This window comes from Ostrea edulis, chromosome 7 (assembly GCF_947568905.1).
Source record: "Ostrea edulis chromosome 7, xbOstEdul1.1, whole genome shotgun sequence".
In the NCBI taxonomy this organism is placed as follows: Eukaryota; Metazoa; Mollusca; class Bivalvia; order Ostreida; family Ostreidae; genus Ostrea; species Ostrea edulis.
Window position 1 is genome coordinate 64,520,374 of NC_079170.1, and position 144,179 is coordinate 64,664,552.

General features: G+C 34.5%; 1 protein-coding gene across 3 annotated transcripts; it reads right to left on the minus strand.

Annotated features, from left to right (window-relative positions):
* Nucleotides 1-35,455: 35,455 nt before the first annotated feature.
* On the minus strand, nt 35,456-85,658 carry LOC125655866 (perlucin-like protein). Of its 3 annotated transcripts, XM_056145072.1 has the most exons (7): nt 85,418-85,657; nt 84,680-84,748; nt 54,477-54,545; nt 53,742-53,810; nt 38,681-38,760; nt 38,165-38,267; nt 35,456-35,863 (listed from the first exon to the last, which is right to left on the minus strand). In XM_056145072.1, exons 1-7 carry the CDS (start codon nt 85,575-85,577, stop codon nt 35,637-35,639), a joined length of 777 nt encoding a protein of 258 aa, XP_056001047.1. In that variant the 5' UTR covers nt 85,578-85,657; the 3' UTR covers nt 35,456-35,636. The 3 variants fall into 3 exon arrangements, with proteins under 3 accessions (XP_056001047.1, XP_056001048.1, XP_056001049.1); XM_056145073.1 differs by lacking the exon at nt 84,680-84,748 and having other exon boundaries at nt 85,418-85,653; XM_056145074.1 differs by lacking the exons at nt 53,742-53,810; nt 54,477-54,545 and having other exon boundaries at nt 85,418-85,658.
* Nucleotides 85,659-144,179: the final 58,521 nt, after the last annotated feature.

The window sequence follows — 144,179 nt, forward strand, 5'->3', positions numbered from 1 at the left end:
GGCGACTAAAGATTGTCTTATAGGGTTCTTTGAAACCATCCGCCGTTCATTTATTTGCATAGATAATGTAATAGGCAGCTGTTTTCTTTGAATACAATTGGGGTTTTTAAGGCGGGATAGTAAGAAGTAACTAGTGGAATCCTGTCATTTTAAAATTGTCTTTGTACTGAAGGAGGGACTGTTGATCATGCCGCGACAGTTCGTACATCTCGGATTTACCTCGCAAACATCCCATCCTCTGTGAGATAAGTTGTGAAGGTTTGTCATTGCTCTTGGAAAGTAGTAAGAGTAGAGCAGATTCGACGTATTAGGGTGGCTAGACACTTAGACACGCCTTTATAAATAAGGGATGGATGAAGTTGTGAAAAAGTCACTGAGGCTTTTGCGACAGTTAACCGCCTCCATCTCAATGTAACCTCATCTCAATATGATCTATGAAGCGTAGCAAACTTGGAAGTTTAATTGATAAATAATGTAGGATACTACATTCCATTCCCCCATACAGATATTGCTTCCAGGTGGTGCTATTTTGATTCTCATAGCCGTGTCACAGATCTGCATGTAGTTACATGTATTAAACTTGATAATATGTTCAAGCTGGTTGAGTGATTCAGTAGACAGAATTTGAGTAACTCTATATTTCCAAAACTCTGACACACCTTGTTACTTTCGTCATATGGGGTTTTAGTGTAAAGTGTAGTATACACTCACGGTCACAAGGAGGGCATGAATTGGTAGGGGGTAATTAGGTAATTAGTCATATTCTTTAGATCTCCTGGGGATTCTCTATCCTGACTAAATTTGAATATAATTGAAGGAATTCGGAGATTTTTTTCTGTTGGATGTCCGATGGCAATCTGATGGAAGGTTTGATATGTCTTATTTGTGAGTTTTGGTAAAACAAAAGACATCAATAACGCTATGACTGATCTCACCCCTTTGATATAGAACTCATTATTGTGGCCAAATCGTAAGTTTTTATAAAATTGTTCGTCCGAAAACTGGCGATGAACCTCTGCTAAGTATTTTTTTGTTCATAAAAGTGACAATAGAACATTTGTCGGCCTTTTTGAGGACAATATTATCCCAGTTTATTTAAATATACTTATGTAAATCGTTTTATTATGTCATGAGGCTGGGATATGTCCTCGGGCAAAAGATAATTGAATGAATTAGGATATGAATGTCCATATGACACTAAACATTGAAAGGCGTGGCATGTCTTCGTGAATTTTATGCAGATAATAAAACTGTTCTAGTCTGCAGTCATTGTGACAAAAGACATCAATAACGCTATCACTGATGAAAGGTGAAGATAATGAACAATGATCAATCTCATAACTCCAATAAACAATACAAAATAGACATTCGGGCAAACACGGACCCCTGGATACACCAGTGGTGGGACCAGGTACCCAGGAGGAATAAGCGTACCTTGTCGATCGGTCACACCCGCCGTGAGCCCACAGCACTAATTTGAGCTCATCTCTGTTGTAAATCTTCTGTAAGGTTCGATGGACTTGACAGAAAACTCATTCACAATAGAAGCGAGCACTAAAATCTACCATTTCTGGATAAATTTAACATAAACGAGGGCAATCACATTACCACCGATTTATACAGCAAAGAAACGGACACTCAACAATATCTACATTTTAGATCGCGTCACCCGTCACACACTAAGCGTAATATCCCATAAAATATGGCCAGACGTATATTCACCATCATTCCAAATTCAACATTATGTAAAAAATGATTAGATGAATTAAAGATACATTTGATACGACAGAATTACCCAGAAAACCTTATTGATGCTGGATTCCAACAAGCAGAAAAAATACCTATTTCAGAACTTTGGAAAACCTGCCAAAAAGATACCAAACAGAACAACAATGTGCCTTTCGTCATCACACACACTCCAAAGAATCACAATATTTAAATACAGCTAAATATTTTTTTTCCAATTGTGGAACAATCCAACAATATGAAAACTGTGGTGAATTCATCTCAAATTATTAACAGCCGACGTCAGGCACCATGCCTAAAAAATACTAACTAGAGTCAATTTCTGCCTGAATAAGGTCAGATACGTCAAAATATGTGGTGATCCACGCTGCAGGACGTGCGAATATATAGAAGAGGGAGATTCCATTACTTTTAAATCCGGGAAAATATTGAAAGTCAATGCCAACATGAACTGTAAATCTGAGAATCTTATTTACCGTGCGACTTGCCCAACCTGTGGAGAAAACTGGGTACCTGTAAAGTTCGAAACGAAATCGAAATGAAATCTACCGAAACGAAACGAAATCCACCGAAACGAATCGAAACATAACGAAACGAAACGCAATAGATTGTATAATCGAACTCTTTTAACTAAAATAATTAAAAATGGTATCTTAGGCCCTTGTGAAAGCTACCACATATACATAAAATTCGCCGCCCCTTTGATGTAGGCTTGCGGCTTGACTTTATATTTGGAAACTTTCACAGTGGTCTAAGATACCATATTTAATTATTATAAATAAAAGAGTTCGGTTATACAATCTGTTTCGTTTCGTTAAGTTTCGTTTCGTTTCGGTAGGTTTCGTTTCAGTAGATTTCGTTTCGTTTCGTTTCCATTTCGTTTCGCACTTTACAGGTACCCGAGAAAACTACATAGGACAAACGAACAAACTTAATGCGCGAGTGAGCGTGCATAAACAACAAATAAAAGATCCTAGTGTGCGGAACACACCGTGTAGTGAACATTTTGCGGAATGCAGAGGTGGTAAATTTAAAGTGTTTCCGTTCTTTAAAATGTGGACTGAAATTGAAATAACCCACAAAGCCAAAGAGAATTATTTGATTAAACTTTTTCATCTAAGCCTTAATAGAAAATAATTATATGAACAATTGAACTACAATTTAGCATAATATTTTTACAAAATATGTGGGAATTATAGACAATTACCAAACGCTACCCGTTAGCGTTATTATGACGTCATAAAGGACTCATTTGATTGACGTCATAGCAAAGACGTTGCTAAACAATTTTTGTATAATTATTTGAACTGCCTGATGAACCATGATTTTAATGCGAGATCTGTGTCTTTGATTGACTTTGTTGTTTAATCGTGTTCTTCTGGCAATCATATTATTTTTCGTTGTCAGCACTATTTACCATATCCGGATCATCAATGGTACGGACTACCAAATATTGTTTTGAACTTAATCACCCCATATCATTATCTTCCCACCATTTTATTTCATAATCACATTGTTTTTGGAAGTTTTCCCTCTAAATTTATCTGATTTTTGTAATTTTCAAGAACAATTATATTTCCATCCCGACCCGACCATGGTACAAACTTATGGAGGGTGATCGTGTTCAAAAATCTAAGCATGTAAACCTGTTAATCGAAACACGCAACCGTGTTAATTTCTCAGTTTCAGCTATGTATGTTTGTAACTCAGGGAGTGTACGTTATGTTTCTCAGAAATATATACCTCAGTGTTGTACTCTTCATTTGTGTAATCGTTTGATTTCTTATTTTACTTTTCTCTTTATAAAATCCATCATTGTTTCTTAAATTATACGCGGTCATCCCTATAGTATTTCCGTTTGTAGACTTATTATTTACTTAAGGAATGCCTTTAATTCTGGGGCAAGTTATACGAGTATAACCTGGTTTGGGTCAGTTTACGCTTTATAATCCGCGAAGCGGATTATAAAGCGTAAACTGACCCAAACCAGGTTATACTCGTATAACTTACCCCAGAATTAAAGTCATTCTTTATAATTTAATGCAAGAGACAAAGATGCTAACCTTCGTTTATCAAAATGTACATAAACTCGGAGAAATACAAGTCAACTAAACCGCGCAATGATTTACTTAGCAACAGCGACACGAAACATCTAGCTGCGAAGCCAAAGGTCGCCATCTTAGTTCTACGGAGCCTAGCCATTTATCAAAATATTGTATCGAAAGCTAAGTTTATCATGATAGAAAATATGTGTAGACTATCCATGTAATGCGTATTTCGCTGCCCTTTAAAGATAGAGATCGACTTTGAAGCTGCTCATCTCCGACAGATTGAGAAAATACGGGAAATTGCATTGTTTAAGCCTACCCAAAATAAATCTTCAAATATCAGAAAATGCAATAATTTACGGCTTTCAACTCTGTGAAAACTTCTACTAAACGAAAACTTACCCTTGTATGCAATGTTGTCGCTATAGTAAATCCGACACAAGAAAATATGTAAGCAAGTAACAAATAGCGATCCACATGTCAATGTGTCTGACGTCATGTGATAAAATGTGACGTATGAATTTTTGTTTGCTTTGTTGACAGATGGATCAAGGAATGAAACAACGCATCCTCCTCCTTTTCCCCAGTGAGAAATGTATTTCAAAATGAACAGGGTAATGCTTACTTGGCAAATCATTAATTCGAATATAATATCTTTGTTTTAATCTATTAATAGTATTATTCGACCATGCATACAGAGAAAGATGTTTTACAAAAGTGATTTGCGTACAAGTAGGTCTAGATGCTAATATTGACAACGGGAAAACAACATGTGTATCAAACCGAAGTATCTTATTGTGCACGTTGACTTTCTATTCCACAGAACGCTGAAAACCGTGCTGCGATGTAAATTTAGAGAGAGAGAAAAAAATAGTTCCGACATCTGGTTGTCAAGGGGGTGTGTCCACATACCAAACCAGGTTATACAAAAATAACTTGCGTTCTTCAATTGGAAATTGACCAATCAGAGAGAAGGATACAATAAGAATTAAATTATATAGCTGTATCTTACAACATCACATCTTACACGTCAACAAATGTCAAGTCTACATGTTTGTTGAATTTCGATATGACCATAGATGGAAAGACAACGGAAATTCACGATTACAACCGAGAACCGAAAGAAAATCAATGTGCTACACGGGCAGAACACAAGTGGTATTCTCGCGAAATTGTACGTACTTGGTTGAAACGTCACCAATGAACAATATATTTCCGGAATAAATGCTAACGTGTTTTAAAAAATCGAAAAATTAATCAAAATAAAATTAATCTAAAATGCAGTCATATTCATTAGATCTAAAATACCTTACATATTTTATTACATTACGAATTTTACGCGTACAACTGGACTGAAATTACATGTTCGTTTGGTACTAGGCTATTTTTTCTTCAATCATATCTAGGGCTGAAATAAATCAAAATACGTATATATTTTTTCATTACAATATGTAGCAATATGTAAGGAATTAGTTGTTAGAAATTTAACTCAACTTAATTTTTGTTGCACAAAGAATGACAAAGAGTATCGGCCACATGACGTGGCTTTTCTGAAAAGGGGGTGGGGTGGAGGCAGAGGAGAAGTCGTCTAAAATTCCTGACAATCTAGCAAAAAAGGGGACCCCCCAAAAAAGAACCCTATAAAATATGTTATCTATTCCCAACTAACAGTTTAAGGGAGGGGGACGGGGCTTAGTCCTTCAATTCATTATTTACTACGATGGACATGTAGTGGGGAGGGGATGTCATCCAATATATCTTAGTTTCTATGTAAAAATAACTTTGCACGTAAAAATAACGGAAATCAATTTTATGAAAATTACAAATGTCCCCTTTCTGTTTTAACGTGCCTAGGTAATAAGATGGACGAAATCAAGGATATCAAATGTGATTATCCACTCAAACAACTTCTTTGAGACTTCATCTCCCACAAATTTATAAAGAGGAACACTTTAACAGAGACGGGATACCCCTCATTGATTGTGGAAAAAACTGTTTCTACCACAGCATTCTTTCAACCTTTTGATTGGCCCTGTCAAGTACAGTACCATATGCCCTCTGAACTTTTAATATTACATACACATACACATAAGCGCCCTCGGGTGAGACCCCTACTAAGATAAGATAATTTACTATGTTTTCCTGCTATAAACAGCCCATAATTGTATATTAACAAATATCGTTTTCAATTTTCAAAATATTTTATTCTAAATATTCAGAACGTTTATATCTGAATATTTTAGGCATGTTTGATTAGATACCCATATCATGCACCAAATCACAGCGAAATTTTGACTCTAGAATCCTTTATTTGCAAGGAAAACATTTTTTTAATCATTCCGGAACAAATCACAAAAATCATATCAAATAATTGAGAGCTTGTTTCAGTCTTTCGATGATGAAATCACACTTCATAGTGTTTTAACGAGCCATTAAATAAAATTTTAGTGTAATGAGCTACCTTAACCGGTGCAAAATATTTGTACTAGCATGTTGGATGGTTTTATCCATACACATACGTTACATGTTTGTGCACATGCACATCAAGAAATCATATGCTTATTATTAGGCGTTGGTGTAAATCCAATTCTTCGTAACCTCATACATCATTTTCTCTGTGCAATGCGTACTGTTGAGAACATGAGACTGTGACACATGTCGATTAGTCTTTTTATATAAAAACTTGACAAATTCGAGATGCACATGAGTTTGTCAATTTTGGCGCATGCGCAATAGCTTAATTCTACAGATGGGGAATTCTTTCTGTGTTCGGTATTTCCATATATGGTCATATTGAAATTCGACAAATATGTAAAGTTGACATATGTTGACTTGTAACGTGTAAGCTGCGATGTTGTAAGGTACGGCTATGTAAATACTAAGCCTACAAACGGATATATATATATATATATATATATATATATATATATATATATTATGACATATATATATTATGACAAACTATGTTATTAGGGTTACTAGATATTTATTGAGAGTTGGATAGCAATCAAACTTTAGTGCTGGTAACTGCTTTCGTCTTGTCACAACTTTTGTATTTTCTACAAGAGCAGCATTGGGGCAATTTGAGCCTGATCAACTTGAAGCCACAACTTTTACAGTAGACCCATACACGGAAGTGGCGGAAGCCGTCATATAAGCAGGTACTGGAATATGGATGTTTTGGGGGTCCGGCACAATATCTAGTAAAATAAAAAAAACATGGTATAAAACTGCATAAAATACAATCCTTCATAATGAACATTGTATAGGTGAAGAAATCAATTCCTTGGCGATTTCGAATATTTGTAATGTACCCCTTAACCAAAGGACACAATGAGAAAGGGAGAAAGAATGAGAGAGAAGTAGAGTGGCACACCCTGTTCCTTTGCAGACTGCAAATGTAGCACACTGGAAATGCGGCCTAACCACGTCGCACCGTTCTTTTCCAAGGTATACCTGGGTGACTTGTTGTAGGTAGGTCGGACAAGTTTCATCAAGGCCAATATCATTGACATATCTGTATCGTATAAGAGATTGTTACTTTGTTGTTTTCTTTCCATACATCATTTGTAAACATTCGTGGGTTTGATTTTACATAATAGGCTTAACAGGAAAATGAACACGTCGAGTACAGTCTGAATTGTTAGCAACAGTAAAGGAGAAATTTGAACGAATGAACAAGTTGATGTCCTTTAAAAACGGATTACAATACGTTGACCATAGACTTGTGTTTCTAACAAAATCCTTATATTCTAGGTTGAAATAAAAATGTGTTTTAAAGCAGATTTTCTTTCCAATCTTGAAGCATGTAGATATTTCTTTTTTGTATTCTAGAGTTGTAATGATATATATGCCTAATGGATATGAACTATGTGTAGCTTTGACGTTTAACCTCGGCATGAAGAGTCATCCTTGTATTTGATCTGAACCGTAAGTACAAATTCAAGAGGGAACACAACTCGACACAACTTCACAGATGTGAACAACACAAATATTACTTCTTTTGACGATAATAGCTAATGTGATATGTTGTCATGTAACTATGGATAAATTAGACTTCGTAACAATAAGAATACTAGAAATCTTTTTTTTTTTTTTTTTTTTTTTACAAAATATAACGACCATTTTCTAATTTAATTCTCTTGAGAGTTGTTTATGAAACATTGCTGATTAAAACAAACATGCACTTATGCATGCACAAGCTGACCCCCTGAATACGTGCAACATTGTAGGGTCCCATTCTATAACTAAGGGTCGCTTCACCAAGCTTCCGTGCAATATCGGAGCATCGCACGGTCTTTTCCATCAATTCTCTAAGAAAAAAACCCACACTTTCCTAGACTTAACGGAAAATGCCGAGTGATGTTCGGATTGGCTCCGGTGAAAATTGTACATTCCTAAGGTGTGATGCGATTAACATCGTAGCGGCTAATCTAAGGACGGGGTATGGCGATTGATTTGTGCCATTTTATACCCTGTCGTCTTTTTTGTTTGTTATTTTGAGGAGAAAATACCACAAAACGATATTAAGCGACGTTTAATCCCAACATAATGAATAGACGACATGGTGATATTTTGTACTTTTCGTATTCAAATCACGGAAACACGCCTTGTAGAATGACACGAAACAGTCAATACAGCCGCTACGATCTTAAACTCAGCCCTGGTCATAGTATCCGATTAAACCTCGCTTACTTCTTTTCTGCGTCGACGTCAGATGAATATTAAACAAAAATCACGGGGATTTTTTACGCATGATCCAGCAGTTACATTGTCGAATGTTCGATTTTCCGCCTCAGAATGTTTTAATGTTGTGAACTTTGTTCTCCTCTAGACAAGTGTGGGGACGTAATTTCGGACATTTATTTCAGGCTCTATTTAACTAGACATAAACAGGTTCGATCAAGTCACCCTATTTTCGTAGTCATAGTTGTGACTGCTTTCCATTGAAAGATCATTTCTAGACACACAGTATCATTCATGTATCATTCATATAGCATATAAATGATCATTGCTAAGTTTTGGCGTTCTATAAATTTCTTTTATTTCTGACATCGTGTCCTAATTCGAATTTTCTGAACGATGGAGACATACGTTAATATTATCTTAAAATTAAAACCCCACTGCCGTTTTTAGTTTAATTACCTTAATACTTCTAATGTTTTCGGCTTTTACTTCAAATGTTACATGACATAAGTTTTCTTGATAATAACTTAAAAGTAATACCTCAGCACACAAGAGAACCACACGTCGAGAAATCGGGGTTTGTGCACATGGCGATCACCATTGCTCAATCTCGTACATTGTATATATTGTACATCATGTACACTGTTCGTAGACAAATGATGCACAGTTGTCATGTAAAATTATCTGCATATCAATGTGATACTTCTGGCGTTTCCAAGAGTCCCTGTTTGTCCTGCTTTCAATTGTGTATTCCTTGTTGGATTTATTAGTTTGATATATGTTCGTTATCTTTACTTTTTCATTATGCACTTATAACAGTTTAAAAGATTTATCATATAAGACTTTGATTTCCCACTGTGTGTCTCTCTTGGCCCTAGGGGCTATGATGTAAATATACTGAACACATTTGGATCAATTTAACATAATGTTAATAAGAGGTTGATAAGACTATGTCTGTGTCTAAATATTCCACTATGCATATTTTTAATTGTGCTCTAAGCCTACATCCAGTGACAATGGCTTCAAGAAATTTGAACTTTGATTATTCGATGGGTTTTTTTCTAATCCAACAGTCTTTTAGCAATGAAAAAGTACCGACGAAGCTATGTTAAGGCTTCCCGGAGCTTTGACGTATGGTTTTGATTTTAACTTGTAATTTATATACTTAAGTACAAACAATTTATATAGAAGGTTTTCTCGGCTATATATTAACATATTTTTTTATGATATCACATGACTTCGTTGATCACGTGACGGTCATTTATAATTGTGTGAAGTGTTTCACATAAATCGCGTCAGCGCAGCTCATTAAACGATTATGTTAAAACTTTTTGTTTGATAGATATCCTTTTGTACCCAAAATGTGCTTGGGAAATATGGTAATATTACTTGCGTGCTAGAATACATGCATTTCATAGAGTTCAACTTACCGACACACTTACCGACACATTTGAGGGTAATATGTATTTTGAAAAAGCCATCACACTTTTTTTCCAAGCAAGATTTCAGGTAAAGAACAAACTCTTCTAAGGATTTTTGTAAAATATCCCAAATGACTCCTTATTAATTTCCTGCGCTAGACTCTTATAATATTTATTTACCTTTCAAAAGTATATTTTTCGAAAGCAGTTTGAACAAGCTGAATTTCAATCAAGAGTAATTAAACAAACTATTTTAAAACATTCGGACATATAAGATTTTAAAATACAATTCAGACTCTTGAATTTTGCAATAGTGATCCGACATCTTACAGGCAGTTTGAAATGAAGTCTAAAGTTTTTTGACACTCTCCCCGTCATAACAGCTCAAGTATGCAATGATTTGACGTCATTTTCCATTATGACAGCATATATTGGTAGATAGGAGAAGTAAAGGCACAAAATGTACTGTGATATTTGCAAAATGGGGTTTCAATAGTCTCGATTGAAGTCAGCATTTCGCAAATTCTATGGTCGTTATAACGATATACTTCGTAAATACAACATATCATTGTATCAAATGCTGTCGTACGTCTTTTATACCGATTGTTAGGCCGTTCTTGGCACACTGATTTGGATTACGGATAGCTCCATTTACTTGATCAAGATATAGGGCTCACGACAAGTGTTACCGGTCGACAGAGGATGCTCCTCCTAGGCACATGATCCCACATCTGGTATATCAGTGGTTCCGTGTCTGCCCAACTCTATTTTGTATTGCTTATAGCAGTTATGAGATTGATCACTGTTCGATATCTTCACCTTTCAAACCAGAACAGATACAAAGTTACTATAGGACGGATATCTCACCACAAAAAAACGTATTTCCCTTCAGTTTTACGCGCAGATGAGCAGAAATAATACGATACAAATTATATCTACAAGGAATCTAATAACAAAACTTACATTAAGAATACCTAGTAGGAAATTGAACGAATAAGAAAGCAGAATCTTGTAAATTATTAGTGCCAAATCAATATCAAATGCTATTTTATATATACTTACGCCATATTGCATTTGATATAACTGCTCCTCAAGGATTCTTCGACTGCCGGATTTTTTTTCAATGCATATTCGAGTTCGCGTCTACAAGTAATGTAAAATATACAATTGGAAACAGTCCACGATGTCCAACATTGACGGGAAGAACAAGAAATCTTTTAATAGCAATGAATTTACCCACACCGTGAAAAATAAAAGGAGAAAGAGGATGCATTACAATGAACCATTATACTGTCTGAAAAAGAAACTTTATCTTCTCCCATTTGATGATGATATAAATATGAAGATATTTCAATACTTACCTGACTTTTAACGTCTGGCACGTTGACCTAACTGGCAATCGGAAATTCATTGGAGGTCTCCGGAAACACATATATTTAGCATCGTAATACCCATATGATGACTTCTGAGCATCAATCGTTTTTGTCAGAGTCAATGTCATGACAATAATGGCCACACACAACTGCATGATGGGTATCCTACATTGGGTACAACGTCAGTATCAATACGTTGTAAGTAATTTCATTTGTTTCTCGAAATGTTTAGCTCACCATGGCATGAATACAAATACATAACAATGGTGAATTAGACAATGATCATATGTAATTCAGTCGCCTGTAGAATTCTTTAGGTCATTTAAATGGTTGAAAATGCATCAATTGTCTCGAGTGTTGTGTAAATTTACAATACGCTCTCTGCATTTATCTACACTTATCACTCCACGTAACCCTTTCTGTCTTGCAGGAGGTGTGTAAATGGGTCATGGGAAGTGATGGCCAATCGGTTTAAAATCCTAATTGATAATAGTTTTGTAATCGGGAGTAGAAAACCGATCGATTTTTGATTAATACTTTTTTTCTTTAATATTTCAAAAATATATTTTTCATTCAATATTATTGTTTGTTGAAAATACTGCATAAATGAACAAAACCAGTCATTCATGCATTATTCATTTTTTATCTAAATGCCAACTGCAAGAAAACTGGCACTAACCTTGGGACTGAAACATATACAAATATAATTTTTTTTTTAAATTACACATGTAAAACTGTGCTGAACATAAAAAGATACATGCTTTTGTTTTATTTAACAGCGAAATTGGCACTGTCTGGAACTGGCATGACCTTTACTCGCGCTCTTACTTTCTACTCTAAAGTTAAATTACTGGTTTTTGCAGTAAAATATTTTGATACGAAGCAGATCTAGATGTAGAAGTATCCATGGTCTATCTTAATTTTGAGTTCACTGCAATATATAGACTAGACATATGAATGAATGTGAGTTTTATTAAATGGTGTAACGTCCGGGTGTTTCTAAATATCGTTTTAAAGAACACAGTAAGAAATGGGTTTTTTTCTGATATAGAGATGTTTAAACGTTTGATTTATTTTGCCTCATAAGAATATAAAATCGGGTCAGATAAAAGGGAACTTAGTTCGAGCTCACGTTGTTGGAAGATTTGATCACCAAAAGATACATATATATTATTGGAGAGAAAACCAAAATCTATTTAATATCAATTTCATAGCACATTTGCGTAGAATCGAAGTGGTGTTTAGCAAAGTAATTTTTGACGACTGGCCACAGTATATACATATTGCCGAGTTCCAATTATATTGATTAAACAGTCGTCTGCAACGTATAAAGGGCTAGTATTTAATTCAACATTGGAAATGTTCGTGTAGATTGTAGAAAACTTGTACATGTTGATGCTGTTTATTTTCAAAAAAAATGTTATTTCAAATTTACTAAATGTTCTTCGAAATATTTTGAACCTATATTTCGTTAACATCACTGCGGTAACACAACGTATCAAAGGTTTCTCCACAATGCGATTAATACATGTTGAAAACTTGTACATATTGATATGTTCATTTTGGAAAAAAATATTTCAAAGGTACTAAATGTTCTTTTGGAAGTTTTAGAATCCCTATCTTATTAACACAACTTCTCGCACACGTTGTGGTCCAAAATAAGTTTCTCCTTCACAGCGATTGAAACTTTCTAGAGGAGTAAGGAAAAAGGCTTAGTGGAATGTCAATAAGAAATCTATTGTTGATGTGTATCAAGGGTCATGATACCTGTTTTCCGTGAAATTGTTGTCTCGATTGACCAGGAATGAGAAATAGCAACACTATAAACAGGTGATAATAAAATATTGTTATATAATTGCGGAACGTTGAAAATAGAGAAGCTGAATTCCAAAAAAAAACCCACCCATGAATATCATTTTTACATGAAAATGTTCTTTGGTTCTTCATATTTTAGCAGTATGGAAACAGTTGACAGTGATATATTCGGCGATTTCATTTTAGCTTAAGAGATCAATTGCAGATCAAAAATGAAAACAATCAAGAGGCAAATATTCTTAACTGTAAATATCAGAAAATAACAAGTAGGTATCTTGAGGTAAAAAGAAGATTCATTTTCACAATTTTTTCATAGTCTGACAGAGCGTGGTCGTTACTTCATTTGGAAAACTGTAATATTACGTCGGTTCTTAGCTGCATGTTAGTTCCAGACTCTTGCTTTCATTCACATTTAGCACCTGAGAGAATTAATTTAGAATTATATCCCAACATTCATCTCTTATGAGCATAACTAGTCAATTCATAAAGAACAGTGACCCTTTTCACAAAATAAATATTACGATTAAAATGAAAAAATAAAGAACTGTAATTCATTAATGATTATTCGCTCATATATTTCTGAATGAGCAAAACGTAGTACATACAGTACGTTGATGATGAAACCCTATTCTTACTCGGGATACAGTTGCACTCAGGTGAGTGCAAGACAGAGACAAAAATTTTATCTTGTTTTCTTTTACATGTAACTTAATGATATGTTTTGAAAAAAACAACATTGGGGGGAAACCATTCTGTGAAAGGTGAAGATAACGAACAGTGTAATATGATAATTACCAAATCATATCCTTTTACTTTAGAGTTTTATTTCAAAATAAAAAGAAAATAAAGTTATTCTGGGATTATGCTATACTTGTATGTAAGATAATGGTTGTCAAATGTTTGCAATCAAATTGCATGGTATTTTTTTTTAAGATAAAAAGAAATTACATTAGTATAATTTGTTAGCTATTAATCCTAACATACTGATGATACAAACAATAAGGAAATAAATTGTAAACACATAAATTGTAATATTCGCCAGTGGTTTATTTTAACGGAACAATGGATAGATACAAGTATATGAGTTTAAAGTCCAATGGTTTTGGGAAACAATATAATTGCGTGTCTAATTGATTTGTAATTTTTCATCGAATTCTGGTTTCGTTTACAAGTATGTTTCTGTATGTAGTGCTGTATGAAGCCGTCTAAATAGATAGCCATACTTTTTATTCATATCATAGTCATTATAGTAAAGGCTATTCACAAATAGCACTGTTTAAGATGAATGAGGTCGTCGCATGCTTTTGAAATAATACATTTAAAATTCAATTCTCCAGATTACAGAAATTTTTGTGAAAAAGTGAAATCAGAACATCGTGGAGAAAATAGCATAAATACACAAATTGTAAATAACTTAATTTTGTTATTATATCAAGCTTAGAAGAATGTTTACTTTTACTGAAATAATGACAAATAAAACATTCTGAAACGTAGTCAAACCTCTACAATTCTTTTCCACACGTTTTGGCTCCCGTGATGTGGTTGACTGTTTCTTCTTTGTGAGTCTTGGTTTCCCTGCTGTGGATGATGTGTACAACTTACTGTCTCCTTTATATTTGCCACCAGATGAATTCATCTGTGACAATCGGAATAGGTGACATTCCATAGTCTAATAATATTTACATCATTAGAGCATTGAGAGGTTAGATACGGCTATTTTGAATAATCGATTAAAATGAAAGAATTTGAGAGAAGATCTAATCCACTATGAATCCCAATCACGTGTAAAATACCCCTACGCAGTCAGATGAAGATTCTGATTTAGGCGTAAGGATATTTGATTTTTCTTTTTGATTTCCTTGAATTTTTATAACTGCACTTGGTATTGCTTATAGGAGTTATGAGATTGATCACTAGTCGTTATCTTCACCTTTCATCTTACTATTCTCAAGCAAGGATTTACCATCTGCCAAATAGCATGGTGGACGACAAATATAAATTGTATGTTTTTAACACATTCATGTTTTTTAAATACATATAACTAAAGGTAAGTAAAACATTTGAATTGAAACATTTAAAAATTTCATCAAGAAAAACGTTGTAGATAAGAACAGCATTACACATATACATACATATTAAATACGTCTCACGTATTAATAAAACTCACTTTTTATTTAGTCATGTGATTGTCAAATTAGCTATGTAATATAGTGTTTAACCATATTTGGCTATAACCAATGTATTAACACTAGACAAGAGTGCAATATGGAATATATGGAGTACCTAGAGCCTTTATTCAATGTATAGTTACTGTTGGATGACCCTTGTTGTTTAAACGGTGGAAGGCAGCAATAGGAGATGGCAACGAGTGTCAAATATCCGCATACTTTCCTCCGATGTTTTAAATACCCTACAACGTACTTATAGGAGTTATGAGATTGATCACTGTTGGTAATCTTCACCTTTCTTAATTGTTTTTGTACTGTGTAACAAGCGTTCGGTTCCGTTTATGAAACCTGTCGATTTGTGGGGAAAAATGTTTCGTTCTGTGTAAGAAACTTATTGTTTCGTGTAGATTACGGTAGGGTTTTTTTCGCAAAAGAAACGTATCATTTTATGTAGAAGACGAGTGAGAAACGTAGGCAAGGCGTGTGAGAACTTTGTGTAAAATATAACGTTTCGGATAGAAAGAGTGTTTTAATAGTGTAATGAATATATCTTATCTTGCTGCAAGTTCGCAATCTAAAACAGAAGCGTTTATTATATGGAGTGAAATTGTGGATGATGAAAATTGCATCTGGTTGCAAATTTCCGCCAGAGTTCGTTTGCATACAAACCAACGTCTTCAAGCTTGGGAGTACAGAATAAGGATGTCACAGGAACTACGATAGGCCAACGTTAGGTGTTCGTCGCAAACACGCCAATTGCCTCCGTTTACACTACGCCGTGCAAAGCAGAGTAGTGCAGGGACGTTAATACAGATATAGACACAAACGTTGCTGCCTTATTTGCATGTAGAAGAATATGATAAGGAAAACAAATCCACTATAACGTCAATATTGTTTGAACAAGCATCAAGTATAAAATAATACTTTTCCAAATTCATTGGGGAGAAAAGAAAGAACTTTCCGAAAACGTTTCTATGACATCATACTTGTTCTTTCTTCAAATCAACTTAGTTCCCATATATATATAGCAATATTCCCTTATCACCTGTATAATATATGACGTTCATATATCTCAACTGATTCTATACGCAAGAGCTTATTCTGTGTATAGTCAGGTTATAAATCGAGGTAAGCTACTGACAAACAAGTTGATGGTACAGCGGTTTCAACTGTCTCGATTGAAGTCGGAATTTTGCAACTTTCTGGTCGTTATAACGATCTACTTCACCAACACAACCTATTATTAGGTCAAATGCTGTCTGTCGTTTTTAAACCGCTTTAGGTCGTTCTTGCCACATTTATTTTGACTACGGGTGGCTCTGTTTTCCTGATCGGGATATTGGGCTCACGACGGTTGTGACCGGTTGACAGGGGATGCTTACTCCTCCTCGGAACCTCTGGTGTGTCCAGGGATCCGTGTTTGCCCAACAATATATTTTGTATTCCGTATAGGAGTTGTGAGATCGATCACTGTTCGTTATATTCACATTTTATTATACTGTTCGCTCTCATAAGTAGATCACTTATGCTTATTCGTAGTTAAGTGCAAATAAAGGTTAATTTTTAAGTATTGATTTTGGGCGAATTTTCTGTATTTTCTGACTTTTTTAATTGTTTTCTATTTCAAAATAATATTCATACTAATATGAATGTTCTATTCTGAACATTGGTTAGATCCATATAACAGTTTGTTTTGTTATTTACCCGCATGAGAATCTCACAATATGCAAATTTGTTTATATGACGTCTCATCTGGTATGAATCTCTATACAAAGAAGCCTCGTCGGAGGAATTTGATTTGACAATTGTTTCTAAATATAAGTGATAAATTTATTTCTGTGTCATTTTACGATAAGGATCACTCGTCAATTAAGATTACTCGCTTTTATTTTTATAACACATTCATTCTTTGTTAAACACTATTTTAATTCTACGCAAATCAGTTTGAAGTTGATATTAGAAAGGTTGTCGACTTCCTCATCGACAAATACTTGATGGGATAAGGAAATTAAGTGTTAATAAAATGCTGGGCTCCCATTCGCTCAAACTTGGCTTGCTTATTAATCGACCTCAGGGAGGATATATCGAAGAGAAACAAATCTCATTGTAACCTTCAACACAAAATTTAGATAGATCGACGACGTTTTATCCTCCTCACAAAAATATTAACAACTGTGAAGGAGAAACTTCAAACTTATTGTGCAACTACATATGCCAGAAGTGGTGTTAAACAAATGTGGATTCTAAAAACTTCTAAAGAACTTTAAGTAAACTTGAAATCGCAAACTTTTCACAAATCAATAACATCAAAATCTTTGACTTTTCAACACTTTACACGACCATTCCTCACAATAGTTTAAAGGCTAGATTTTTGACATCATAGACAGTTGTTTCTTCAACGAAAATGGAAAACGGAAATGTTCATATCTAGTTATCAGTCATCCAAAAATTACTTTGTTAAACACCACTCTGATTACACGCACAAGTGTTCTGAAGCTGAGATAAAAATATGCTAGAGTTCCTCATTGACAATATCTTCGTGGTCTTTGGTGATCAGGTCTCCCAACAGTCTGTTGAAATTTCCATGGGCACGAATTGTGTTCCTTTGTTAACTGACTTGTTTCTATATCCATATGAAGAAGAATTTATTCAAAAACCTCTACGTGAGAACAAAATCTATTCCTATAGCATTTGATTCGACATTTAGATATATCGACGACTTTTGATTGCAATAGGATAATCTCAATGTATATACATGCCTGCACGTTTACTAAAACATCCGGAAATGAGTGTTCACTACAATAGATAAATGCAAATGCATAAAGCGTCCTCGGTGCGTCTTCTGAATTTTTCTCTTAAAGGCCACAAGAAACATTTCTAATATACTAACGTGTACTAATATGCTGATGTGAATTAATATACTGATGTGTGTTAAAATACTATTGCGCACTAATATACTGATATGTACTACTATATTAATATGTACTGATATGTACTAATATACTAGTGTACTAATAAACTGATGTGTATTCATATTCTGATATATATTAATATACTAATGTGTACTAATATACTGGTATGTCCTAAGATGCTGCTGTGTACTAATATACTGATATGTACTAATATTTATACTGATGTGTACTAATATTCTGATATGTAAAAATATACTGATGTGTACTAATATAATGGTGTGTATTAATAAACTGATATATACTAATATACTGATTTGTATTAATATACTGGTGTGTACTAATATACTGATGAGTACCATTATACATATCTGTATCATTAATGATGCATACTAATATAATTTAATGTACTAACATACTATTGTGCACTAATATATAGATGTGTACTAATATACGGATGTGGACTAATGTACTGATGTGGACTAATATACTGATATTTATTAATATATAGAAGTGTAATAATATAATGTGTACTAATATATCGATGTTTACTAATATAATATTGTGTATTAACAAACTGTATGTATTGATATGCTAATATGTGCAAATATAGTGATACATATTACTATATTAATATATACTAATATACTGGTGTGTACTAATATAATAATGGGCACTAATATACTAATGTGTACTAATATAATGATATGTACTGATAAAATACATGTAACGTGTATTAATGTACTAATGTGTGCTAATATATTAATGTGTACTGATATACTAATATGTACTGATATACTGATATTTACTAATATACTAATATGTACTAATATACTAATGTGTACTAATATACTGATGTGTACTGATATACTGATGTTTACTAATATACTTTTACGTACTAATAAACTTATTTGTATTAATATACTGATGTGTACTAATATACTGACGTTTATCAGTATACTGATATGCACTATTATGCTAATGTATACTTATATACTTATGTACTAATATACAGATGTGTACCAATATATCAACGCATATCCATATAATGATGTCTAATGATATACTGATGTAAACTAACATACTCATGTGTACTAAAATACTGATGTCTATTAATATACTTATGCATGCTAACATACTGATGTGTACTAATATAATTGTGTGTACTAATACATTGACATGTACTGATATACCGATATGTATCAATATAATGATATATATCGATATACTGATGTGTTCTTATATTCTGGTGTTTACTAATATGCTAAAGAATACTTAGATACCGATGTCTGCTAATACACTGATGCGTACTAATATACTGATATGTACTATTGGACTGATCTGCGCTAATATGCTAATGTATACTAATTTACTGATGTGTACTATTGGACTGGTTCGTGCTAATATACTGATGCGTGCTAATATACTAATATGTACTATTGGACTGGTGTGTGCTAATATACTGATGCGTACTAATACACTAATGCGTATTGATATAATGATGTCTAATAATATGGTGATGTAGACTAACGTACTGACGTGTACTAAAGTGTATCAACATTTTGTTATGGTTAAATGTATCAATGTGCACTAATATACTAATGCATACTAATAAACTAATGTGTACAAATATACTGATGTATACTAATATACTGATGTGAACTAATATATGATGTGTACTAATATAATGATGTGTACTAATATACTGATGTATACTAATATAGTGATGTGTACAAATATACTGATGTGTACTAAAATATGATGTGTAATAATATAGTAATGTGTACAAATATAATGGTGTGTACTAATATACTTATGAGTACTTACATACTTATGTGTACTAATATACTGGGTTGTACTAATATACTTGTGTGTACTAATATACTAATTAGTACTACTATACTGATGCCTGGACATGGAGCCTAGGCTTCGTATGAAATTGACTCCCTCGACATCCCTTCCTCTGTCTTCAGGTGTAAAAACAGGACTTACCTGAGTATATGTTCTGAATGGATATCATTCCATACATATGCCGTCAATCAATTCTTCACAAATATTGAAACCATAGAGGTACCCCTTACAAAATCAAAATATCATGTACATTGTTCAATATTTGTAAACGTTCTTCAATTTAAATTGTATTTTTTAAAATCATTCCTGTCTATATTCAGTTCAAATGCAAAATTGGGGAATGGTTATGCATTTTGATTATATGATATTTCTCATGATATATACACAGTCGACATCTATTTCATACATTGATCCCCTAATAGTTATTGACTATTATTCACGCACATTTTATATCAAATTTGTTTCGAAATATTGTTTAAATATAATGTTTACAGAAGAAACAATAGGAACAACAAAACCAGAATACTGAAAGTCTAGGATTTTCCCGTTCCCCCCTAACCCCCTGAAATTAGTTGATTGATTGATTCTTCTCCTTCCCGTGGAGATTGTTTTTACTCATATTGAAACGCCACCAGTTTTGAGTGAAGTGTCACAAACTTAGACCTATGCTTAGCGCTCAGGGGCGTAGCAGTGAGGGTTCTTTATCGTACCAGTGCTTGCTGCGACACGGGACCTTCATTTCAAGCTCATATCTCAAAGTTCCATGATCCTCACATTTGAATGCCGAGCATTGGGAGAAGGAGCAATCATTACCTATTTCAATGTCTTACGTTTGACGCTGCCATGACAAGAGCGGGGCTCGAACTCATGACCTCCCGGTTAAGAAGCGAACGCTCTAACAATGAGCTACCACGACCGGTCATTAAATATTTATATCAAAAGAATTTCGAGGTTTCATCCCCTTTACCTAGGCCTAAAAGATTGTAATTACGTGTACCAAACATTTTTCATAAAATATATGATTTTAGATAAATTCATATAATTTACACATTCCAAGAAGCTCTCTCTCTCTCTCTCTCTCTCTCTCTCTCTCTCTCTCTCTCTCTCTCTCTCTCTTTCTTTCTCTCTCTCTCTCTCTATCGTACAGTTACGAGTTACTGATCAAATTCCTACGAGATCCGCATACTAATTTCTTTTTTCCATAATATTTGAGGATAACTGCTTTCAAATTAGCTAAGAACCTCTTGATATTCTTTACTTAAGTTTTGATAATTTTATCAAAATGTTACCTTACATGAACCTAGGAAAATTTTGCACGCATAAATAATGTGAATAAAATCCGTTTTAATGAATAACGGTGCGTATAGGTATATGTAATTAGTCTGTGTGGACTTTTATAAAATCATGCACCGTTACCGTATATAATTTTTCCTCCCTATTCATTGCACTTTTAGAATGATGACATTCTCTCTCTCTCTCTCTCTCTCTCTCTCTCTCTCTCTCTCTCTCTCTCTCTCTCTAAAAATTTATATGTATTTAAAAAGTTCCGAAAGAGTCCAAAAATACAAAATTTTAAACCCGATCATTTTCCTCTTGACCCAACCGTTCGTTTTACTTCCCGTTCTCGATAACAACCGTCCGTTCCCGCCGAGATCTGTTCCACAATTAAAATCATTCGTTCCCAAACTGTCCAGTGTCCGATTACTGTTCCACTGCTGCAGGGTCTGTACTTAAGCAAATCTACATTTTCTCCGCATCCTTGCATATGCTCTAGATTTTTTCCTATAAATCTGATAAAATGAAGATCTTAGGAACAGATGAGAAGAAAGTCAATCATTAATATTCCAAAGGATATAAATAATGATAACTAACATCAATATGTTAATTAAAAGAATCTTGATCTTGTACTTCTTTGTACATTGCGAATTACATTTGAATATATGAAGTTGTTTATCATCATAAGTACGACTTTTCAACACTTGACTCTAGATTAAAGACATGTTTTTGACATAATAAAAAAGTCTTTCTTCAATAAAATGTATTGGGAAGAGTTATCCAAAAAATCCTTATCAAACGTCATTCTGATTCTTCGCTCGTGTACTCTGAAGTTTGTATTCAAAGTATGCTACAGTTCCTCATTGACAATATCCACATGTACGCAGTCCTTACCTGAGTGTATGTACAGGTTGGATATTATACATTTATTCCTTGCATATGAAGATTTATTCACCCAAGAAAACTCATATTCCCCGAGGGCAACGCCCGAGGGGAATATGATTTTTCTTGGGTGAATAAATCTTCATATCTCCTGAACATTCATACAATAAATTGTTTATTATACCGAAACAAAGGAAGACCACAAAATTCCATTTGAGATTGGAGTCCGCTCATCTATACATTGTACAAGTATGTTGCTGAGATAGCCCTAACGGTAACACCGCGCCTCAACGAATTAAAAGGTACAAACAGCGAAATATAGTGATATAACCGATTTTTGTTTTACCATTCTACTTGAATGCTGATTTACTTGCTCGTTTTTAAACCAGGCGGTTTAACTGTGTATCAGAGACCCGCATATTTTGTGCCTTACGAATTATGGAAGTAGAATGACTCGGACTTATTGTGACGTCACAATACATTTCGTCGTCTTTGACGTTAAATTTATGGAAAATGCACGAGGCTGTCCAAGCGGTAAATATTTATAGGTTATAGACTTTGTATGGGAAAATATGACGACCGAGTTTTTTGGCGCGTACAAAAAACGAGGTCGTCATATTTTCCCATACAAAGTTTATAACCCTTTTATTATATACTTTCAATTTCATTTAGAAACTAACAATAATTTATTTTTATCAATTTATTTGTTGGTTTAACTGAGTAAAGGATGAAAAATTTGAAAAATAATGGTGTAGTAATTTGCTTGTGTATTGATTGTGACGTAATGTTTGCGGGCCGGAATGTTTCCGGGCATATATCGTGTGATATATGCCCTCAAGCTTTTAAAGAAAAAAGAGGAGATGAAATTGAAAGTATATAATAAGATAAGGAGATATGATGTTTGAGAGGGAGATATGAAGTTTTGTTATCCCTGGCATGTGATCGTCTAGACCAATGAGATTACGCGTTGCATTGAATTCTCATACTGAGGTATAATAACATTGCATACATATACTGTCAATTCAATCATCACCAATATTGAAATCCCATTGGTACGCCCTTACAAATATAAAGGGCAAAGTACATGTACATGTACACTGTTTTTAAACGTTCTTCATTTTAAATGCTATTTCTAAATAACTCCTGCCAATTCCTAGTTTTAAATGCTGAACTGGGGGAGTGGTATTCATTTTGATTGCATGATATTTATCATGATATATACACAATGTACATTGATATTGACTATCATTTTACCTAAGGAAACTCGTTTGTTCCCAGATAATTCAGTGTCCGTTCACTGATGCTGGGTCTATGATTATGCAAATATACAATTTTCCACATCCTTGCGTATTCACTGTTTTTGGGTTTTTTTGTTTTTTTGGTTTTTTTTTTTTTTTTTTTTTTTTTTTTTTTTTTTTTTTTTGTTCTTCTAAATCTGATACAATGTAGGTCCTAGGGGCAGATGAGAAAAACGAGAATCACTAGGTATTTCAAGGGATAAAAAAAATTGATAAATAAATCAATATGTTAATTAGAGTAATCTTGATCTTGTACTTCTTCGTACATTGTGAATTACAGTTTAATTTGAATATGTGAAGTTGTGTATTATCATATGTACGTATGACTTCTCAACACTTTACTCTAAACTAAAGACAATGTTTTGACATGATCATTAACAATTGTTTCTTCAATAAAATATCTAGTTGGTATTCAAAATATGATACAGTTCTTCATTGGCAATATCCACATACATGTTGGCCTTTGTGATCAGGTATACCTGCAGGGTTTTTTTTAATTCTCGTGGGAAGAAATTGTTTTCTTGTATTAGCTTAATTACTTTTGTATACTAATGAGACATATTTGCTCATAAGCTTCTGTATTGGAAGAAAGAATCTGTAGAAATGCCATCAACTCGATATTTAGATAATTCGATAATGTTCTACATGTTTCTAACAATATTATTCAATTTTTCACACGTTTTTTTATTTCCACGCACAAAAATCATTCTGATCCGTCAGTGATATTTTCCGGGTTTGCATTGACAATCATAAATTTAGGTATCGGTGGAATTTGATATCATAAGAGACTTCATTTGATAAAATAAATCAGAAGGAATAACTCCAAACAATGTGGGGAAAAAATCATATTTCTAAAGATAGTAAAGTGCTTTTAGTAACTCAAAAATTTAAATTGCAAACATGTCAAATTTCAAACAAAGGTCCAAACGACATAGCCTTTTTGTTATTGTAATGATGTTAAGACCCAAGATCCGTTTCGTAAGGTTTTGCTCCATTTCTGACATCAGGTCTCTAAATTAAAATCTAAGAGACTCTACTATACCTTACTACAGCATTGAAATATTTCACATTACAATCAGATTTGATAGATGGTGCTACATGTGACGTATTTCTTTACACCCATACATGTATATTTGAGAAGAACACAGGTAAAGGTGACTATATTTGCTGATATGTATGAATAAACACTGAATATCTACATGTACAGATGTACGTATGTTAGCGTTTCTACAAAATTTAAAACTCGACCCCATGCACTATTTGCCGTAATCATAATTTACACATGTAGCGCCTTTTTCTCTACATGAAAACGGCTAAATAGAGAATTTCATATTTTATCGCAATTATAAAGAAAGTGTTCTTGCCTCATCGCAGAAGCTGTTAAAACAAATACACGTGCGATCCCTTGATGATTATGGACAGTGATGAATTTTATAAATCTCTCAATAATACTTAATTAAGACCAGGCCATATATATCATCATATATATCATCACATATATAATCGGGTGTAAACACCCCCTGTTTATCAGGCACACCTGTTGTGAACTATCTATTTTAATCAGGTAAACAGTCATCCGTAGTCAAAATCAGTACTTATATATAAAGAACGGCCTACAATTGGTATGAAAGACATCAAATAGCATTGAAACTAATGACAGTGTGTGTTGCAATAAAAGGAACCTTAAAACGTTGTTTCAATGTATTTAAACTTTGCAACTCTTTAGCTTGATCAATCAAAAATGTTGATGCCATATCTAACAATTGTAAAAACATCAATACTTTACTTTAGTACATTGTTATTTTCATAATTAACGTACATTAGTCATAATCATATTACCTATTGTATATGACATTTTGTAAAGAATCACTGAAAAAAAATAAAATGATTTCGGAATCGTTTTCATTTTTGTGCAATTCAGAAACATTTCTGAATTATTTCGATGAACAAAACACGCAGGATTCAGGTTCGATATTCAAGGCGAAAGGCAGCTAACACATAAAACAATCAACAGTAGAACCCCCTAAATTTTGCCTGATTTTCAAACACAATGAAGCAAAAGTTGTAACACATAATTGAAATTGCTTTTGAATTGGAAATATTCCAATATTTTGTTTACGTTAGAATGCATTGAAGACAGGTATACTTTTTGGGATGTAACAGAAACGCTAGCGTATGAGATAAACATACCGTAGATATACATATATCTCCCTTTTATGATCAGAGTGAAAACTGCATTACTTATTTGAGGCAGTGATATAATATTAATATCCGAAATCACCCATTGTGAATTCAAATATGATTTATGATATTTACATTATGACCACTGGGTCGAGGCCTCTGCTGGTGGACTGTTAGTCCCCGAAGGTTTCTACAGCCCAGTAGCTAAGTACTTCGTTACTAGCTTGAAAATACGGATGTATATTTAATTACTGTTATAAAATTTAGAAACTCATTTCAAAATTTAGGATTATCTCCCTCATGCATAACTCTTATCCTTGGACGAATTTGGCTCCACTTTTTTGGCACGCTGGTTTTGGCTATATTTAGCTCTAAAACTTCATAGTTATTTCGGATTTCAAACATTTCGGTTGAGCATCACTGATTAGACATTATTTGTCGAAATGCGCATCTGGTGCATCAAAATTGGCACCGTATAAGTTTTACATATGTTACATGGTGAAGAAATGATGTGCTGTTTTCAAATTTCGATTTAGTTTATACTTTATTTCATTTGAATATGTCAACACACACACACACACACACACACATACATATATATATATATATATATATATATATATATATATATATATATATAATGAATGATATACACAGAGCATTCCGAAACAAGTTGTAGCAACTTATATTAATCCGTTTCCTTGAATTAGCTTTGAATGGTAAATCTACATTTGCCTTTGTTGCATGACAAAGATGAAAATGAAAAAGTAAAGAAAAATGAAATAGAAAACTTTAACAAGTGAATTGATAAATAAACATTTGAAGAGAACACAAGTTCATTATCTACATATTCACAATATAAATATACATATGCACAACATACATGTATATAACGGTCAAAAAGAAATGAATATACAATAACTTCCAAACAAGAAATTTCACCACTTTACAAATAAAAACGAAACACGATAAAATTAAATTACAAATATTTTCGATGCGGTGATAAAATGATGTACATTTTATGATAGGATAAATTCTTAGTTAAGTCTCCATGTAAAAGGATATTAACAGTTACTGGTCTTATTGGATCAATACAATTTTTTTTCTTACATCTTTGAAGAGAGGACATTCAAGTAAAAAGTGTGTTGTTGTTTCTACTTTTCCACAGGCACAATATGGATTATCTATTATGTGTTTCTTGAATAGATGGGAATTAAGAGTACTACAGTTGAGTCGAAGTTGTGTGTATAGTATCTATTTGTTGTGTTTGCCTAATATAACATGTTTGAGGATTTTATAAATGTTTGTGTTAAACATGCGTTTTAAATTTGAAATTGAAGGATTGTCTTGTGCGCTTGATGGAAGATCGTTCCAAAGTTGTGTAGTGAACGGAAGAAATGATTGTGCATAGTGGTTTGTGTTGACTTTTGGTTGAATAATACAGTGCGATCGTGTTGTGGGGTATTGGTGTGTTTCATTTATTCTAAGGGGGATTAAAGACGATAAATAATTTGGGGTGCTCCCGTGTACCATAGTATGAAATTTGATTATTTTATTCTTTTTGAGCAAAGTATCTTACCCAACCTCATGATAAAAGTCATTTAGACTTACAAATTTTATCGCACCTGTGACTAACGAGCTGCCTCTTTGTTATTTTTTTTTCAAGATTATCAGATAAGCCCAGTGATTTGTTGTCCCAAACAACGTCAGAATATTCAATAACTGGCCTTAAAATTGAAAAGTATTTTTCTAGGTGACGCCTTCGCTAAGACTATATTAACATGAAACGGCCATTGACAGTTATTGGGAAAATGCAATCCTAAATGCTTATTGTGTGATAATTCAGTTATTTTTTGTCCATTTAAGTAAAGGTCGGGATGTGGAGTTCGATTCCGTTTGTTGCTGATTATCAAACTTTCAGTTTTCTGAGGATTGAATGTAACTAACTATTGTTTAGACCAATTATGTATTTTGTCAAGATCACTGTTTAGTGTCAAGCATGTGATTACCGGGTTGTCAACAATAATGTATAAGGTAGTATCATCCGCGAACAATTTAATAATAGACCCGAGGTCGAAAACAATATCATTTATATATACGAGGAACAACAGCGGACCCAGTATTGATCCCTGAGGAACACCAGCCACAATGTTACACCAGTATTATGCTGATGAGTTTATCTCAACTCTTTGTTTGCGACCGTGAAGACAATTTTCAAACCAATAGTATAATTTACCTTCTATCCCAACTTGGAGTAGTTTGAAAAGTAGACCCTTATGCCAAACTCTATCAAACGCATTTGGTAATGTCGCAAATCACGACGCGCACCTCTTTTCCCCAGTCTAATGCTCTGCCGATATCATTGGACATGTCTAATAATTGATTAATTTTTGAGTCACCAGAAACCAAACCTCATTGATTGATACAAAAAAAAAATTCTACTAAGTAACTATTTCCGGTGATGCATAATAATGAAATTGGTCTGTAGTTTGTAATATCGTTGCGTTTGCGCTTTTTGTGTACAGGTGACTCGTTTGTTCGTTTCTATTACTTAAGAACAAATGCATTTTGAAGGGATTTATTGAATAATTTGCATAAAGGAAGACTTAATACGGTAGCAGCTTCCTTTAGAAGACGCGGGTTTATTAGGTCTGGCCCAGTCGCCTTAGACGTGTCCAAAGAAAGGAGAACATCTTTAACTTCGTCTTCAGGCAATGCACTATCTGAATACATATGAATACAATAATTGTTATATGGAGGAATCGCTTCTGAGTAATCAAGTTTTGATTGGTTTGTAAAAAAAAAAAAAAAACTATTAAACGCCGTTGCTTTGTCAAAATTGTTTTCGTAAACATTACATTATGTACCATTATCTTATAAGGGAGGTAAATCATAACTGGCTTGAATGTTTGATATCTTATTCACCATATTCCACCACTTTTTCGAATCATTACACTCAGATATATTGTTTGATACCTTTTTGTAATAGTCGTCGCGAGCTTTACGCACGGTGCAATTACAATTATTTCTAATTTTCTTAAATTCTGACCATTTACCAAGATCATCAGTTCTTTTTGCAATAGTATATAATCGTTTTGGTCTACGAATGAGTGTTTAACCTGGGGGGGGGGGGGGTGTCTGATTGTCTAATTGTCACCATTTTATTAGGAATATTGATTTTTGCATGTTTAATAATGGTTTCGCTAAATCTTTATACATTAGAGTCGATGTTAGGATCGGTAATGATTCATCCCAATCACCTAAATTTAGGTTTAATTAATATAAATCGTAATTTCCTTGGCCGAATAACCATATTTCACGTTTAAAAGAATGACAGAGTTGATATTACTGGCAGATCAGTGCATAAACAGGACAAAGATAACGAATATTTTAATCAAATAAAACAATCAAAACATGAACATTTTCCAGAATACTATCATCACTAACTATAATGACATCTAGAAGTGTAGAAACGTCTTCCGTGAAATGTGTTGGTTCGTTCGATTAATTGGGTCATATTGTACATGTTTATTATACTGATTAATTATTATTGGTCAGTAAATTTGCGTTAAAATCGCCCGTGATTACGATTTTGCTAATTCTGGTGTTAAAAGCCAAATCTATAGATTATTCAATATCATTTAGATTTCAAAACGCTTTCTGGGGAACAATCAGCTTCCTGAGGAACAGTCTTGGATTTTCTGTACAAATTTCCAATATGCACTTTCTGATAGTCTTATTAGTTTTTCCATATAAGTTCAAATGAGAATTTAGAAAAGTTTGAATTTCCTTAAAGCTCCTGAATTAATGCTCTCACATTAAAAACATTGCAATAATGAACACAAAGCCGTCATCTAGACAGTGAATGTTGGCTCGTCGGAGGACATTCACTACGACATATACATTATAATGAATTATTATATCAATCTTCTTTTCACAAACTACAGATATTTAAGAGATGTGTTCCTTGTGAAGTTCATATAAAATTATATATCTGTTTATCTGTTACGTTTCAGTCATTTCACAGAGAAGAGTTATTATCTTTGTGTTCAGAATTCCATTTACTTTGTAATTTATCTGTGTAAATATGCTAATTGTCTTTTTATACAATGTACGTCCCTGCACACACTCTCTCGTGTTGACCTAAATCTGATATATATCTTCGTGAAAAGTAAAAAGGAGATGAATCGCTCGGTATTTCAGAAGATATAAACTTTATACTACTAACATCAAAACATTAATCAAAAGAAATTTGATGTTATAATGCTTTTCACTTTGCAAAGGATGCTAAAATTAGAATAAATGAAACAAGATATTATCGTATTTTGACACAAAGGCACTTTTAAACACTTATTCATAAAATACTATCTGACAAACTGACAACTCAACTGTATGACAAAGGGGATGATTTCAGTTTCTCCATCGTCAACTTCCCATATTTATGTAGCAATATTCCATCATCGCCTGCTTATAGTGCTGATATATCTAAACTGATTCGATACGCAAGAGCTTCTTCTGCATATGATAGTTTTTAAATCGAGGCAGGATACTGACAAACAAATTGATGATACAGGGGTTTCAACAGTCTCGATTGAAGTCAGCATTTCGCAAATTATATGGTCGTTATAACGATCTAGTTCGGCAACACAACCTACCACTGGGTCAAATGCTGTCTGACGTGTTTCATACCGATTATTAAGCCGTTCTTGGCACACTGATATTGACTACGGATGACTCCGTTTACCTGATCAGGATATCGGGTTCACGGCGGATGTGACCGGTCAACAGGGGATGCTTACTCCTCCTAGGCACCTGATCCCACCTCTGGCGTTTCCAGGGCTCCGTATTTGCCCAACTATCTGTTTTGTATTGCTTATAGGAATTTTGAGATTAAACACTGTTCGTCATCTTCACCTTTTATTTATTAAGTGATTCATTTACCAAAAATAAACCTTTGATTTCATAAAACATTTATGCACAGAATGGTTGAAAGATATTAGTTGGAGTTATTCCGTTCAAGATGTTGATACAATTTATCAATGTGGTTGCCTCTCTCTCTCTCTCTCTCTCTCTCTCTCTCTCTCTCTCTCTCTCTCTCCTGCATCGGTCAATATGACCGGTAGAGCGTAAAACAGGACTAAGCAGAAAGAATGTATCTAAATCTTTGAAACTACGGATTGATGCATCAGATTTTTTTCAGATTTTCTCTATTTTTTTCACTAGGTAAAAATTAGTTAAGTAAATAGAAGCATTAAATTAAAACAAAAATTGATTTTTAGTGAAAGATGTATAGTGTATTCGTTTAAATACGACGCAATGTTTTCTCGCAAGACCATATTCTCCCACGATATGATTTTTTATATCCCCTATACATTCAGTAGTTTCTATATTCTTGAAAATCATACATTCTCTGTTTTCAATATATATAGTGGGTTTTTTTCATTGCCATTGCATTGCTATAAGAAAATAAAAGTTTCTTCCACATGTGCGTTTTCTTACGATCTTATTCTAAATGTTTAAATGGAGCGGCTTTGTAGCTATATCTATGTCTAGGAATAGGGAAGAGCAAATTCACCTTGTAAAAGTAGAGAGAAATTCCTTTTCGATGATATGTTGTTTATATTAATTCTTGATAGTTTTATTCTACGACCAACTGAAATTGAGAGTTGCTCTGTGGTTTGCTTTATAATTGGTGTCAAAATATCGTCGCTAAAACCGATCGACGCGCATCGCACAATAAAGTAGTACATGTAAAATATATGTGTGTTGGTCTCTATTGGTAAAAATGCTTTTTGATGCACAAAAACAATAAACACAAATGATTCAAATGATCAGCCTGGTATTCTCTGCTTTTTGAAAACATAAAAACCTGTATCATATAAATTGGCCAAAATGTAAATTCATAGAACATGTGTTAGGAATGTTACATGTAGACCGGTAGATTGAATTAAAGGGGGAAAACAGCCTCAATAAATACTTCTAATTAATATGAACAATATAGAGTATTTTTTTGGAATAGTAATTATTTCTTCTCCCGGTATACACATCAATACTTTTTATTTCGTGATCCGGATCGCCGCAGCAGGGTTTTCCTGAATGTGTGCAAGGGTAACACGTGTTTCCGCTTCAATGAAGACAACACAGTGAACACTTTGTCAGACGAAGAAGAAGCCTTAGATCTCCTGTTATAGAGTACGTTTGATGGTGGCCTAAACGATCCTGCATTCAGTATAAATGAACATGTAATTTGGCCGACTAGAAAAAGCCATTTGCGGTTTGCCATGCTTGTTAATAAAAATGCACGATTTGATGCAATGTATTGTCGTTTCATAAACGAAAATATCTTTATTTCATGATATCTAAACCGAATGCATAATACCTAATTGTTTATTAAGAGCTGAACATATCTGACATCAATTAATTTGTCCTGGTCCGGCATTCATCAGTCTGATTACCCCCTTTTTCTCCTTACGAGTGTAAAGAGAAAAAGGGTGGTGGCGGTTTCAGTGTAAAGGGTTAGGTGATTTTAATCAGACTGGGCATTTATGAATTGAGTATCCAAAAGCTCTGACTATACATTTATATTTGCGGAAAAGCAAACTGTGATTTTCATTAAGAAATGCTTTTTGTGTCAGATTTTTGGGCATTACATATCCGCTTTGAAGTTACAGTCGATAGCGAGATATTGGTCAACGCATGTCCCTTTTGGAACAACCCAGTGTTAAGAAATATTTTTAGAAATATGTTTTAAGAGATTGAAAATAAGAAAAAAACTTATAGCTATGATGCAAGTACATTCAAATTTAGTGATTGAAAGTAATTACTGGGACACTCGTATACACTGAACATGGAGAGAGAAAAGGGCATTATTTTTTATAACATTTGATTTGGTGTTGTCTCTTCACAATCAAATAGATTTGAATTATTTTAAATTAACATAAGGATATTTGTTTAAATGTCGCAATATTTATTCTACATAGTGGAACATAATGACAAAACATCATTTTATTAAAAAATCATGGAGATGTTAATAAAGTGCGAATTTTGCACTTGGTGACACTTGACTTTAATTCTCGTTATAATCTTTATCATATTTTGACAAAAGCCTTTTATAATATCAAAATTTATCTAAAGATTATGTTTTTAGCATAGTGACTAGAGAAATTTATTTGTCAATGAAATTGATCAATTTTGCTTGTTATTTTTTGTAGTAATTCAAAAGCAACATCAGCTCATGCATTTTATAATTTTTTATTTTTGACTGTAATCATAGTAAGAGGGGTCGTTATATGTGTATAGAGACCATGAAGCGTACTACTACACAACTTGCGGGGAACGGTACGAAACAGTTCTTGCATGGAGCGGTTACTTTGCCGTTGAGATATATGCTCAATGAAATATCCAAATATGGCACACACATGAAAGACTTTGTGGTGTCTTTTATTTCGAGTTTACTGGAATACTAGCATATCGAATCGGCATATGAATGACAATGAGTATTGTTAATGGAGCACAATCTATGTCCATGGCAATTCTTTCATCCTGTTGGAAGACCTGATCACCAAACACCACGTAAATATTATCTTTTTGACATCAGTTTCCGAGTACTTCTATGTAAAATCAAAGTGGAGTTTAACAAAATAATATTTGGATGGCTGAGCACAAGATACATGTATGCATATTTTTGTCTTTTCATTTTTATTGAATAAACAGTTTTCTATGATATCAAAAGGTATTGTCTTTAATTCATCGTGGAAATTGGTCGTGTAAAATGATAAAAACAAAATCTTACTTTGTAATGCTGTTGATTTGGGAAATGTCAGGATTTCAAATTTACAAGACGTTAGTTGCAATTTTTAAGATCCCACACTTGCTTTACACCACTTCCTGCATATGCTGTAGAACAATATGTCTGAAATTTCTCCTTCACAACAGTTTATATTTTCATGAAGAGTAAACAAAGGGGCTTAGTAGTATATTTACTGGATCCTGCTATGCATCAGTGTTTGTAAGAGACTTTGTATAGTTTTGGAATCCAACATAAATACGGTAATTCCGACGGACTTTTCAGTGTTTTCTACATGCACTGAGGCTGAAAGTTCCAATAGCTTGTCTTCAACATCGACAGTTCCCACTGTTTTAATATGTACAGAAATGAAAAACGGAGTCATCGATAAAAATAACACATACAATAGCTAATGGGTCATTCTTGATATTCGTCACTTCGTGGAATATATTCAACATCTATTTCTTCACCAACAAATATTTCTGACTGAAAAATAAATCGTTAATCTCTTCCTACGAAGAACAGTTCCAATATTTGTTAATTTTTCTAGATGTATACATCACGACGCTTGAACTGATGCTAGCTTTTATTTCTAAATACCAGTGCAATGAAGACTAGAATCAACTATCAAGGGTGATTGGTATAAAATAAAAGGTAATGAAAACTATAAAGTAATCTGTACATGCATAATCCTACAGCATGGAAAATGTACTCTTGCTCAGTAAAAATAAGATTTCATTCCCAATGCATAAAGGTCACATTTTTCCCCAACTCTAGTGATGTGTCAATATTAGTATACTGTATGCGTATTTTTTAACTATGATGCGTACTTGAATTATACTCTCATAATATATATATTGTATTCTCAAGTATTTTATACGAAGACCTCCCTGTACAGAGCAACAGAGCAGTACAAATTTGGAGATCAAAAGGATAAAATAATTAAACAATGTCATTCTAGCATCATTCCTTACATGGAAATAGAATATAGAATGTCAATACCAAACTACATGAACGGTGAGATATGTGTAATGTATGCACCTAATGGCTCGTCATTGAACTTAGTTATATTCTCTGCTTTGATCAGTAAAACTGTATTCTGCACAGTTCTTTAATTCTGAAAAATAAAACATGAAACTCTCTCCTCACGTATGGATCAAACAGTCCTATGTTCATTGGGATGATCGTTATACGTGTCATATTATGAAAGAACATGTAATCGATAATAAAAGGTGAAGATATCGAACAGTGATCCATCTCATAACTCTCTAAAGGAAGGCAGAATTAGAAGTTGGGCTTATACAGACCCCTGGATATACCAGAGGTAGGATCAGGTGTCTTGGAGGAGTAAGCATTACATGTAGTTGTCGACCGGTAACAACCGCCGTGTGAGTCCTAAATCTTGATCAGGTAAACGGATTAATTCGTATTTAAAATCAAATGTAAACAACGCTCTTACAATTGGTAAGAAACACGTCAGACAGCATTTGACCGAAGAACAGGTTGTATTGGCAAACTACATTGTTTGAACGATCACAGGATTTGCGAAATGTTACCTTTAAAAGAGATTGTTAAACTCCCTGTAATATCAAATTGTTTGCCTCAATCTAAAACGTGATCATACTCAGAACGAATAAACTAAGAGACATTAACACCATATGCAGACGATAATGCAATACTGCTATAAAATTATGGGAAATAAATGATGGTGAAGCTGAAGTCAGCCCGTTTGTCATAAACTTGAGTTGTTAGTTTGCCATAAACATCTATGTTCAATAAAATATCTAAGTACGACGTAGACATGGAAGTCTCCATGGTGATTATTTTCAATAGATTAAACGTCGTCGGTATATCGAAATCGCTAAGTGAGGGCCACGGATAAAGATTTTTCTTCTTGTGTAGAAGATTTTAGATAAATTCTGCCTCATCAGAATATAAAAACTGGTCAGCTAACAAAGGAACACAATTCGTATACATAAACCTACATTATAAATCTGCAAAACAAATAACACAAAGTTTATGGAATCTGATTTATTAGCTGTTAGAGTTTTAGTGAAAAGAAAATCATAAAGTGTCATGAATATTTCTGTTAAACGTCCATAATGTCCAACTTTGTTTGAGTAAAAGAAAGCACACCATTTCGACAACCACATCTGATTAGATGTTTCAGACCACAAAATTGATTTTTTCTGTATTTTTAGTAGTTTGCTTCAGTTTCACAAAGGAATTCTATTTCAATGTGACATTGATAATCATTCCACTTCCACTCAAAGCCTTTTGACAATTCTAAACAATGTTCACCAGTTGTATACCAATTATCAGGTTGATTATCTCTCCAGTTAATAAATGACATTGTGGTGTTGGTGGACCACCATATCCACTCCCCTTCTTTTCTGGCATCCGTTCCTCCTGCCCAAACACCAACTGAAATGGGTACATGACAGAAAATATAACAAAATACATGAAATGGGAAAAGGGATTATTTCTGTAAAATATTCGTCAATTGGAACTTACTTTATGAGATTAAAAGTAGGGAACAGATATTACAGATTTGTTATATTGTTGATATTATGATTTGTAAAGGGAAACTTCCAATTCTCAATAATATGATAAAAGTCATTGCTGGTAAATATTGTACCATGTACTAGACACACGAATGCTTGTGGATCAGTTCATTGCACGAACTGCATATCTTTTAATTCGCTCCCAAGTTAATATATTGAATAGCCAGCCACAAGAATAAATATGTAGTTTGTTGTAGAAGTACAATCGTAGTTTTTGGTTAGGTGTAACGTAGATTTATATCTGTAGTTTGTTGTAGAAGTACAATCGTAGTTTTTGTTTAGGTGTAACGTAGATTTAAATCTGTAGTTTGTTGTAGAAGTATAATCGTAGTTTTTGTTTAGGTGTAACGTAGATTTAATACATCTTTTGTTATCCTTATCTATATCCTATGCAAATACGTTTGTTGAGTCCCTATATGTCCGCCCAATTTTGGACCAAACTATGCTTATATGTCCGCCTGCACTAAATGTCCGCCCAATTTGTTGTCCAAACTTTCACTATATGTCCGCCTGCACAATATGTCCGCCTACATTTGTAAAGAATAGTCACTATATGTCCGCCGATATTTTTCTTCATAAAACAATCGTCCAAACGAGTGAAATCTTTACCAATTTGTATTTTAAATGTTTTTTCTGTGTGTATATATATATATATAGGCAATACTGCAAAAATATAATAATAATTTTAAGATGAATAACGGAAGTTTGGAGGTCAAATATCAAAGTAAACTAACAGAAACTGTCTTTGGTGGCTTCGGTAATAATTGATAATCAGGTTCCCCTTGAGGTGTCACGGACAGCTGTTAGGTATGGTGTGTAGACTACACAGTGCAGGTATACCGGAAACGTGTCAAGAGATGAACTACTTAAGGATGCCGCTCCGTACTCTTCTGTCATCTCACCACCCACCCACCCCACCCCACCCCACCCCCCGTTATGTAATTTAATCATAAATCTTAAGTAAAATACCACTTTTTAGCAAACAAGCCTTCCTAATTTACAGATCTGGTGTACCGAATTTATTTTGAAACTGTGTCGTATGTGTTTATTGTAATATTGGCGTGTAAAAGTGCGTGACGTATAGACCCAATGCGATGGGTGTTTAACTAATTAATAATACCTAATAAGATATGTTTTAACTGAATTATTAAACACATTTTAATACGTACACGTTCATAGAATTGTTAAATTCCATATCAGCAAACCATTAAGAAAGCATATTTGATCATTTTGGTGAAGTTCCATATGAAAGTTAAATTTTTATGCAAGAAAAAGAAAAGGCTGCTATTTTTTGTGGTATATCTATGTTACACAGTGTCTCATTCTTTAACGATACCTGCTGTTTCCTTCATTGACATATATGTCCATACATACTCGTATGAAGTTATAACTATGAGGTTTATTAATGTTCAGTTCTAAAAATACGAAAGGTACTAGCTGACTTGAAGATTGTCACTTTTCCCCAAATCTCTACTCTTGGGAATCTCCATTCATCTCCAATTTCTCCTGATTTTGTATTGCTTTCGGACTATTCAAAATTCGTAACATTATGATTCTTATTCCGCAGTCGCCCCCCCCCCCCCACCTAAAATTTTCAGATTTAAGGTAAATCGTGGTATTTTGTTTACACAAATGTACTAAACGATAAAACAAGCAAGAATTTCTTCCACTCCCGGAGAAATGAATGACAAAATCTTTTTGATTTCTTGAATTATTTCATTGGGAGAACTTAATTTTTTCCAAAAAACCCTTAAAATTTGTGTCATTTTACTAATTTCACCTTATTAAGAATGATAGAAAATAGAAAAATGACTTAAATAGGAGACATAGTTTAAGCCCTGTAAAATCTGTAAAATCCAGGAGCCCCAATTAAGGCGGCCCCAAACCCCCTGCCTCATAAAGTGGCGCTCCCCGTAACCGCAATTCCTGGATCCGCCCTTGCATTTTCTCTTCAACATCCCCTCTTTTGAAAAATTTCTAGATCCGCGCCTGTCATCGCATTCATGTTTGTTTGATATGGGAGAGAAATCCGAATACTAGTTTTCATGTTGTGTTTATAGTAAATTTCCCAAAAGCTTTACTGCTCCTCCAAGATACACTAAACACTAAAAATAGCTATAATCATGAATATGATCTGTATAGAACATCAATGAATTTTTACCCGAAATCGTGGAAGCATTGTGTAGCATAGTGTTCACAATAAAGGCATTTTCTTCCGCCGTTGTTATCTCTGCTAACACCGCCCCATAGGAAGAGCACCGAACCTGAAGCAAACATTCAGATAATTTTTCAGAGTCCCATTTTACCTCTCATTCTTTTCTTGCACAGATTTAGAATTCTTACGTGTTTTTATGGAAGTGTGTTCAGATTTTAACAGGGATGTTTTTCTTTACTCTCCTAAACCTTTATAACTTTATATCTTTATTGTTGATTTCACATCATTTCTCTACATGATTAATATTTCAATCCCATGTGGTGCTGTATCTATTTCTGTTCAATTTGGATTGAGTAACAATGAAAAGGTGAAGATAATGAACAAATGATCAATCTTACCATTCCTATAAAGAATACAAATTAAAGAGTAAGGCAAATACGGACCCCTGTGCATACCAGAGGTGAGATATCTTGTTTTGTATCAGCTAACAACAAGGTATACTAATTGTCTTATATGACTTACTTGAGCATCGCTCCAGGATTCTTTCGACAAGAATAGTTTGTAGCAGGAGTTATTGTACAACACCCAGTTCTTTGGACAACCTGCAATATAGATTTTTACAGCATCAGGTGTATATACCTAGCTTAGCATGGTGACTCCTTTAATTTATTTATATTTACATTTCAATATGTTGGAGTAAAATTTTCACAATGTCATAAATGCTGTAAAGGACAATAATCAATCAGCTTTATCTAAAGATAGTAACGTAGAAAAACAAACTTCCGGCTATCCCGTAACTATTCACAAACACGGACAGTTTTATAGGCACATATATCAACTTATGATGTAAATACTATCGTGAAGAAATGAAATATATATTGTATTATGATTTTCATATTCTTGTTTCATCTATCAATGAAACACCGTTTACTCATTAGTTCAAGTTTAATACAATGTTTGCGTTTTTTCTCTAATAAAAGCTTTTTTTAATTTGTTTTTCTTTTCTTACATAGAAATATTTGGATCATAAAGAAAATTGTTTCCACACTACATGGAGATTTTTGCTGAAACTTTACAGTATTTCTATGAAGATTTCTTTGTACATGTAATATTTCAATTTTATTTATACATATGTGATTACTGTCAGGTCGTTCATTCTTCCTGAAGAAAGCCAAGAAGTAATACCCGGTTTCGAGATATTGATTAGTTGATTGCGCTCAAACAATGTTATGCTTATGTACATTATGAATATCAATGAACAGAAAATCGGTCACTTATGCAACAAGATAGTTAAAAAAAACAATCGAAAAATATTTGACAGCTCGTAGCTGTGAGTCTCAATAAATTCATGTCAGTATAATTTGTTGATAAACTTTTGGTTTCTGAATAAATCTTCTTCATGCATGCATTGCATGTATTGCAACGGATTTTGCAAGTAGTTAAAACTTATAAGTTCTAATTTTATGTTTTATTACATCCTTTTCTTTCAATCTTTTTTTCAACCTTTTAAGCTATCTTCTTTTTATATTATTTTATCTTATGTTTTCCTGTATTCTATTCTTTATTTTGTCTATGTTCTATAATTACCTCATTTTCTTTTTTATTTCATTTTACCATCTTCTGCTAGTATTCTTATTTTTCTACGTTCTATTATATCTTTTTTTCATAGTAGCAGTATAGTATAATGTATGGGGGGGGGGTAAACAATAGACCTATTGTTCTCGAGAACAATAGAAGGGGTCATATTACAACCTTGACCTACTTAAGGACAATAGATGGATGACGTCATAGGCTAAAAATAGCTGGGAAAACCCATGTCTATTGTTCTTGAGAACAATAGAAAGGGAGTGGGATCGAAGATCAAAGGGATAGTATAGGGGGGGGTAAACAATAGACCTATTGTTCTCAAATAACAAAGGATCCGAGTCTGGAAATTCCGAGTGAATAAGGGTATACGAGCGGGATCGAAGATCAAAGGGATTGTATAGGGGGGGGGGGGTAAACAATAAAGCTATTGTTCTCAAATAACAAAGGATCCGAGTCTGGAAATTCCGAGTGAATAAGGGATACGGAAAAACCTGACACGGTCTTTTGTAAAATTCCGGTAACGTTAAACCAAAATCATGCGAATAGTGTATTGGTAGAATTTCATTATGAATTTTAATCAGAATACGTAGTTCCGTAACAAAGGATGCGAGTCTGGACTTTTCGAGTCAATAAGGATAGACGGAAAAACCTGACACGGTCATTGTAAAATTCAATGAGGTGTTGTTAAATTATGCGAGTGGCGTATATGCAATGGTGAACATATGGTAAAACGATGAACGGAGTTGCGATAAAGTGCATGCCATTGTTCACGGGATGACAAAAGCTTTCAATCCTGTAAAACGAATGCGTATAGTGACACCGAGAAAATAATTTTATTTCTCGTTAGTTAGATCATCGATGGAGCGGATCGTATCAGATAATCCAAGTGACTCCGAGTGAAGAAACTTGACACTTATTGTACTTTAATGCATCGATGGATATACCTGTATCTAACAGAGAGTATTCTAATTCCGATGAACATAAGAAATAAAAAAAACAAGTACATTTTTTCATTAATTTTGTATTCAGGTTAAGATATAAAATAAGTCCCATGTCTATTACACTCATGATCTGGATCTGAAAAGAAAAAGTTTTTATTTTCAAAATAATATTACTATGGAGTGACAAGTTTTTTTTTATTTGCATCTAATCAATGAAGAGATTCCATAATAATTAATTTTACTATTACTTTACAATAATCAACATTCAAATTTGATACGAAATACACGAAAGAAAAAAAAATCAAAAATTACATCGTGTTTTAATTTGACACGTAAAAAACTCTAGCCACATGGGATTTTCGACATTGAAATCGTATTCATGTAACGAAGCATCTACCTTGAGTGTTTCTTTTCAATCAAAGTAAAACCACATAGATATGGGTCACGAGCTGATACATCTGTCGTTTACGGTATGTCAAAAGTTTTCAATTCTGATATTTGATACGAATTAAACACAAATGCGAGTAGTGTTCCCGAGAGAGGCATCTTGAGGTGACATTTTAAATGAACTTCACGTGGCAATCAATTCACCTTGTGTATTTGACAGAGAGATTATCCAGTCAATAAAAGAAAACAAAACAAGTATTCATTATTATCTATGTCTGTGAATTTTAATGATTGATTTAAAAACTAACAAAATGAAAATCTGTAAACTCGATCTGAAAAAAATAAATAAATAAAACAATTTTAATTATGACATTACCACCTAAGTAATAAAACTGATTTATATTCCGATCTAATAAACGAAGAGGTTGTATACAAGTAATAAGATTTGAAATTTGGTAAAAAAAAAATACATGAGACAAATATTAAAGAAGTTAATGAGCAGTTTAAAGTCTACATTTTGTATCTATATTGGTAATATAATACTTATTTCCTGGCCTTTCTCCCACCGCTTCATGTCTTATAGGGCTGTTTCAACTCAGTGTCCTGTTTAAATGATAAAGAATATTGAATAAGGCTTAATGACACATGATTATGTTACATATGGCGGTACACATAACATAATAGAGAGTGAGATTAACATTGATTTCTTAAAGGTATTCTGTTATAATCTGAAATTAATATTTACCTCGATACCTCCAGACTCTTCGTCCGGCGGAGTCCTCTGACGATCTGCCCTCCGGACTGGGGTGCAACACTCCCCACCCATACATTCCAACTTTCAAAAAATACCCATGGGAGATTTTGCGTGCGACGACCTTTTTTCAAAGCTCAAAATACACGACATTTCACCATGAAAATAGATATTTGTCTTTTCAAATAAAATAGCAATCTAAGCATTGTATATGTATCATATATTAACACAACATCAAGTGTGTTTGACCATTAACTTTAACAAAATTATTTTAAAGAAGAAAAAAACAGAAAGATATAAATGAATATTTTATTAAAATCATCTATTCAGCAAAAAATCCTCTCCAACAACAAGTCACATACATATTATCATATAATACTTAAAGTTGCATCCTTTTACACCATATAAACATTGGCTGGTCTATATATTAAAATTTGAATTAAAGCACATGCATTTAGGTATGACTACAAGGCGATCTTGCTTGTCTGTAAACATGGGCTTGCAGAGTATGGTGGAACAATCTGCATTGCAACCAGAAAAGGAGTGATCTGCCCTGCTATGAAGTTTGCGAACAAAACCTTTGCACCCATGACATCTGAAATAATTACCAGGGGAAAAAACAATCAAGATATACAAAACATGCTTCGCACTGTCCATTAAGCACCCCGACACAGGCAGACCAGTAAATTACACCACCCCAAAACCATGCGACACAGGTAAACAGCCATGGCTGACTATTGTTCCGATTTCTGATTGGCCAGTTCAGAAATGACGCGGGATTTCAAATTCCGGTTGGAAATGGGGGGTTGTTGTCGTAAAATGGGGGATATGTTTAGAAAATCGGGATTTCGGGGTGTGCTTGCCATCCCGATCGGGATATCGGGATTTCCCTTTTCAACTGCTTCAAATCGAGAGAATCCCGCACAAATCAGGAAAGTTGGCATGCATGCCCACCCAAACGATGAATGAGGTACCCCAACACCCATACCATATGCATCAGTTGCTAAAGAAATAGAAAGTAATAATGAATGAACAGTTTTAAATTTCATCAAAAAAGTATTCTTAATATGAAGGACACGCAATACTGTAACCCCCCCCCCTCCCTAGTCAATTATGAATGAATGTCAGATACTTAATATTAAAAATATACCTTATATTATTCATCATTGATATGTTCTCTATTTTTATCCTTCATTATCAATGAGATTCCCTTTTTCATTACAAGTGTATAGAACACACATTTACTCACATGAACATGAAATACAGCAACATGCAACAGCATCTCATGCATATACAGCTTTTATAAAGAAAATAAAATACAGATTATGAAGACAAATAAATAAAATAAATTGTAAGTAAATAAAAACCATGCGATATGATTGATAAGAACTGAGTTGAATGGAAACATACAAATTTCTCTCACGTCAGGAGCCAAATAATGAAGCTCTTCATTTTATTATTATTATCATATCAATTACGTTGAATATCACATATATTTTAGAAAAGAATTAATATAATTAAAGTTGTTACAAACAATAGATGAAGAAAAAATGTTATGCATAAATCTCCGCTACGGAATTATTCATCTGAAACTTATCCAAGCTGATGTCATCTAACATTTCTCTAACTTTTTTTCTATTTTCCAAGACTTTCTTTTTATAAAAACATATGCATGTTAAAATAAATAGAGGAATAGCCAACAAGCCTAAGAATTAAAAACTGAACTGTGTACTTTTATCACTGTTTATGTGGGAAATGGTGGTCCTGTCACTTTCGTTGACCGGGGTGGCTCGGATCGACGAGGATGGGTTTTCGCTGGTGATGATGTTGGTCACGATTGGTATATCAGTGATATTGTTGTTGGTTAGCGATGTAGCGTTAATGATGTTACTAAATTTTTTGGTATGTTTTTATGAAAATCAATGACTTTATCAATCGAAAATTGTAACTGGGTGAATATCATCAACGGAGCAGATACTTTAGAATTGGCAACAGAAAATTTCAGATCCGAAAATCTTTCTTCTGTTCGTGAATGTATACCTAAACAAGCCATAACAGTTTGTTCGCGAGAAAATCCATGGCATGACTCGATGATACATGTGAAAAAACTCATCAGAATGAGAAATCGACTTTGCAACAAAGCATTATTACTGATTTTGATTACGGGTTACTCTGTTTAGCTGATCAAGATATAGGGTTCACGGTGGGCCGTAACCGGTTGAAGAGAGATGTTTACTCCTCCTCGGCACCTCATCCCATCCACTGGTGTGTCCAGGGGATGGGGATCGTGCGTGCGTACCCAACTCTTAATTTTGTATTCCTTATGGAAATTATGAAATCGATCACTGTTCGTTATCTTCACCTTTTCATTATAAACGAAAGACGACTCTGATTGGTCCGCTTATAGAAAATTTCGCATTTCGCTCAATAATATGGAAATACCATGCGATATTCAATTATTACGATAGCATTGAAACCTACTTAGACGAATTCAAGCAAAGGAAGGCAACAGTGAGTTATATTGAAGGTTGATGAAAAACTCATTTGATAAGAAATTATCAAATGAAATATATCCAATACAAATTGATGATAACAATGTATTCTGATATTGACAAAATGGAAGCTTTGAATGCGTGCTTCTCATCAAACACGTACAGTTTAAGTAGTGGCTCTCTAAGTAACATTTTTATTGACGAACAAGAAATAGTAGATATCATCACAATACTTGTAGTCAATAAAGCTACTGACCCATATTGTAATAGTCATGAGATGTTGAAATCAATTAAATGCACCGTTCCTTCCATGCTATTCAATAGGTCATTGTCAGAAGATATGTTCCTATCTTTTAGGAATATTGCACATGTCATTGCTCTTTTTGTAATGGAAGACCCATCGATAGTATCTAATTATAGAGGCATGTCTTGCTGTTATCATGCATTAGTAAAATCATGGTGATAATCGTTTTCAAAACATTTACATAATTATTTTCATAGTAATGATTTATTTCATCGATATGAAGCCGAATTCCGACCAGGATATTTTACCGTTTATGAATTATTAGAAACGTATCATGCGAGTCGTAGTATCGTACACGGTATTGACGAAGAACAAAAATCATGGTATGATATTCGGTGACCTTTCAAAAGCACTTGATAGAATATGACGCAATGGTCTCATTTTTAAATTACAAACTTATTTTCGAAATTGTAAATAACTGTATCAGTACTCCCACTTTACAAATGTTTTATCATATATAGTAAATTATACTTTTTGAGTAATTAAAGAAAATCCATTCGTATAATTTCAAACAATAATATAGAAGTGATTTCGGTAAAAGAGATTTCCACTGCTCAGACTACTAGAATAGGAAATATGTTTCAAAATATTTACTGAAATTGAAAAACAATTTAAGAATAAAAACATTTACATAAAAGTTCACAGGTTATTTTTAAATCCATCACTTAGGTATTTTACATACTTGTCAAAGTCTCAAAGACTATTGTGATGTGATAATTTTTTAAAATAAATTTTCTTAAAGCAAAAGACGATTTTATTTAGCCTAAAAAATTGCATCCGAGGGAAAACATGATTTTGTTTTGGTGCTCCATAGAATATGACATTGATAAATGTCATTTAATTGTACAAGTAAAGACCTGCAAGATTCGAATGAGTAAACCTAAAATACGATAGGTAAATTTAAAGGACCCTTCACGCATTTTCTATACAGTAAATGGTATTGAATTGAGTTTAACAATGGGCAACATGCGAAAACAGACCTTTAAATTCTGCTCGACCCAGTAAATAATCAAACAAAAACAAGTTGAAACACGTCTTTAAAAAATGAACACGGGTATTTAAATATATCCATGCACCGTGAATTTTGACTCTTTCAGTCAAGTAATACATATGCGAGATATTCAATCATCTTTTTATTGTACCTGTACTGATGCAATTGAAACGTAACTGTTCTCCCACATAACCAAAATTTTAAATAGTAAATTTACCGTAATTTTATAAAGACCGTGTCAAGTGTTTCCGTATACCCTTATTCACTCGGAATTTCCAGACTCGGGTCCTTTGTTATTTGAGAATAATATCTCAAAAGTCTCCTATACAATCCCTTTGATCTTCGATCCCATTCGTATACCCTTATTCACTCGGAATTTTCAGACTCGGGTCCTTTATTATTTGCAAACAATAGCTCTATTGTTTAGCCCCCCTATATGACCCCTTTGATCTTCGATCCATCGATCCTTTAAGTAGGTCAAGGATGCAATATGACCCTTTCTATTGTTCTCGAGAACAATAGAATATCTAAAAATAGATGGAAAAAACCAGGTAAACAATAGACCCGTAAAGTAGGTCACCGAGAACAATGGATGACGTCATCATTCTTTTGTTTATTCCCCTACACAGATGCCTATACTATGGAGACTACAACATTACATGCTGTAACTACAGACACTACTACATTACAAACACCACATGTTACTGACCCCAGTACAATACACACCATAACAACAGACACAATATAAAACTATACTAGGACTTCTGATAGATCTTACACCACTAGACAGTCTGTAAATATTACCAAAAAATTTAGTAACATCATTAACGCTACATCGCTAACCAACAACAATATCACTGATATACCAATCGTGACCAACATCATCACCAGCGAAAACCCATCCTCGTCGATCCGAGCCACCCCGGTCAACGAAAGTGACAGGACCACCATTTCCCACATAAACAGTGATAAAAGTACACAGTTCAGTTTTTAATTCTTAGGCTTGTTGGCTATTCCTCTATTTATTTTAACATGCATATGTTTTTATAAAAAGAAAGTCTTGGAAAATAGAAAAAAAGTTAGAGAAATGTTAGATGACATCAGCTTGGATAAGTTTCAGATGAATAATTCCGTAGCGGAGATTTATGCATAACATTTTTTCTTCATCTATTGTTTGTAACAACTTTAATTATATTAATTCTTTTCTAAAATATATGTGATATTCAACGTAATTGATATGATAATAATAATAAAATGAAGAGCTTCATTATTTGGCTCCTGACGTGAGAGAAATTTGTATGTTTCCATTCAACTCAGTTCTTATCAATCATATCGCATGGTTTTTATTTACTTACAATTTATTTTATTTATTTGTCTTCATAATCTGTATTTTATTTTCTTTATAAAAGCTGTATATGCATGAGATGCTGTTGCATGTTGCTGTATTTCATGTTCATGTGAGTAAATGTGTGTTCTATACACTTGTAATGAAAAAGGGAATCTCATTGATAATGAAGGATAAAAATAGAGAACATATCAATGATGAATAATATAAGGTATATTTTTAATATTAAGTATCTGACATTCATTCATAATTGACTAGGGAGGGGGGGGGGGGTTACAGTATTGCGTGTCCTTCATATTAAGAATACTTTTTTGATGAAATTTAAAACTGTTCATTCATTATTACTTTCTATTTCTTTAGCAACTGATGCATATGGTATGGGTGTTGGGGTACCTCATTCATCGTTTGGGTGGGCATGCATGCCAACTTTCCTGATTTGTGCGGGATTCTCTCGATTTGAAGCAGTTGAAAAGGGAAATCCCGATATCCCGATCGGGATGGCAAGCACACCCCGAAATCCCGATTTTCTAAACATATCCCCCATTTTACGACAACAACCCCCCATTTCCAACCGGAATTTGAAATCCCGCGTCATTTCTGAACTGGCCAATCAGAAATCGGAACAATAGTCAGCCATGGCTGTTTACCTGTGTCGCATGGTTTTGGGGTGGTGTAATTTACTGGTCTGCCTGTGTCGGGGTGCTTAATGGACAGTGCGAAGCATGTTTTGTATATCTTGATTGTTTTTTCCCCTGGTAATTATTTCAGATGTCATGGGTGCAAAGGTTTTGTTCGCAAACTTCATAGCAGGGCAGATCACTCCTTTTCTGGTTGCAATGCAGATTGTTCCACCATACTCTGCAAGCCCATGTTTACAGACAAGCAAGATCGCCTTGTAGTCATACCTAAATGCATGTGCTTTAATTCAAATTTTAATATATAGACCAGCCAATGTTTATATGGTGTAAAAGGATGCAACTTTAAGTATTATATGATAATATGTATGTGACTTGTTGTTGGAGAGGATTTTTTGCTGAATAGATGATTTTAATAAAATATTCATTTATATCTTTCTGTTTTTTTTCTTCTTTAAAATAATTTTGTTAAAGTTAATGGTCAAACACACTTGATGTTGTGTTAATATATGATACATGTACAATGCTTAGATTGCTATTTTATTTGAAAAGACAAATATCTATTTTCATGGTGAAATGTCGTGTAATTTGAGCTTTGAAAAAAGGTCGTCGCACGCAAAATCTCCCATGGGTATTTTTTGAAAGTTGGAATGTATGGGTGGGGAGTGTTGCACCCCAGTCCGGAGGGCAGATCGTCAGAGAACTCCGCCGGACGAAGAGTCTGGAGGTATCGAGGTAAATATTAATTTCAGATTATAACAGAATACCTTTAAGAAATCAATGTTAATCTCACTCTCTATTATGTTATGTGTACCGCCATATGTAACATAATCATGTGTCATTAAGCCTTATTCAATATTCTTTATCATTTAAACAGGACACTGAGTTGAAACAGCCCTATAAGACATGAAGCGGTGGGAGAAAGGCCAGGAAATAAGTATTATATTACCAATATAGATACAAAATGTAGACTTTAAACTGCTCATTAACTTCTTTAATATTTGTCTCATGTATTTTTTTTTACCAAATTTCAAATCTTATTACTTGTATACAACCTCTTCGTTTATTAGATCGGAATATAAATCAGTTTTATTACTTAGGTGGTAATGTCATAATTAAAATTGTTTTTTTTATTTATTTTTTTCAGATCGAGTTTACAGATTTTCATTTTGTTAGTTTTTAAATCAATCATTAAAATTCACAGACATAGATAATAATGAATACTTGTTTTGTTTTCTTTTATTGACTGGATAATCTCTCTGTCAAATACACAAGGTGAATTGATTGCCACGTGAAGTTCATTTAAAATGTCACCTCAAGATGCCTCTCTCGGGAACACTACTCGCATTTGTGTTTAATTCGTATCAAATATCAGAATTGAAAACTTTTGACATACCGTAAACGACAGATGTATCAGCTCGTGACCCATATCTATGTGGTTTTACTTTGATTGAAAAGAAACACTCAAGGTAGATGCTTCGTTACATGAATACGATTTCAATGTCGAAAATCCCATGTGGCTAGAGTTTTTTACGTGTCAAATTAAAACACGATGTAATTTTTGATTTTTTTTTCTTTCGTGTATTTCGTATCAAATTTGAATGTTGATTATTGTAAAGTAATAGTAAAATTAATTATTATGGAATCTCTTCATTGATTAGATGCAAATAAAAAAAAACTTGTCACTCCATAGTAATATTATTTTGAAAATAAAAACTTTTTCTTTTCAGATCCAGATCATGAGTGTAATAGACATGGGACTTATTTTATATCTTAACCTAAATACAAAATTAATGAAAAAATGTACTTGTTTTTTTTTTATTTCTTATGTTCATCGGAATTAGAATACTCTCTGTTAGATACAGGTATATCCATTGATGCATTAAAGTACAATAAGTGTCAAGTTTCTTCACTCGGAGTCACTTGGATTATCTGATACGATCCGCTCCATCGATGATCTAACGAGAAATAAAATTATTTTCTCGGTGTCACTGTCCGCATTCCTTTTACAGGATTGAAAGCTTTTGTCATCCCGTGAACAATGGCATGCACTTTATCGTAACTCCGTTCATCGTTTTACCATATGTTCACCATTGCACATACGCCACTCGCATAATTTAACAACACCTCATTGAATTTTACAATGACTGTGTCAGGTTTTTCCGTCTATCCTTATTGACTCGAAAAGTCCAGACTCGCATCCTTTGTTACGGAACTACGTATTCTGATTAAAATTCATAATGAAATTCTACCAATACACTACTCGCATGATTTTGGTTTAACGTTACCGGAATTTTACAAAAGACCGTGTCAGGTTTTTCCGTATCCCTTATTCACTCGGAATTTCCAGACTCGGATCCTTTGTTATTTGAGAACAATAGGTCTATTGTTTACCCCCCCCCCTCCCCCCTATACTATCCCTTTGATCTTCGATCCCACTCCCTTTATATTGTTCTCAAGAACAATAGACATGGGTTTTTCCCAGCTATTTTAGCCTATGACGTCATCCATCTATTGTCCTTAATTAGGTCAAGGTTGTAATATGACCACTTCTATTGTTCTCGAGAACAATAGGTCTATTGTTTACCCCCCCCCCCCCCCCCCCATACAGCCTACTATACTACTCATAGTTTATACACGACAGGAAAGTTCAAACTTAATATGAACGGTCTATGATATCATTAAATGTATTTTAGCAATGAATACAAATACATTTTGAAATTGTAATGATTGTTGTTTTACTTCACAAAATAGCTTGGTCCCCGAGGCCAACGAAGTTCAAGACGCAACCATTTGCTGGCAAGGTGATGGCCACAGTATTTTTGGACGCAAAAGGCGTTATTATGTTGGACGTTTTACCAAATAGAAGTACAATAACTGGTGTGTACTATGCAAACTTGCTAGATCAGCTGAGAACCGCCATCCGTGAAAAACGTTGAGGTAAACTCTCTAAAGGTGTTTTGCTGCAACAGGACAACGCGAGAGTCCACACTTGCAAAGTTGCAATGGATGCTGTAGAACGAAACGGGTATGAATGAATACCACATCCTGCCTATTCGCCTTATCTAGCTCCTGGCGACTTCTTCCTATTCCCAAACTTGAAAAAGGATATCCGTGGACGTCATTTCCAGTCTGATGAAGAAGTCGTGACGGAAGTTGAGGAGTGGGTCAATGGAAAGGCCCCTGACTTCACTGACGACTCTGAGCTTTATTCTATGGCTCATAATAAGGAATCCAAGTCTCATCTACAGTCACCAGACGCAAAAGAAAATCATCTTTTGGCCTAAAACGTTTCAGCAAGGCGCTGCATACCGATACTCTGGTTGCCATTTGCTCATCGCTAAGGGATTTGGGGACACAACAAACTGTTAGCTTGCGCATGCCTAAACGATCGTGTAAGATTATTGAAACGCTACCATGTGAACTACCTAATGCCTTAGCTATTTCTTCCACCCTAATTTGCCTATTAGAGTATACCAGAAGCCGAATTTTCTTACACATTTCTTCGTCGGTGGTATCCAGTGGGCGTCCAAACCTGGCTTCATCTTCTAAAGACGTTTTATCGCGTTTGAAGTCCTCTACCCAGAATTTCACCTGAGCATAAGGTGGTGCAGAAGACCCATAAACATCGGCTAACTCGCCGTGTATTTCCCTGCTTGTTTTACATGTACCTTTTATATACAAATACCGAATTATAACACGTTACTCAAGGTAGATGAAAAGCATGTCTTTGCATCACTAGCCATGTCTGACATTCAATATCATATCAAAGAAGGACTCAATATAAAACATGTATCGAAACAAGGCATGAAAATTGTGACCGTCTCGGTCAATCGGAAATGGGATAGGCTAGTTACTTATTGACTCGTCCTCGTACCTTGACTTCCATGTACTCATGTCAAAGTCTTTAATAACAATAATTAGTAGATGTATCTCACCTCGAACAAAAGATTTTTGCGTGTACCAAATCACTTGATACACCTCAAGTCCAAGTTTCATGTTTGGGTAACCGTGCCATTGTATTTACAATGATAAAACCAATAATTGGTAACAATCAACGAAGGGCGTTGTGCTTTCTGAATACGGTGTTTCAGTTACCAGAATTCGTATGGAACATTGAATATCAAAATAAAACACAAAAATTTGGGTGGCTTCGGCGACCAACACAAATTAGATATCAGACATGCTGATAGAGCAATATAAATAAAGATATATTTTTCTCTCTCTCTCTCTCTCTCTCTCTCTCTCTCTCTCTCTCTCTCTCTCTCTCTCTCTCTCTCTCTCTCAATCCCAGACACTCCTACAGTGTTGTATATCCAAATTATTTATTTCCATGAGCATTAAATATGTACCTAAATGATTATTCCATTTGCAAATCTACAACACTCTGACCAGTAAATCACACGGTATAAGGATGCATGCACAATACATGATAAACATTCTACTCTGATACTTCCCCTGATTAAAGATAGCTGATCCGCATCGGCTAAGTGTGTCGCGGTCTGCACAACGGTGTTTACTTTGGGAATACAAATGGGGTTTATCGTTTTGTTTCATAGATTATGCAAATAAAAGGAATTTGACTACTTAGAGTATTTTCGACAAGTGTACACGCACATTTGCGGCCCATTACAGATATTATGAGTAGACCCAGGTAAATAGTCGTCCGCATTCGATTCGTTTTCATGGCGAGCATACAGGTCATGTGCATAAGTACAGTAGTATTTCTGTATTTGAATCTTCCTTGAAGTGAGTGTGAAGCGTAATAAAACTTGTCCCCTTATATACCATGCTAATCCCGATACATATAACAATAGAACTAATATGGCGGATAAGCAGAGAAATATGGCGGACACAGAGAATTCTACTATATTTATCAATTCCTGTCAGCTTCAAGTCCACGTCTTTTTTTATTGTATCACTAATACACTATGCGCTCAGTTAACGCTGTGAAAGGGTTACTTTCATATTAACTTCTTGGAAAAGCGGTATTTTCAGAAAGCGAAGCAAAGTCAAAGCGCTTTCAATAATCTACATTGTTAACAAGAATGATACACTGTTGTACTGAATGAGAAAAATGGTTTCGTTGTAAGCGTGTAAACACAACTGAGCGCATAGTGTATTAGTTAGTACTTGTTAACAATGTAGAAATCATACTACGTTATGTTTACCTGCACGTGACCTTCCAGGTGAACATAAGGAATTATTTTTTCCACATAGGACCAAAAATAGACCTTCCAGGTGAACATAAGGAATTATTTTTTCCACATAGGACCAAACATAGGTCGTTGAAACTTACAATTAAAGCAAAGAACAATCTTGAAGGGTTTCTTAATCATTTAATCATATAATAAAACAATTATTGCTGTTTTTGAGGTCAATACGATGATTTAGCCACCTTCGAAGTACATTATTCACCGAGCCCGAAGGGCGAGGTGAATATTGTACTCCTCAGGTGTCTTTACCGGCCTTGTATCTTCTTAGATCCGACACTTTAAGAAAGTAGTGTGTTGTTGGGTTTTCGTGCTTATATATATATATATATATATATATATGTATATATATATATATGTATATATATATATATATATATATATATATATATATATATATATAGTCCATCCACTCACAAACTATTTTATGAATGTGTGAGACTAAGAATAAATGGCCTTCCTATACTAGTGAAATTAAGAAGAAGGCACCCCAGCCCAATAGCACCGGGAGGCTATGAAAACCTTGAAAATATATACTTACTCTCAATTAAGTAGTCCTGTGGGTTGTCAATATCCCTAAATATATTTCCACGGTTTTTGTTGGCTTTCCGCTTCAATAGAATGGCTGTAGCCATGCCGATACAAACTTAGGATGATTTTTGGACAAGAGTTTTGCTGTCCTAAAGTTAGGATAAACTTATAGCAAGGTCTAAAATTAGGAAAGCTTTGGGAAACCGACTTAAGACTAAGACGTGTCCTAAGGCATATTTAGGACACGTCTTAGTCGTGAACATGCCTGCTGATCGAGACTGACTTAATCAAATGTCCCAGTTCGTCAACGAATAGGAAAACTCTTAAATGACTATACAGTATACTTCTGTCAATTCAACCAACCAGAAGTATTTTAGTACTTTAGATTCTAAATGATTATACTTACCCATCCTTCTTTTCAACTCCTGAATTTCCTTATTCAGTTCAGTAACTTGCGTTTGCAGATTTTCTCCATCTTCAATTTCAAAACCATGAAATTATGTTTTAGTATGCAATTTACATGTGTACTTATTTTAATGGAAATAAACCTCTATCTGTTCATAATCAAACACAGAATAAGTACTTAAGCATGATTACACAAAACAGTGCATTAGATCTGATTGTGTCAAATTCTAAATACGCCAAAAATAAGTACACAATTTAGTTGTCGTGTTCATTGATAAATAAGATGCAGACATGGAAACGCTATAATGCCTATTTGCCCATGATGTCCCTCAGCGGTTTGAACTATTGGTGGGTTGGGCTAAATACTCATATTCGTAACTTACAAGAGCTCATTTCTGTACCATCCATTGATACCAGATTGATAGTTACATAGGCGCTTTAAATGTCCCAGTTCACCAACGTACCGGAACACTTCTAAAAGACTAAACAGTATGCTTCTGTCAATACTATAAATAAAGACTAAACAGTATGCTTCTGTCAATACTATAAATAAAGACTAAACAGTATGCTTCTGTCAATGCTATAAATAAAGACTAAACAGTATGCTTCTGTCAATGCTATAAATAAAGACTAAACAGTATGCTTCTGTCAATGCTATAAATAAAGACTAAACAGTATGCTTCTGTCAATGCTATAAATCAAAAGTATTTAATACTCAAGTAATCATTATACTTACGCATCCTTCTTTTCAACACTTGAATTTCCTTATTCAATTGAGTAACTTGCTTTTGCAGATTTTCTCCATCTTCAATTTCAAAACCATGAAATTATGTTTTAGTATGCGATTTGCATGTGTACTTATTTTAGCGGAGATAAGTCTCTATATGTTCATAATCAAACACAGAATAAGTACTAAAGCATGATTACACAAAACAGCGCATTAGATCTGATTGTGTCAAATTATAAATACGCCAAAATAAGAACACAATGCAGTTGTCGTGTTCATTTATAAATAAGATGCAGACATGGAAACGCTATAATGCCTATTTCCCCATGATGTCCCTCAGCGAATTCGACTGCCAAAATGAGGAATATTTATTTGAACTTTAAATTAAAGAACATTCACAATTAGTTCTCTACCTTAGAAATCAGAGTGGGTTAGATAATTTCGCTTCGGCCGTCTGTTTATCATACAAAAGAAATAGGTAGTATACAACAGAGTTAGACAATAGAAATAGGTAGTATACAACACAGGTAGACAATAGAAATAGGTAGTATACAACACAGGTAGACAATGGAAATAGGTAGTATACAACACAGGTAGACAATGGAAATAGGTAGTATACAACACAGGTAGACAATGGAAATAGGTAGTATACAACACAGGTAGACAATGGAAATAGGTAGTATACAACACAGGTAGACAATGGAAATAGGTAGTATACAACACAGGTAGACAATGGAAATAGGTAGTATACAACACAGGTAGACAATGGAAATAGGTAGTATACAACACAGGTAGACAATGGAAATAGGTAGTATACAACACAGGTAGACAATGGAAATAGGTAGTATACAACACAGGTAGACAATGGAAATAGGTAGTATACAACACAGGTAGACAATGGAAATAGGTAGTATACAACACAGGTAGACAAAAGAAATAGGTAGTATACAACACAGGTAGACAATGGAAATAGGTAGTATACAACACAGGTAGACAATAGAAATAGGTAGTATACAACACAGGTAGACAATACAAATAGGTAGTATACAACACAGGTAGACAATAGAAATAGGTAGTACACAACACAGGTAGACAATGGAAATAGGTAGTATACAACACAGGTAGACAATGGAAATAGGTAGTATACAACACAGGTAGACAATGGAAATAGGTAGTATACAACACAGGTAGACAATGGAAATAGGTAGTATACAACACAGGTAGACAATACAAATAGGTAGTATACAACACAGGTAGACAATACAAATAGGTAGTATACAACACAGGTAGACAATACAAATAGGTAGTATACAACACAGGTAGATAATACAAATATATAGTATACAAGACAGGTAGACAATAGAAATAGGTAGTATACAATACAGATAGACAATGGAAATAGGTAGTATACAACACAGGTAGACAATAAATGATTGATTGTTTGTAGTTGTACCTCCCGTCGAGAATTTTTTCACTCGTATTGAGAGTCAACAGCTGTAGCTTAAGTACCACAAATTTATATCTATGCTTAGCGCTGAGGGCTATAGTAATAAGGGCTCTTTATCGTGCCAATGCTTTCCGCGATATGGGACCTCCGTTTTTAAGGCCATCTCCGAAAGACCCGTGATTCTCACTTCTAGATACCGAGCGTTTGGCGAAGGAACAATTACCTACTAACTATGCTAACGTCTTAGGTTTGACGCGGCCATGCCACGATCGGAGCTCGAACCCACAACTTCCAGGTTACGAAGCGAACGCTCTACCACTGAGCTACCGCGACTGGTAGTAGTACATGTACATGTACATAGAACGTAGTTTCTGCTCATTTCTGAAGTGTCCAGCATTAGAAGCGCAAGTCTAGAGTCTTTTGATATCCCCTTGAAAGCAGACTTTCCGTGCTACGGAAGGCAAAGAATTGGTGTGGACATTTAAGAAGTAAATTTCATTTTTGAATATACACAAGGGCATGAACTGCGATTCTTTACGCCGGCATATTTCATGAAGCGACTCTTCTAAATAGGCTCCTCATGAAAAGTATGCTGGAGGGAAGCATTGTTGTTCTTTTAATGGAGCGCCAAATTAATATAAACTCATATAATTCTATATGTAGATATATAGAGGCTATCTGTATTGTGTGATTTGATATGTGTTCTATCCAACGAATTGAAATGGTGTAATTCTACGCGAGGCTTGCCGAGCGAATAAATCATATTTTCAACGAATCGGATAGAGCTAATATTCAACCACGCAATTATAGATGTTCTATTTATTTCATCCGCTCTTTCTATCACTTTAGTTTTGAGATGATTCCCAACACAACAAATTATAAAACAGCTGATTTAAATAATTCCCGTGCTTGTTCGTGTTCCTACGCGAGAAAAAATAGCGCGATAAAGAGCATACAGTTACACACATATGAATGAAATTTATTTTAAATTTTTAGTAAGCTATTATGTTTCTTTGAAAACTTAATAGAATACTTCTATTTATTTTGTTGATGTCATATCATTGACATAAACGTGAAAAAGTTTTTGGTTGCGACTATTTGAAATCGATCAATGACATAGGACTGATATTACTTTGATTTAGATAAAACAGTGGCTTTAGTTAACAAAGGTTTTTTTATTAGAATTTCAATGTTTTTAAATTGAATTTTCACGTGTTTTCTTGGATATTGGAGGGGAGAACAGGACTTCCTGCGAGATACTTGGATGAGTAAACATGATAAATTTGTTCACATTCACTAGGTTTTGAATGGCTTTAGCGACGAGAGATGTAAAAGATTGAGGATATCAACAGTTGAATTGACGCGCGCTATAATTCAATTGATGAGAGCAATAATTCAATTAACGTGCAATAATTCAATCACTGCGCGCACTTATTAATAATTTTCAAATCAATGTCCTCTACCATCAAATCAATGATATCATTAATTCAATGAATGCGCGCAATAATTCTGTTATAAAGTGGGAAATTCTTTAATTAGAGATATCTTCAATGCCACATATCCACAATTCAAACAATGATCTCTTTAATTGAATTCTTCCTCTCTTCAAAAGTATTTATTCATGCGCGCATTAATTCTGTATACAAAATCGTTGTACATAATTAAAAATCTGAAATTGAATTAAAGAGATCATCAAATCATTTATACCAAGCTCCAAATGAAATTGTGCGACCAATAATTCCATCGCATTGATGCAAGCATCAAATTGAATGATGATAGCAATGAATAATTTAATGCGCGTATTAAATAAATTATTCCTTGCAACCTTTCAATTTCAAGCAATAATTCATATGATGCACGAATCAATTCATTTTCTGAGAGTAAAAATTGATTTCATGAGTGCATTAATTGAATTATCGCGAGCAATGATTAATTATATCTTCAATTATCGTCAAATATTGTTTATATTAATTTGGCGCCCCATCATTCATGCCCTCTTTTATTTTCAAGAATGACATTATTTTTAATACATGTATAAATTTTACTTTCATTTCTATCTCGAAATATCCGGCTGTTAGAATAGCCATACTGCATTCATAAAGATTCACACGAACATTGATCACATTTGTGAGCACATGGCTATCATTTCAATTATAATAGAGATATATATCGGAGGCAAAAACATTGGAAATGTAAATACAAGATATTGAGAGGTGGAAATACTTAATATTTTGTATACGAACCGCTCAATGCTTTCTCGAGCTTCTGCATCAGTTCATACTTTAGGCTTTCCGAATGTCCATCATAGAGCAACTGTGAATTTACAAGACCAACCAAAGCAAAACAAAAGGCCAATTTTGAAATGTTGGGATTCATGGTATCTTCAACGGCGTGCATCAAAATTCGCTATCAATCTATTTACTGACGCAGAGGGGATAATAGTTTCCTTAGAAAGGGGAAACAGAACGGTTTTGTTCCCGGTGTCACCAGAATGGCTATATCCGGTGTTACTATATGGGTGCTCATCAAGTTTGCTCAACGAATTTCCAAGGTCATATGAACTGAACTGTGTTTATCAGTTTCGTTTCAACATCATAGATAGAATACATTGTTTTCACTAAATATTGATTTCAAATCCGAAATTAATGATGATTAAGTTTTACATACAACATTATAATCTTTTGTGATGAGTAGTTTTTAGGGGGAACCCTGGAACCCAATTTTATCATCCATACATTTTCAGTAATATCATTGCATCACGTATATACGAGTAAAATTGCAACATATGTTTAACATATGATTGGATATTCATATGTTAATCATATATCTAACGTATGGTTTAAACATATGATTTTATCATCAAATGATGAAACATATGTTGACCATAGTGCAAACTCCAAACATATGATTAACACAAGGTGAAAAATTCTTGTGTCTAACATACGTTCATCATATGATAATCATATGAAATTTTGCACATTTGATTAACGTGTGATCAAAATGGGGTGGGGTCTATTTTATACACAGAGTTTTGTTTGTTAAAATATCCCCCTCAAAATCGTTGCTACGGACCAAGACCCTGTTTTACAAAAGAACTTTCAACTAAGACTAAAATGTTCCCGAGTTCTAAAACCTCGTCAACTTAATATATTTTTGAAATCATATTCACAAATATAAAATTACATAAATAAATTAGATTTCTTATTCACATTAAATTCACAGGGTTTTGACACAATTTGAGCAAACTGGTATTGGGTCTATAGTATCTGGAGAGGTATTTCGAAATCACATGTTTGACCAAAAGATGGTAAACATTGATTGCATGTCAATTGAAAACATATATTGTGTGCGCCTACTTCATCATTATCATGCTTCAAAACATGTTGAATTTGTGTTTAACGTATTCTAAATATAAATATATGCATGTTAAACATATATTTCATATATGTGAGATATATGTTTGATATATATTTGATATATGTGAGACATATGTTTGATATATATGTTAAACATATCTTTGATATATGTTAAACATATTACCATTTTGCATAAGAAAAACACATGGATATTATATGAGCAAAATATGTTTATCCTAAAGTAGTACAAACATATGTTATTCATACTATAAACGTATATTAATCATATATTTAAGGAATGACTTTAATTCTGGGGCAAGTTATACGAGTATAACCTGGTTTGGGTCAGTTTACGCTTTTTTATAATCCGCGAATGAGTATAACTTGCCCCAGAATTAAAGTCATCCCTTATAATTTAATGCAGGAGACAAAGATCCTAACCTTCGTTTATCAAAATGTACATAAACTCGGAAAAATACAAGTCAACTGAGCCGCGCAATGATTCATTTAGCAACAACGACGAAGCGTCTACATTTAGCTGTGAAAGTTGCCATCTTAACTCGTTGTCAATTTGTCTTAGTTCAACAGAGCCTAGCCTCTTTATTAAAGTATTGTATTGAAGGTGAAATTTGTCATGACAGAAAATATGTGTAGACTATGCATGCTAAGCGTATTTCGATGCTCTTTAGAGATTGACTTTGAAGTCGCTCATCTCCGACAGATTGAGAAAATACGGGAAATTGCTTTGTTTAGGCCGAGATCTACCCACAGTAAGTCTTCAAATATCAGAAAATGCAATAATTTACGGCTTTTAACTCTGAGAAAATTTCTACTACATGAAAACTTACCCTTGCATGCAACGTTGTCACTAATAGTAAATCCAACACAAGAAAATATGCAATCAAGTGACAAATCGCGATCCACATGTTAATGTGACTGACGCCATGTGGTAAACTGTGACGTATGATATTTTTTTTGTTTGCTTTGTGTCCAGGGGTCCGTGTTTGCCCAACTATCTATTTTGTATTGCTTATAGGAGTTATGAGATTGATCACTGTTCGTTATCTTCACATTGTTGAAAGGCGGATCAGCAATGCACCCCCCACCACCCCCCAACCCCTTTCCCCAGTGAGAAATGTATTTGAAAATGTACAGGGCAATGCTTACTTGGTAAATCATTAATTCGAATATAGTATCATTGTTTTAATCTATTTTAAAATTATTCGATCATCATACAGAGAAAGATGATTTACAACAGTGATTTACGTACAAGTAGATGCTAATTGACAACGAGAAAACAGTATGTGTATCAAATAGAAGAAACTTATTTTATCACGCCTCAGACAAAATTGTTGAAATCTGATTGGTCAGATCCTGGTCACATGACGCCGTGAAAAAAACCGTATCATGCGAGTAAAATCCGTATTGGGCGAGTAATTTTATTTATCGTCGGGTTCGACTTGCAGCCGTTTCAAAAGGAAAGACATTTGACTAAGTTGTATGATATAGACTCCCACATATACAGTTAGAGGTCTTCGACGTGATAAATTCGTTACACAGTCAGTTAGTGACCTGATACGGAAAAATACATGGTGTGAAAAGAAAACCTGTATCGGGCTCGGCTTCGCCTCGCCCGATACGGTTTTTTTTTTCACACCATGTATTTTTCCGTATCAGGTCACTAACTAACTGTGTAACTAATAGTACACGTTGACTTTCTATTCGATAGAAGGCTGAAAACAGTGTTGCGATGTAAATTTAGAGAGAGAGAAAAATAGTTCCGGCTTCTGGTTGTCAAGGGGGTGTGTCTCCAAACCAAACCAGGTTATACAAAAATAACCTGCATTCCTCAATTGGAATTTGACCAATCAGAGACAAGGATACAATAAGAATTAAATTATTTGAAAATATACGTGTTTCAAAACATATCTTAATCATATGTTGCAAATTTACCAGTATACAATAAGTATTGTATAGCAATACTCGTCCTTTACCGGTACACGTCAAGTCCTCAGCGTAATATTCTTTAACTGACGGCCGCCACTTAATTTATGTGGCGGTCGCCACTTAATTTAAATGGCGGCCGCCACTTATTTACAGACATATCTGGCGGACGCCATGTAGATTAACTGGCGGCCGCCAGTTATTTTATCTGGCGGCCGCCACTGAATTTATACATGGCGGCTGCCAATTGCAAAAACAATTTAATTCGTATTGCTGAGTGATTATTTTGGAAAGATTTAGAATAGTACGCAAACACGTAGCATCGTTTTTCAAAGTGTAGGGACAGTCGGAGGAGAAAGATTAAAAGATTAAAACAATTATTTTCACACAAAGTACACTGAAAATACATTCTAAATATATATGATATTTACCTAATAACTCTCAGATAGGTTAAGGAAGTGGGTACAATAAGTGAAGCAACAATATAGCACGTATTAATCAAAGAAAAAAATGAAGGAAATTCGGATTTATCGAACAGTTGCCGATATTTCTGGAGTGTTTTATAAAATGAACTATGATGGTAGTGCTGCTGAATTATATTGAATCATTCCACTTTCCCTATGACAATATTGCAAAACAAGACAATCTTTTATTTGACTTGAATTGGGAAAGGACAAGGGACGTTATTGGCTATATACCGCCGAAAATTTCTTTATTTTTTCAACTTTCATACCATGCTTAATTACTTGTTTTATTTACTCATCTAGGACGTAATCATTATCCCACTTACATGAAAATGACGTAATATTTTATTATGACGTCATGATTGTGCGCTAAAGTTGGGTCGTTTAGCGGAATCTGTTGATTTTTGATAAGATATGAATAAACTTTATTAAAAACAAACACTTTTGCATGCAACAACCAGATTTATATTTTGCATGTTTGATTATCCATTAATAATCTTCTTTCATTATCAATATGGTGTCGGTTGTTGGCTGCAAACAATATGAATTTTGAAAAAGACTGAATGCGGAAATCGGCAGTTTTCCAGTATGAATCTGTGTTATATAGTATTTTCCTTGGAAAGGAAATATTGCGGTGATGCAAAGTGCGACATTGTAGAGAAAATCCACGGAGATACACTGTGTCCTCCGTGTGGGTAGGTCGCTACAAGCTACAAGGCTAAATCCTTAACTTTCAAGCTTTTAAATTACACACTCTCCGATTCTACGTGCTTGTAATCAATATTTAAGGATGTAAATCCTCGGTGTCAAATACAACTAGTTCATGAAAAAAAAGACTAATATCAATATAAACAGAAATAACTTAACGATTATTTGCTTTTATTCATATACGCTATCGATTATTAAAATCTTTAATTTAATCTTTAGATGCATAAGATAATGAAAGCAACACACACCACACACACACACAGAGAGAGAGAGAGAGAGAGAGAGAGAGAGAGAGAGAGAGAGAGAGAGAGAATCTTGAAAGGACAATATCTTTCTGATTAATTATCCATCCCCTTTCATTCTGATATATTTTTTTTTATTTCCCATGTTGCTTTCTTTACATGTTAAATTTTTCGGCTCGTCCGGGTTAGGACTAATGAATTAGTCTCTCCCCCCCCCCCCCCCTCCCCCCCCCCCTCTAAAACGATGTTACGTGCTTAGCTGTCTATCTCTTTCTCAGTCAAAAATAAAATAAATACATGCTATATATACTGCAACATCATTGGATTTACTGGATAATTCTTCGATTTCACCTTCATAATACATGTTAATGCAAGCGGACTATCTAGGCATTTTTTTCCATCTTCGCTAGCCAAGATTATTTGTACACAAAGGCACAGTTGACCCAAAACCCATTGCTAGTGGAGATGAGATGAATTTTACCCCCGTATTATGTTATAACTGACCAAAACCTAGTACGTTTGTTTTACAACTTTCATTCAAAAGACGCGCAAGTTTGTGAGTCACTGAATAAACGAGAAAACGTCTGCATTTTTATTTTAATCGTTGTCAACTCTATACTTTGTGATATTTCAAGACTACGGTACATGTACTGAATTCAATTTATTGGATCTCATCACCATTATGCAGTGGTATACAAAAATATAAAGACAAAAAGCTGTTTGATATACATTTAGTAAATAATACATGCGTGTAATAAAGTATTTATCAATTTAGGGGGAAAAAAACGTGTTATTATGAATGTGAAGTATGGGCATTCTAGGTAGGGGACCAAATTTTATTTTATTATTTTCTTAATGAAAGTTTTCTAAAGGTTTGTTTAAAAGGAAAGATATTTTTAATATTTATTTGTTTAGGTGATAAAAATTTGATTCTTTGCTCACATTGCTTCACAGATGAATACATAATGAAATCCATTTCCAATGTAAACATGTACATGTATATAGCTGACCTTAATCACCTATTCCTAATTACACTGAAAACCTTATGTTAAAATTAAACCATTGCTTATGGTACACATTTCTATGAACTGCTATTTATCACTTTGAAATTACTGGCATGTGATTGTCGTTGTTCATGACCCTTCTTTTATTTGGTGAAATTGTGCTGAACGTGCCATGAAACAATGTATCGACGAGTGGTAGGAATAACACAGGTGTTTATATACAGGATGTCGAGAATTTGGGCGTTTCATAAAAAGATGTGAACGTCTGCAGGGAAGTCTACATACGGATATACGTGTACCGAAAACACCAACGTATCATTAAACAACAATTATATTTTACATATAAATCGCATCTTTTTCATGTACATTGAATCTATAGGTTAATGACATTATGATACCATTCAATCAAAACTTGAAATAAATTTATACGTAAGCTGATGTAATCTCGCCCAGGATGATTGGCGTTAATGTAAGTGCATTCGTGTCAGTTTTTATTGTGTGTGTGTGTATATATATATATATATATCTTTTAGAAAGATATTTCATGAGATTCAGAGGAATGAATATCCCAACGTTGATGACGTTGTACCGAAAAAGCGATCGTCTGAAGACGGCGTCAGAGTTAACAATGCAATATTTGAACGCTGTTTTCGCAAATTCAACAAAAAAGAAATGGTACATGTTATATATGAATGAAACGAGAAAATTGTCGCTTTTCTACCTGCAAAATATTGTTAGTTTTTGAAGCGCGGCCATATTTGGCCAATAACGTCCCTTGTCCTTTTGAAGACAAATTGGGAAAAAATACTACTATTTTGCATTGGGAATGGGGCCGAATTTCGGTCCCCTACAACTGGGTGGAAAATCCCTGACAAGGTACATGTATGCACATAAATGTACCACCCTGAATCTCATATCATACCTTATTATAGCTGGCAAAATTATGAAATGAAATTTAATGTCACCACAGAATTTATAATTTCCGTTTCTTTCTCTCAATTCACATGGAGACCTCCTTTTTTAGAGTCTTATTTTCTTTTACTTGAATGTTCTAAATTGAAATCTAAGGAATAATAATCTTGGAAGAAAAATCTACATGAAAATATTTTCTACTTTGAGAAACAAAATGACAAACATAACTGTTTTAAATGTAAGTCAGAAATAGAAAAATAATTCAATTTAATGCACTTACATATGTAATTGAAAGAAAATTCCTTTGAGTACATGATTTTAGAATGGAAATAAGATTGATTAATATTCAAAAAAGTATTTCAATTTCTTCAAAACTTCGATCTTCAGATGATTTTCTATCCATTGACACCCCAAATGTATGATCACACACATTTAGCAGGAACATATGTTCCTCAAATCTCCTTCACATAACACTTGACTACTTTTGAAATGCAATTTAAGTCTTTTTAGAAATTAACAAAGATGAGTGTACAGATTCATACCCTAGCTGTTGATGATTGCTAAAACTGATCACTACTCAAAACTCTGAAACAAATCTTTATGGATTTTTTTGTATTTCACACACACACGCACACATACACGTACATGCATACACACATCAAAAATATCAACAAGACACTGACCTTACCAGTCACCTGAGTTATTTAGTTCAAAGTATTACTAACCTCAATATGAATGAAATCTATATAATACAGTAACTTTTCTTGCTCTAGGCATGCATTTATATGCTAAATTCTAATATTCAGTAGAAGTATAATATAAGGTGTAATTCATTCCCCCAAAAGCGTCTATACTGATGAAACATTTTACAATTATAAACTTGATATACACTTTTAACACTATTTGGATCTGACCTTGAATCAGAACCCTGGAGTTGCAAGCGTCACAATTTTTGTACATCTCTTTCTGTTTTTCTTGACAATGCATCCATCGTTTATAATATTCTAGTGTCAACAAAATTAAAGAAGGATTCTTTTAAATCATAAAGACATGTGATTACTATGACCATTTTGGTTCCATCTATTTTAAAGCTAGTATCAAAACCTTTAGATTCTAACATGTATATATAAACTGTGTTTTTAATTATCAAATACCAAAAAAAAAAACACCAAAAAACCAACCAACTTTTAGCTATTGATCTTAATCATAGTGTTTTATTTTGATAATTTAATTTACAGATACATGTATAAGTTGTCATAATGTCATTTAATTCTATTTTATTGTTGCATTCCTCTTCTTGCCCTTGGAAAGCACAATCTGATTAAAATAAGATCTTTGATCCGCTCCGTTATTGTTATAAATAAGATCTTTGATCCGCTCCATAACAATAACGGAGCGGATCAAAGATCTTATTGAAACGACATAACAATAACGGAGCGGATCAAAGATCTTATTTTAATCAGATTGTGTAAAGCACCTTAGAGTAATAAACTGTTTTATATAAGGCTGCATGTATATAAATTTTATTATTATTATCACTGATCGAGGTCATGAAATTTACAATTACCTGTTCCTTCTTTACCTAAAAGCATCAATAGCATTAAGGAAGATGTTATCTAAATTTAAATGTTTTACACATAAACACTATATATCAAGTTTGGTTCCTCCTGGAGTCAGAATTTCTACCCTAGGAATCATGATATTTACAAGCTTGATGTTTTGTTTACTGTCACAACAGAAGCTGACCACTAGCAATAGGTCACATGAGAGAATCAATTGACCTAAAAATCTATTAATTAACATGATTGAAATGTTTTAATCTTTATATCCATGATAAGATATTCTTTATATATTTTATATTGAATTCAATTTGGTACTTTGACCTCTTTATTTTCAAAATAATTGGAATTATGTCTATATACACACATGTGAGAGTTGGCCTCCATGTGTCCAATGAAGAAATTATGAATAATGGAATGACAAATTAATGATTGTCTAATGCTTACAGGGATGGATCAAGGAATTTTTGAGAGAGGGGAATTTTACCATTAAGTTTGGTTATCAAGGGAGGGGGGTCCACCCTCAAAATGTGTTATTTTTACTTTATTTTAGCAAAATTTCCTGAACCAGCACCCCCTCTGGATCCACCACTGGGTTATAATTTACTCCTTCATTCTTGATTACAAACCTAAGGACACTAAATTGTAATTTCACATTTTTTTTTTTATTTGACAATATTTCATTATCACACAACAGCAAAATTATGAAAGCATATACATGTACGTACAATAATAGCAAATTGATTGTTCTGACATATCATTTGATATACATATATATTCATAAGAAAATTTGAACTATCATGCATATTATAGATTATCAGTCATCAAGTTTTTTGTTGTGTTTTTTTTTTCCAAAGTAATTTCACATTTTGAATCTTGCTTATTAATTGATATGTTGATATGGAATCAAATGACATGCATGCACGCAGAAGCTATGTGAAAAATGTCAGATCTTGTGTAGCAATTTGTAAACCCAATGATTACAAAGCCTATTAGTATTCTATATCAGTAAAAGAAAATCCTATTTTAATTCATATTTTGCAATAGATATGATAAAAAGAATAAGCATTTAATAATAATTATCAAAATCTGTAGTTTAAAATTGAAAAACAATCTCATAAAAAATATAACATATATTTTACACATGCATTTTTGTAAACTTTACAAAAGGAACAGATTTCCCCCCTGAATTTATATAAAAATCAGTATTATGTCCTGTGACATTTTGTTATTATGCTTTAATAAACTTCTAATATTGACTTTGTCCTTGCATGGTCATTTTGTCCATTTTGTTATATCTGTACCCAGGTTTTGTCTTGTGACTTTTACCCCAACTAATCCCTTTGTGTATAATACACATGGGATGTTCTTTACAGCTCAGCAAGCCCCTGGCTTTGTTTCTCATTGTTCCTTATCTACAATTACTGGGTGAATGACTTTGTGAGGTTGTAATTTGCCATCTAATACTTTTATAAGCATTTCATATCATGATCAACATATCATGCTGTTTCAGTCAATATTATAAATAATTCATTTGATACATAATATGTAATATTGTAGGCTTATATTGTGATATTTGGAAAATAATGGCAAAGCAATTCTCAGCATGAACATTGAAAATTATGTTGCAATATACATCACCCAATACAAAGGCAAAGGATACATTTAAATTTTACGTTTAAATTCATATGAAATATTGTGAAATTCATAATCATGTGAATGCATAGCTGCAGAACTGTAGCTCTCTGAGAAAATATTAATTGGTACAGATCTGTCCCAATATTTTCTCAGAGAACTACAATTTTGCAGTTAGTGAATGTGGTTAACTTATACTACCATTAAGATATGTAATCTCTTTCTAATATTTGTTTAATTTGTACCTTTTTCATATTGTACAACAAAGTATAATTTAATGCACATTAATCCTCGGATTATAATAATTTTTTTAAATTTTCTTTTTTAGGCTTAATTTTTTTTTCATTTATTTGTACAAATAGAAATTAAGTGCATCATAATATATACTTTTAAAGGTAAGATGTACAATTGATATATAATCACTCATACCAACCATTCATACTCCACTCAAACATTTCAAAACTATGGATTACAAATTTTGATTAGTGCAAAATTTGTTAATTTCTATAAGGTCATCTCAAATCTTTTAAAATCATTTTAGTGACTTTTTGGGGGAAAACACCTGAAACACTTTTAAAGCCAATTTAAATGGTCCAGGTCAAGCATATTTTGCTTTTAGGCCAAATCTTTGTAAGATCATTTGTGCACTTTGACAATTATTTCTAAATATTCGGGCTAGTATAATGAAGAAGTATGGATGTTTCAATTTTCATTAACATTTAATACTAAAACCATATCTCCTTTGCTTGACCAAAAAAGCCCCCCCCCCTCCACACACACACACACACACACACAGTGAGGTCTAGATCCGCCACTGTTTAATCTGTGATTTTGGGGCGAAGTTGGATCAATTTCATTTTATGAACAGGTCCAGTGGTACGATGGATTTTTCATTTTCAAGACAAATTAATAGAAATATAAATTGTTAGCCAGTAAAAAGAAGTAATGATTTAAATCAGATACTTGGAACAGTGTTGATGTTAACAGGGACCTATATACTAGTTAGTATATAGGTCCCTGATGTTAACTTATGAAATTCTTATATTGTATACAAGATATTATCCAACTAACAGATAGACTTTTGCAATTATATCTTATGCATTATGAACTGTAGCTAAACAATATCACTATTAAAATCTTATGTCCATTTCCATGTAGTTGGGAATCAATTAAGCTTTCCTGGTTCCGATTTTGATTTAATTTTTATTTTGTGAACATAAATCAATATTTGTCTAATCACAGGAACCGGTAATTTTGTCTGTAATGATAATAATGAGAGTCTATACGATACCACCCCCCCCCACCCTCGTGTTTTCATTAGGAGGTGGTATTGAATACACCCGTAAATATCATTACAGACAAAATGGTAATATATTTACAAGTGCACTTTACGTATTGTTCTCCACGGGCAAGGGCACAGGCACCGGAAGTATGGATACATGTATTTAGAGATTGGCCTTCTACTGGTATATAATAAAATGAATTTTATTATACCGGTAGAAGGCCAATCTCTAAAGCTTACAAAAAAGCGTGAAACGATTACATGAATCGAAAGAGGGATGAAATAGACTACGAATTCATACATTTCAGAGAAATTATTCCCACCAAAAATAAAATATGAAAAAGGTGGGGGGGGGTAGTAATATCCATATTTAAGGTGCCTGTGGGCAAGGGCGCATCCAGGAATTGTTTAAAGGATGAGCGGATTGAGACCCAAGTTCGTGCCTATTCCACCCCGGCCCCAAAGATGGGTGAATATCGCAAACTGGTAAAATGACCAGTTTTGTTTAAAACTATGGAAGTAAAGTGGAGTGACTACAACCCTCTTGATCCGCCACTGATGAACAAGAACTACATTACCCGGGTACTGGGATTAGGAAGCACAGGGTTCATTTAGAGTAATTGTAATCTTTAAGGAAATCTTCGTGGAGCACATTATCGCAAATAGTTGCTGAAATTGAACCTTACCATAATTCCGCCGGCGAGGATTGCAGCTATTTTCACTTTCACATCGCAGGAGCTGCGTTTGATGAGCTATCAACTTATACAGACAGTATCTCCTCATATCTACATGTACAGGGGCGGATCCAAGAATTGTGGTTACGGGGCGCCACTTTATTAGGCAGTGGGTCCATGGCGAAGCCCTGGTTGGGGCCCAGGGGGCGAAGCCCCCGGAAACTCCTGGGTTTTACAAATTTTATGGGGCTTGAAATATTTCTCCTATTTAGTCATTTGTACTACATGTATTTTCTATCATTTTAATAAGGTGAAATTAATAAAATGACCCAAATTTTAAGGGTTTTTTTTTTTGGAAAATATTAAGTTCTCCCAATAAAATAATTTAAAAAAATAAAAGATTTTGTCATTTATTTCTCCGCCTGCGCCCCCTCTAAATCCGCCACTGATGTATATTGCAATAATCTACCAGAATATACTGACACCTTATAGGTGATACTTCATTAGTACAAATGGACACCACCACCACCATCCCTCCAAAGGGAGGGGGTGAGACTAACAACGAAAGGGGAAAAACACATTCCGCAAATTATAATATACATGTACATGTAACAGGCTGTCTTTGCATTTAGTCCGAGTGTTTTCAGTTATCTTTTTAAAAATTCTATATATTGATTGCAACACAAACATCCTATTATAATTACATGGCGATGATAAAGTCTCAGTAAGTTTCCACAAAGCTGAAAATTGGTATATACCATATTGTACAAACTGATACAGAACTAAAATATTGCGGAAACTTATCAAAACTTTGCGGTAGACTATCAGTATAGCAATGTGCATACTAAAACAGAACAGTTTCTGCAAACCGAAATTTGCGCCAACTTGATCAGCTTTCAGCAAATTTTCGTTGCGGAAACTACTTGAAAACAACGTAGATATATCAAGTTTCAGCAGGACACACCAAGTTTTTGCAGGGAGAAAGCTTTCAAGATGAAAAATGAGTGCGGAAACTTGACGAAAACCACTTGAACACCTAAGTCTATGTAGTGAAATTTGTATTTTTCATCCATTTGTAAATTCCATGTTTTTAGTGAAAAGAACTTATAATAACTGACATTAGTAAATACTATGTAATATTGCAGGTAAATTTTGTAGGGTATATAAGCGAGTGGGGGGGGGGATTCAGACCAGCTTTTAGTGTTAAGAATGGCATGCTTTAGTCCCAGTTTGTGTTACTCTGAAGTGAAGTCCCAATTGGTTATTAAAATGCACGTACATAGATCTATACATTTTCAAACACCTATATTCAGTTCAACCCCCCCCCCCCCTAAGATTTTCAAATTTAAGGTAAATCGCGGTATCTTGTTTAGAAAAATGTACTAAACGATAAAAGAAGCAATAATTTCTTCCACTCTCGGAGAAATAAATGACAAAATCTTTTGATTTCTTGCATTACTTTATTGGGAGAACTTAATTTTGTTCTAAAACCCATAAAATTTGAGTCATTTTATTAATTTCACAAATGACTAAATAGGAGACATATTTCAAGCCCTGTAAAATCCCGGAGCTTCCAGGGGCTTCGCCCCCCTGAACTCCACCAGCGCTTTGCTCTGGATCCACTGTGGGCCTCAAGGCGGCCCCCAGACCCCCTGCCTCATAAAGTGGCGCCCCCTCCCTGTAACCGCATTTCCTGGACCCGCCCCTGATATTACGAAGTTCATACAGCCCGAATCATCGAAGCTTAGACTGGGTATTTTGAATTGAAGATTTTAAGATTTCCAAAACGCAGTTTGACAAATAAAAACGGGTGTGTAATGCTCTAGTATGAAATTATATTGGAAAAGAATAATCTACACGCGTGCACATGCACATGCCTTTCTGCTGTCTGACTGGCTCTATCCTTCAGACTCTCGCGTTATAATCTAGGGGATAATTGAATTATCTCTCAAGATCCATGCAAATGGCCACATTCAAGTAATAGACAATTGTGTAGTATTACATGAATTTACATTTGTTGATTTTAAAGCAAGATAACCATGAATTATGTATTGTATTCAGAGGCGGGTGCAATATTTCAGTTTGGGGCCCGGAGAAATTGCTGGGTAGGTGGGTCTAAAGACCGCCTTTAGACCTCAGTAAGTCCAGGACAAAGGGTGGTTCCAGGAGACAAAGCCTATGAAAGCTCCCGCTTTTTTCTCTCTTCTTTTTATTGCAAAAACTAGCACCAGTACCCTCTAAAGTATTTTGATTGCATATCTTTATTCTTAAAAGCTGTATATTTGACATGCGCATATTTAATATACATTAATGAAAAAAAAGTCTAAAACTATATCGCATTAAAAGTGTAGAAATTAAGTTTACTTAGTTCATTCCCAACATTGGGTGCATGATCTTTAGTTCCTTAGACTGTATTAAGTACTAGAGACATACGTTACATGGATATGAAAACAGACTCAGATTTGATTGATAGAATATTGTTTAAGTTTCCTCTCGAGAATTTTTCACTCATATGAAGACGTCACCATTGCCGGTGAAGGGCTGAAAACATAGGCCTATGCTCTGTTCTTACGGCCTTTGAGCAGGGAGGAAATTTATCGTGCCACAGAAGTTGAGACAGTGGGCCTCGGTTTTTGCGTTCCCATCCGAAGGACTGTCCCATTGGGTCGTCTCTTACGACAGGCAAGGAGTACTGAGGACCTATTCTACCCGGTGTTGTAAAGCATAAGATTTTCCCCCGCATAGACTTTCCCCCCGGAAAAACGGGCCCGGGATAGACATTCCCCCCGGAAAGATGGGCCTGGAATAGAATTTCCCCTTACGAAGAATTAACCCGGGTCCAACCCAACCCCCCTTGGAAAAACCGTCCCAGTACAGAAATTCCCCCTAAATGACAGTACACCCTCATTCTTACATTTTAGCTATGTATCTGTTTCCATTTCTATTACTAGAATTCTCTTGCTTATTTAGACCCAGTAATTCTTCTGATTATTTTTGTGTGTGTGTATCGTGAACAATCATATCTTATGATTTTTTATAAAAAGGAAATTGCTCAAATCGTGTAATGGTATATCAAAATTCATTCAGACATCTTAAGCCTTTATCGTTATTTACTAGTATCTAACATTTGAATTAGTAAAGTTGGGAAGAACTTAAATAATTTTTTTAATTTAAATAAACGAGAAAATTTAATTACTTTTATTTATACAGTTCATCTATTTTACTTTTCAAATATTTTAATTATACATCTTATAGTCGATTTTTTTTACGAAAAATCCTACTTATATTGACCATCGTTAAAGTCTTTTGGTAAGCATATTGTATTTACAATATGCATTTCAAAGTTTTCAGCGTGTAAATCCAACTTCATCATGTCAACAACAAAAAATATTCGTTTGTTTTATGAATATCGTAATATCAATGAGCGCATATCTATTTCCTTAAACTATTATAACAAATGAAATCCGGAAACAGGGGGGGGGGGGGGGGTCTATATATACCAGGGCGATTTTTCCGCCAAAGGGGAGACTCTATATTGACTTTGTACATAGGGGGAAATTATATGCTGGGGCGCAATTCCGGGCCCGTTTTTCCGGGAGGGGGGATCTATGATACAACACCGGATCCCCACGGGACAAAACATATCTGATATACATATTACATGTAAAAGCCCTACATTAACTGGATACTGGATATTGGACTACAGGGGCTTTGTAATTGAGGACTAACCAAATCACGGTTAGGGTGGTTCGGGAGGGGTTGTTCCCCTCCCTTACGGGAGAAAATATTGAAGCAGAGCAATTTCAAACACATTAAATTCTTATCTTTGAAATGATGGGGGGGGGGGGGTGCGATCTCCATACCCCTTAATTCCGCAAGTGAGACTGTTAGTTAACTCTATGATAAAAATTAGAAGATATAAAACAGAAAGAATTTTGATACAAGTAAAAAGTTTCATATATTTTTGGAAAATTATCTAGATGTGCAATATTTAGGATTAAGCTCAATAAAAATCCGAAGTATGTAACATTTGATAAGGGTAATTTTCGCATGGGGCGCTTCTATGCCGGCTTGATTAGATCGCGTTGTATACGTACATTTAATGACAGAGTGAAACATTGTTTTTATTGAAGAAAATATGTGGTTGTCATAGACAAAAAACTCCGCACTTTTATCGTGTCCAGAGTTAAATGTCGCACTTTTAAAGGTATTTTGTTGATTAGGAATATGCATTGATTGATCTCTATTTTACGATCAAGTGTTGCATCTATATATTTTGGAAAATGAACTATACGTAATGGCTGGTCGAGGGGTTGGGGAAAGGGTGGGTGCTTTGATCAGTCCGCTACTAAAGTTTTCCTAGTAATGAAGACAGTATTAGTTCTTCATTGTAAAATCTATTTCCAATATCAACCGTAACTACTTCAACTCCAGTAAAGCTTCCACCAAAAATTACAACAAACAACAAATCATCGATAAATAAATGTTCGAGATTATGTCTCTAGGTAGTGTCAAAAATAACAACGAAATCTTTCTTTGGAAGCGGAAGACCATAATGATAACAGAGATAACAATGAGGTCTTCAGTTGGAAGCGGAGGACCTGAATTACAGTAAACAAAAACCCCATATATACTAGACTAGATAGGTTAGGGTCAATGGCTTATGATCTCGTGTCTGACGAAGCGTAACGTGTAGAATTTGATAGGGTAGTTTGTTAATTGGGAATACAAAATGACTGACTAGTGGGACCACTAATTTTTTTTTATTTAAGTAGTGTCAAGAACAACGAAATCTTCCGTTGGAAACGGAAGACCTTAATGATATCTTATTCAGGTTTCCATTTGGGAGCAGAAGACCTTAATTACAAGACTTGTTCGGCTAGGGTCAATGTGTTATGTTGTCGTGTCCGACGAAGCGTAACGACTAGGATTTAAAAGGATAGTTTGTTAATTGGGAATACACAATGACTGACCAGTTGGGCCACTATATTTTTTTATATTCGAACTAAACATCGTGTGATTATTCCTGTACATATATGAAGTATTGAAATTGTACATTGTATAGAATATCAGGGACTAAGTAGAGTGATTGATCAGTATTTTCCGTTCAAGTGCCATTTCTATCTGGTCAAAACGAACCTTTTGTCAATTTTGGACCATAAATCCTGCAGGAGGAGGGGTGGCTTCTGCTCCTCCGCCGCTAAAGTTTTTTTTTTTTTTTTTAATTTCAAAATATTCAAAAATAAACACCGCACGATTATATATTCTAAATATTTAAATTATTCAAAATGTTAACGTTGTCTATTTCAACTTTCAATATAGTTAGGAAGCTAAGTGAATAACGCTGATATCCATTGACTTCATTTACCTAATTATTATAGATCAACACAATTATATTTATACGTTTACTTAAAAAAAGTGGCGGATCCAGGGGGTTAAATTGCAATATGAATACTTTACTTTTGAAGAAGAAAAAAATAGAAAAATCCAAACAAATAGAAACTCCAAATAAACAATGAAACATACTAGTAAAGATCACAGGAATTTATCACGTACGAAATCAGTATCTAGGTAGTATTAGTGGGTTAGTGTCTGACGAAGCGTAACGGTCAGGACTCAATGGTGAAGTTCGTTAATTGGAATTACACAATGACTGACCAGTGCTTTACGTTCAAGGGTAAAAATGGGCCACTTGTCAATTCTAGAAATTGAATTGTGCGAGGGAGAGGGGGATGTTCGCTCTCGGTCATCCACCAATAAAGTTAATAAACATCATATGATGAATTCCTTAACATGTATATATGTAAAGTATTCAAAATGTTAACATTATATCTACTTGTATTTTAACTTCCAATAATGTTACAATGATAGGTGAGTACCGCTGTTATAGGCATCACCAAAATTATCTAGCTAGTGGCGGATCCAGAGGGGTAAGAAGTAGGCATAAAATCGTGATAACAGTACTTTGCTTTTGGAATAATGATAAATAAACCCTGACAAGACAACCCTGATATATATATAAATGTCCGTGATCATGGAAATGTATCACATAAAAAATCGATGACTAAGTGGAATAACAATTAATTGTCAATGATAACAGGTTTTCATTGCGAAGCAGACCTTAATTACAATAAACAAGTACATCCATACATACAAGACTAGTTTGGATATGTTGTCATGTCTGACGAACCGTAACGAGTAGGATTTAAAAGGGTAGTTTGTTAATTGGGAATACACAATGACTGACCAGTGTCCCCACTACATTTTTTTTAAATTTCCGAACTAAACATCGTGTGACTGTTCATACCATACAGATATGAAATATTCAAATTGTACATTGTAGAATACCAGGGACTAAGTAGAGTTACAATGGGAGTAGTTTTTTTAATTGGAAGTACACAATGACTGACCAATATTTTCCGTTTGAAAGTGCCATTTCTATCTGGTCAAAACGAGCCTTTTGTCAATTCTGGATCATAAATCCTGCAGGAAGAGGGATGGCTTCCGCTCCTCCGCCTCTAAAGTTGTTTTTCTAATTTCAAAATATTAAAAAATAATCCTCGTATGATTATGTATCCTAGATATTTAAAGTATTCGAAATGTTAACGTTGTTTATTTCAACTTTCAATATAGTTAGGAAGCTAATATTAAGTGAATAACGCTAAATATTACCGCAGATATCCATTGACTTCATTTACCTAATTAGTAGATCAACACAATACGTCTACCTAATAACTGGCGGTTCCAGGGGGTTAAACTGCAATATCAATGCTTTGCTCTTGAAGAAGAAGAAGAAGGGGGATTAAACCAAACAAATAAAAACTCCAAATAAGCAATGAAACATACGAGTAAAGATCATAGGAATTTATCACGTACAAAATCAACTCACGACTAAGTAGTGTCAGTGGCAACATAACGGTCTGTATTCAATGATGAAGTTTGTTTATTAGAAATACACAATGACTGACCAGTGTTTTACGTTCAAGGGTAATGTCTATCTGGTCAAAATGGGCCGCTTGTCAATATTAGAAATTGAATATTGTGCGAAGTAGGGGTGGGGTGTCGTTCTCGGTTATCCACCACTAAAGTTAAGAAACATCATAACATCATATGATGAAGGCATGCCTTTATATATATATATATATATATATATATATATATATATATATATATATAGTATTCAAAATGTTTACATTATATCTACATTTATTTTAACTTTCAATAAGTTAGAATGGTAGGTGAGTACATGTACCGCTGTTATAGGCATCACCAGAATTAATTTAGCTAGTGGCGGATCCAGGGGGGTATTATAAGAAGTAGGTATAAAATCGTTGTAACGGTACATGTACTTTGCTTTTTGAAAACTGATAAATAAATCAGATAATCCTGATATATAAATGTCCGAAATCATAGAAATGTATCACAATACAAAATCGTTGACTAAGTAGTGTCAATGGATTGATTTAAGGTTTCATGTCCAACGAAGCGTAACGATTATGATTTACGAGGGTAGATTGTTAATTAATTGGGAGTATACAATGACTGAACAGTGCTTTACATTCAATAGTCGTGTATATCTGGTCATTAAGTGGCTGGGGAAATAATTAGTATTATGCGTGAGGGATGGGAATGGGACGGGGGATCCGCCCATTCGCCACTGAAGTTATAATTTGAAAAATAAACATCGTATAGTTAAATTCTTTTGCGTATACAAGGTATTCAAAATATTAACGTCATCTATTAAATCATCCAATGAAATTAAAATGATAAGTGAAGACTGTTGTAACCACACAACTTGTGTAACTAATTAGTGGCGGATCTCGGGGTTAATACATTTGTAAGTAGACCTAAAAATTTGCGATAACATTGCTTTACTTTATGAGTAAAAAAGTCTACAATATTCATAAAACATTGATACACAAATGTCGAAAATCATAGAAGTTTATCACTATAAAATCGCTCGAGATGTTTAGAACACTTAGAGCTGAACTTCCCTAGAGTCGAGACGTCTGTTAACCGTTTATTCGGACACGCCTGTCAAAGTCTTTTCGACGCTTAAGGTAATGGTAGCAATCGGAGAAAGTACTTTGACTTGAGAATGAATACGATTGTAGAAGGGAGGGAAAGATGGACCGAAGCATGCATTTTGTAAAACGATTCTTGTGTTGTTAAATAATCGAGAATCTTATTTGAGATGTCTGATTCGGTTCACTAAACAACTTAGCATCACCTAGCAGAGTTCATCTTTCACCGTAAGCACTTAACACTAATTTTAGAATATGTAAACAAGTTGTAAGCTAGGCCTATTCCGTAATTCAACAACATATCACAGGAACTGGTAATTTAATATGTAGTAATAATACTGCTACCCTTTATAAAACCACAAGGATGGTGGGTGACGATAATTTTAAGAACTATTTTGAAACGAAGTTTTGAGTGAAGTATCAGTCCTTGTAGGTTTTTCCCCCCAATAGCAGCTGATTAGGGGATGGTACGGTATATGGTATAGGACAAACACCACCAAATGTTTTTCCATAGACTTCCATACAAATTCCAATCACTGTCAATTATTTATTAAGCCAATTTTCAAAAAATCAGTCACCATTCAGCAAAGTTCATCATCTCCCCTTCAAAATTCCACCAAAAAATATATGGCTTGCCGTTGCGTTTTTCCTTCAAATTTTGGCCTGTTTACAACTAGTGTAGATCCGCACTGAATGAAATTGTCCATCCAAATATCACCTCTCCACTCAGATCTTCCCTTATAACTTCTGTATCTTTCTACATATTCTGTTATGTTACCTGTCATTTTTATCACTTATCTTTCACTATTAAATTCCATCACAAACATTTTCTGTTAATGACCAATCAGATCTCCTGTCAACTTTTCTTCTCCGCACAACTTTGGGTGTCCACAATGGCAGCGCCCTGTAGCTAGGCAATTCTGGTGTTTTTCCTATATACCCACACTATTATTAATACACTGACAAAATTACCATTTCCTGTGAACATATTTTAACACCTGACGACATATGAAGGGTTGTGAATAGTGAATGTGAGCAACTGCATGTGAATGCACGGGCAATGGAAGTTGATGTAAATAGATACATGTAGTATGTGCATGTATATATATTTATACATGCACATACTATATATTTACATTAACTTACAGTGCCCGTGTGTGAATGAGTATTTCATAGTGTTCTTGTCTGCTTGTTGCAATAATATAGTCCCGTCCAATTTTATATGGATGTTTTTGTGCAAGGGTTATATGTATACAATTAAAATTGCATGGGGAAAAGTTTAGTAATGCAGAGCTCTAATATCCTTTATTATCTCTCATGTTTTTTAGACATTTATTCACAAACACATAGGCCTACACATAAGAGTTTATAATTACTATATATATTTAAAAATTAATGCCATGCCTTGGCTTTTAAGTACATTTTAAGAATCATGACAAACAACACTTTTTAAGATACAATTTTCTGTTTTATTGTTATATTCATGGAATAAAAATCCCATCCTGTGTTTTATTTGGGATATCTATTCCCATTCATGCTCAAATAGGATATTTACTGCCATTTAGTGTTCATTATGGGACATTTCCTCCTATGGGACATTGTATCCCATATTAAGTTTAAATATGGGAGTTAAAATCCTATGGGAGAAATTATATTTTTTCTCCCATAGGATTTTTGGTGGGAGTGAAAATCCCCCAAGTGGGATTTAAAATCCCTCCAAAATCCCATGGGATTTTTTGATTTCAGGTGAAATATCTTAAAAACTACAATAGGTACAAGTGTAAATGTTGGTGCATGTCTTGTGAACATAAAATCCCATCTTTTTTTGTAAAGGGTTTATTTGTATCCTTAATAAAAGGTTTGGCGAAACTCCGGACTTTTGTCGTGTCCAGAGTTAAATAGCGCACTGTTAACTGCTAAATTTTGGCCTTTTGTGTTTTTTCAACATTGTTAGGTTCAGGGGTTGTTTCCATGGAAAAGAACTCATTTACATATATAAAAATTGTCATTATTCAAACAGGAGAGACCTCCTTTCTATGATAAAATGATTTTCAGAAAATCTAATTACTTTCATCTCAGCATCATATCCCCTTAAAAATAGTGGCTCAATTTCATGTATGAAAAGTGATTCATACCTATGAAGTTGCAAATTTATAGGTTTACTTCCTACGCTTGTTCACTTTGATGCGTACTTTGTAAAAGTACCAATTTTGTAGCTATTTCGTACATTCTACTTTATGCTTATTGCTAGTACAGTAGTTGGCTTAAATTTCTTTTTTGATTTTGTTCATCATGGTAGTATTGATGGATTTCTTTTTTATATTAAGTTAACATGGTAGGTGGTAAAGTGCTGTTCATGAATATTATGTTTACTAAAATTAAAACTGTGCACGCAGTGTTTTTATACCGCATCTAAAGATTTCATTTTCTTATCAAACCATGACAAATGGTGGTACTTGCTTTGTATTTCACTCTGTGTGCTTATGTGTATTTGTATGCGTGTTTGCGCACTCATACTTGTCAGGTTGTATGTCACGCTATATTTAATCTAATAAATTTCATAAGATGTCTCATATAATTTACAGTTAATAATATATCTCATAAAATAATTAAGATATTTTAAACTATATAAGATATCTCATAAACTTTATAGGATATCTTGTATATCAAACAAGATATCTTATAAAGTTTATGAGATATCATATAAAAAGATAGAAGATATCTTAGAAATTTATCTTTGTAAGCTATCTTATAAAACATCTAATATATCTCATATGTTTTATAAGAAGATATCTCATAAATGAATTTTTATAAGATATCTCATCAACTTTATGAAATATCTTATAAAACATACGGGATATCAAATATGTTTTATAAGATATCTTATACATGTTATAAAAGTACATTCATATTGTTTTGGGTCAGAATTACCGAGTAGCAGAATTTACTAACAAAGGCAGTCAAACAAGTAATGACATTAATTTGCAATTATTGGAAGAAAAGTATAATGATAGCAAAGTACTAACTTACAATAGGTGACCAATAAACAATGCCCGTGCCGAGCTGAATCTGTATACAAAACAAATCACAAATCAGCTGATAATTTCCAACGAATTTCCTAAATCCTAGTCCCAGTTATAGAATAATCCAAAATAACTAAAGTGCTTGTCTAACCAGAGGTTATCATCGGCTAAATTCACATTGTATTCATAATCAGAATAAATTTTCTGGTACATTCTTGAAAGACCCAGTTCGTCATCTTTCTACTACATGATAAACATCGAACGCTAGAACAATCTAGGTCACATGTGTCATCCAAGTGCAAGTATTACACAACAATATGATACTTTATATAGTTTATACGATACCTTATAAGAAATCATTTATGAGACATCTTATAAAAATATAAGATATCTTGCGAAAATATGAGATATCCTATAAAATTTAAGAAATATCTTATAAAACTTATAAGATATCTTATATGTTTTAAAAGATATCTTATAAAATATATGACATATATTATAAATTTTCTTTTATAAGATACCTTAAAAAGGTTATAAAATATCTTATAAGAGTTAATGATATATCTTAAATCAAGAAAGTTAATAAGACATCTTATGAAGTTTTATCAGATATATTATATACATAATATCGTATAAAAAACATATCAAGATATTTTGTGTCTTTGATAAGATGTCTTATAAGGTTTATGATATATCTTCGAAGAGGAATAAATGTAAAACGGCGTACCATAAGGATGGTATGTAAGATTATTGTGTTGCTAAAATGTTGCAACTCGTGTGTTTGCAAAATATATTCCCATCAATTTTCATCCAGAAATGCCTAGATTTTTTGTTTGTTGGTTTTGTATCGTACTTGACTTGTGTCACATGTGAGTTTGTAATGCACAACAAATTTATTACTCATGAATGCACACACACATATGCACACATACATATATACACACATGCACGTATACGGACATGCATATACACATACACGTACGCACACACTCACACCGTCACCCAAATACACACAGACACGCACGAACGAACACATACATGTATACACAAGAACACACACACCCTTTTTCCAAACAAAAGCAAAGTTGGGGTTTGGGACAGGGCATGGGTGGCGACCATTCGTGCTCGGGTATGGCCTAAAATTGATGATCATTCGTGTCCACCCTCATAGCACATTCGGTCGCCGGCCGACGATACGTGCGGCATGTTTGGTCGCTGGCGACGAAACGTGCCGCACGATTGGTCGTCGGCGACTAAACGTGCCGCACGTATCGTCACCGGGCGACCGAACATGCCAAGGCGACCAAACGTGCCGTAACAGTGCCATTGTATTTACAATAATTAAACAATAATTACCAATAATTGGTAACGATCACGGAAGGGTGTCGAGTTTTCTGAATACTGTGTTTCAGTTACTATAATTCGTATGGAACATTGAATATCAAAACAAACACAAAAATGTGGGTGGCTTGGACGACCAACACAAATTAAATACCAGACAGATATAGGGCTCACGGGGGGTGTGACCGGTCAACAGGGGATGCTTATTCCTCCTAGGCACCTGATTCCACCTCTGGTGTGTCCAGGGGTTCGTGTTTGCCCAACTATCTATTTTGTATTGATTGTAGGAGTTATGAGATTGATCACTGTTCGTTATCTTCACCTTGCATGCTGATAGAGCAATATAAATCTATTTAAGATACATTTACTCTCTATCTCTCTCTCTCTCTCTCTCTCTCTCTCTCTCTCTCTCTCTCCCCAATCCCAGACACTCCTACAGTGTTGTTTATCCAAATTATTTATTTCCATAAGCATTAAATATATACCTAAATGATTAACCGATTTGCGAATCTACAACACTCTGACCAGTAAATCATACGGTATAAGGATGCATGCACAAGACAGGATAAACATTCTACTCTGATACTTCCCTGATTAATGATAGCTGATCGGCACGGGCTAAGTGTGTCGCGGTCTGCACTATAGTGTTTACTTTGGGAATACAAATGGGGTTTATCGTTTTGTTTCATAGATTATGCAAATAAAGAGAATTTGACTACTTAGAGTATTTTCGACAAGTGTACACGCACATCTGCGGCCCTTTACAGATATTACGAGTAGACCCAGGTAAATAGTCGTCCGCATTCGATTCGTTTTCATGGCGAGCATACAGGTCATGTGCATAAGTACAGTAGTATTTCTGTATTTGAATCTTGCTTGAAGTCTTCTTCTTCTTGTCGTTCGCCTCTACACTTGGATTTCTGCTTCCTCTACGAATCTGGTGGTCTTCTGTAAGTCCTCCACTGTTCCAAATAGTTGCTAATGGCCATATCCTTTGTCTCAATGCCTGATGGTTCTTGCATGTCTGTAGAATATGTGTTGTATCTTGTTCTGCCTCACCACAGGGACACATTGGGGATTGTACCACTTTCACCAATCTGTTCAGGTGTTTGTTTAGTTTATTGTGTCCTGTCCTCAGTCTGAATATGACGGTTTGTTCAGGTCTCGACAGATGGTGGTAACTGTCTTGATCTTTGGATTTTCTGTACAGAGATTTGATTATGGTTTTTGCTTGAAGTGAGTGTGAAGCGTAATGAAGCCCGTCCCTTATATACCATGCTAATCCCGATACATATAACAATAGAACTAATATGGCAGATAAGCAGAGAAATATGGCGGACACAGAGAATTCTACTATATTTATCAATTCCTGTCAGCTTTAAGTCCAGGACTTTTTTAAAGGCTTCTTTTTTTGCCCAGTCTAATTTGAGGTTGTCTTTGATTGCTGTTGTTCGAGTCGGTTATCGTCCCGGGTTGGTCGTCTGGGGACCGGTGTTGTTTATCCTGGGGATTGCTGTGGTTTGTGCTGACTAATCACTAAACCACTATGCGCTCAGTTGACGCTGTGAACGGGTTACTTTCGTTTTAACTTCTTGGAAAAGCGGTATTTTCTGAAAGCGCTTTGACTTTGCTTCGTAAAATGGGTATTTATACAATCAACTCAGATATTCGTCATTCATATAATAGAATGTAAAAATGAATTTGGTCAACATGCAAAGAATTTATGCATATTTTCCCTATATTATGTAGTCAACTCTAATCTGCGCTTTTTCTGCATGTGGCCTATTTTTGTGCTGAATCTTATGCGTTATGTAGTTTACATTTCATTTCAAAATACTTACATTCACTGAATCTTTTCTCTTATATTTCTTTTGAAATAACATTGTTCTCATTCAGTACAACAGTGTATCATTCTTGTTAACAATGTAGATTATTGATACTGCATGTCGGTTTTCGTGGTGTGTGATATTTGTTTATGTGATATATGTCTCTTGATAAAGACGTTGGTTGCGTAGACAATTTGAGTTTTAAATAACCAACAGTGTCGTTGCCTTTTCAAAGCTTTTATAGGCCTTGTATCCTCTTAGATCCGACACTTTAAGAGAGTAGGGTATTGTTGGGTTTTCGTGCTTATATATATATATATATATATATATATATATATAGTCATACATCCACTCACAAACTAGTGAAATTAAGAAGAAGGCATCCCAGCCCAATAGCGCCGGGAGGCTATGAAAACCGTGAAAATCTATACTTACTGGTTTTTGTTAGCTTTTCGCTTCAATAGCATGGCTGTAGCCATGTTTATACAAACTTAGGATGATATTTGGACAAGGGTTTTGCTGTCCTAAAGTTAGGATAAACTTACAGCAAGGTGTAAAATTAGGAAAGCTTTGGGAAACCGACTTAAGACTAAGACGTGTCCTAAGACATATTTAGGACACGTCTTAGTCGTGAACATGCCTGCTGATCGAGACTGACTTAATCAAAAGTCCCAGTTCATCAACGAATTAGAAAACTCCTAAATGACTGCACAGTATACTTCTGTCAATACAATTAAGCAAAAGCATTTTAGTACTCAAGATCACACTTACTCATCCATCTTTTCAACACTTGTATTTCCTTATTCAACTGAGTAACTTGGGTTTGCAGATTTTCTCCATCTTCAATTTCAAAATCATGAAAACATGTTTCAATTGTATTTCTAATACTTAATGATATCTTCAGTTGGATTAAAAAGAGAAAATTATTTATACCGAGCTCCAAATTAAATTTTGCGAGCAATAATTCCACCGCAATGATGCAATCATCAATTTGAATAATGATAGCAATGATTGATTTGATGCGCGTATTAATTCAATCATTCCACGCATTATCTAAATTTACCCGCAATAATTCGTATCAAATTAATTATTCCGCTCAATAATTCAAGTGTTCCGCGAATCGATTCATTTGGTCAGAGCAATAAGTGATTTGATGAGCGCATCAATTGTCTTATTGCACACAATAATTAATCATATCTTCAATTATTTGTGTTTATATTAATTTGGCGCCCCATCATTCATGTCCTCGTGTATTTTCAAAATTGATATCATTTATATATACATGTATAAATATATTGAGATAGATTTTACTTTCATTTCTGTCGAAATTCCCAACCGTTAAAATAGCAGCACTATATTCATCAGAATTCATATGTACATTGTTCACATTCATAAGGAAATGGCTATCATTTCCATTGATAGAGATATCGAAGGTAAAAACATTGGAAATGTAGATATATATATATAAGATATTGGAAGGTGGGAATACTTAATATTTTGTATACGAACCGCTCAGTGCTTTCCTCAGCATCTCCATCACTTCACATTCTTGGTTCTCCGAATGTCCATCATACAGCAACTGTAAATTCACAAGACCAACCAAAGCAAAACAAAGGACCAATCTGGAAATGTTGGAATTCATAGTGTCTTCAACAGCATGTATTAACATTTGCTATCAAGCTGTTCGCTGACGCAGACGGGATAATAGTTTCCTAAGAAAGGGGGATCAGAATGTGTTTTCCGGTGAATCACCAGATTAGCTATATCCGGTGTCACTATATCAATTGTTATTTTGATGATGTGTGCTCATCAAGTTTGCACAAGGAATTATCAAGGTCTTATGACTGGAACTGTGTTTTTCAGTTTCGTTTCAACGTCACAGATGAATTATATTGTTTTTACTATACGATTTCAAATCCGAAAACATTAATGATTGAGCATTACATATAACATTTTAAAAACGGTTGTATCTTGTGGTGAGTAGTTTTTAGAAAAAAGGAACCTGCCATAACATTTTATTATTCATAATACTTTCTGTAATAAAATTGCAACAAACATGCTATAAGTATCGTTTATTGCACAACAATACAGGTCCCCTTTCGGTCCACTGTCAAGTCGTCTCCGTAATATTCTGTGTGAATAGGTTTATACATAATGAAAATAAATCAATAAAAATAAATTAATAATAATAATAAAGGAAAATTAGAGAATTTGATAAGCTAATAGATATTACTGGAACGGTGACCAGTCTTCAAAATTTGAAATGCATACGATATTTTCGTCAGATACAAGTCTCACTTAAGAATTCTTAAAAAGTATAAGTAACATAAAAATTTTGTTTAAGAAGCAGACATTTTAAAAGTGGAAAAGAATTGCCAGGAACTGCTCAGAATGCAGGATTTTGCACCATTTATTGCAGAGCCCAGACCCCTGGCCTATTGGGAGAAACTTTTAAATCATTTTTTAAAAATCAAAATCATTTCTGAATATAGCGATAACAATGACTGGAAATGTGGTAACTTCAAAGGGGCCTAAGATACGATTTTAATTATCATAATTAAAAAAGTTCGGTTATACAATCTGTTTCGTATTTTAAAAAGTTCGGTTATACAATCTGTTTCGTTTCGTCGGTAGGTTTCGTTTCGTTTCGATGGGTTTCGTTTCGGTAGATTTTGTTTCGTTTCGATTTCATTTCGCACTTTATTTAGCATTGTAGAGAAAAATCCGGAAAATTGGCATTTAATCTCGTAAAACTCAGTTCACTGCCACGAAACTTAAGCTGGGTCTGTAGTGTAGCATATACCAAACTTAAGCCTCTAAATCAAAACAAGGTGAAAAATGTCCGAAAAACAAACATTGAAGAACGTTCAGAAATCGAGCTAAGTCTTGCAATATTTGTAAGAATATGTCAACCGTAACAAAACTAAAACAAATCTGTAACTACGCACCATATTTCAAATTCCTAAGTTAAAGCACAGTGGGAAAATTCCGGGAAACTGCTTTCAGCACTAAATTCCATATATCTCGTAAAAATTACTCAATTGTGACGAACCTGAAACTTGAGCAGTAAATCACATACGAAATTTCAGCATCCTAAATCAAAATGTGCGGAAAACTAAATGGGGTGGACCAACTGACAGACAAATGGACGGACAGACAGACAGCCAGACGAAGGGGAATCACATAGTACCCTTCGGTTTCACCGGTAGATGACGAATTACATGTACAAATGTAGCTAGAGTAGGTCCAATTGATAGTGCGCGTTAGATGAAGTTCTGTGTCATTAAAAGCACAGTCTGGAATTACAGTACTCGGTGTTATCGGGTCGGCTTAAGCCAGCATCTGTACATTGTAGACATTTACAGAATAATTCCAATATGTGTCTGATTAATAATATTATCTTATGCTCTTGCTAAGAATGAGAGTACCAAATCATAGGATGTTTAACCAGGAGGCTGTTTAAAATGAAGATCGAAATCTAGGTAAAATTTTTAGGTATTTCGTGATTGGCAAAAATTAAATTATCTGGAATTGAAAGAAGTATCACAACACTTTGAATCAATCGTGGGGATGCGAAATTATTGTACAAAATCAAGAAAATACAAGAAATTGCTGAGGGCTATATTTTCAATAAAGGGTTAATTTCACTGTGGATCTCTTTCTGATAAAAAGAAGTGCAAATATGACCTGCAAAAGCAATGAGATTCGATATATTTTTTGTGATTTTTACTAGCATTTGGAATAAACTTTCAAATATAAGTCGGCATTTGTCTAAAGTCGATATAGTGAATTAATGAGAGGGTCAAAGGTTTGAATTGAAGTATGTAGGGATTTCACACTAAGGGAATGTATTTTCTACATTGTACATTCAAGAGTGACAACTTCCGGACCAGGGACATGGTATATCTCTCTTCATATTAGACATAATAAAACCATTTCAATGCACACTTTGATCAACAATATCCAAGGACCGACAGGACTCACAAACAGACACGGGTCTCACTCTCGTTGACCCTATACACACATCTATTGACATTCAAGTTTGCAAATCGGGAAATTCATTGTGAATGATCTACATATGCATACTTCTACATATCTATATATGCATCTCGCTTACTGTTTGTGAATTATAATCGTTCTTACAAACATGTCTAAAATGTGGGATAATAAAATTGCGGAATTCACAAAATTGAATTCTTTAGAAAACTGAACATGAACGAAAATCATTAAGGGACTGAAACTAAAGAATTGGACAACTGAATACACATCTGCAAATTTTATCTTTGTATTGGATTGTATACGTGAAGAAACCAGGGTACCTGTAAAGTGCGAAACGAAATCGAAACGAAACAAAATCTACCGAAACGAAACGAAATCCACCGAAACGAAACGAAACCCACCGAAACGAAACGAAATCTACCGAAACGAAACGAAACAGACTGTATAACCGAACTCTTTTAATTATGATAATTGAAAATGGTATCTTAGGCCCCTGTGAAAGTTACCACATATAAATAAAATTTGCCTCCCCTTCGATTTAGAATTTCGGCTTGACTGATACAAAGTTTTAAAAGTTGGAAAGGGGGGAAGTCAGCACAAGGTACATATCGGAAGTTGATTAAATACCATGTGCAATTAGTTTCGGATCCATAAATTTCAGAACGGAGGGTTACAATTTCAAAGGTCTGGGGAAACACACTAAACGAGGAACGGGGTCGTCGACATTAAATCCGCCTTTGGTTATAGATACATTATTTGAAGAAGCTGGTGTCTGAGAAAGTTGAAAGCAGGAAGAGTTCTTAACCCTTTATTTTATCTCTAACTGCTGAGGTGTTGAGGTCCTAATTTCGGTTCAAGACATGATGATAAAACATGCGGTACCGAATCGTTATGACAATATTGAAACATACCTGGACGATTCAATTAAAACTAACAATAATTTCCATGCAGGTATGTTGGAACTTGTTCATTATTAAACCATTTTACGAAACACAGTGGTGTAAGTATATTTCCGTACTTTTCATCAGTTAGATGGTACTAATGTAACACTTATAAACCTAGTAGTCTATGTAATGACTCACAAACATGTATAGTCTATGTAATGACTCACAAACATGTATAGTCTATGTAATGACTCACAAACATGTATAGTCTATGTAATGACTCACAAACATGTATAGTCTATGTAATGACTCACAAACATGTATAATCTATATAATGACTCACAGACATGTATATAGTCTATGTAATGACTCAAAAACATTTCTAGTATATGTAATGACTCACAGACATGTATAGTCTATGTAATGACTCACAAACATGTATAGTATATATAATGACTCACAGACATGTATATAGTCTATATAATGACTCACAAACATGTATAGTTTATATAATGACTCACAAACATGAATAGTCTATATAATAACTCACAAACATGTATAATATATATAATGACTCAAAACATGTATAATATATATAATGACTCACAAACATGTATAGTGTATGTAATGACTCACAAACATGTATAGTGTATGTAATGACTCACAAACATGTATAGTCTATGTAATGACTCACAAACATGTATAGTGTATGTAATGACTCACAAACGTGTATAGTCTATGTAATGACTCACAAACACGTATAGTCTATGTAATGACTCACAAACATGTATAGTATATATAATGACTCACAAACATGTATAGTGTATGTAATGACTCACAAACATGTATAGTGTATGTAATGACTCACAAACATGTATAGTATATATAATGACTCACAAACATGCTTAGTCTATGTAAAGACTCACAAACATGTATAGTCTATGTAATGACTCACAAACATGTATAGTCTATGTAATGACTCACAAACGTGTATAGTCTATGTAATGACTCACAAACACGTATAGTCTATGTAATGACTCACAAACACGTATAGTCTATGTAATGACTCACAAACATGTATAGTCTATGTAATGACTCACAAACGTGTATAGTCTATGTAATGACTCACAAACACGTATAGTCTATGTAATGACTCACAAACATGTATAGTCTATGTAATGACTCACAAACATGTATAGTCTATATAATGACTCACAAACATGTATAGTGTATGTAATGACTCACAAACATGTATAGTATATATAATGACTCACAAACATGTATAATCTATGTAATGACTCACAAACATGTATAGTCTATATAATGACTCACAAACATGTATATTCAATGGTATTTGTTCAAAACAAAACATTAGTTAAAAATATCGACCGTATTTTTTTAAATCGTCTACCCTTCTCCGGAAATGACTGATTAAATGTTTTCCTCACAATGAACTGTTTCATAATATTGCTTCTCATTCCCTTTTGAATGTATATTAATCTTTGTCTAAACCATAATCAAAGGCGGATCCAGTCCCACCCCCCACCCCCCCCCCCCACCCCCCACCCCGTTTCGATATTACAAACGTCCACACAAGAGCAAAATATACGTATGTAGACGTTATATGTTCATTATCTAAATGAAAAAGAACCCACTCTCTTATTGGCACAATTTCGTTAGCTTCCGGGGGCTTCGCCCCCTGCACCTCCATCAGTGCAAAGCTTCAAGGCAACCCCAACCTTCTACTGCGCGCCCCGCCCCCCGTTATGAAATTCCTGGATCCGTCACTGATAATTACACACTTTCTAGGGCTTGCAACATCTGAGCAAGGTCTAAAACATACACTACGCCTATCTATAAACGACAACTAGAATTAAAATTGATTTATAATCTTCAAACGTATATTTTGTTTAGTTGTAATACTTGCGATATCAAAGGCAACAGAAATTAGCAACTTCCCCAAGTCCCGTATTATCAAAGACGTGTCTGTCTCACCACCATTGTCTTTTTAAGAATAAAACCACGTGTAAATGTATGGGTTTATTGTATGGAATATATTGGCCACAGTGGTCAGAAACAACAAACAACTGTGGGGTCGCCAAACAACAGGGCTCACGCCCAACAACAACATATTATGCGTCGTCCGAAAGGGCAAGTAACATACTGGGGCGATCTCAATCATGCTACCGACACATACAACACACAAGTATTCAACTCTTCATTATTTACATAAAATGAAATCAAACTGTCAAATCAACATTCAACCATCATCAACAGTCAACGTATATTTTCACAACCAACTTGAAGGTGACGATTTGGCCTCACACCGCTCATTGACGACCACTAAATTGATACCACTGTGACTATGTGAAATACATGGATACTATCAAGGATGCTGTGCCTGAAAAGATAAAAGGTTAGCAACAGAAAACCTGAACTCAAACGTTTTGAAAAAGGGGGTGTCTTGGGTGGGTATTTAAACATTTTTCTTCCCAAAATCTGACCGACCTATTTCGTTGGATGCTGAATGGAAAAGAAGGAAGTTGGGATGCGTAATTCCAGAGTGCACCCTTCATGCGTTATAATTCCGGAACAAAATTTCCGGATTGAAACATAACAGAGATGGGCTTACTATTATTATTATTATTATATATATATATATATATATATATATATATATATATATATAGTAAACCATACGTTGATCCGAATACTATGGTAAATAAAGCTTAGATAAAAACACAGACTAGTATTTACAGACAAGCTGAAATGTGTGTTATTATCTTACAGCCTGCAATACTTTGATAAAATATTTTATTTAATGCACACATTGATTTAAATTACGTATATCATCTGAATAATCATAAATATCAAGTCCTAACCTTCCAAAGGCTATACATCAAACAATGGTCCATTTGTTTATATCACTTCCTACTCCAAAGAAAGAAACAATTTCTTATTTATACAAAATTATTTTTGAATTCCTATGGAAATCTAGTGTAGATAAAGTTAAGAGGTCTGTGATATCGGGTGGTATCAAGATGGTTGATATAAGCAACTTTATTACATCATTGAAATGCTCTTGGATTAAAAGGCTTACTAGGTCCAACTGTCAGAAACCATGGATGAATTTTTTTTTTGCCATGTGTGGAAATGATATTTCAAAGAAATTATATGACTTTGGAGATAGTTTTATTGTGGAACAATTACTTGTTAAAAGCAATGTTTTTTTTGGAAGGATGTTTTTAATGCTTGGTTTTTTTATTTGAAGACTAGTCAAAATCTTCCAAATATTAAAAATAATTTTCATAATATTCCAGTGTGGTACAATTCTAATATTAAAATTGCGGGAAAACTTGTGTTTTATGAGAAATGGTATGAAAAGGGGATTAAAGTTGTTCAAGATTTTTTTGATACTGACTGTAACTTCCATACCGTAGAAAAAATTCAGTGTTTATACAATCTTCAAGAAGTATGTGTAATGAAATGCAATAGCATTATTACTGCAATTTCAAAATATTTAAAATGTCTGTCAATTGATAGACACTCAACCAAACAAAATGTTAATCCATGTATTTCTATATTTTTTGAACCAGTTTTATTGCATGAAAGATGTTCTAATATTATTTACAATATTTTAAATGCAAAAGAAGATATCCCAACTTCTATGGGCAAGTGGAAAACTGAACTATCTTCATATGGAATAGATGATATTTCAGTGCAAGATGTGTTTAAAATTTGTTTCAAAACATCTAGTGATTCTTCTGTTCAGTGGCTACAGTTTAGAATTTTACATAGAATTCTTCCTGCTGGTTATTATTTGAAAAGCATTAGTGTTAAAACAAATGATCTCTGTAGATTTTGTACAAGTAATATTGAAACAATAACACATATTTTTTACTTCTTGTAATAAGACCCAAACATTGTGGAGTGAGTTAAGTCTTCATATATATAGAAAAATTTCAGAAAGAATTGGTTTTAATGTGTCAAATATAATATTTGGTGAAATTCCACTGTCTTTAAATAATAAAGCTATAAACTTTATAATTCTATATGCTAAACAATACATATTTATTTGTTTAATGCAGAATAAAGAACCAAATCTTGTTGGATTACTATGTTACTTAAAGTTTAAATATCATGTAGAGAAATATGCTGCGATTCAAACATTTAAAATACATAACTTTGATAAAATATGGATGAAGTGGGAAATTATTTTTGCAATTGATTAATTCTTACTACATGTGCTTGTCATTATGTATTATTAAGGTCTTCCGTTCCAGACGGAAGACCTTATAGTGATTCTACTGTTTATTATTATTATTAAGGTCTTCCGTTACCAACGGAAGACCTTCTAGTGATTCTACTGTTTATTAAGGTCTTCCGTTTCCAACGGAAGACCTTCTAGTAATTCTACTGTTTATTATTAAGGTCTTCCGTTTCCAACAGAAGACCTTATAGTGATTCTACTGTTTATTAAGGCCAACGGAAGACCTTCTAGTGATTCTACTGTTTATTAAGGTCTTCCGTTCCAGACGGAAGACCTTATAGTGATTCTACTTTTTATTAAGGTCTTCCGTTTCCAACGGAAGACCTTCTAGTAATTCTACTGTTTATTAAGGTCTTCCGTCTCCTGCGGAAGACCTTACTATTATTGTTCGCGTTCTTCTTCTTCATTATTATTAAGGTCTTCCGTCTCCTGCGGAAGACCTTACTATTATTGTTCGCGTTCTTCTTCTTCATTATTATTATTATTATTATTTTCCTTGGTAGTACACGCGTTTTTCTCAGCCATTTCTCGATCGATTTTCACGAAATTTTCAGGAAAGATGTCTTTTGGTGACGAGACTTTGCTTGCAAAATTTCGTGCTTGACGTCACTTCCGGTCAGGAGTTATCTCTCTTTTAGTGACTTTTTGAAGGGCCTTGTTGTCCACACATCTCCTCCGTTAGTTTTGAAGCTAGAGTCTTGAAATTTCTATACAAGATAGAGTAAACATTTTAGAAGATTTGTGGGGGATTCGATTTTACCGGAGGCGATTTGCCTAAACGCTCGCCTGGACCTGAAAAAATGGATACCAAAATTTTTCGCCGATTTCGGCGATTTTTCACCTTTGATCTCCAATATCTTTTTTCTTGCAAATATTTTGTTAAGACATGTAGAACAAACGTTGTGCACATTTACAAGATCTTTTCGAAAATATCAAGATTTAGGGGCTAGCCCCTTAAATTAGGGATCTAGAAGGGCTCAAAGTCTAGATCAAATATCTCAAAAATCGTTAATATTTTGGTATAAGTCAAAGAACAAAAAATGTTCATCTCAACAATCCAAATCTATTCATATAAAAATTTAGGTCATATGTTACGTAATAAGGGATTTTAAGGGCCAAAACCATAATTTTTTTACCCCTTGTATCTCGAAAACGACAAATATTTTGAAAAGCAATAAAGAACAAAAGTTGTTCAGAATGATGATCTGAACAATATGCATATTTCGTTTTTACCCTATGTGGCCCCGTTAGGGAGCTACAGTTTGGCCCCTAAAAATTACTTCTAGAAATAACTCGAGAACGGTAAAGAATTTCTAAATACTTGTTGAACAAAAAATGTTTGAAATGTCATGACCTTTCTTACGATATCAAGCAAAAGGGGCTGACCCTTTCAATTAGGGGCCCAGAAGGGTCCAAAGGTTTATGAGAATATCTCAGAAACTATTAATATTTTGTAATAAGTCATTGAAGCGGAAATGTTCATCTAAACGAGCTTGTTCTTATCAAATCAAAAAGTAGGTCATATGTTACGTAATAAGGGATTTTAAGGGCCAAAATCATAAATAATTGACGCCTCATATCTTGAAAACGACAAATATTTTTTTTAAAAAGCATTATTGAAGAAAAGTTGTTCAGAATGATAATCTAAACAATATGTACATTTCGTTTTTTCCCTATGTGGCCCCGTTAGGGAGCTACAGTTTGGCCCCTAAATATTTCTTGTAGAGATAACTCGAGAACGGTAAAGAATTTCTAAATACTTGTTGAGCAAAAAATGTTTAAAATGACAAGGCCTTTCTTACGATATCAAGCAAAAGGGGCTGGCGAGAGTCGATTTTTGTCGATATCAGTCGATTTCAATAACTTTTTACTGGTAAATATTTTTTAAAGATATATAAAACAAAAATTGTTCACTTTATCAAGTCTATCGACTGGTATCCAATAATGGGCCCGTGGGCCTTATGGCTCGCCTAGAGAATCGATTTTTTGTCGATATCAATCGAACTCCATAACTTTTTACTGGTAAATATTTTGTTAGGACATATTGAACAAAAGTTGTTCAGTTTATCGAGATATATTGAACGGTATCAAGAAATGGGTCTGTGGGCCTCATGGCTCGCCTGTAGAGTCGATTTTTGTCGATATCAGTCGATTTCAAAAACTTGTAACTGGTAAATATTTTGTAAGGACATATTGTACAAAAGTTGTTCAGTTTATCGAGATCTATCGATTGATATCAAGAAATAGGCCTATGGTCCTAATGGCTCGCCTGTAGAGTCGATTTTTTGTCGATATCGGTCGATCTCAATAACTTTTTACAGGTAAATATTTTGTAAAGACATATAGAACTAAAGTTGTTGAGTCTATAGAGGGCTAACAAATGACATCAAGAAATAGGCCCGCGGGCCTTATGGCTCGCCTGGAGAGTCGAATTTCAAACGAATTTCACCGCAACTTTGCTTCAGAAGCTTATGATATGAAAAATTGATTATATCTAAAGTGTCTTAAAGTCGGAAACTAAATTGGGACTCATTTGTCTTTTTTTTTTTTTTTTTTTTTTAACTCCGAGTGCATCAACAAATCGGACGGAAGACCTACTCGTTGCTCGCAACGAGATCGTGTTTAGTTATTATTATGTTCCCCAAACGAAGTTTGGGAACATATTGGTTTTACTCTGTTTCTTATTATGTTCCCCAAACAAAGTTTGGGAACATATTCGTTTTACTCTGTTTCTTATTATTATTATTATTTTTCTTTCTTTCTTCTTGGGACTTTTTTGTCCACGAGTGTTCTCAGAAACTACTCAAGAGATCAATATGAAACCTTTTTAGGATGATAGTATAGCATATGTAGATGTGCGGAACGAATGTCATTTTGTCTGAAAATGCATGCATGTGCATGCACGTGCATTGGATTTTTTGTTTACAGACTTTGGAATCAGTCTAACTTTTTTATTTTTCAATGAAATCGTTTCCTATTTATATGGTAGGTATAACATGGGACCCTTAACTGTTTGTCATCGTCAAAATTTCAATTCTGCACGCGCATGCACGTGTGCTTCAATTTGATTGGATAATACAAAAGCGTTTATAACATTCATGCCAATTAAGGAAATTTAATGATATTTACAGGATAGGTAGACATGCCAAATATCTACAGATCGATGTAATAAAAATTGCAAACGCGCATGCGCACGCACGTGTATTGTCTTTTGAAGGTTCAATTCTTTCAATGACCATAACTTTTTGTTTTTTGTCGAAATCTTTTCAAACTTGTATTGTATATGTATCTTGATATTCTTAACAAAAGTGTATAGTCATAATTACCATCCGGCACGTGCATGCACGTTTGCTAAATTCTGATTGGACGATTTTCAAGTCGCCATAACTTTCTTGTAAATAATTGAAACAATATGAAATTTATACTGTAAGTATATCTATCAAATGCCTATTGAATGACATCAACATTGATGCTCAGTCATACTCACGTGCGCGTGTATGCACGTGCATATCTTTTCTTTCATTTTTCGGGTACTAAAATGGCTATAACTATTGAATTAAAAACTGAAATGAATTCAAATTTACCCTGAGGATCTATGATATGAATGTCTATGAAATGGTGTCAACAAATTTTCCATTATTAAAATCACGTGCGCTTGAATGCGCGTGCATTGTAATTTTTGACGTCTCAATTTAAGTATTGTTCTATAACATTTTGAGATTGCGCTGAATAGGTTTGAAAATTAGGTTGCAGGTATGTTTTGGGCCTCTCAATTTATTAATAGTCTCAAAATCACTTCCCTGCACGCGCATGCACGTGCGCTTAATTCTGATTGGACGATTTTGAAATCCCAATAACTTTCTTAAGAGTGAAGCAATCGATACCAAATTCATATATTAAGTATATTGTTCAAATGTCTATTGATTAGCATCAACAAAATTACTGTGTCGTACTCACGCGCCCTTGTATGCACGTGCATTGATTTCGGTCTTTGTAGTTTTGAGTTGCCGTTAATTTCTCGTTATTCATTGAACTGTTGTGAAACTTCTCTTGTACTCATATGGTAAGACTTCTAATGTATCGAGATGGTCGAATTATTTATATGCACGAACGTGCACGTGCAGAAAACTCTCAGATCTTTATAACTGATTTGAACTAGTATGAAATGGACTGAACGTTATAATATACTTATATATTCACATACTACACAGTTTGCAATGGTCAAAACAACTTGTACTGAAATAAATGTCACCACTTACTAAATGGGGGAATGTTTGGGGAACATCTGTAACGGTCCCCGTTACAATAAGTACTAGTTATGTTCCCCAAACGAAGTTTGGGAACATATTGGTTTTACTCTGTTTCTTATTATTATTATTATTCTTTCTTTCTTCTTGGGACTTTTTTGTCCACGAGTGTTCTCAGAAACTACTCAAGGGATCAATATGAAACCTTTTTAGGATGATAGTATAGCATATGTAGATGTGCGGAACGAATGTCATTTTGTCTGAAAATGCATGCATGTGCATGCACGTGCATTGGATTTTTTGTTTACCAACTTTGGAATCAGTCTAACTTTTTTATTTGTCAATGAAAACGTTTGCTATTTATATCGTAGGTATAACAAAGAACCCTTAACTGTTTGTCATCGTCAAAATTTCAATTCTGCACGCGCATGCACGTGTGCTTCAATTTGATTGGATAATACAAAACCGTTTATACCATTCATGCCAATCAAGGAAATTTAATGATATTTACAGGATAGGTAGACATGTCAAATATCTACAGATCGATGTAATAAAAATTGCAAACGCGCATGCGCACGCACGTGCAGTATCTTTTAAAGGTTCAATTGTTTCAATGACCATAACTTTTTTGTTTTTTGTATAAATCTTTTGAAACTTGTATTGTATATGTATCTTGATATTCTTAACAAAAGTGTAAAGTTATAATTACCATCCAGCACGTGCATGCACGTGTGCTAAATTGTGATTGGACGATTTTCAAATCGCCATAACTTTCTTATAAATGATGGAAACAATATGAAATTTATACTGTAAGTATATCTCTCAAATGTCTATTGAAAGACATCAACATTGATGCTGAATCATACTCACGTGCCCGTGTATGCACGTGCATAGCTTTTCTTTCATTTTTTGGGAACAAAAATGATCATAACTATTGAATTAAAAACTGAAATGAATTCAAATTTACCCTGAAGATCTATGATATGAATGTCTATGAAATGGTGTCAACAAATTTTCCATTATCAAAATCGCGTGCGCGTGAATGCGCGTGCATTGTAATTTTTGACGTCTAAATTTAAGTATTGGTCTATAACATTTTGAGATTGCAATGAATAGGTTTGAAAATTGGGTGGCAGGTATGTTTTGGGCCTCTCAATTTATTAATAGTCTCAAAATCACTTCCCTGCACGCGCATGCACGTGCGCTTAATTCTGATTGGACGATTTTGAAATCCCAATAACTTTCTTAAGAGTGAAGCGATCGATACCAAATTCATGTAGTAAGTATATTGTTCAAATGTCTATTGAATAGCATCAACAAAATTGCTGTGTGGTACTCACGCGCACGTGTATGCACGTGTATTGATTTCGGTCTTTGTAGTTTTGAGTTGCCGTTAATTTCTCGTTTTTCATTGAACAATTGTGAAACTTCTGTTGTACTCATATGGTAAGACTTCTAATGTATCGAGATGGTCGAATTATGTATGTGCACGTGCAGGAACGTACGTGCACGTGCAGAAAACTCTCAGATCTTTATAACTGATTTTTATTAGCATGAAATGGACTGAACGTTATAAAATAGTTATATATTCACATGTTTCACTTTTTGCAATGGTCAAAACCACTTGTACTGAAATAAATGACACCACTTGTTAAATGGGGGAATGTTTGGGGAACATCTGTAACGGTCCCCGTTACAATAAGTACTAGTTATTATTATTATTCTTTCTTTCTTCTTGGGACTTTTTTGTCCACGAGTGTTCTCAGAAACTACTCAAGGGATCAATATGAAACCTTTTTAGGATGATAGTATAGCATATGTAGATGTGCGGAACGAATGTCATTTTGTCTGAAAATGCATGCATGTGCATGCACGTGCATTGGATTTTTTGTTTACCAACTTTGGAACCAGTCTAACTTTTTTATTTTTCAATGAAATCGTTTCCTATTTATATCGTAGGTATAACATGGAATCGTTAACTGTTTGGCATCGTCAAAATTTCAATTCTGCACGCGCATGCACGTGTGCTTCAATTTGATTGGATAATACAAAACCGTTTATAATATTCATGGCAATCAAGGAAATTTAATAATATTTACAGGATAGGTAGACATGTCAAATATCTACAGATCGATGTAATAAAAATTGCAAACGCTCATGCGCACGCACGTGTATTGTCTTTTGAAGGTTCAATTTTTTCAATGACCATCATTTTTTTTTTTTTGTCAAAATCTTTTCAAACTTGTATTGTGAATGTATCTTGATATTCTTAACAAAAGTGTACAGTCATAATTACCATCCGGCACGTGCATGCACGTGTGCTTAATTCTGATTGGACGATTTTCAAATCGCCATAACTTTCTTATAAATGATGGAAACAATAGGAAATTTATACTGTAAGTATATCTATCAAATGTCTATTGAATTACATCAACATTGATGCTGAGTCATACTCACGTGCCCGTGTATGCACGTGCATAGCTTTTCTTTCATTTTTCGGGTACTAAAATGGTCATAACTATTGAATTAAAAACTGAAATGAATTCAAATTTACCCTGAGGATCTATGATATGAATGTCTGTGAAATGGTGTTTACAAATTTTCCATTATCAAAATGGCATGCGCGTGAATGCGCGTACATTGTAATTTTTTACATCTAAATTTGAGTATTGGTCTATAACATTTTGAGATTGCAATGAATAGATTTGAAAATTAGGTTGAAGGTATGTTTTGGGCCTCTCAATTTATTAATAGTCTCAAAATCACTTCCCTGCACGCGCATGCACGTGCGCTTAATTCTGATTGGACGATTTTGAAATCCCAATAACCTTCTCAAGAGTGAAGCGATCGATACCAAATTCATATAGTAAGTATATTGTTCAAATGTCTATTGATTAGCATCAACAAAATTGTTGTGTGGTACTCACGTGCACGTGTATGCACGTGCATTGATTTCGGTCTTTGTAGTTTTGAGTTGCCATTAATTTCTCGTTTTTCATTGAACAGTTGTGAAGTAAGTATATTGTTCAAATGTCTATTGAATAGCATAAACAAAATTGCTGTGTGGTACTCACGCGCACGTGTATGCACGTGCATTGATTTTGGTCTTTGTAGTTTTGAGTTGCCGTTAATTTCTCGTTTTTCATTGAACAGTTGTGAAACTTCTCTTGTACTCATATGGTAAGACTTGTGATGCATCGACATGATCAAATTACTTATCAGCACGTGCAGGAACGTACGTGCACGTGCACAAAATTCTCAGATCTTTATAACTGATTTGTATTAGCATGAAAGGGACTGAATGTTATAAGATACTTATATATTCACATGCTACACAGTTTACAATGGTCAAAACCACTTGTACTGAAATAAATGGCACCACTTCCTCAATGGGGGAATGTTTGGGGAACATGTGTAACGGTCCCCGTTACAATAAGTACTAGTTATGTTCCCCAAACGAAGTTTGGGAACATATTGGTTTTACTCTGTTTCTTATTATGTTCCCCAAACGAAGTTTGGGAACATATTGGTTTTACTCTGTTTCTTATTATTATTATGTTCCCCAAACAAAGTTTGGGAACATATTGGTTTTTCTCGGTTTCTTATTATTATTATTATTATTATTATTCTTTCTTTCTTCTTGGGACTTTTTTGTCCACGAGTGTTCTCAGAAACTACTCAAGAGATCAATATGAAACCTTTTTAGGATGATAGTATAGCATATGTAGATGTGCGGAACGAATGTCATTTTGCATGAAAATGCATGCATGTGCATGCACGTGCATTGGAGTTTTTGTTTACAAACTTTGGAATGAGTCTAACTTTTTTATTTTTCAATGAAATCGTTTCCTATTTATATGGTAGGTATAACTTGGGACCCTTAACTGTTTGGCATCGTCAAAATTTCAATTTTGCAGGCGCATGCACGTGTGCTTCAATTTGATTGGATAATACAAAACCGTTTATAACATTCATACCAATTAAGGAAATTTAATGATATTTACAGGATAGGTAGACATTCCAAATATCTACAGCTCGATGTAATAAAAATTGCAAACGCGCATGCGCACGCACGTGCATTGTCTTTTGAAGGTTCAATTCTTTTAATGACCATAACTTTTTTGTTTTTTGTCAAAATCTTTTCAAACTTGTCTTGTATATGTATCTTGATATTCTTAACAAAAGTGTACAATCATAATTACCATCCGGCACGTGCATGCGCGTGTGCTAAATTGTGATTGGACGATTTTCAAGTCGCCATAACTTTCTTATAAATGATGGAAACAATATGAAATTTATACTGTAAGTATATCTATCAAATGTCTATTGAATGACATCAACATTGATGCTGAGTCATACTCACGTGCCCGTGTATGCACGTGCACATCTTTTCTTTCATTTTTCGGGTACTAAAATGGTCATAACTATTGAATTAAAAACTGAAACGAATTCAAATTTACCCTGAGGATCTATGATATGAATGTCTATTAAATGGTGTCAACAAATTTTCCATTATCAAAATCGTGTGCGCGTGAATGCGCGTGCATTGTAATTTTTGACATCTAAATTTAAGTATTGGTCTATAACATTTTGAGATTGCAATGAATAGGTTTGAAAATTACGTTGTAGGTATGTTTTGGGCCTCTCAATTTACTAATAGTCTCAAAATCACTTCCCTGCACGCGCATGCACGTGCGCTTAATTTTGATTGGACGATTTTGAAATACCAATAACTCTCTTATGAGTGAAGCAATCGGTACCAAATTCATATAGTAAGTATATTATTCAAATGTCTATTGAATAGTATCAACAAAATTGTTGTGTGGTACTCACACGCACGTGTATGCACGTGCATTGATTTCGGTCTTTGTAGTTTCGAGTTGCCGTTGTTTTCTCGTTTTTCATTGAACAGTTGTAAAACTTCTCTTGTACTCATATAGTAAGACTTCTAATGTATTGAGATGGTCGAATTATTCATATGCACGTGCATGCACGTACGTGCACGTGCACAAAACTCTCAGATCTTTATACCTGATTTGAACTAGTATGAAATGGACTGAACGTTATAAGATAGTTATATATTCACATGTTTCACAGTTTGCAATGGTCAAAACCACTTGTACTGAAATAAATGACACCACTTGCTAAATGGGGGAATGTTTGGGGAACATCTGTAACGGTCCCCGTTACAATAAGTACTAGTTATTATTATTATTATTATTCTTTCTTTCTTCTTGGGACTTTTTTGTCCACGAGTGTTCTCAGAAACTGCTCAAGGGATCAATATGAAACCTTTTTAGGATGATAGTATAGCATATGTAGATGTGCGGAACGAATGTCATTTTGTCTGAAAATGCATGCATGTGCATGCACGTGCATTGGATTTTTTGTTTACAAACTTTAGAATGAGTCTAACTTTTTTTATTTTTCATTGAAATCGTTTGCTATTTATATCGTAGGTATAACAAGGGACTCTTAACTGTTTGGCATCGTCAAAATTTCAATTCTGCACGCGCATGCACGTGTGCTTCAATTTGATTGGATAATACAAAACCGTTTATATCATTCATGCCGATCAAGGAAATTTAATGATATTTACAGGATAGGTAGACATGTCAAATATCTACAGATCGATGTAATAAAATTTGCAAACGCTCATGCGCACGCACGTGCATTGTCTTTTGAAGGTTCAATTCTTTCAATGACCATAACTTTTTTGTTTTTTGTCAAAATCTTTTCAAACTTGTATTGTATATGTATCTTGATATTCTTAACAAAAGTGTATAGTCATAATTACCATCCGGCACGTGCATGCACGTGTGCTAAATTGTGATTGGACGATTTTGAAATCGCCATAACCTTCTTATAAATGATGGAAAAAATATGAAATTTATACTGTAGGTATATCTATCAAATGTCTATTGAATGACATCAACATTGATGCTGAGTCATACTCACGTGCCCGTGTATGCACGTGCATAGCTTTTCTTTCATTTTTCGGGTACTAAAATGGTCATAACTATTGAATTAGAAACTGAAATGAATTCAAATTTACCCTGAGGATCTATGATATGAATGTCTATGAAATGGTGTCAACAAATTTTCCATTATCAAAATCGTGTGCGCGTGAATGCGCGTGCATTGTAATTTTTGACGTCTAAATTTAAGTATTGGTCTATAGCATTTTGAGATTGCAATGAATAGGTTTGAAAATTAGGTTGCAGGTATGTTTTGGGCCTCTCAATTTATTAATAGTCTCAAAATCACTTCCCTGCACGCGCTTGCACGTGCACTTAATTCTGATTGGACGATTTTGAAATCCCCATAACTTTCTTATGAGGGAAGCAATCGATACCAAATTCATATAGTAAGTATATTGTTCAAATGTCTATTGAATAGCATCAACAAAATTGCTGTGTGGTACTCACGAGCACGTGTATGCACGTGCATTGATTTCGGTCTTTGTAGTTTTGAGTTGCCGTTAATTTCTCGTTTTTCATTGAACAGTTGTGAAACCTCCTTTGTACTCATATAGTAAGACTTCTAATGTATCGAGATGGTCGAAATATTTATATGCACGTGCATGCACGTACGTGCACGTGCACAAAACTCTCAGATCTTTATAACCGATTTGAACTAGTATGAAATGGACTGAACGTTATAAGATAGTTATAAATTCACATGCTACACAGTTTGCAATGGTCAAAACAACTTGTACTGAAATAAATGTCACCACTTACTAAATGGGGGAATGTTTGGGGAACATGTGTAACGGTCCCCGTTACAATAAGTACTAGTTATTATTATTATTAGGGTCTTCCGTCTTCAGCGGAAGACCCTTCTATTATTCTACTGTTGATTTTTCACTTTTCTTCTTATTATTATTATTAGGGTCTTCCGTCTTCAGTGGAAGACCCTTCTATTATTCTATTGTTGATTTTTCACTTTTCTTATTATTAGGGTCTTCCGTCTTCAGCGGAAGACCCTTCTATTATTCTATTGTTGATTTTTCACTTTTCTTATTATTATTATTCTTTTTTTTTTCTCCTTACCGATTTTTGTGCAGAAGATTTCTCGGAGATGGATGAATCAATTTGCTTCAAATTTTCAGGATTGATGCGTTGCCATTTGAAGTTTGTACCGCCGTTTCAATTTTTGACAAATCACTTCCGGTTGGAAGTTATCCCCCTTTTATCGATTTTCAGATGACCATTTTGTCCAGACAAAAACTCAAAAACGATAAAAGCTAGAGTGCTGAAATTTTCAGTGATGTTAGACGACATGTTGTAGTTGTGCACCTGGGTTTTAAAAATATCCGGAAGTGCCTAGTATGGAAGCTCGGTAGGGGTCGAAAATGGAGTTTAAAAAAGTGTCTCATTTTTCTCCACGTTTTAAATCATAACTTTTTACTCGTAAATATTTTGCTTAGACATATATAACAAAAGTTGTACAGTTTATTGAGATCTTTCGTGTCATATCAAGAAATGGGCCCATAGGCCTCATGGCTCGCCTGAATCATTGATTTTCTGTTACAATGATTAACTTTTTTCTCACGAAACTTTTGATAAGACATGTAAATAAAAGTTGTTCAGGTTTGCAAGATCTATCTAATGATATCAAAAACTAGGCCTCAGGGCGTCATGGCTCGCCTGAACAGTCGAATTTGTATCACAATTAATAACATTAATAACTTTTTTCTCGAGAAACTTTTGACAAAACATGTTGAACAAAAGTTGTTCAGTTTCGCAAGGGTTAACTAACGATGTTAACAAATAGGCCTGCGGGTCTCATGGCTCACCTGAACAGTTGGGTTATTGTTGCAATCTATAACATTTTTGTCAAGAAACTTTTAATAAGACATCTTGAACAAAAGTTGTTCAGTTTTGCAAGATCTTTCGAACAACATCATGAAAAAGGCCAACGGGCCTCATGGCTCGCCTGAACAGTTTGATCAGTGTCACAATTACTAACTTTTTTCTCGAGAATCTTTTGATAAGACATGTAGAACAAAAGTTGTTCAGTTTTGCAAGATCTTTCAAACAATATCAACAAAAAGGCCCACAGGCCTTATGACTCGCCTTAACAGTGATAAATGTCGCATAACGTTATACTCGTAAATATTTTGTTTAGACATATATAACAAAAGTTGTACAGTTTATTGAGATCTTTCGTGCCGTATCAAGAAATGGGCCCATGGGCCTCATGGCTTGCCTGAACCATTGAGTTTCTGTTACAATGATTAACTTTTTCCTCATGAAACTCTGATAAAACATGTAGAATAAAAGTTGTTCAGTTTTGCAAGATCTATCTAATGATATCAAAAAATAGGCCTGCGGGCGTCATGGCTCGCCTGAACAGTCGAATTTGTATCACAATTAATAACATTAATAACTTTTTTCTCGAGAAACTTTTGATAAGACATGTAGAACAAAAGTTGTTCAGATTCGCAAGCGTTACTAACGATGTTAAGAATAAGGCCTGCGGGTCTCATGGCTCACCTGAACAGTTGGGTTATTGTTGTAATCTATAACATTTTAGTCAAGAAACTTTTAATGAGACATCTAGAGCAAAAGTTGTTCAATTTTGCAAGATCTTTCAAACAACATCATGAAAAAGGCGAACTGGCCTCATGGCTCGCCTGAAGAGTTTGATTAGTGTCACAATCAATAGCTTTTTTCTGGAGAAACTTTTGATAAAACATGTAGACCAAAAGTTGTTCAGTTTTGCAAGATCTTTCAAACGATATCAAGAAGGCCCACGGGCCTTATGACTCGCCTTAACAGTCTGATAAATGTCGCAATCGATAACTTTTTTCTTAAGAAAATTTCCATAGGACATGTAGAACAAAATTTGTTCAGTTTTGCGAGATATATCTAGAATGATATAAAAAAAAAAAATAGGCCTCCGGGCGGCATGACTCGCCTGATCAGTCGAATCTGTATCGCAGTAAATAACATTATTAACTTTTTTCTCGAAAAAAAGCTGACCCCTTTAATTAGTTGCCGAGAGGTAGAGAGAGTCTTTAATTTATAACATTTAAATGATCAATATTTGTAAAACATTACCAAAGCTAAATTGTACGTCTAGACAATATATTTGTATCATTATTTATGAACGAAAATCTCAGTCAAATTCTTATCTAATCACATCTAAATTTGGACGGAAGACCCACTCGTTGCTCGCAACGAGATCGAATCTAGTTATTATTATTATTCTTTTTTTTTCTCCTTACCGATTTTTGTGCAGAAGATTTCTCGGAGATGGCTGGATCGATTTGCTTCAAATTTTCAGGATTGATGCGTTGCGATTTGAAGTTTGTACCGCCGTTTCAATTTTTGAAAAATCGCTTCCGGTTGGAAGTTATCCCCCTTTTATCGATTTTCAGATGACCATTTTGTCCAGACAAAAACTCAAAAACGATAAAAGCTAGAGTGCTGAAATTTTCAGTGATGTTAGACGACATGTTGTAGTTGTGCACCTGGGTTTTCAAAATTTCCGGAAGTGTCTAGTATGGAAGCTCGGTAGGGGTCGAAAATGGAGTTTTAAAAAGTGTCCAATTTTTTTCCACGTTTTAAATCATAACTTTTTACTCGTAAATATTTTGTTTAGATATATATAACAAAAGTTGTACAGATTATTGAGATCTTTCGTGTCATATCAAGAAATAGGCCCATGGGCCTCATGGCTCGCCTGAACCATTGAATTTCTGTTACAATGATTAATTTTTTTTCACGAAACTTTTGGTAAGACATGTAGAATAAAAGTTGTTCAGTTTTGCAAGATCTATTTAATGATATCTTAAAAAAGGCTTCCGGGCGTCATGGCTCGCCTGAACAGTCGAATTTGTATCACAATTAATAACATTGATAACTTTTTTCTCGAGAAACTTTTAACAAGACATGTAGAACAAAAGTTGTTCAGTTTCGCAAGCGTTAACTAACGATGTTAAGAAATAGGCCTGCGGATCTCATGGCTCACCTGAACAGTTGGGTTATTGTTGCAATCTATAACATTTTTGTCAAGAAACTTTTAATAAGACATCTAGAACAAAAGTTGTTCAGTTTTGCAAGATCTTTCGAACAACATCATGAAAAAGGCCAACGGGCCTCATGGCTCGCCTGAACAGTTTGATTAGTGTCACAATTACTAACTTTTTTCTCGAGAATCTTTTGATAAGATATGTAGAACAAAAGTTGTTCAGTTTTGCAAGATCTTTCAAACGATATCAAAAAAAAGGCCCACGGGCCTTATGACTCGCCTTAACAGTGATAAATGTCGCATAACGTTATACTCGTAAATATTTTTTTTAGACATATATAACAAAAGTTGTAGAGTTTATTGAGATCTTTCGTGCCGTATCAAGAAATGGGTTCATGGGCTTCATGGCTTGCCTGAACCATTGAATTTCTGTTACAATGATTAACTTTTTCCTCACGAAACTTTGATGAAACATGTAGAATAAAAGTTGTTCAGTTTTGCAAGATCTATCTAATGATATCAAAAATAGGCCTGCAGGGGTCATGGCTCGCCTGAACAGTCGAATTTGTATCACAATTAATAACATTAATAACTTTTTTCTCGAGAAACTTTTGATAAGACATGTAGAACAAAAGTTGTTCAGATTCGCAAGCGTTACTAACGATGTTAAGAATAAGGCCTGCAGGTCTCATGGCTCACCTGAACAGTTGGGTTATTGTTGTAATCTATAACATTTTAGTCAAGAAACTTTTAATGAGACATCTAGAGCAAAAGTTGTTCAGTTTTGCAAGATGTTTCAAACAACATCATGAAAAAGGCGAACGGGCCTCATGGCTAGCCTGAAGAGTTTGATTAGTGTCGCAATCAATAACTTTTTTCTTAAGAAAATTTCCATAGGACATGTAGAACAAAATTTTTTCAGTTTTGCGAGATATATCTAGAATGATATCAAAAAATAGGCGTCCGGGCGGCATGACTCGCCTGATCAGTCGAATCTGTATCGCAGTAAATAACATTATTAACTTTTTTCTCGAAAAAAAGCTGACCCCTTTAATTAGTTGCCAAGAGGTAGAGAGAGTCTTTAATTTATAACATTTAAATGATCAATATTTGTAAAACATTACCAAAGCTAAATTGTACGTCTAGACAATATATTTGTATCATTATTTATGAACGAAAATGTCAGTAAAATTCTTATCTAATCACATTTAAATTTGGACGAAAGACCCACTCGTTGCTCGCAACGAGATCGAATCTAGTTATTATTATTATTCTTTTTTTTTCTCCTTACCGATTTTTGTGCAGAAGATTTCTGGGAGATGGCTGGATCGATTTGCTTCAAATTTTCAGGATTGATGCGTTGCCATTTGAAGTTTGTACTGCCGTTTCAATTTTTGCAAAATCACTTCCGGTTGGAAGTTATCCCCCTTTTATCGATTTTCAGATGACCATTTTGTCCAGACAAAAACTCAAAAACGATAAAAGCTAGAGTGCTGAAATTTTCAGTGATGTTAGACGACATGTTGTAGTTGTGCACCTGGGTTTTCAAAATTTCCGGAAGTGCCTAGTATGGAAGCTCGGTAGGGGTCGAAAATGGAGTTTAGAAAAGTGCCCAATTTTTTTCCACGTTTTAAATCATAACTTTTTACTCGTAAATATTTTGTTTAGACATATATAACAAAAGTTGTACAGTTTATTGAGATATTTCGTGCCATATCACGAAATGGGCCCATGGGCCTCATGGCTCGCCTGAATCATTGAATTTCTGTTACAATGATTAACTTTTTTCTCACGAAACTTTTGATAAGACATGTAGAATAAAAGTTGTTCAGTTTTGCAAGATCTATCTAATGATATCAAAAATAGGCCCCCAGGCGTCATGGCTCGCCTGAACAGTCGAATTTGTATCACAATTAATAACATTAATAACTTTTTTCTCGAGAAACTTTTGACAAGACATGTAGAACAAAAGTTGTTCAGTTTCGCAAGCGTTAACTAACGATGTTAAAAAATAGGCCTGCAGGTCTCATGGCTCACCTGAGCAGTTGGGTTATTGTTGCAAGCTATAACATTTTTGTCAAAAAACTTTAAATAAGACATCTAGAGCAAAAGTTGTTCAGTTTTGCAAGATCTTTCGAACAACATCATGAAATAGGCGAACTGGCCTCATGGCTCGCCTGAAGAGTTTGATTAGTGTCACAATCAATAGCTTTTTTCTGGAGAAACTTTTGATAAGACATGTAGAACAAAAGTTCTTCAGTTTTGCAAGATCTTTCAAACGATATCAAGATAAAGGCCCACGGGCCTTATGACTCGCCTTAACAGTCTGATAAATGTCGCAATCAATAATTTTTTTCTCAAGAAAATTTTGATAAGACATGTAGAACAAAAGTTGTTCAGTTTCGCAAGCGTTAACTAACGATGTTAAGAAATAGGCCTGCGGATCTCATGGCTCACCTGAACAGTTGGGTTATTGTTGCAATCTATAACATTTTTGTCAACAAACTTTTAATAAGACATCTAGAACAAAAGTTGTTCAGTTTTGCAAGATCTTTCTAACAACATCATGAAAAAGGCGAACTGGCCTCATGGCTCGCCTGAAGAGTTTGATTAGTGTCACAATCAATAGCTTTTTTCTGGAGAAACTTTTGATAAGACATGTAAAACAAAAGTTGTTCAGTTTTGCAAGATCGTTCAAACGATATCAAGAAAAAAGGCCATCGGGCCTTATGACTCGCCTTAACAGTCTGATAAATGTCGCAATCAATAAATTTTTTTCTCAAGAAAATTTTGATAAGACATATAGAACAAAATTTGTTCAGTTTTGCGAGATATATCTAGAATGATATCAAAAAATAGGCCTTCGGGCGACATGACTCGCCTGATCAGTCGAATTTGTATCACAGTAAATAACATTATTAACTTTTTCTCGAAAAAAGGCTGACCCCTTTAATTAGTGGCCGAGAGGGGCAGAGAGTCTTTAATTTATAACACTTAAATGATCAATATTTGTAAAACATTACCGAAGCTAAATTGTACGTCTAGACAATATATTTGTATCATTATTTATGAACGAAAATCTCACTCAAATTCTTATCTCATCACATCTAAAATTGGGCGGAAGACCCACTCGTTGCTCGCAACGAGATCGCATCTAGTTATTATTATTATTCTTTCTTTCTTCTTGGGACTTTTTTGTCCACGAGTGTTCTCAGAAACTACTCAAGGGATCAATATGAAACCTTTTTAGGATGATAGTATAGCATATGTAGATGTGCGGAACGAATGTCATTTTGTCTGAAAATGCATTTATGTGCATGCACGTGCATTGGATTTTTTGTTTACAAACTTTGGAATCAGTCTAACTTTTTTTATTTTTCAATGAAATCGTTTCCTATTGATATCGTAGGTATAACATGGGACCCTTAACTGTTTGACATCGTCAAAATTTCAATTCTGCACGCGCATGCACGTGTGCTTCAGTTTGATTGGATAATACAAAACCGTTTATAACATTCATACCAATCAAGGAAATTTAATGATATTTACAGGATAGGTAGACATGTCAAATATCTACAGATCAATGTAATAATAATTGCAAACGCGCATGCGCACGCACGTGCATTGTCTTTTGAAGGTTAAATTCTTTCAATGACCCTAACTTTTTTGTTTTTTGTCAAAATCTTTTCAAACTTGTATTGTATATGTATCTTGATATTCTTAACAAAAATGTATAGTCATAATTACCATCCGGCACGTGCATGCACGTGTGCTAAATTCTGATTGGACGATTTTCAAATCGCCATAACTTTCTTATAAATGATGGAAACAATATGAAATTTATACTGTAAGTATATCTATCAAATGTCTAATGAATGACATCAACATTGATGCTGAGTCATACTCACGTGCCCGTGTATGCACGTGCATAGCTTTTCTTTCATTTTTCGGGTACTAAAATGGTCATAACTATTGAATTAAAAACTGAAATGAATTCAAATTTACCCTGAGGATCTATGATATGAATGTCTATGAAATGGTGTTTACAAATTTTCCATTATCAAAATCGCGTGCGCGTGAATGCGCGTGCATTGTAATTTTTGATGTCTAAATTTCAGTATTGGTCTATAACATTTTGAGATTGCAATGAATAGGTTTGAAAATTAGGTTGCAGGTATGTTTTGGGCTCTCAATATATTAATACTCTCAAAATCACTTCCCTGCACGCGCATACACGTGTGCTTAATTCTGATTGGACGATTTTGAAATCCCCATAACTTTCTTATGAGTGAAGCGATCGATACCAAATTCATATAGTAAGTATATTGTTCAAATGTCTATTGAATAGCATCAACAAAATTGCTGTGTGGTACTCACGCGCACGTGTATGCACGTGCACTGATTTCGCTCTTTGTAGTTTTGAGTTGCCGTTAATTTCTCGTTTTTCATTGAACAGTTGTGAAACTTCTCTTGTACTCATATAGTAAGACTTCTAAAATTATTTATATGCACGTGCATGCACGTACGTGCACGTGCACAAAACTCTCAGATCTTTATAACTGATTTGAACTAGTATGAAATGGACTGAACGTTATAAGATAGTTATATATTCACATGCTACACAGTTTGCAATGGTCAAAACCACTTGTACTGAAAGAAATGTCACCACTTACTAAATGGGGGAATGTTTGGGGAACATCTGTAACGGTCCCCGTTACAATAAGTACTAGTTATTATTATTATTATTCTTTCTTTCTTCTTGGGACTTTTTTGTCCACGAGTGTTCTCAGAAACTACTCAAGGGATCAATATGAAACCTTTTTAGAATGATAGTATAGCATATGTAGATGTGCGGAACGAATGTCATTTTGTCTGAAAATGCATGCATGTGCATGCACGTGCATTTAATTTTTTGTTTACAAACTTTGGAATCAGTCTAACTTTTTTATTTTTCAATGAAATCGTTTGCTATTTATATTGTAGGTATAACATGGGACCCTTAACTGTTTGGCATCGTCAAAATTTCAATTCTGCACGCGCATGCACGTGTGCTTCAATTTGATTGGATAATACAAAACCGTTGATAACATTCATGCCAATTAAGGAAATTTAATGATAATTACAGGATAGGTAGACCTGTCAAATATCTACAGATCGATGTAATAAAAATTGCAAACGCCCATGCGCACGCACGTGCATTCTCTTTTGAAGGTTCAATTCTTTCAATGACCCTAACTTTTTTGTTTTTTGTCAAAATCTTTTCAAACTTGTATTGTATATGTATCTTGATATTCTTAACAAAAGTGTATAGTCATAATTACCATCCGGCACGTGCATGCACGTGTCCTAAATTCTGATTGGACGATTTTCAAATCGCCATAACTTTCTTATAAATGATGGAAACAATATGAAATTTATACTGTAAGTATATCTTTCAAATGTCTATTGAATGACATCAACATTGATGCTTAGTCGTACTCACGTGCTCGTGTATGCACGTGCATAGCTTTTCTTTCATTTTTCGGGTACTAAAATGGTCATAACTATTGAATTAAAAACTGAAATGAATTCAAATTTACCCTGAGGATCTATGATATGAATGTCTGTGAAATGGTGTCAACAAATTTTCCATTATCAAAATTGCGTGCGCGTGAATGCGCGTGCATTGTAATTTTTGACGTCTAAATTTGAGTATTGGTCTATAACATTTTCAGATTGAAATGAATAGGTTTGAAAATTAGGTTGCAGGTATGTTTTGGGCCTGTCAATTTACTAATAGTCTCAAAATCACTTCTCTACACGCGCATGCACGTGCGCTTAATTCTGATTGGACGATTTTGAAATCCCAATAACTTTCTTAAGAGTGAAGCGATCGATACCAAATTCATATACTAAGTATATTGTTCAAATGTCTATTGAATAGCATCAACAAAATTGTTGTGTGGTACTCACGCGCACGTGTATGCACGTGCATTGATTTCGGTCTTTGTAGTTTTGAGTTGCCATTAATTTCTCGTTTTTCATTGAACAGTTGTGAAACTTCTCTTGTACTCATATAGTAAGACTTCTAATGTATCGAGATGGTTGAATTATTTATCTGCACGTGCATGCACGTACGTGCACGTGCACAAAACTCTCAGATCTTTATAACTGATTTGAACTAGTATGAAATGGACAGAACGTTATAAGATAGTTATATATTCACTTGCTACACAGTTTGCAATGGTCAAAACAACTTGTACTGAAATAAATGTCACCACTTACTAAATGGGGGAATGTTTGGGGAACATCTGTAACGGTCCCCGTTACAATAAGTATTAGTTATTATGTTCCCCAAACAAAGTTTGGGAACATATTGGTTTTACTCTGTTTCTTATTATTATTATTATTAAGGTCTTCCGTTTCCAACGGAAGACCTTATAGTGATTCTACTGTTTATTATTAAGGTCTTCCGTTACCAACGGAAGACCTTATAGTGATTCTACTGTTTATTAAGGTCTTCCGTCTCCTGCGGAAGACCTTACTATTATTGTTCGCGTTCTTCTTCTTCATTATTATTATTATTATTATTATTTTCCTTGGTAGTACACGCGTTTTTCTCAGCCATTTCTGGTTCGATTTTCACGAAATTTTCAGGAAAGATGTCTTTTGGTGACGAGACTTTGCTTGCAAAATTTTGTGCTTGACGTCACTTCCGGTCAGGAGTTATCTCTCTTTTAGTGACTTTTTGAAGGGCCTTGTTGTCCACACATCTCCTCCGTTAGTTTTGAAGCTAGAGTCTTGAAATTTCTACACAAGATAGAGTAAACATTTTAGAAGATTTGTGGGGGATTCGATTTTACCGGAGGCGATTTGTCTAAACGCACGCTTGGATCTGAAAAAATGGATGCCAAAATTGTTCGCCGATTTCGGCGATTTTTGACCTTTGATCTCCAATATCTTTTTTCTTGCAAATATTTTGTTAAGACATGTAGAACAAAAGTTGTGCACATTTACGAGATCTTTTCGAAAATATCAAGATTTAGGGGCTAGCCCCTTAAATTAGGGATCTAGAAGGGCTCAAAATCTAGATCAAATATCTCAAAAATCGTTAATATTTTGGTATAAGTCAAAGAACAAAAAATGTTCATCTCAACAATCCAAATCTATTCATATAAAAATTTAGGTCATATGTTACGTAATAAGGGATTTTAAGGGCCAAAACCATAAATTTTTTACCCCTTGTATCTCGAAAACGACAAATATTTTGAAAAGCAATAAAGAACAAAAGTTGTTCAGAATGATGATCTGAACAATATGCATATTTCGTTTTTACCCTATGTGGCCCCGTTAGGGAGCTACAGTTTTTTGGCCCCTAAAATTACTTCTAGAAATAACTCGAGAACGGTAAAGAATTTCTAAATACTTGTTGAACAAAAAATGTTTGAAATGTCATGACCTTTCTTACGATATCAAGCAAAAGGGGCTGACTCTTTAAATTAGGGGCCCAGAAGGGTCCAAAGGTTTATGAGAATATCTCAGAAACTATTAATATTTTGTAATAAGTCATTGAAGCGGAAATGTTCAACTAAACGAGCTTGTTCTTATGAAATCAAAAAGTAGGTCATATGTTATGTAATAAGGGATTTTAAGGGCCAAAATCATAAATAATTGACGCCTCATATATTGAAAACGACAAATATTTTGAAAAGCATTATTGAACAAAAGTTGTTCAGAATGATAATCTAAACAATATGTACATTTCGTTTTTTCCCTATGTGGCCCCGTTAGGGAGCTACAGTTTGGCCCCTAAATATTTCTTGTAGAGATAACTCGAGAACGGTAAAGAATTTCTAAATACTTGTTGAGCAAAAAATGTTTAAAATGACAAGGCCTTTCTTACGATATCAAGCAAAACGGGCTGGCCCTTTAAATTAGGGGTTCAGAAGGGTCCAAATGTTTTTGAGAATATCTCAGAAACTATTAATATTTTATAATAAGTTGTAGAAGCGGAAATGTTCATCTCAACGAGCTTGATCTTATCAAATCAAAAAGTAGGTCATATGTTACGTAATTAGAGATTTTAAGGGCCAAAATCGTAAATATTTGACGCCTCATATCTTTAAAACGACATATTTTTTGAAATGCATTATTGAACAAAAGTTGTTCAATGTGTCATAACCTATCGATCAATATCAAAAAATGGGTCTGTGGGCCTCATGGCTCGCCTGTAGAGTCGATTTTTGTCGATATAAGTCGATTTCAAAAACTTGTAACTGGTAAATATTTTGTAAGGACATATTGAACAAAAGTTGTTCAGTTTATCGAGATCTATCGATTGATATCAAGAAATAGGCCTGTGGTCCTAATGGCTCGCCTGTAGAGTCGATTTTTTGTCCATATCGGTCGATCTCAATAACTTTTTACAGGTAAATATTTTGTAAAGACATATAGAACTAAAGTTGTTGAGTCTATAGAGGGCTAACAAATGACATCAAGAAATAGGCCCGCGGGCCTTATGGCTCGCCTGGAGAGTCGAATTTCAAACGAATTTCACCGCAACTTTGCTTCAGAAGCTTATGATATGAAAAATTGATTATATCTAAAGTGTCTTAAAGCCGGAAACTAAATTGGGACTCATTTGTCTTTTTTTTATTTTTTTAACTCTGAGTGCATCAACAAATCGGACGGAAGACCTACTCGTTGCTCGCAACGAGATCGTGTCTAGTTATTATTATTTTTTTTTTCCCTTTCGTCTCCGAGACCGTTGGATGGATTTTCCTGAAACTTTTACAGATTATAGAGAAGGATGGTACCTCGAGGCATTTTTTTTTCATTTTTTCAAAATTCACTTCCGGTCGCAAGATATGTCCAATTTCCGTCTTTTTACAAGACATCTTGTCCAGCGTTTTTCTCAGAAACGGTAAAAGATAGAGTCACCAAATTTTCAGAGTTAATAAATCTCACTTTGTAGGCGTGCAGTAGGGGGTTAAGAATGTCGGCCGTCACTTCCGGTCGTCACCGGAAGTGATTAAAGGAAACATGAATTTCAAACTTTTTTCTTTCAAATTGAAACCTATTTCGGTTTACTATATCTCGTTCTAATTCTCAAAAAATGTTGACCCCACCGGAAGTTGAATATCCAACTTCCGGTTATATCAAAGAAAGCCTATTCATTCTCTCATTTTTCAGTGCCATAAATGTCGGTCATGAAACTAGTTAATGAGTTGAGTTTTACATATATTATAGTCACTATAAATGTCTAGAGTAACGTCAAATGTTTTTGTAAAATTTACTTCCGGTCAGCAAATACGGCTTATTAGCTGTTTTCGTTGTCCAGCGTTTTTCTCAGAAACGGTAAAAGATAGAGTCACCAAATTTTCAGAGTTAAAAGATCTCACTTTGTAGGCGTGCACTAGGGGGTTAAGAATGTCGGCCGTCACTTCCGGTCGTCACCGGAAGTGACTAATGAATCATAAATTTAAAACTTTTTTCTTTCAAATTGAAACCTATATCGGTTTACTAGGTCTCGTTTTAATTCCTAAAAAATGTTGACGCCACCGGAAGTTGAATCTCCAACTTCCGGTTATATCAAAGAAAGACTATTCATTCTCTCATTTTTAGTGCCATAAATCTCGGTCATAAAACAAGTTAATAATTTGAATTTTACATATGTTATAGACACTATAAATGTCTAAAGTAAATTAAAATATTTTTGTAAAATTCACTTCTGGTCGTGAGATATGGGGTGGACATATTCAAACCTTGTTTTTTCAGTTTCTCAATCATGAATATAGATAGACACTTGAAACTTGTAGATTTGATCAACTAACATTAGTGCATTGTACACATACATTCAATTTTTTTGTCCGTCACTTCCGCTCTATACCGGAAGTATTTGAAAAAATTGATGATTTTCCGATTTCTTCCAGTGATTTCTCAGAGATGGCTGGATAGATTTTCTTGAAATTTTCAGGAATAATATCTTTTGAAATGACTTTCCTGTGGTTATTTTTGTTTTTCCAAAATTCACTTCCGGGAGGAAAATATGGCCAATTTTCTGTTTCTCAAACGAGATTTTGTCCAGCATTTTTCTTGGAAAGGGTAAAAGATAGGTTCATTAAATATTCAGGGATGATCAATCTCTTTTTGTAAGCATGCAATAGGGTGTTGAGCATGTCGACCGTCACTTCCTGTCGTCACCGGAAGTGATTGAAATAATCGTAGATTTCAAAAAAATTCTTCTAAATTGAAACCTATACTAGTTTATTAAGTCTCTTTCAAAATGTCAAAAGAATATTGACCCCGTCGGTAGTCAAAACGACTACTTCCGGTTTCTTGATAAAATACTTTTTTACTTTTCGTCTCTTTGTCCCCACAGATCTCGCTTATATTTGAAGTGTTTGACATGGTTTTCACATGTCTTAAGAATAGTATCAACTTCTAGAGTTTTGACAATTTCTTTTTTCAAAATTGACTTCCGGTCGGTAGTTACCTACTACTTTTTCTTTCTTCAGTCTACTTCTTTTTGTTGAAAACTCTTCAGATAGAGACGTGGAATTTTCAGGGAATATAGACAGTAAAGAGTCACTGTCATTCATAGGAAATCACATTTGAATAGTACTTCCGGTCGTCACCGGAAGTTACGAGAAATGAGTAAAAAATTCGATAATACACTTCTCATTTATTGTTAAAGTACATTCTCTGATATATTTGAATGGTTTTTGTCGGATCAGAAAACTCTTTACCGGAAGTGAACAAACGGAAGACCTACTCATTACTAGTAATGAGTTTCTAGTTATTAAGGTCTTCCGTTTCCAACGGAAGACCTTCTAGTGATTCTACTGTTTATTATTATTATTATTATTTTTTTTTTCCCTTTCGTCTCCGAGACCGCGGGATGGATTTTCCTGAAACTTTCACAGGTTATAGACAACGATGGTACCTCGAGGCATTTTTTTCATTTTTTCAAAATTCACTTCCGTTCGTCAGATACGTCCGATTTTCCGGTTTTTGAAAGAAAGTTTGTCCGGGGGTAAACTTGAAAACCACTAAAGATAATCGAATGAAACTTTCAGGGATGATAGATATATTTTCTCTATGGTGCATGCACGTATTATTTTTTGTCGCCGTCACTTCCGGTCGTCACCGGAAGTGATTAAATAAATCATCAATTTCAAACTTTTTTCTTTCAAATTGAAACCTACTTTGGTTTATTATATCTCGTTCTAATTCTCAAAAAATGTTGACCCCACCGGAAGTTGAATCTTCAACTTCCGGTTATATCAAAGAAAGCCCACTCATTCTCTCATTTTTCAGTGCCATAAATCTCCGTCATGAAACTAGTTAATGAGTTGAGTTTTACATATATTATAGTCACTATAAATGTCTAAAGTAACGTCAAATATTTTTGTAAAATTTACTTCCGGTCGGCAAATACGGCTTATGAGCTGTTTTCGTTGTCAAGCGTTTTTCTCAGAAACGGTAAAAGATAGAGTCACCAAATTTTCAGATTTAATAGATCTCACTTTGTAGGCGTGTAGTAGGGGGGTAAGAATGTCGGCCGTCACTTCCGGTCGTCACCGGAAGTGATTAATAAATCATAAATTTAAAACTTTTTTCTTTGAAAATGAAACCTATATCGGTTTATTAGGTCTCGTTTTAATTCTCAAAAACTATTGACCCCACCGATAGTTGAATCTCCAACTTCCGGTTATATCAAAGAAAGCCTGTTCATTCTCTCATTTTTCAGTGCCATAAATCTCGGTCATAAAACAAGTTAATGATTTGAATTTTACATATGTTATAGACACTATAAATGTGTACAGCAAATTTAAATATTTTTGTAAAATTCACTTCCGGTCGTGAGATATGGGGTGGACATATTCAAACCTTGTTTTTTCAGTTTCTCAATAATGAATATAGATACACGTTTGAAACTTGTAGAGTTGATCAACTAACATTAGTCCATTGTACACATACATTCAATTTTTTTGTCCGTCACTTCCGGTCTATACCGGAAGTATTTGAAAAATGTCGATTATCCGATTTCTTCCAGTGATTTCTAAGAGATGGCTGGATAGATTTTCTTGAAATTTTCAGGAATAATGTCGTATGAAAGGACCTTGCTATAACTATTTTTCTTTTTACAAAATTCACTTCCGGTCGGAAAATATGGCCGATTTTCTGTTTCTCAAAAGGAATTTTGTCCAGCAATTTTCTTGGAAAAGGTAAAATATACCTTCATCAATTATTCAGAAATTATAAATCTCCGTTTGCAGTCGTGCAGTAGAGGGTTGAACATATCGACCGTCACTTCCTGTCGTCACTGGAAGTGATTGAAAGAATCGCAAATTTCAAATTTTTTCTTTTAAATTGAAACCTATACTAGTTTATTAAGTCTCTTTGAAAGTGTCAAAAGAATATTGACTCCGTTGGTAGTCAAAACAACTACTTCCGGTTTCTTGATAAAATACCTTTTTACTTTTTATCTCTTTCTCCCCATAAATCTCGCTTATATTTGAAGTCTTTCATATGATTTTCACATGTCATAATAAAAGTATCAACTTCTAAAGTTTTGATAATTTTATTTTCCAAAATTGACTTCCGGTAGGTAGTAACCTACTACTTTTTCTTTCTTTAGTCTACTTCTTTTTGTTGAGAACTCTTTGAGATAGAGAGGTGAAATTTTCAGGGAATATAGACAGTAAAGAGTCGCTGTCATTTATGGGAAAACGCATAATAAAAGTACTTCCGGTCATCACCGGAAGTTACGAGAAATAAGTAAAAGGTTCGATAATACATTTCTCATTCATTGTTAAGGCTTATTTTCTGATATATTTAAATGGTTTTCGTAGGAACAGAAAGCTCTTTACCGGAAGTGGTCTAACGGAATACCTACTCATTACTAGTAATGAGTTTCTAGTTATTATTATTATTATTATTTTTTTCCCTTTCGTCTCCTAGACCGTTGGATGGATTTTCCTGAAACTTTCACAGGTTATAGACAACGATAGTACCTCGAGGAATTTTTTTCATTTTTTCAAAATTCACTTCCGTTCGTGAGATACCTCCGATTTTCCGGTTTTTGAAAGAAACTTTGTCCGGGGGTAAACTTGAAAACCACAAAAGATAATCGAATGAAACTTTCAGGGATAATAGATCTATCTTCTCTATGGTGCATGCACGTAATATTTTTTGTCGCCGTCACTTCCGGTCGTCACCGGAAGTGATTAAATGAATCATCAATTTCAAACTTTTTTCTTTCAAATTGAAACCTATATCGGTTTACTAGGTCTCGTTCTAATTCTCAAAAAATGTTGACCCCACCGGAAGTTAAATCTCCAACTTCCGGTTATATCAAAGAAAGACTATTCATTCTCTCATTTTTCAGTGCCATAAATATCGGTCATAAAACAAGTTAATGATTTGAATTTTACATATGTTATAGACACTATAAATGTCTAGAGTATATTTAAATATTTTTGTAAAATTCACTTCCGGTCGTGATATAGGGGGTGGATATATTGAAGCCTTGTTTTTTCAGTTTCTCAATAATGAATATAGATAGACGCTTGAAACTTGTAGAGTTGATTTCAGAGTTAATAGATCTCACTTTGTAGGCGTTCAGTAGGGGGTTAAGAATGTCGGCCGTCACTTCCGGTCGTCACCGGAAGTGATTAAATGAACCATAAATTTCAAACTTTTTTCTTTCAAATTGAAACCTATATCAGTTTACTAGGTCTCGTTCTAATTCTCAAAAAATGTTGACGCCACCGGAAGTTGAATCTCCAACTTCCGGTTATATCAAAGAAAAACTATTCATTCTCTCATTTTTCAGTGCCATAAATATCAGTCATAAAACAAGTTAATGATTTGAATTTTACATATGTTATAGACACTCCAAATGTCTAAAGTAAATTTAAATATTTTTGTAAAATTCACTTCCGGTCGTGAGACATGGGGTGGACATATTCAAACCTTGTTTTTTCAGTTTCTCAGTAATGAATATAGATAGACGCTTGAAAATTGTCGAGTTGATCAACTAACATGAGTCCATTGTACACATACATTCAATTTTTTTGTCCGTCACTTCCGGTCTATACCGGAAATATTTGAAAAGATGTCGATTTTCCGATTTCTTCGAGTGATTTCTCAGAAATGGCTGGATATATTTTCTTTGAAATTTTCAGGAATAATGTCTTATGAAATGACTTTGCTATAATTATTTTTGCTTTTACAAAATTCATTTCCGGTCGGAAAATATTGCCGATTTTCTGTTTCTCAAAAGGAATTTTGTCCAGCATTTTTCTTGGAAAAGGTAAAATATAGGTTCATCAAATATTCAGGGATGATCAATCTCCGTTTGTAAGCGTGCAGTAGGGGGTTGAACATGTCGACCCTCAATTCCTGTCGTCACCGGAAGTGAGGGAAAGAATCGCAAATTTCAAACTTTTTCCTTTAAATTGAAACCTATACTAGTTTATTAACTGTCTTTCAAAGTGTCAAAAGAATATTGACACTGTCGGTAGTAAAAACAACTACTTCCGGTTTCTTGATAAAATACCTTTTTACTTTTCGTTTCTTTGTCCCCATAAATCTCGCTTATATTTGAAGTCTTTCATATGATTTTCACATGTCTTAATGAAAGTATCAACTTCGAAAGTTTTGATAATTTTGTTTTTCAAAATTGACTTCCGGTCGGTAGTAACCTAGTACTTTTTCTTTCTTTAGTCTACTTCTTTTTGTTGAGAACTCTTTAGATAGAGAGGTGAAATTTTCAGGGAATATAGACAGTAAAGAGTCGCTGTCATTTATAGGAAAATGCATCTGAATAGTACTTCCGGTCGTCACCGGAAGTTACGAGAAAGGATAAAAATTCGATAATACATTTCTCATTCATTGTTAAGGCACATTTTCTGATACATTTAAATGATTTTCGTAGGAATAGAAAGCTCTTTACCGGAAGTGGTCTAACGGAAGACCTACTCATTACTAGTAATGAGTGTCTAGTTATTATTATTATTATTATTTTTCCCTTTCGTCTCCGAGACCGTTGGATGGATTTTCCTGAAACTTTCACAGGTTATAGAGAACGATGGTACCTCGAGGCATTTTTTTCATTTTTTGAAAATTCACTTCCGGTCGCAAGATATGTCCAATTTTCGTCTTTTTACAAGATATTTTGTCCAGCGTTTTTCTCATAAATAATGTGAATAAAATCCGTTTTTATGAATAACGGTGAATATAGGTATATGTAATTCGTTTGTGTGGACTTTTATAAAGTCACGCGTCGTTACAGTACATAATTGTTCCTCCCTATTCATTGCACTTTTAGAATGGTGGCATTTTCCAATCTCTCTCTCTCTCTCTCTCTCTCTCTCTCTCTCTCTCTCTCTCTCTCTCTCTCTCTCTTTCTTTCTTTCTCTCTCTCTCTCTAAAAAAATTATATGTATTTAAAAAGTCCCGAAAGAGTCCAAAAATACAGAATTTTAAACCCGATCGTTCTCGTCTTGACCTAACCGTTCGTTTTACTTCCCGTTCTCGATAACAACCATCCGTTCCCACCGAGATCTGTTCCGTTAAAAACGTTCAGTGGTCTTTCCACAATCAAAACCATTCGTTCCCAAACCGTCCAATGTCCGATTACTGTTCCACTGCTGCAGGGTCTGTACTTAAGCAAATATACATTTTTTCCGCATCCTTGCATATGCTCTAGATTTTTTCTTATAAATCTGATACATTGTAGATCTTAGGGGCAGATGAGAAGAAAGTTAATCAATGGTATTTCAGAGGATATAGACTTTGATAACTAACATCAATATGTTAATTAGAATAATCTTGATCTTGTACTTCTTCGTAAATTGCGAATAACATTTCAATATATGAGGTTGTTTATTATAAGTCCAACTTCTCAACACTTGGCTCTAAATCAAAGACATGTTTTTGACATGATAAACAAGTCTTTCTTCAATAAAATGTTTTGTGAAGAGTTATCCAAAAAATCCTTATCAAACGTCATTCTGATTCTTCGCTCGTGTATTCTGAAGTTTGTATTCAAAGTATGCTACAGTTCCTCATTGACAATATCCACATGTACGAGGTCCTTATCTGAGTGTATGTACAGATTGGATATCATTGCATACATATACCGCCAATTCAATCATCACAAATATGGAAATCATATTGATACGAACTTAAAAAATTAAAGCGCAGAGTACAGTGTACATGTACAGTGTTTGTAAACCTTCTTCATTTTAAATGCTATTTCTAAATCATTCCTGCCAATTCCTAGTTTTAAATGCTTGACTGGGGGAGGGGTATTCATTTTGATTACATTATATTTTTCATGATATATGCACAATCAACTCTATTTTGTACATTGATATTGACTATAATTTTACCTAATGAAACCCGTTTGTTCCCAAATAGTTCAGTGTCCGTTCACTGATGCTGGGTCTATGACTATAAAAATATACATTTTTCCACATCCTTGCATATGCACTGGTTTTTCCCCTTCTAAATCTGATACAATGCAGGTCCTAGGGGCAGAGGAGAAGAAAGAGAATTTCAAAGGATAAAAAAATGATAAATAAATCAATATGTTAATTAGAGTAATCTTGATCTTGTACTTCTTCGTACATTGTGAATTACAGTTTAATTTGAATATGTGAAGTTGTGTATTATCATATGTACGTATGCATTTTCAACACTTGACTCTAAACGAAAGATAATGTTTTGACATGATCATAAACAATTGTTTCTTCAATAAAATATATGGTTAATATTCAAAATATGCTACAGTTCCTCATTGACAATATCCACATACATGTATTCCTTTGTGATCAGGTATACCAGCAGGGTTTTTTTTAATTCTCATGGGAACAAATTGTTTTCTTTTATTAGCTTAATTGCTTTTGTATACTAATGAGAAATATTTACTCAAAATCTTCTACATTGGAAGACAAAATCTGTAGAAATGTCATCAACTCGATATTTGGATAAGTCAACAATGTTCTACATGTTTCTAACAACAATATTCAATTTTTCACATGTTTACATGCTTTTTTCTCCGCACACAAATCCCGTCTGATCCGTTAGTGATACGTTCGGGGTTTGCATTGACAACCATCAATTTAGGTATCGGTGGAAGTATGATATTATAAGAGATTTCATTTGATAAAATAAATCAGGACAAACTCCAAACAATGTGGGAAAAAAATATTTCTAAAGATAGGAAAGTGCTTTGAGTAACTGAGAAATTTAAATTGCAAACATGTCAAATTCCATACAAAGTTCCACACGACATAGCCGTGTTGTTATTGTGATGATGTTAAAACCCAAGATTCGTAAGGTGTTGCTCCATTTCTGACATTAGATCTCTGAATTAAAATCTAAGAGACGCTACTAAACCTAACTACAGCACTGACCTTTTTTACATTATAATCATATTTCATAGAAAATGATACATGTGACTCATTTATTTACACTCATACATCTATATTAGAGAAGAACACAGGTAAAGCTGACTATATTTGCTGATATTTATGAATAATTACTGAATATGTACATGTACAGATGAACGTATGTTAGCATATCTACAAAATTTAAAACGCGAACCCCATGCACTATTTGCCGTAATCATGATTTACACATGTAGCGCCTTTTTCTCTACATGAAAACGGCTAAATAGAGAATTTCATATTTTATCGCAATTATAAAGAAGTGTTCTTGCCTCACCTCAGAAGCTGTTAAAACAAATACACGTGCGATCCCTTGATGATTATGGACAGTGATGAATTTTATAAATCCCTCAAAAATACTTAATTAAGACCAGGCCATATATATCATCACAGATATAATCGGGTGTAAACACCCCCTGTTTATCAGGCACACCTGCTGTGAGGTATCTATCTGAATCCGGTAAACAGTCATCCGTAGTCAAAATCAATACATGAATATAAAGAACGGTCTAACAATTGATATGTTCATGTAAACATAAAATAGTGTCATTTTGTTTCTTAAGAACGTTAAGTAAGAGTTTTACCGCGTGTTTAAATTTCCCTTGGCAGTAGCACAATGTAGCTAAATAAAGGGTTCCCGATGCATCTAAATGGCATGTCAAGCTAAACCCTGCTTCTCCCTTCCGTAAATACTCAATAAAACCATAAGGTACATATGTCTCATACAGTATGATCCCTGCTCTTCTAATAAAAAAACCCACAAAGAATAGGCAATTTAGCACCGCGCGATTTATATCGTTCATTTCATTCGATAAAAGAGTGATTACTTTCAAAATGGACACCTTACATTCATGGTATATTGTTTGATGTCCTCTTATATTGGAATACATCCACTTAGAAAGTGGAAGTATTAGGAAACAAAAATAGTGGTGGGGAATTCACCGATTAAAATCAATTGCTGACATTTCGAATAATTAACAAAAATGTATGTAGAGGAATGCTTCACTCCAAGACCATACCCACATTGAGAATTAGATTTCCTATTCCTCAAGATATAAACCTTTTTTCTTGAAGTTGAAGCATCTCAAACCAGGGTATCTCAGCCACCAGATTCACATCCAAAACTTCCTTAACTCGACCAAGGAGCTGTGAAAGTTAGCTCACAGATGGTTGAATCAATACACCATCCTCTAGCATTACCTGTTTCTGCAATTGAAACAAGTAACTAAACAATATGGAAAATGATGCTGTAGCGATTAATAAACCACAATACCCCAAAAATTGGGCCCAAATTAAACGCAAAGCAAAACTACTCAAAATACAATTATTTCCTAGTTGTCCTTATATATTTGGAGAGTTAATGGGAATGAAGTTGAGTGACTCCTGTAAATTGAGAATGGTACTCTGTATTTGGTGTCGGGACAGCAGAGATGACATTGTTTAATAGAAATTTCACAGAAAGTGTGTCCCCAATTCTAATACCTTCTTACAATTGTAGCTCAATACTACACACTAACCAATGAAAGATATTGACAAGGTAGGACCAACTTTGGTACCATAACTGCTACCACCACTATGGAGAATACATTGAAAATGGTATTTTTTTACTTCTACATAACATCATGATTATCCAATATTTAGGTAATGGAAGAAACACACATCCCAGAAAAAAGTTTCACATCGTAGATCAGACATTTGATCCAGCAGTGTCCCTGAAAAATTCAAGACTGTATGAACACTAACCACATGATATTATCCTTTGATACTAGACTTCTACTACGATAATGTACTTCACGGACCCTGCACATAGTCATACCCTCTCCAAATGAATGCATGCTTGATCTGACCGCCATGGTGGTCTAAAGGTAGAGTGCTCGTCCCCCATGCGGGAGGTCAGAGGCCCGAACCCCGGCAACGACAGACCCAAGTCACCAAAAATAGGCAGTAACAGCTACATCACCAAATGTTCGTCATCAGGAGCGAACGCCAATAGGTCCCCAGATACAATGAAAAAACCAACTGATGCCCCGTGTCACAGCAGGACACATACCAAAGAAACCCCACTGCTCAATGGCCTCAAGCATCGAGCACAGTCCCAAATTCAAAGTCCCCCCCCCCCCCTGCCCCCAACGGCGCCTCTACGATTGAAAATCTCTCGAGAGGGACGCGAAACAAGACACAATCAACTGATCTGCTTGATCTAATCTATTTGTTATATGAACGCAAATAGTAATCTCAACTGCATGAATTAAAAACTCGCGATCTTAGACTTAATTCACTCAAACTTGCAATTCAATCCAACTCATTAGATTGGCACTACCTGAATTCTACCTATCGACAAAAGTTAGATCTTCCAGGTAATGATCAAAAGTGTCCAAGCTAGCCTAAATAGTTGTCAGATTTAGTACTACTTATTCAACCCATTGAGATGCATTTATCAAAATGGCAAACATATCTTTAAAAAAATATTAACCTGGCGGCCGTCTCACTAACCGATCGTAGATCGCAAACGTACGATTACGTTTAAGATCATTTGACTCGCACGTATACGAGCGTTTCACGAAACCTATCGTAGGCGTAACACTTACGATTGCGATTTACGTCTGACTTTTTAGAACTCTTTTCTCTATGGAGGTAGATTTAAAATTAATCCTACCATGGAAAGAAATATTCATTCATTATTTCCTCATGGTTTTAAACATATCCTTATCGTCTGCAGTGACCCATGCAAGTTGTCAACAAAAAAGAATGGAAATTTTGAGCCCGATCTCTCAGAAAATTCCTAGAATGTTTAAACAATTGATAGAATAATTTTTATTGACTTTCATGTAACTAAAATGGGGGGGGGGGGGGTGATATAAGAAATAACATAAAAGATTTACATTTTAGAATTTTAAATGTCATGTATCGATCTCCTCATGTGGGCCAAATTTCCATCAATAAGTAAATTATGTTCAACGGACTAAAAAAAAAAGAAAAAGAAAATGAAATTATATTGATAAAAGGAAATAATAAAATGAAAATGAAATTGCACACAGATAAAGGAAATTTTATCCTGCATCAAACCATGGATATGTACTCCGGCGTTTAATCATTGTTGTAAAATACGTTATAACACTAATGACATATCTATTCACTTATTTGTATAAATTTCAAACAAATCATGGGCTCAATTTGTCCCTAAAACGACTTGAAATTTATTTTCCCCATGCGTTTGTCTTTTATATAATTTTTTTCCGTTTCGGCATGTAAGCATATATATGCTAACTTCCGTCTTTACGTGATGATGTGTAATCCAGATCATTTATCAAAAAATGTTATTGATATTACACTTGATGATTGATTTTTATATTGTTTAACGTCCCACTCGTAAATGTTCACTAATATGGAGACGTCACCATTGCCGGTGAAGGGCTGCAAAATTTAGGCCTATACTCGGCGCTTACGGCCATTGAGCAGGGAGGGATCTTTATCGTGTCACACCTGCTGTGACACGGGACCTCAGTGTTTGCAGTCTCATCCGAAGGACCGCCCCATTTAGTCGCCTCCTACGACAAGCAAGAGGTACTGAGGACCTATTCTAACCCGGATCCCTACGGGACTACACTTTATAAAAAGGGGTCGGAACCCCAAGGGTTCGATATACTGAGGACCTATTCTAACCCGGATCCCTACGGGACTACACTTTATAAAAAGGGGTCGGAACCCCAAGGGTTCGATAATGACCCTTCCCTTGTCTGTGTATACATATAGGTCTAGTTTGTATGTTTAATTTCTAACGACCTTCATAAAACTACAGAAACGATCCACTTGCAAAATTGGGATTTTAACCCCTCTCCCATTACCAAATCATTTTATTATCATATTTTCCTTAAAATGTGCATGTATTATGCAGTTAGTCAGTTGCATCAAAGGTATTGATTTGACGAGGAAAAAAACTAGCTGAGTACGTCGCATCGCAACGTCTCGGATCATTAAATCAACTGTTACTAAAGAAACTTAATTTCTGAACATGAGAATATTAATGTCTTGGATCCTGCCTAATGTTAAATATACCTGTAATCTAACGGTGATGCAGGCATGTGTAGCTATACCCCCTCCATATATTACTTTTTAACAACTATTCTCGTTACTATTACATGCAAAGTTTTATATATTGACTACCCCCCCCCCCCCCGCCCCCCCCCCCCCCCCCCCCACTCACTTTTTAAAATATGAATTCTTGCATTGCCTTTACATTTATTTCAGCAGACTGGTCACAGGGGCTAGGCCCGTTTTGGACCCGAACTCTGTGATACAATGAATTTACTATATATGTGGTATCACAGAACCCGGGCCCAAAACGGACTTGACCCCTGTGAGACTGACATTTCTGTGGTTGTGCGTAACAACTAAGGACAACTCTAATTGATTTAAGATTCGGGCTCGGACTGTTCAATATTTTTGTGCAAAAGCAGACTGCAAGTCATTGTGATTGTATTCTTCCTACAAAGTATAAACAAACTCGGTCAGGTAAATACTACCACAAAATGATCTCAGGCGGGGCCAGCATAGCGGCCATATTGCTCATTTACGTGCATGTAGGAGCACTTACGATAACCCTAGACCACTCGTGGGGTTACGATCAATACTGATCGTAAATCGCAAATCGTAACTTTTAGTGAAACGGTCGTACGTGCTACGTTCACATTTAAGTCTATGTTTACGATCTACGATCGGTTAGTGAAACGGCCGCCAGACTCCTAACTGAACCCAATTTCAAATCAATTGAAAAGCGCTTCGACAGCCAGCTTGCCTAAGAGTTTGTAAAATGTAGATAACGGTATATAAACTAGAATGGGACCAGTAAACACAAATTCAAGAGAAAGCCCATTACAAATTTTGAAGAAAATGAGCTGAATCGATGTTTGTGTATTCAAAATAGCAAGACAGCTATGATGGGCCCCATTATATTGTCAATTCTTAAAGACAATATAGGTACCAAAATATGTGGAAGATCCCCACTGCACTTGTGTCTATATAATGCCAAAATCAGATAGATCACATGGTAACTGTAATTGAAAGCCTAAATGAAAGCCATGACCAACATTGTGTCAGTGGGTTGTTGAGGAGTATATAAACAATAACCAATTGTTGATTCATTGACAATGTGACAATATGAACATCCAAGACAGAACTGCTCACGATGCATCTTCCAACTCATAGCACCATGTTACCCCAGCAGCACCCACTCCAACATCATGCATTATATAAACAACCACCAAACTAACTAAAGAAAGTTATGTACAGTAAATAAAACAATTTTCAACTCCCCTTTCTCACTTCAACTATATCACTATCTGCAAAGAATCTTAACGACAAGAGCACTGTACAATGTACTTGAATTTGAAACACATTGCTAGACAATGATAAAGTTAAGAATACACTAGTATCGTCAGGAATATAAATCCCTATATATGTATATGCAATCGTATATGCAACTTGTACCTGTTGACCATCCAAAGACAACAGACTGCATGTGGTTGCACCCTTGGTACTTGTCCCAAGAGTGATGACCAAATGTCACAATCAGGCATGTCATATTTTGATGGTGTTCCTGTAATTGGTCCAACCACAGCTCTGATCCAACGCTCGTGAATCTTATTCTCTATGTTTAAATCCAGTTGTGTTTAGAGATGGTCCTCTTCCTGGAGGGATCTCAGTCACTCGAAATATAAAAACAGCGTACAGTTAATATGCCATATTTCATTTCTTTTTAGTAGATACAATACATCAGGCACGTATAATAGATTGGGAAAGGGGGGGGGGTCATTGGCAATTAATTAAAACATATATTGGACCCCCCCCCCCATTTTCAATTTTTTTATATATAGAGTGGTGAACAAGAACTAATCAATATGTGACTCTTGGAATTTAAGACTTGAGCCCATGTAGTTGAGGACGACCCCCCCCCCCCCCTTCCCCTGTTCCTTATAGCAATGGAAACTTTGGAGGGGGTGTATGAAAATTTAATAATAAAGACGCATTAAACTTCCTTTTCTGTTCTCAATATGAAAGGCGATTTATCCGCATGTTATGGTGAAAAGCCGGGACTTTGCATGTCTTGCCTGTGCAAGACTGTTTTATTATCAAAGTACGACTCAACAGGCGGACGTCGGGTAACATGAAGATCCATGGGAGTTATCTACTATTAATATCAAAGCAGGCGACACATGAAATAAATTTAATAAAAATCACTCACCCCCAATTATTTCAAAAGAAATAAGCAAGCGAAACTATAACAATTTTGAAGGTAGAAAGATGATGGTCTTAATAATACATGGCTGCGGATCTATGAATTATCAGTTCCTGCCCAACCAGGTATATTTTTTTTTAAGATACACTATATATCACCTTATCAGATGAATATACCTGAAAAATCAAAAGTCAAATATCAATTTCATGAAACCAAGTTACTGTACATGCGGTACAATCATACCGATATATGTAATTAGACAATCTACAACCATCCGTACATATCGAGTGCCTAATATTCTAAAAATCCTAATGCGATTAGTAGATAATTAGTGATATAATATCAATCGAACTAAATTTTGAACAGATGCCACAATACAATGGCTAACACAAAAAGACATCTCTCAAATTATTTCTTCGGCTGCTCTGGTTGACGTCAGCATCAGAAAGTGGCATCTGTTCAAAATCCCACCCACCCATCCCATATGCTATAGGGACATTTTCAAGGTCTATAAGCTTCTGTTCTTTTGTGGGTTTTTTTCGGATACTAGTTCTTTGCCATAGTATACGAGATGGTAACTGTTTCTTGTTATGTTGTCATGGCATGTCTTTTGTGATGGGGGCGTTTGCGCACATCAAGTCAACTGATTCTATGTGTATTGGTGTATTGCCATTGAATTTGAAGCTGTTATGTGCAATGAATCTGAGACTGAATTTGTGAAATTGTGACTGTTGTCAAATGATTGCTATTATCACTACTCCCATGATCCATATCTATTGTGTTGCCAGTGAATTTGAAACTGTTCTGTGATTGGTGACTGTGATTTGTTGAAACTCCCTGTTGACAAAATCAGAGATTTTAACATAATGCATTGTATAATTGAGCTAAATATTGGTTTAATTTAACATACTCTAATTACGTAACCATCCGCGGTTGACCCGGGTGGTCATTTCTGAACTTATTGATTGATGTTGTATTTTGTGTTGATGTTGCTTTTTGTGTGGGTTTGCCCATATGAGTTGTTATTGAATGACATCCCACAAATTCTTGCTTTATGCCACGGCCAATGCTCTCCAAATAAAGTGTAAACTGGTTTTGCTTCTCTTTTTCTCTGTATAAATACAAAGAAAACAAATAATACACAATTTAGCACCGCGCGTTTTATATCGTTCATTTCATCCGATGAAAGAGTGATTACTTTCAAAATGGGCACTTTACATTCATGGTATATTGTTTGATGTCCTCTCATATGTAGTAACGCAGAAGACAGTGCAAACAATTTTTCAAAGTTGGTATGTTTGCATTGATGTTAGAGGATAGGTAAATGGATAGGAATCCTATGATACACAGCTCATCACAAGCTTCAGATTGGAGGATTTGCGGAAGTGTTTCCTCAATTTTGCACCTTGTCTCTAAATCTCTTTTCTTTAGAAAAAGATTGCATTTAGGAACAAAATAATTGGAACTGACCTCCTCATGACAAATAATAGAAGTCGGGTTAAGCAAATTCAAAGGCAATAGAAAATATTACTTGGAATTAAGAAATTAAATTAATAATTCTTTATTTGATGCATGTATGCATTGGACTGAAAGCTTCATCAATGCGCGTAGCATAGCACATTGATGACAAAATTATTGAATTGTTTTTAAATCGAAAAATAAAAAGTTTTTCCCATCTTGAGTTTGAATTAACGTTTTTGAAATTGCGGGTAGGAATACCCATCCGTAACCATGAAAACAACAACAAAACTGGCTGTGCAATCGGGTTAGGTAGAGTTACTGTGTAGAATTCAATGGATTATACGCCAAATTAAAGGTGCAGTTGTCGAAAACTGAATTAGATATAAAGGAAGAGAACAAGTGGTGACTGGATGCATGCTGTATTGCATTCGAGGAGACGTTGAACAGTGGTTGTTTCGTAGGAACGGTGGAATGCGACTCGGTTCCATTTCAATATCAAGTAAAAAGCTCGACACGAAGTAAAAAGCTCGACACCTCTTCATCTAAATTCCCGTGGGGATCCGAGTTAGAATAGGTCCTCAGTACCCCCTTGCTTGTCGTATGAGGCGACTAAATGGGGTGGTCCTTCGGATGAGACCGCAAAAAGCGAGGTCCCGTGTCACAGCAGGTGTGGCGCGATAAAGATCGTTCCCTTCTCAATGGCAATAAGCGCCGAACACTGGCGAAAATTTTGCAGCCGTTCTCCGGCAGTGGTGACGTCTCCATGTGAGTGAAATATTCTCGGGAGGGACGTTAAATAATATTCAATCAATCAATCTTCATCTAAATTACTTTCATTAACTAAACCCCATATAACGTAATTCAATTTCATTAATATCTCCTATATCAAAAGTCGCTGCTTGCTCCGCCATGTTATCGAACTCGTAAAGCAGACGAAACATACCGGGAACTCGTGTTTACAATCTGTCTACTTCTACCCGTCAGTGTTCTACGGCATAAAGTGTTTAAAAAAATAGTTCATGTATCTCTTGACATATATTTCAGATCCTCCATATTTCGTCGATAGTTACATGGCAGAGTTTCCTTCACATGTGTCACCACCACTCGCTAAATATATTTATGACGCTATCACTATGCTTTCACATAAATCAGACATGAATTACACGACAGTAAAACATTTCGTATTTCTTAGTAGCTGCACACATAATCAATAATCTTACATTAAAAGTAAGATCGGATTAAATATATACATGTATCGAAGGCTACTTATTGATATTGTAACGTTTCTGGGTTCGTTTTTCAAGGACTAAAGCCCACGCGCCTGTCGGGGACTAAAGCGCTCTAGTTTCGCTTCAGTATACAAGCCAGATAAACAGTATATATTCATATACTCAAAGTCTCGAAAGCCTATTTCAGGCACGTAAGACTTTATTCAGCTTATATTTGCAAAACCTTATTCTTTTCTGGCTACCTTTCACCCCGGCTGTCATACACAGAATGCTTATCATCCCAACTGCCCCGGCTTATATAGTGTGACCTCCGAGAATCTAAGGGAATGACGAATGTGAAACCAGACGATATCACAACGTCACTACAGGGAACGAAGGGATATTTTGATCTCGATTACGACTTTGCTTCAATATACTTATATGGGGGAAGTTCACTTCAGAGATTGGTTTTAAAAGTAGAGAAGGGGGGGGGGGGTTCGAAGGTTATCAATAAATTGACGAATATCACGTTCAATTAGTTTTTAAAATTAAAATAAGGCATGACACTCAAAACATTAACATAGAATTTTTCAGTATGCATGCTGATCCTTTCTCGCTGATCGGGGAAGGAGTAGTAAAATACCTTTTAAAATAAAATCCCTTAGTTGATTTATTTTAAATTCATAGTGTGTACTGTATATGTCTTGAAATTGTATTTGTTAGTTTTTCTTTAAAATTGAACCATAGATTCTATTTTAAACAGTATTGAGTAAGGCATATGAATTGAAAATTTGACCTTCTAGCATATAATATTATATTATAAGTGTGGCTTTGATTATTATCTTGTTTTTTTAATGTTTTATTTGCCTCTTGTTAATAAATTTCTTTCCTAAAATCTACATTTTCTTCACGATTGTTTTAAACGTGTAATTTAATGCTGCGGTGGTCTAGAGGTTAGGGCGTTCGCTCCGCATGCGGAAGGCCGGGGTTCGAATCCCGGCCGCGACAATCCTAAGTCGTTAAAACGGGTAGTGACAGTCCATCGCCAAACGTTCGCCATCAGGGGTGAATGTCACGGGTCCTCTGAGATGACCTTAATACCGGATGGTCCATGCCACAGTGTGTGTGGCACGCTAAAAAATCTCTCACTGCTCAATGACCTTAAGCGCCGAGCATAGGCCTAAATTTGAACCCCTTCATTGGTTTTGGTGACATCTCCATATGGGTGAAAAATTATCGAGGGGACATTAAACAATATACAATCAATCAATACAATCGTCGGTAGAAGGCTAATCAAAACACAAAGTTTGTGCTTCAGTTTGATATAATATTTACACGGCGTACATGCTTGTGTGTATAACATCCCCATCCCAACCCTCTGCCTTATACTCGGCAAAAAGTCTGCTTTATAAAATCTAATATCCAATATTATTGTTACTCGTAACAAAACATCTCTTAATACTAATGGAAATCATATAGGCCATGTGAAGTCACCTTGATGAGGCTTCCTTCGGTAAAACGGCTGCGACACACCGTATTGCGTGACCCAGTACACCAGCGTTTATTAAGGTAGTAACAACCAGGTGTCTTACTGTTAATTTTTTTCTTGAATTACAAAACAGTATCTTGATAGGGAATTTTTATGTGTTATTTTGAATCCATACAAAACCATAATATATCCATGAGAGTTTGGTATATTTACATAAGATATGGCCTTAATGGAAACTTTATTGATGTTATCTTTGTTCCGTTTAATGATAGCTTAAGTCAACTGATGGGTTATTCTGTCATGAAGGGTGCAGGTAAAGCTTTGAAAGTTAGACTGACATATAGTACTGTAAACCAGTATACGATCTTACAAATTAACATGGAAAACTAGGATTTAAGCTAGAAATGAAATGTAAAATATGGTTACAATCTTGTGAGTCAGAGGCTTGTTGGAACCTTGAGGGTCAAATGTCTTCATCCAGTGCATCAAAAAGGTTTCTTCTTGCTCTCTCTCGGAATTTAACCAATTTGGGTCATAATTAATAACCAGTAATGCAATGTCCCCCCACCAATGATTGCTGCCATTGAAATGTGTAGTCACTCAAGAAATAAGTTATCATTTATTATTGTTTTTGGTATATGAAGGGAATTATAGTATATTTGAGCACATATCAGTTTCATGTCAAATCCCAATAGCACTCAAAAATGATATTTTAATTCTTATATTTATATTTATATTTTGATTTCGGTTCTTACCGAACTTCCATAAAGTGCTGTTCTTTAGAATTTTTATGGAATGAATAATGAATAATTAGGAACACTATCTTAGATTATGTAAGATGTAAATATTTAATTTAGAAGGTTAAGAAAACGAAATGGGCGTAAAATAAAAGTGATTTAAAGCGTAAAGTCAACTGAATTGAAGACAAGAACGTGGTGTCATTTGGTTGCGATGGAGAACCATGGCGTTGGCCTATGTGAAGTTGGAAACGCAATCGTTGAATACATATTTCGACCTAAATTCAGAGGATATGGGAGAATTTGTAGAAGATAGATAGATCAAGTTAACATTAAGCTTATGGTCAGGTTTTTGCAAGTTTTGGAAAGGAACAACGGCATGTTCATCGTTAGGAATCATGATCGCGGTTGTAACCATGTAGGACAGATTTAGACGAAGTGCAGGTAGGTTGCTTTTTTACCTCCATGGTGTGTAAGAGAAAATAAATACGATCTGACAGACAGCTTTTCTTCACTTGCAAGATTTCTGAAGTATGATATTAATGAAGACTCGAAATGGTGCCCTGACTTTGACAATATTTTCGAGCCTTAAAACCAGCTTATCTCATGTCGAGTCATGGACGTGATGACTATTGCATGGAAACAACAGGCTTAGTCTGGTACCCAAGGCCTTCCGATGTTCAAAGAACGAAGGCCAGGTATCTGCTGTCGAATGGATTCTTCCGCTGAACTAAATCCAATATAGCGGACTCAATGGTAAGTAATGGGAATGTACGTAAATGAGCGTATCATGGCTTAATTAGCTGTGTCACTTTCGATTTTATGTCATTAGTTGCCAGAGACAGATCTTAGGAATTAATGTATAATACTTGGTTTTCCATGTGACACGCTTGTTTGATAGAGTCGTATCCTTTTGTTTTCAAGTAAATAGGTGATTCGCCAAATCGCGTATTTTTCAGGTGTGTTAAATTAAATCTAACCGTGTCACTTCGTTTTTTCTACTATTGATGGGTTGCATGTGAAGATACATACTGAGTTTTATAAATAACACGCACTAGTTTTCCTATTTTGAACCTACAATAACAGATATAATTTCCTCGACTCATTTTTGGACATTTTTTTTTATTACATATAGATCTAATGACGTGCTTTAATTTGATCAGACTATAGGTTATAGCTGAAGTTTATACGATGACTTTCCTGTGCGATGATGGGAGTGTTTGAAGCTTTTATTGGACTTATAGTGTACAATCTTACAGATTCTCAATATTATATTTGTATATTAATCGTCTTAATTTCAGATGAATTTCCATTCGTATCGAAAGAAGAAACACATGATAGTGTATGAAAAACACCCCATATGTAATGTTCTATGAATATGCAAAACCATGCCAACAGGTATAATAAGATGTAAATATTGCCTGTGCAGTAGATAAGGCTACTTATGCATTTTATAAATCAGTAACATAGTGTCTGACAATGTCAATTATTTAAGTCTTATGTTGACCTGCCAACTTTGTGCTTGATCCAATAGGCTTGATTTAAAGTTTATGTTGTTATTTTGATTTACTGTGAATATTCTTCAGATTTCAGAGGGAATCATTAACAATTTCATTGTCAACAGTTACTATTCCTCTCTGATTCACTGTCCTGTTTGTCCAAAACTAACCAGGCTAACAACATGTTATTATCATAAAGTCCTGGGGTCCGTGTTTGCCCATCTCCCTGTGTTCTATTGCTGTTAAGAGTTATGAGATTGATCACTGTACGTTATATTCGTCTTTCATCTAACTCTGTCTTCCAATATCAAAGTCATCATATGAATTCACCATGTTGCAGAAGTTGAAGTTTTAGCCCTAGTTCTAGTAGTTGCAGACAGCATTTAAAATGAAACAACTGAACAGTTTGCTTAATATTAATTAGTATTAATTGATGAAAGTATTGTCTGTTTACAAAATAATCTCTGTATAAATATTCTGATAGGTTTCTTAGAATACTTTTTCTGTTATTGTGTCATTGCAGTGGAGGAACCAGGATTTCCAAGAGGAGATGGGACACCTGAAAGTAATTAGCCCAATTACTCAGCCATTTTGATGCCAATCTGGACTTTTACTTGCATTTTTTAAAAATCTAAATCCCCTACTGCATTGTAAAAGCACGTGAACAACATGTTATATGAAACTGTTTGCCAATTTCATAATTATTGTTATATAAGGAAATACATTGGCAAATGTAAACATTGGCAAATATGTGTTAGTGTTGACAGAGGACCGGTGATTGTCGACCCGTTTCCAAAGGTCTGTTTCTCCTGGTAAATGTCCTTTATGGTAGATATCGTAACTCATTAAATAAATGCAGTTATTAGTTTTGCATGAAACTCTTTAAATATATTGTAACTGCAGCCCATGATAGGAGTGTTAAAACTCTTAATAGCTGTGCTATATTTTCATAATTAACATCTGAAATCTGAGTATATTTTAACCCTCCATTATATAAAGAAGTATCTAGTCAATTCTTTACTACCATGTTCTTCAGGCGACTAAAGATTGTCTTATAGGGTTCTTTGAAACCATCCGCCGTTCATTTATTTGCATAGATAATGTAATAGGCAGCTGTTTTCTTTGAATACAATTGGGGTTTTTAAGGCGGGATAGTAAGAAGTAACTAGTGGAATCCTGTCATTTTAAAATTGTCTTTGTACTGAAGGAGGGACTGTTGATCATGCCGCGACAGTTCGTACATCTCGGATTTACCTCGCAAACATCCCATCCTCTGTGAGATAAGTTGTGAAGGTTTGTCATTGCTCTTGGAAAGTAGTAAGAGTAGAGCAGATTCGACGTATTAGGGTGGCTAGACACTTAGACACGCCTTTATAAATAAGGGATGGATGAAGTTGTGAAAAAGTCACTGAGGCTTTTGCGACAGTTAACCGCCTCCATCTCAATGTAACCTCATCTCAATATGATCTATGAAGCGTAGCAAACTTGGAAGTTTAATTGATAAATAATGTAGGATACTACATTCCATTCCCCCATACAGATATTGCTTCCAGGTGGTGCTATTTTGATTCTCATAGCCGTGTCACAGATCTGCATGTAGTTACATGTATTAAACTTGATAATATGTTCAAGCTGGTTGAGTGATTCAGTAGACAGAATTTGAGTAACTCTATATTTCCAAAACTCTGACACACCTTGTTACTTTCGTCATATGGGGTTTTAGTGTAAAGTGTAGTATACACTCACGGTCACAAGGAGGGCATGAATTGGTAGGGGGTAATTAGGTAATTAGTCATATTCTTTAGATCTCCTGGGGATTCTCTATCCTGACTAAATTTGAATATAATTGAAGGAATTCGGAGATTTTTTTCTGTTGGATGTCCGATGGCAATCTGATGGAAGGTTTGATATGTCTTATTTGTGAGTTTTGGTAAAACAAAAGACATCAATAACGCTATGACTGATCTCACCCCTTTGATATAGAACTCATTATTGGGGCCAAATCGTAAGTTTTTATAAAATTGTTCGTCCGAAAACTGGCGATGAACCTCTGCTAAGTATTTTTTTGTTCATAAAAGTGACAATAGAACATTTGTCGGCCTTTTTGAGGACAATATTATCCCAGTTTATTTAAATATACTTATGTAAATCGTTTTATTATGTCATGAGGCTGGGATATGTCCTCGGGCAAAAGATAATTGAATGAATTAGGATATGAATGTCCATATGACACTAAGCATTGAAAGGCGTGGCATGTCTTCGTGAATTTTATGCAGATAATAAAACTGTTCTAGTCTGCAGTCATTGTGACAAAAGACATCAATAACGCTATCACTGATGAAAGGTGAAGATAGTGAACAATGATCAATCTCATAACTCCAATAAACAATACAAAATAGACATTCGGGCAAACACGGACCCCTGGATACACCAGTGGTGGGACCAGGTACCCAGGAGGAATAAGCGTACCTTGTCGATCGGTCACACCCGCCGTGAGCCCACAGCACTAATTTGAGCTCATCTCTGTTGTAAATCTTCTGTAAGGTTCGATGGACTTGACAGAAAACTCATTCACAATAGAAGCGAGCACTAAAATCTACCATTTCTGGATAAATTTAACATAAACGAGGGCAATCACATTACCACCGATTTATACAGCAAAGAAACGGACACTCAACAATATCTACATTTTAGATCGCGTCACCCGTCACACACTAAGCGTAATATCCCATAAAATATGGCCAGACGTATATTCACCATCATTCCAAATTCAACATTATGTAAAAAATGATTAGATGAATTAAAGATACATTTGATACGACAGAATTACCCAGAAAACCTTATTGATGCTGGATTCCAACAAGCAGAAAAAATACCTATTTCAGAACTTTGGAAAACCTGCCAAAAAGATACCAAACAGAACAACAATGTGCCTTTCGTCATCACACACACTCCAAAGAATCACAATATTTAAATACAGCTAAATATTTTTTTTCCAATTGTGGAACAATCCAACAATATGAAAACTGTGGTGAATTCATCTCAAATTATTAACAGCCGACGTCAGGCACCATGCCTAAAAAATACTAACTAGAGTCAATTTCTGCCTGAATAAGGTCAGATACGTCAAAATATGTGGTGATCCACGCTGCAGGACGTGCGAATACATAGAAGAGGGAGATTCCATTACTTTTAAATCCGGGAAAATATTGAAAGTCAATGCCAACATGAACTGTAAATCTGAGAATCTTATTTACCGTGCGACTTGCCCAACCTGTGGAGAAAACTGGGTACCTGTAAAGTTCGAAACGAAATCGAAATGAAATCTACCGAAACGAAACGAAATCCACCGAAACGAATCGAAACATAACGAAACGAAACGCAATAGATTGTATAATCGAACTCTTTTAACTAAAATAATTAAAAATGGTATCTTAGGCCCTTGTGAAAGCTACCACATATACATAAAATTCGCCGCCCCTTTGATGTAGGCTTGCGGCTTGACTTTATATTTGGAAACTTTCACAGTGGTCTAAGATACCATATTTAATTTTTATAAATAAAAGAGTTCGGTTATACAATCTGTTTCGTTTCGTTAAGTTTCGTTTCGTTTCGGTAGGTTTCGTTTCGGTAGATTTCGTTTCGTTTCGTTTCCATTTCGTTTCGCACTTTACAGGTACCCGAGAAAACTACATAGGACAAACGAACAAACTTAATGCGCGAGTGAGCGTGCATAAACAACAAATTAAAGATCCTAGTGTGCGGAACACACCGTGTAGTGAACATTTTGCGGAATGCAGAGGTGGTAAATTTAAAGTGTTTCCGTTCTTTAAAATGTGGACTGAAATTGAAATAACCCACAAAGCCAAAGAGAATTATTTGATTAAACTTTTTCATCTAAGCCTTAATAGAAAATAATTATATGAACAATTGAACTACAATTTAGCATAATATTTTTACAAAATATGTGGGAATTATAGACAATTACCAAACGCTACCCGTTAGCGTTATTATGACGTCATAAAGGACTCATTTGATTGACGTCATAGCAAAGACGTTGCTAAACAATTTTTGTATAATTATTTGAACTGCCTGATGAACCATGATTTTAATGCGAGATCTGTGTCTTTGATTGACTTTGTTGTTTAATCGTGTTCTTCTGGCAATCATATTATTTTTCGTTGTCAGCACTATTTACCATATCCGGATCATCAATGGTACGGACTACCAAATATTGTTTTGAACTTAATCACCCCATATCATTATCTTCCCACCATTTTATTTCATAATCACATTGTTTTTGGAAGTTTTCCCTCTAAATTTATCTGATTTTTGTAATTTTCAAGAACAATTATATTTCCATCCCGACCCGACCATGGTACAAACTTATGGAGGGTGATCGTGTTCAAAAATCTAAGCATGTAAACCTGTTAATCGAAACACGCAACCGTGTTAATTTCTCAGTTTCAGCTATGTATGTTTGTAACTCAGGGAGTGTACGTTATGTTTCTCAGAAATATATACCTCAGTGTTGTACTCTTCATTTGTGTAATCGTTTGATTTCTTATTTTACTTTTCTCTTTATAAAATCCATCATTGTTTCTTAAATTATACGCGGTCATCCCTATGTTATTTCCGTTTGTAGACTTATTATTTACTTAAGGAATGCCTTTAATTCTGGGGCAAGTTATACGAGTATAACCTGGTTTGGGTCAGTTTACGCTTTATAATCCGCGAAGCGGATTATAAAAAAGCGTAAACTGACCCAAACCAGGTTATACTCGTATAACTTACCCCAGAATTAAAGTCATTCCTTATAATTTAATGCAAGAGACAAAGATGCTAACCTTCGTTTATCAAAATGTACATAAACTCGGAGAAATACAAGTCAACTAAACCGCGCAATGATTTACTTAGCAACAGCGACACGAAACATCTAGCTGCGAAGCCAAAGGTCGCCATCTTAGTTCTACGGAGCCTAGCCATTTATCAAAATATTGTATCGAAAGCTAAGTTTATCATGATAGAAAATATGTGTAGACTATCCATGTAATGCGTATTTCGCTGCCCTTTAAAGATAGAGATCGACTTTGAAGCTGCTCATCTCCGACAGATTGAGAAAATACGGGAAATTGCATTGTTTAAGCCTACCCAAAATAAATCTTCAAATATCAGAAAATGCAATAATTTACGGCTTTCAACTCTGTGAAAACTTCTACTAAACGAAAACTTACCCTTGTATGCAATGTTGTCGCTATAGTAAATCCGACACAAGAAAATATGTAAGCAAGTAACAAATAGCGATCCACATGTCAATGTGTCTGACGTCATGTGATAAAATGTGACGTATGAATTTTTGTTTGCTTTGTTGACAGATGGATCAAGGAATGAAACAACGCATCCTCCTCCTTTTCCCCAGTGAGAAATGTATTTCAAAATGAACAGGGTAATGCTTACTTGGCAAATCATTAATTCGAATATAATATCTTTGTTTTAATCTATTAATAGTATTATTCGACCATGCATACAGAGAAAGATGTTTTACAAAAGTGATTTGCGTACAAGTAGGTCTAGATGCTAATATTGACAACGGGAAAACAACATGTGTATCAAACCGAAGTATCTTATTGTGCACGTTGACTTTCTATTCCACAGAACGCTGAAAACAGTGCTGCGATGTAAATTTAGAGAGAGAGAAAAAAATAGTTCCGACATCTGGTTGTCAAGGGGGTGTGTCCACATACCAAACCAGGTTATACAAAAATAACTTGCGTTCTTCAATTGGAAATTGACCAATCAGAGAGAAGGATACAATAAGAATTAAATTATATAGCTGTATCTTACAACATCACATCTTACACGTCAACAAATGTCAAGTCTACATGTTTGTTGAATTTCGATATGACCATAGATGGAAAGACAACGGAAATTCACGATTACAACCGAGAACCGAAAGAAAATCAATGTGCTACACGGGCAGAACACAAGTGGTATTCTCGCGAAATTGTACGTACTTGGTTGAAACGTCACCAATGAACAATATATTTCCGGAATAAATGCTAACGTGTTTTAAAAAATCGAAAAATTAATCAAAATAAAATTAATCTAAAATGCAGTCATATTCATTAGATCTAAAATACCTTACATATTTTATTACATTACGAATTTTACGCGTACAACTGGACTGAAATTACATGTTCGTTTGGTACTAGGCTATTTTTTCTTCAATCATATCTAGGGCTGAAATAAATCAAAATACGTATATATTTTTTCATTACAATATGTAGCAATATGTAAGGAATTAGTTGTTAGAAATTTAACTCAACTTAATTTTTGTTGCACAAAGAATGACAAAGAGTATCGGCCACATGACGTGGCTTTTCTGAAAAGGGGGTGGGGTGGAGGCAGAGGAGAAGTCGTCTAAAATTCCTGACAATCTAGCAAAAAAGGGGACCCCCCAAAAAAGAACCCTATAAAATATGTTATCTATTCCCAACTAACAGTTTAAGGGAGGGGGACGGGGCTTAGTCCTTCAATTCATTATTTACTACGATGGACATGTAGTGGGGAGGGGATGTCATCCAATATATCTTAGTTTCTATGTAAAAATAACTTTGCACGTAAAAATAACGGAAATCAATTTTATGAAAATTACAAATGTCCCCTTTCTGTTTTAACGTGCCTGGGTATAAGATGGACGAAATCAAGGATATCAAATGTGATTATCCACTCAAACAACTTCTTTGAGACTTCATCTCCCACAAATTTATAAAGAGGAACACTTTAACAGAGACGGGATACCCCTCATTGATTGTGGAAAAAA

Bases quoted from the DNA above. Each gene is read 5' to 3' on its own strand.
- LOC125655866 (XM_056145072.1), bottom strand. From the start codon at position 85,577: ATGTTAATACATGCTGTTGAAGACACTATGAATTCCAACATTTCCAGA. The intron at 54,546-84,679 runs GTAAGTGTGATC...TTGAAATTGAAG, and splicing joins AGTGTTGAAAAGATGGATGA to ATGGAGAAAATCTGCAAAAG. The intron at 38,761-53,741 runs GTAAGTATAATC...TCTATATTGCAG, and splicing joins GGAGTTGAAAAGAAGGATGG to GTTGTCCAAAGAACTGGGTG.